Raw genomic sequence first — 144,179 nt, 5'->3', positions numbered from 1 at the left:
GTGTGACCGGAGATCAAGAGGTCCCGGGTTCAAATCCCGGACGATTCATATTCTTTTTTTATATTTTTGGTATCGTTTTAATTAAATTTTTTTTAAAGTGGTAGGTAAAGAAAGTTAGTTTAATATTTAAATAAAATACAAATAACCTGTTAAGTATATTAATTTCGTTGAAATCATAATAATAGAAGTATAACTTCTTACGTGCGAACGTGCGTACAAAGTACACACACATTCTTTTTTTTTAATCTGAATTTGTTAAGCAAAGCAAACATAATAGGTTATTTACATTTGAGTTTGACACTTCGTGAATGTCAAACTAAATTTTAAATTAAGTATTAGATAATAAAATATCAATGACATTTGATAGTGAATCTAATTATTATATAAAAGTAATTAATCTATTAATTATTATATAAAATAAATAATACGTTCAAAAATACAATTTGAGTATATTTTGAAAGCAATAATTTATTAACAACTTTAAAAAGGTTTATACGAGTATACGGCCTCCCCTTTAATGGGAGTACCTCTAATGATAAATGGACTGTTCCATTTCTTATGAAATGAAAATTGTTATTATAGTCGGTTCGCTAAACTCAGACACAACTGGCTAGTGATTTTAGTAGGTAATTTTTTTGTTTTTTTGCCAATATTGCGAAAATTGGCAAAATTACTAATTATTTAGTAATTATTAACTATTTAGTAATATTTTTTTGCCAAATTGGCAAAACTACTGACTAAAATCACTAGCCAGTTGTGTCTGAGTTTAGCGAACCGACTATATGAAATGTTGTTTGGAATAAAAAATTATGGTCTGATATGTGTAATTACATCCTTCTAATGGAAAAAAATATTTGAAGATTTTTTTTTAAATTATGGTTACCAACAACATTTTCATTTATAACTCTTTTATTTTTAATTTGACGAAGAAAAGTTTATTGTTTAGAATGACCCAAAAAGCCTAAAAAAATGTTTTTCGGAGAAAAAAAAGGTGATCTTTCGTATGTGTTTAAAAATATTGTTTAAACAATTTCTGCCCAAAAATTCCGCCCGGCACGCTTCAGATTTGTTTAGAATGGACATTTTTGAATAGGAATCCACAAAGAAACCGAATCAGAAATTTTTTCAGAAGGGAGCGGTCTCACCACATGGACTATAATGGCCATAAGTTAAATCACCTCATATTCGCTGACGACATTGTGATACAGTACGTTCTTTAAAGGTAAAATATTAATCCGGTCAACTTAGACATCAAAATGCTTGGCAAATAACAAAAATTGCCGGAGAGCCAAATTTTGGTGGAGAGCTAGGGTATACCATAACAAATAAAGTTTAAAAAGTCCCCATCGATCCCATGTGTGCGTCAAAAGTTATTCGGGGTCAAAGGTCAAAATTTGAGATTTTTTGGATTTTTTTCGAAAACGGTAAGTTTTATCAAAAAAAACCTCAAACCAAAGTTGTAGATCTTAACATTCTCTACAAAAATTGTTCTTACAATTTTTTTCCTAAGAGTTACAATTCCTGAGATATCGCGATTTTAAAAGTTATTTTGTACATTATATGCACATATAAGCCACGTGGCCCTTAAGACAACTATAAATGCCTATTTGTGTCTCTTTTATATAGTATATATTCTGAAAATATTTCTTCAAAAGGTAATCAGTCCCAAACTGAATTTCCTCTATCCACGTGGCCACGTGGCCTTGAAAAACATTTGGCTATACCATTGTTTAAAAAAGAACAGATTGTCCATTATAGGCAATTGCTACAGTATTGTCCGTAGGTCTGGTTCATAATATTATCTGTTTCTTTTAGTGCTAAAGGTTCAGTTCAAGTGAATATAAGTACTTATTACAAGCGTCTACCATTTAGTACCGTTACCGTTATTTGTACAGTGACAGTGGTATTTGACGGCTACAATGACTCGACAAAGAATATTAAAGCTGCAGAACAACGTCGTCGAACTACAAAAACATCATCGGGTTCCGAGATTATCTGTGATGAAAATATAACAGTTCCAGCGAATCAACAACAATTTTTGGCCAGCATTAATAATAAATCTCGTTTCATTTCCAGGTTAACTGACAAATTAACAGCTGTGAATATTGAAGTGAAACAAGCTAAAAATGACGCAGATGTCCTTATAATTGAGACAGCAATTGAAAAATTTAAGGCAACAAACACAACAATTGTAGTAGGTGAAGATGTTGATTTGTTGGTACTGATTACTGCAAGGACTCCAGTAGATAAAGTTATTTATTTTCTGAAACCTGGAAGGGCTCAACAGCGAACAGAGATATATTCTTCGAATAGTTTATCGGCTTATCCCAAATGCCAAAAGTACATTTTATTTTTACATGCGATAACCGGCTGCGACACTACGTCCGCAATGTACAGAAGGGGCAAAACGTCAGTACTTAAATTATTCGAAAAAAAAAAAGATTTGACTGACTGCTGTAAAGTTTTTACAGAACTTGATTCTACACTGCAAACAATAATTACGAAAGGAATTCGCTTTCTTCTTGCGGTTTATGGAGCTCCAAAAAAATTATTTGTCTTGATAAATACCAATACTTAACTTTTGTAAAAAATACGCGAAACAAGAAACAAGTACAACTATCATGTCTTCCTCCAACATCAGCATCTGCTTTTCAACATTTGTATCGAGTATATTATCAAGTTCAAACATGGCTAGGCAATGAACTGAATCCAGAAGACTGGGGTTGGAAATTAATAGATAATACTCTGGAACCGATTAAAACCTTACTCCCACCTGCTCCAGAAAAACTCCTTAACACTATTTTTTGCAATTGCAAAAAAGGTTGTAGTGCCAAATGTGGATGTAAAAAAGTCGGGTTGCTGTGTTCTCTAGTGTGTACCAACTGCCAAGGTCAGTCTTGCTCAAATGTCCAGTTTAGTACAACAGAGGAAGACTTCTGTGATTTTAATGAAGAGACCAATGACTCAGTCACAATTGAACAATTTTTGAACATCCAGCAAGAGGAAGAGGAAGAAGATGAAATCGAAGAAGACTTGACTGTTGAAGTAGACTTTCAAGAATATGAATCTGATTAAAATATCTAAAGAAATCAAAACAATAGTTAACCTAATAATCAATAGTAATATCAATAATCAATATCAATAATAAGGTAATATCTAGAACTTGACCGGTATTGTTTCCTTAAATTATCCTAAAATTGTCAAAACAGTTAGTGGAGTAGGCCTACAGGGGAAACCACGGTAAAAAAAACGAGCCGAGTACACTACCTCACAGGTGGTGTGAAAACGTGTGCATATCATGTATAATGTGACTCTTTGAATCGCGATATCTCAGGAATGGCAACTCTTAGGAAAAAAATAGTAAGGACTATTTTTGTAGAGAATTTTAAGATTTACAACTTTGGTTTAAGGTTTTTTTTGATAGAACTTACCGTTTTTGAAAAAAATCCAAAAAATCTCAAATTTTGACCTTTGACCCCGAATAAATTTTGACGCACACATGGGATCGATGGGGACTTTTTAAACTTTATTTGTTATGGTATACCCTAGCTCTCCGCCAAAATTTGGCTCTCCGGCAATTTTTGTTATTTGAAATGTCTATATAGACCGGGTAAAACCTCTAAATTTTAAAGAACCGATTGGATCGGCATGAAATTTGGCATACTCATAGTTAACAAGTCAAAGAAAAAAAGTGATATTGTGCCAATGCGTGCTTTTGCCCTAGGGGTGATTTTCACCCCTTTTTGGGGGTGGAAAATACATACATCCAATTAATTTTAAACCTTTTCAATTTAACTCAGTAACTTGTTAAAAATATACCCTAATTCTTGAAACTTTTTTAGTCCTAGATGTTTATGTTACATAAAAGGACCTATCATTTCTACCCAAGTTACGAGTTCAATTGATACCTTGTTTTCACTTCAATTTAATACACACACCTATCTTTAGCCAACCAACCTACATATCTTTATATCATATCAATCTCCTCTTGTAAATTATACTACTTATCATAATTTCAACACTACTGTGATATCAGACCTCCACACACAATAGACTACCCAATTTACTCTTACAATTAGTACATTTAAATCATTTTTCATTCATAGTAAACTCAACTTTCATCAACACATTTGGACTCGATTCCATTTTAAATTCGAACCACAATCATCAACCTTTACACATAAATAAAACATTTTAGCAAAAGATTTTCCCACTTAATTACTGGGTCCCAGATGTTCCTATACATAAATGGATCCATTTCCGCTAATTTATTTATTTTCATTATTATGTATAGTTGGTTGCATACAATCTGGCTACTGCTCCATCCACATTATAAAATTCATTTAATACAACCTACAAAATTGGAGTAAACTTTATTATTCGCTCCGAGCGTTAACAAAGTGTCAAAGCAAAATCGACCGACCTGCTCATGGTGGCGGTTTTTTGAAATTTTATAAGGACGCTTTGTGTATGTTTAAATGAGACATTTAAAAAAATGCCGTGTCACGCTAGTGATATTATGTATTAATATAAACAGAAAATAAAAACGCACTATAAATTCTTCACTTTCCAATATTGATTATCAGTTTGATTTTGTATGCATAACCTCACTATCGCAGTTTATGTCAATAAATATTTATTAACGAAAAAGAAAATATTTTGTTGCACTATAAATTACAGTATAAATTAATAACTAATGAATTCTAACAATTGTATTCGGTTATTATCACTACAAAATAAAATATTCAAGTTTAACAAAATAATCCCATAAGACTCAATGTTAAAACGTCCTTACAAAATCTGACAGCGTATCACGTGACTGTACGTAGAGGGGAGACGCACGGAGCCAATAGCCACATCTTTGTTGATGTTAGTTATTACTGTTGAAAAAAAAAAAATTTTTTTTAAAAATTATCATATCACAATCAGTTGGCTGAGGTAATACATGGTAACCATTATGTCACTTTGTTCGGTTTGCTCTTTGACACCTTTCAGAAACATCACTCAACTTTCGTTCAGTTGCCATAAAGTCATCGAAATGTAAACTCAAATTTTTTTGCATCCCACATGTTGGGAATTTAAATACCTTACCTTGGGGCATTATTCCTGTTGCCTTTTGCCCATCACAAGGCATTTTAAGTAAATATGCATCTGTAAAGCATACATTTTATATTTGAAGGGTTATTACCCCTATATTTCTTTGGTGGCTCAGCTAGCATCCAGACTGTGAGTATAACCACTTGTTTTAAACCTTAGTCAGAATTTAAATATCAATTTTACATTAATAAAATAGGTTATACAGTGGAACCTCGATAACTCAGATTAATCGGGACCGCGGCCGATCCGGGTTATCGAAAATCCGGGTTAGCAGGAGATATGGTAAACATGAATAAAATACGGTATACTTACAGATAAACTACGTTAGAATTGAAATAACATGAAATAAATATAAATATGCACAGTACCTACACATCTAAATTACTAAAGACACGCAAACACAAACCTAAGCAAACGGAAGCTAACAATACAATACTGTATTCATACAGTCACAATCGGAACGATGTTTTGTTATTATGTATTAAGAACAGTGAACACTAAGACCATTGATTAAAAAATAATTTTTTAAATAGTCTTTCTTAAACAATGCTAACACAGTTTGAAATAAAAAATAAAGGAATACTACAGACAGGTGCTTGTTGTTTCTGCCGGCTTGTGCCATGAGTCATTTTTACTATCGTATAGTTCAAATTACACAAATACACATCTCTCAAATATTATATTACATTCATACATTTTTATTGTTGAAATATTTATCTGATAATTAACTATTTTGATGGGAAATAAGCCACAATTAAATTGAAAAAATAATTTTATTAACATTTCGACGCCCAGAACGGATGTCATTGTCAAAATACAAAATATGTACTGTAAATCAAAATGTTTATCTGATGAAAATCGGTCCGGGTTAGCCGGACTTCCGGGTTATCGGGGGCCGACTTATCGGGGTTCCACTGTACTTACTTTTAGGTCTTACACTGATGATGATTTTGTAATAAAATCGAAAACGTTTTGTTCTGATGTAGCCCTTTAGGGATTTTAATAAATTTTATACCTTTTACAAAGGATTTATTCCAATTTTTGTGATTGATGGTATACAGCCAACTACAGGAAAACTTTTCTTTCCTTGTGGATTTTGGAAAATATATGTTCGAAATAAGTCTGGAAATAGATAAAATGACTAATTCTAAGCAACTTTTGTTCTATAAAGTTTTTTCACCAAGTTAATACTTTTCGCGTTATTTGCGAGTGAATATGTTAATTTTTCTACAAAATAACCACGTTTTCAGACGGTTTTTCGCAAATAACTCAAAAAGTAAGTATTTGGTCGAAAAATTCTTATCAAAAATATAGCACGTAAAAAAGTGAAAAAGATGGTGTGTGTATATTAGGTCACTATACCTAGTAGAAGCAGAGTTATAGCAAATGAAAAATAGGTTCATATTCGAAAAATTCCCAATCGAATATTTTAACGTGCCATAACCAAAAACGAGGCACTTATTTGGGGAAAACTCATTTTAACTTTTTTAAAGTGTTTAAAAAATGCTTATTCTTGTTTTTTAAAAAAAATTTTTTAGCATCAAAAGTAAACAAGTACGCTCAAAATAAAGTTGGTCCCTTTTTTTGGTAAGAAATCGGGAAAATCACCCCCTAATTAGCATTTCAAATGAACTTAATTGTTACTACTTCACAAGTTTTTACTCACGTATGTATTGATCATATGATCTGTAAGTTTCATCGGTTCCAAGTGCTTATTTTTGAAAGAGCTGTAGTTAAAAGGGTTCACTTATCACGAGTGTATACAAATTTAGAAACACCGAATCTTAACCAATTTTTGTCTTACAGAAAAACAAAAGAATACAAAATACTCAGAAAAGTAAAGCCGACTTTTTTTATTGTTTAAGATTTTTGGTATCTCTAACAATTTTTAAATTATTTTGAAAAAAAGCATTTTTTGCAAAATTAAAATTTTTAAAAATTTTATTTTAAAACCAAATTTTTTCAAAAATAAGCATTTTGAATCGATGAAACTTACAGATCATATAAACACAAAATATGTAAAGTAACTTGTGAAGCAGTAACGATTAATTTCATTTAAGTTGTTAATTGCGGGGTTGATTTTTTTTGCCAAAACAAAAGGGACCAACTTTATTTTGAGCGTAACTTGCTTACATTTGAAGCTTGAAATTTTTTTATAAAAACAGAAATAAAGCTTTTTTTTATTTTAAACACTTTAAGAAAGTTGAAATGTTTTTTCCCCAAGAATGCTTCATTATTTGGATATTTCACATTGAATTATTATAAGTATTTGGAATTTTTCGAATATGAACCTATTTTTCATTAGCTATAACTCTGCTTTTGCTAAGTATAGAGACCTAATACATACACCGTTTTTTTCACTTTTTTATAGGCTATAGTTTTGCTAAGAATATTTTTTTCGACAAAATGCTTACGTTTTGAGTTATTTGCGAAAAACCGTCTAAAAACGTGGTTATTTTGTTCAAAAATGAACATATTCACTTGCAAATAACTCGAAATCTATTGATTTGGTGAAAAAACTCTATATAGAACAAAAGTTGCTTAAAATTAGTCAGTTTATCCATTTCGGGACATATCTTGGACATATATTTTTTTACCCCCGAGATGGGGTTAAACTCACCCCCAGGGCAAGAGCACACATCGGCACCATATAACTTTTTTTCTTTGACATGTTAGCTATGCGTACGCCAAATTTCATGTCAATATAAGCGGTTCTTTAAAATTTACAGCAAAAACCGTGAAAGAATGTACTATTACAGCGAAGACATTTTTGAGGAACCGCAAATTATGATGAAGGAACTCGCAGGCAGCTCCCAATGTCCCAATACGTCGGCCTAAAAATGAATATGGTAAAAACAAAAATAATGACAAACACGGATGACCCCAGACGTATAACTATAAATAGCAGTGATATAGAACAAGTCCTAGGAATATATTTACCTAGGCCAAATCCTGAAACTTAACAAGATAACCAAGGTGCGGAAATTACTAGAAGAATAAGACTAACATGGGCAGGATTTGCAAAACTTAGTTGGATACTCCAGAACCGCAAAATACCCTAATACTTGAGGAGCAAAGTGTTCAACCAGTGCATCCTCCCTATCATGACATATGGATGTCAAACCTGGACCCTAACTAAGACAAATATGAATAAACTAGCTACAACAGAAAGAGCAGTGTTAAGTATACGACAATACGACTGTCGGATAAAGAGAGGAACGACTGGGGTAAGATCAAAAACAAAACTCGAGGACATAACAACAAGAATTGACAAACTTAAAGACCAACGTTGGAACGCAACAATACAACACTGGAGACCTTACGAAAGTAAACGACCGAGAGGAAGACCACAGATGAGGTGGGTTGATGATGTTAAAAGAGTAGCCGGAACAAACTGGAAATCTGTTGCTCAGAATAGATACCGATGGAAAGAGTTGGGAGAGGCCTATGTCCAAACATTATTATAGTGTCATAGAAAAGTTGCGCACAAAAAAAGTTCATTAGCTCTTTTAAAATTGGAGTAACACAAGAGAGCGTGCCCACAGTCCTAACTCCTGAATTTTAGACAGTCGGTGTTTATGTTGGTGAATTTTTAAACCTGAATAATCTAGCACCTCAATAGATAGGTTAAATTATAATAATCAACTTGAAAAAAATGCTTTTGACCAGGTGTGTATAGTGCACCAAAACCTTCAATCGATAGGAACAAGTCATGATGCCCTTCAAGAATTTGTAAACGATGAAAAAAATGTTCTTGATATGTGTGTGAGCGAACATTGGAAAACCATCGATCAATTGTCCGCATATAATTTGGTGGGATATTCACTGGCATCAGCATTTTGCAGGCAAAATGGATATGGAGGCAGAGCTATTTATTTAAGGAATGGTATAGAGTACGTACATAGAAGTGACATAACCATATTTGGCAATGAAGAATGTTTTGAGTGTTCTGCCGTAGAACTCTCATTTTATAAAAAAAAAGGTCATAATCATATGTATATACAGAACAAGCACAAAACCTGTTTATGACTTTTTAGTAAAACTTGAGTCGGTTCTAAATGTAAGTACTACTGAATGAGCATTGCACATGTTTTATTGCTGGAGATTTTAATTTAGATATTATAATGAATGGACAGTAATGCTAAAGATTTCAGTGAATTTGCTCCTTCTATTTTAGAATGTACACGGGTAGGTAGGACTTCTCAAAGTTGTATTGACAATATTTACACTAATATAAACATTTTTAATGTAGAGGTGGTAGGCACTCATATGTCTGACCATACTGCCCAGGTGTCCTTTACTTTGCAAATAAGTGGAAAACTGAAAAAAGTTAAAAAAATAATTTATAAAAGCATGCTTTCGTGTCTGTTGTTATGCTCTAGGATTTGTTGCACTTGTTTTTTCAAAAACTCTCTTTTTTTTCTGCATATTCTAGTCGCTTGTATTGAAATATTTATAAATGAAACGTAAAAAAGAGAAGTATGTATTTGGACTTTATTTAAATAATAAATTATTATCAAGTATTCGCGTTAACAATTAAATTTTTTATATCAAGAATTGTTTCGGGCTACGTATTGGAGCTGAGTAATTTACATCAACACTACAACTTTTTACAATCCTCATTCATTTTCAAAATTCCTTCATCGTTTTGACACGTAATTTCTCAGCACGTCGTCCATCACCGTAATTTTTCCAAGAACGCTACCAAATGAATTTTTGTCCATCTCTCAACTTGACAATAAGATTTTCAAAATGAAGAAAAAAAAACAAACGAAGTGGTCTCGGGCTCAAATGAGCCGCTACAGCGGGTGTTCAAAAATAAAGTGCCCCCTCACAATTAATTTAAAAACCACCAGCTACCTGATATACTCCAAGGAAATTAATGATCTAAAAGATGAATGAAAATACTAACAAAATAAAAAAAGTAAATCAAAAATGTAATTTAGCTACCTTTTTTGAACAGCGGCATATACACTCGGGGACCTTTGAAAGTTGACCAGATGAATTTGAGTCCGTTATTAAAGTAGTACCAGGGGCGCAGTCAGTTTTTGTGTACTTGGCACTATTTATAAATAACCGCAATTTACGTGGGTAACGTGGGCATATTCAATTTAACTATAGAATAAAATTTAATGTAGATTGTAGAATCCCTGGAAAACGAGAGCCCTAAAGCCCTCTACTCTACCAAAGACGAATGGAAGAAGAGATATCCCGAAACTACATAACAGACTTATTTGATCTTCTCATCGACGCGCGACGCCTAACTTCGCTTATAGTCTAGTCGCAACATAGATCCCGTGGACAATTTTAGTTCGCCGCGATTTGATGGTGGATGGTGGTATTCTAGGTTTTCTGTGTCGCTGAATCCAATGGAAGTGGTCTGGAAGTGGTCTGGACGCCCAAATGTGGTGTGTTTAATTGTTATTAACAAATTATGGTAAAATTAGGGGTTTTTCAGGAATTATTAGAAGCCCAGTAAATAAATTGATAGTGTTAAGGTCTTCTCTGATATATTTTTGGTCGCTGAATCAAATGCGACTAGTCGCGATTACTCAAAATATGTTCTTATTTTGTTAATAACAAAATAATAGTTTATTTGCCGCAAAGCTCGAAATGTGCTATCTATTATTATCTTATTATATTATTATCCTGCAAAACTTCGTTATTCACTTATGTACCTCATGTGCACATCTGGGAAATACTTTAAAAATAATCAGAACCAAACTAGAGAATGACGAACGATACATTGACAACTAAAACGATGGACTCTTCATTATCTCTATTACATCCATGAAAGAATTAGAGAAAATATTTGTCACAACTTACGGAACCAATAGATACAGACAATGAAATAAGACAGGGGGATTTACTAATTTATTATGCCATATGTTATTTAATCTAATCTTGGATTAAGTCATAAAGAACGTCAATAAAAGAAGAGAATAGAGAATGGGGAATAATGAAATTAAAATTCTTTGTTACACAGACGATGCAATATTGATAGCACAAAATGGCTATTGGCTATATTGTTCGCATTGAACAAGTAAGGGAAATAAGCTACCTAGGGATTACACTGTCCAACTATGGAGACGTTGAAAAAGATGTACGAGATCAAGTACAAAGAGCAAATAGGTTAGCAGGATGTCCTAATAACACTATATGGCGTAACCGAGACATTAACTGTGAGATGAAATCAAGAATCTGTAAGACTAGTGTTAGACCAATAATGACAAAGACATCAAAAACAATACCCGATACAGCCAAAACACAAAGAAGGCTGGAAACAGCAGAAATGTGAATACTCAGAAGAATTACGTGAAACACACTGAGAGACCGTATAAGGACACAAGCAACCAAGTGACGTCAATAACGTCGAGGAAACGTCAGCTTTTGGTTGAATATATACACGTGTTTGAACATTACGTCGTATAAACGTCCTTTGTAGGTGATTTTAAATACGTAAGATTAATGACGTTGAAATACGTTTAAAAACACGTTTTCATTTCCGACATTTTTATTTCAGACAGCCCAAGTCTGCCATCGCAAAAATGGGAGAAGCTTAACGAGTTAATGCTTATAATGTTAATGTTGTATATTGACATTGACTCGTTTATAAGCTTAAATTGTCATAAGAAATTTTTCATTTATTGTTTAAGTGTTTTGTGTGGTATTAAAATAAGACTTTTCATTTAGATATTTAGTGAAGAAACGTGTTAATTAACAGATTTTTATTCGTTTTTCTCAAGTGAGTTAGTTTAATGCAATAGATCTTCTTGCAAACGGTTTGAGGTTATGTGTTTTGTTTTGGTGAATATTTCTGTTAATGAACTAATTATGTGTTATCGAGTTTAATTAAATTAATTTGTTAATAAATTATTTATTAGTTTATATGTTGTTTCAGTTTTGACACAGTAAGTACCTATACCTATATCTATATAAAAAGTGAAAATTCTATAATGTTGCATCGAGGGTATTGTAATTATATGCATTTGGTTTTACTTTTAGCCTATAAGCTAAATTTAAAACAGTTAAATAAAAAATTGCAATACCAACAATGCCCATACGAATAATTATTATTGTGCATTTTTAAAACCATAAAATGAAAAATATTCTAAAAAAAACGACATAAAAACTACGTTTTATATATCACGTATTTAAAACGTGATAAAAATGACGTCAGTTATGGTGGGACATATTCACGTGACTTTCGACGTCAAAAAACGTGACAAACTGACTTGGTTTGGTGATAATTATGACGTCTTTTCAACGTTTTGTAAACGTTATTTGGTTGCCCGGGGAGTGGTGAAGTCAGAATATAATGTACTGTACAGGGTATAAACGAGTGAACTCTAAATATAAAAGATGGAGTGACAATCTTCGATGGAGGCAACAACCCACCAGTGAAGAAGCAAGGTTGTTTATATAAAGCAAGAAGAAGAATACTCAATTTCACCCATCCCTCTCGTCCTGGGACGTGCGCTAGTGCTAGCATTGCTTCTTCTTCATCTTCTTCTTTTTGTATATAGACATGACTCTGTCTGTTTTTTCAATGTGTCTCTAGTAAGTTGTCATTCCATCGTTTTCGTGGTCTTCCGACTGATCGTCTTCCTCTTGGGGAACCGTCTCTCGCTGTGCTGACTACTCTATTCTCTATTTGTTGTCATTCGGCTTATGTGGTCATCCCATTCTATTCTTCTGTTTCTTACCCAGTTATTAATGTTATCCACCTTGCATCTCCGTCGTATATATGTACTTCTAGCTCTGTCCCATAGGAGTCTTACCATCGATTTTTCGAAGGGTTAGCATTGCAAAAAGTGAAATTCTTACAACAAAATCGATTGCAACCAATTGTTCAACAATATTTATTTTTAATACATTAGGGGGCGTTCAAGTATTACGTAACGCAATTTTGGAAGATTTTTGACCGCCCCTCCCCCATGTAACGCACCGTAACGTTTTTCTGTGCCCCCCTCTCCTGCCTAAACGTTACGTAACACCCAAGTTTCTATTTGAACCTAAAAGAAGTTACAATACAGGAGTTCACCGTAAAAAAATAAACGAAAGTTGGCAGATTTTGATTCCGTAGTTTTACTTTATCGTACTACATACGCAGTATGAGTATAATAGATAAAGTAATAGGATCGTGCAAAAAATTTTTTTTCAGATTTCACTTTTTTTCGACGTTTTGAGTCCCCCTGAGTCTAAAAAGCAAATAAAAAAAAACATGTCGGAAGTATGTACGTACGTATGTCGCCACCGCCCATCAAAAACTACTGGACCGATTTCGATGAAATTCGGTATGAGTAAGTTTAAGAGAATTTTGTCGAGAAACTAAGCTTTTAAAAAAAACCTCTCAAAGGGGGGCCGAAATAGGGGGTTATTTGGGGCCCATTTTTGCAAATTTTGACCGAAACGAATGAAATTTAACTTAAAGTTAGCTCATCGATAGGTAAATAGAAATACGGAATTTGACATTTCCAAATCCAAAATGGCGGCCAGCATGGCCGACCGCCCACCCGATACATTTCCCTACCAATCTAAAAACTTGTTTAAGATAAATTTAATTTGAAAAAACATTTATATAGCCTAAAGATGGGGCTATAACAAGAATATTATAGTTTTTCAGAAAAAGTTATGGGTTGCCTATATTTAAGGGGTCAAAATTTGACATACATTTGAACTAAATTTTCTCAAAAATGACTCTAAGAAATTTGTTTATTTTTTAATATATTTTTGATATCCTATCGGTAAATTGAATAACATTGGTCAGATTTCTAAACTCCTCATAGGAGGGGAGTTATGAATTTTTTATAAAAAAATATTCGAGTGCCCGTAACTACCTCTGTAATAGAAACTAAAATTTGAAATTTGGCAGACATATATAGTGTTTTATTACCTATTAGCACAATAAATTTTACCTACAATATGGCTTCCGGTTTAACCGGAAATGAAAAAAAAATCTTAATTTTTTACATACGCCCTATATATTTTTACATATTTTGAAAGAATGTAAAATTATCTTTCCAATGACATAAAACTCGTTGCTGTAACTCAAAAACTCGAAAAGTTACAAAAAATTGAAATTTTACTAGAATCTTGTGTGTGTCCCCTCTCACGCGATCATAGCAGAGCATTATTATAGGGCAGTCAATGAGGGTATTTGGCTCCGAATTCCATCCTACTACATCGATATACTTGATATTTTCACAGTAAGTAGGGAATAGCTCAAGAAACAAAATCTACCCTATATACTATGGCGCTTTTATCTTGGGGTAATTCCCACCCCTTCAAGGGGGTGGAAAATTTATTGGTCGAAATAAGCATGGAAGTGGCTAGAGAACCTATTTTTAAGCAAAAACTGATCTATACTTTTTTTTTGAGAACTCAATACTTTTTGAGTTATGCGTAGTTGAAAATTGGCCATTTTCATTTAAAAATGACACGTTTTCGGACGGTTTTTTGTGAATACCTTAAAAACTATGCATCAAACTAAAAACACTATTTAAAATTTTTTTTTAATTATAAATAACAAAGAGATTCGTTCCTTCGTAAATTTTCTATTTATAATACAAAAAGAGATATGGTAGGTAAAAAGAGTTTGTTTTTTGGTGCATGCTCAAAGTGCTCATGCTCTTGTAGTGTTTGAAAAGGCCTTTAAAACGAGCACCGTTAAATGTCGGTTACATTCAAACTAAGCGAGATATGGTGCAAAAAAATATATGACTAATGTACTTTAAGAAAAAATGAGAAGTACATACATTTAACCCCTCATTCACCAGAATTTAAATGCATTGTTTTTCTTTTGCAATACCTCTTAATATAGTGTTATTTCTACTTTCAAAAAGTTGGACGGGTGAAAAAAATAAGATCAAATTATAGAGCGCATTTTTAAATTTTCTTAAAATTCTTCCTTTTGCTCCATGCAATTCGAAAATAAAAATGTTCTATCCCCGAGAAGTGGTGAGAACCGTCCCCATGATAAAAGCGCCATAGTATATAGGATATACTTTGAATTAGGAGATTGAGCTTTGGGCTACTCCCAAAATTTCATTACAATCCATGTAGTAAAATGCAAATATTGTAAACTATTAATTTCTCAGAAAAATGGACTAATTTGACATGAAAGTATGACTAATATTCTATTGATTTATGCAATAATCTATAGTGTGTCCCCGAACATTTTCTCAAATGCGGGAATTAATGATGCGTAGAACCATAAAATATTTTCAAGTATACAAGGTGTTTCTAAAATATCAAAATAACGAGTAACTTTGTTATTTTTATAGAATGCCAGTATCTAGTACGATAACGATGATAGATCGGTACGATAAAGTTCTCGGGCGGCCCTTCCGTCCAGCGTTTTTTTATTTAAGTTAAAAAACAATGCGCCGTAACGTTTTACAAGACCCCCTCCCCCTAATTGCGTTACGTAATACTTGAACGCCCCCTTATGTCGTCCCTGCCATTTTCAACTATCGAATGTGAAAAGTGGTACTTTTCAGGAGAGCAAAATAACTCTTTTTTAGAAACTACTAAATCAGCGCATTGACAATTGGGAAAATTTTTATATTTTTTGTATGTAAGGTTTAATCCTTGTTAGATTGATAACAAATTTAAACTGCTTATCATTTTTTTCTTTCCAAAAAATCATATTTGTTACTTTGCTTTTTGTATAAATCAAAGATTTGTTTCGGTCCGATGTTTCAAAGTAGCGAATGTATAATAGCGAATAACTGTATAATCAAATAATGAAAATCCGTTGAAATGAAATCATAAACTGCCTCACAAGAATTTCTTGGAAGCGATACTGAAACAAAATTCGCTCAAATTGTAAACACATGCGTTTTGTTCTTCTCAGTAGTTTAGCATTTTCGACAGTGTACAGATTATAATTTTGAATAACTGTTATAAATTACAACACAAACTAACGAATGTGACACATTCGACATTTAGCGTTGTACAAAAATATACCTTTAGTTATATTTATACAAAACAAAAGTATCGAATATACCATTTTCGTCAGTTTGCAGTCAACCAAATGGAAAAATGTTCATATTCGATGGTTTAAACAGCATATTTCCCGCGCTCCTAATCAAGCTACAATAACGAGATTTTGCCACAAGATGTATCACTTATAATGCGAATGCGAGGCCAAGGTATCGAATATGAAAAACCCGATTTTCCACATTCGATAGTTGGAAATAGTAGGAACGATGTGTCAGTATCGTATACTCGTATATTATCATATTATATCCTTCAAATAAAAGAAGAAAGTCACGAAGAATGCGCCCCTGCGTTTGTCGAGTGCCATTGTTAGGACGAAAACTTCTCTGGCCGACTCCTCAGAAAGTAATTTACGTGAAGATGGTATTTTTTCACAATGCAACGACAAAAAGTTATTTGAATCACCGGAAGCCGGTTTAAAAACTAATTAACTAGTGTTAAATAATTATATTTTATAGATACGAAAATGTGTGATGAAGGTGTGTCTAGCCTAGACTCGCAGGAAATTTTTCAACTTGACCTCTTTTCTTTGTTTGTGTTCAATTATTGTTAATTGGAAGTATGACATGGCAAATCAAGAGAATGACCTTTATTGTTGCTGATATCCAAATTTGCATTTTTAAACAATGCTAAAGGTTAAAGTTAATGAGAATTGATAAGAACACTATCTTTTTTCTTTAGAACCGTCATCATAGTCATTTAAAATTTCCTGAAATCGTTCACTATCAGCTGCTGCGCGAAATAATTCTTCTACTGTGGAATCACACCAATGCCTAATATTACCCAACCATGAAAGTTTCTTTCGACCAATCGATCTCTTTCCCTCCACTTTTCCGTATATTATAAGGCGAAGTAGATGGTATTTAGGTCCTCTAAATATAGGGCCGAAGTCAGGGCCGCCGCTACCATGTGTGCAAAGTGTGCATCGCACACGGGCGGCCGATTATAGGGGCGGCCAAAAGCAGGCCACTGATGATAATACTTTTTTTAAAACGAAAATAAATTCAAAAAATTAAATAGTAATGATTCAGATATTTCTATAAACTCTAATATTCCAAACAATCTAAACAAAAATGCCAGAAAATGTTATTTATTAAATGAACTGCCCTTTTGCAGCTATAGTCATAAAGTAGTTCCGGGAATGCTTATAGTTCAAAATGGCTGGCGGATTTCGGACTTTAAGATATTTCTATCTACGTGGCCCATATGCGATTTTTTCAAATTCTGAACATTTATGATTTGTTAAGAGAGTACGATACGACAATAGGATACTTTCCGAGAATTTAGATAAGTGCTTGTTAAGTTGCTCTCACTGAGTAATAAAAAAGTCTTTTTTATTACCAGATGGTTTAAAAAATCTTTTTTATGCTTATGTACTTTATGCTTATGTATTGTTATGGATAGGGTTATAGTTCAGTCTAAGTTGAGAATTTGATGATTTTAGACACGCTTTTCTTTTGCACACTACTGTATTTCAAACAGGCCTGGGTCCCGCGTACCAAAAAAAAGTTGATTAATAGCAAGCTGAAAACTTGTTAATAGCTTAACGGTGTCTAGTCGGGCAAACTTTGATGTACAGGAACACTAGAACAGGGGAAGTTTTAATTGTGGAACAGTTTAAAAATTTGGAACGTCAGATTACGAAAACGCCCTATGTATTTTGTCGAATAGAACATCCAATTGATTTGTTACCCTTTCATTAAACTCTCATGCAAAAATCAGACTGACATGACTAACCAACATGATTCCTGTCATTTGACATGTTCTTCGTGTTCTACTCATTAAAATGCCCAGTTGGTGATTAACACCAGTCTGATTTCTGCATGAGGGTTTAATGAAATGGTAACAAATCAATTGGGAGTTATGTCCGACAAAATACATGGAACGTTTTCGTAGTCTGACGTTTCAAATTTTTAACCTGTTCCACAATTAAAACTTTCCCTGTTCCAGTGTTCTCATACATCAAAGTTTGTCCGAATAGACACCGTTAAGCTATTAACAATTTTTCAGCTTGCTATTAATCAAATTTTTTTGGTACGCGGGATCCAGGCCTATATATTTAAATATAGTGACGTCGAGATCAGAGCAGTTATTATTCATATACGCGATATGGTGTCCTGCATATTTCTTTAAATACTAGTACCTACGTTTGAAACGACTAAAGTGTTGGAAGGGGGCGGCAAATATTAAGTTGCACACGGGCGGCCAACACTTTAGCGGCGGCCCTGGCCGAAGTATTCTGTTTTTCTCCTCTTTGAGATGTTTGAAGTGTGTGAAACCCACGATATCTTTAGGATCCGTCGGTAGTACCACAATTCTAATGCTCCTAATTTGTTAAGCACTGTGATTTTTAACGTCCATGTCTCATAACCATGCAATAGGATAGAGCACACATAATATTTCAGGACCTTCTTGCAAAGTTTCCGCACAAACCTTATGAAAATTAGGTCCCAGTGGATTTAGTTCATACTTTGGGAAACTACTCTTTGAAGCATCCTGATAAAAAGTTCTCATGGGCACATCTCGAATCTCTATCGTATGGAGGATATTTTCAAGATATAGAGGCGCAAACTCGGAAAATTATAAGATTTACCGGGTATTCCAATTTCCAATTCCTGAGTTACTGGTTATCTGGCAACATGTAGAAGTTTGGATTAAATAAAAGTACTAGTAGTCTAGGATTTTTTCCTGGCTATCCAATGCAACCTTTACTTTGACCTTGACCTTCAACGGACGTCATTTTCTAGAGTTTCGAGGGTTTTCGGCATTTAATTGATGCAAATGAATTACTGGAGGTTTTTTTGGGGTCGCTAAACACGAATATGCCACCAGAACCGACTCCCGGACCGCCTGGTTTCCAAGGTCAATGAAAGGGGCTCCTGGAGTTTCGAGGGTCTTCGGTACTACATAAATGCAAACGGATTACTCATAGGTTTTTGGAGTGGCTGAACACGAATACCCTATCAGAACAGACATCGGAGTACCTGGTGCCTAAGGGAGCGTTCAAGTATTACGTAACGCGGTTTTTGAAGATTTTTGACTCCCCCTCCCCCCTACGTAACTCAATTTTTGAAGATTCCCCTCCCCCACCTGCGTTACGTAATACTTGAACGGCCCCTAAGGCACGTCATTCTTTGGAGATTAGATCGTAAGCTTTCGGTACTAAATTAATGTAAACTGATTACTCACAGGTTTTTGGGTCTGCTGAACGTGAATACGCCATCAGATCCGACCCACGGAGCACCTGGTGCCTAAGACAGGTCTTCTTCTGGATTTTCGACAGGTTTCGGCATTAAATTGATGCAGATGGGTATTATTCATGAGTTTTTGGGGCTACTGAACACAAATACGCCATCAGAACCGACACCGGGGCCGGGGTACCTGGTGCCTAAGGCACGTCATCTTCTGGGGTTTCGAGAGTTTCGGTATTAAATTGATGTAAGCGGATTTCTCTTGTGTTTTTGGGGTTGCTGAACACGAATATGACTTAGATAAAATACTCTGGAGTATCTAGTGACCACGATGAATAACACTATCAAAATAGAATATAAGAAATCCATCTTAAAATAAATGAAGGAAAAACATTGTCAGATATAAATTGAGTTTATGTTTTTAAATAATTAAAACAATTGAATAGCACATCATAGTTATTTTAATAAAAATCTACAAATAGCAAAAAAAACTTTTCACCAATGTGTACGCTTTCTTTGAACAGCAACTTAGAAAACCTCCGAGTACTCGGTGTGTACCAATCCGTTACATCAATTTAGTACCGAAAACTCTAGAAACTGCAGAAGATGACGTGCCTTAGGCGTTAAGTGCTCCGGTGTCTGTTCTGATGGCGTATTCGTGTTCAACAACTCCAAAAAGCCATGACTAATCCATTTGTATCAATTTAATGCCGAAAACTCTCGAAACTCGAGAAGATGAATAACTTTAAGTACCAGGTGCTCCGTGGGTCGGATCTGATGGCGTGTTAGTGTTCAGCGACCCCAAAAAGCCATGAGTAATCCGTTTTTATCAATTTAATGCCGAAAACCCTCGAAACTTCAGAAGATGACGTGCCGTAGGTACAATGTAATTCGTGGGTCGGATCTGATAGTGTATGCGTGTTCAGCAACTCCAAAAACCTAAGAGTAATCCATTTGATTCCTCCGAAACTCCGGAAGATAACCTGTCTTAGGCACCAGGTGCTCCTGTGTCTGCACTGATCACGTATTCGTGTTCAGCAACCCCAAAAACCTATAACTAATCCGTTTGCATTAATGTAATACCGAAGACCCTCGAAACTCCAGGAGCCCCTTTCATTGACCTTGGAAACCAGGTGCTCTGGAAGTCGGTTCTGGTGGCATATTCGTGTATAGCGACCTCAAAAAACCCTCCAGTAATTCATTTGCATCAATTAAATGCCGAAAACCATCGAAACTCTAAAAGATGACGTAGCTTGCAGTGGGCCTGGACACCACGTGCTTCGGAGGTCAATTCTGATGGCATATTCGTGTTTAACGATCCAAAAACCCATGAGTAATCTGTTTATATCAATTATTTAATGCCGAAAACCGAAAACCCTCGAAACTCTAGAAGATGACGTCCGTTGAAGGTCAAAATAAAGGTCGCCATTGGATAGCCAGGAAAAAATCCTAGACTACTAGTACTTTTCTTTGATCCAAACTTCTACATGTTGCCAGATAACCAGTAACTCAAGGAATTGGAATATCCAGTAAATCTTATAATTTTTCGAGTTTGTGCCTCTATTTGAAAATCCTCCATACAATCGAGTTGTGCCCATGAGAACTTTTCATCACAATGCTTCAAAGAGTATTTTCCCAAAGTATGAACTAATTTCAGTAAGACATAATTTCCATAATATTTGTGCGGGGTACTTTATATCTACAGGTTTCTGTTGAATTAAACTGGTTTCCAGGTCAGAAAAGCCTTACATGATATTTCGATCCTGTTTATTATTTCTTAATGAAAGTCATAATTTACATTTATTTTCCCGCTGAGGTTCTAGCTCTATCCCATAGTTTCTTACCATCGATTTTTCGAAGGGTTTTCATCTCTGCTGTTTCTAGCATTCTTTTTGTCCTTTATGTATCACTTCGTGTTTCTGCCGCATATGTCATTATTGGTCTGATGACTGTTTTCTAAATTCTGCTTAATTATTTATATGGGAAATAAGCCACAAGGCTTATTTTTAATTTAAAATTGTGGCTTATTTCCCATATAAATAATTAATCATAAAAATGCCACAAGGAAATAGCTTCAGAACAACATCTAAATTCTGCCTTTCATTTCTTTTCCGATATTTTTATTTCTCCATATTGTCTCACTCAGAGGCAATCTGCGTCTCTGTTTGCTTTATTCACTTGATCTTCCACTTCCGTTTCGAGCTTTCCATAGTTAGATAGCGTGATACCTAGATATTTAAACTCCATCACTTGTTCTATAGGGCTTTTCATTCACAGTCATTTGTTTCGAGCTTCTGTCATGTGACACTTAATATTAATATATCTACGTCGTACGTTATTGGTATTACCAATGATACAAACCGAAGACGTATGACGTTGATATATTAATATTATGTGACACATGACAGAAGCTCGAAACAAATGACAATCGATGAAAAGCCCTATTATCTGAACCTCTGAATGTTAAATTTTCTAACACATATAAATATTAAATAGGTGCAGCATCCGTTGTAAATCATCTTCACTTTGAGAGATTAGTATTGCGTCATCTGCATATATCAGATTATTATTTTAAGTTGTGTTTCTCTCATTTGGTATCCTTTTTTAGTTCTTACTTTTTTATTATTTCATCTAAAGTCAGGTTAAACAATAGAGGGCTCAAGGAATCCCTCTATCTTATCCCATTGCCAGCTTCATTTGGATCAGGTGGTTCTTCTTCTACTTTTACTGCTATTGTGTTGTTCTGGTAGATATTTTAGGTAAACTCCACCATTGCCTGGTCCCAAGCCCAGGATGAGAAAGGAGGAGGGTTGTGCGTGAGGTTAGCGACCTCACCACATAAAAAATAATATTGCTAAAGAAACCTCTACAAGCCTCGGAAATAGGACGGATAACGCGATGACGAAAATGGCCACGGAAATGGATTTGAGAAAAACAACGTACATAGGATGTTGGAATGTCCGAACAATGTTTGAAACAAGTAAAACACATCAAGTGGCAAAAGAAATGGATAAAAATAACATTAGTATATTAGCTGAAAATAGATGGAAGGGATGTGGAAAAACAAGAATTGAACACGCCAAAACGGTTATATACTCGGGAAAATGTGGCGAAAAAGACCGACACGAGAGTGGTGTTGCATTCATGATTTCAAAAGAAGCAACAAATGCCCTAATAGAATGGGAAGCCATCTCGGATAGAATAATAATGGCTAGATTCAAAGCGAGATATAAAAATCTAATAATTGTTAATGTATATGCACCAACAAATGAAAAAGAACAGGACATAAAAGATGAGTTTTACCAACAGCTGCATACGATAAAATACAAACTAAATATAAAAAAGATATTGTGATGATAATCGGAGATATGAATGCCAAAATAGGAACGAATAATAGTGGAAGAGAAACTGTAATGGGGAAAGAAGGATTGGGACAAATTAATGAGAATGGTAACATGTTTATAGATTTCTGCACCCAAAATAGTTTGTCATAGGTGGAAGTATATTTCAACACAAACGCATACATAAAGTAACATGGACATCCCCCGATGGACAAATACACAATCAGATTGACCACATAACCATAGATAAGACATGGAGGCACTCACTCTTAGATGTTAGAGCAATGAGAGGGGCAGACATAGGGTCCGACCACATGTTGATTAGAGCCAAAATCAAACTCAAACTAGCCAGAAGTAAGAAAACGCCAATGGAACAACGAGAAAGATATAACGTTCAGTGGCTCAAAGACGGAAATGAAAGTACTGAAGAATATAAGACCAAGTTAAGAGAATTATATAATAAAACTTACAACACAGAAAATGCCACAATAGAAGAGCTGTGGGATAAATACAAGTATGTATATACACAAGTAGCAAAAGAAACGATAGGAATACAAAAAATATTTAATAAACCATGGCTATCGAGAAGCACGTGGGAAAAAATAAACGAATGGAAACTACTTAAATGTAAAATGCTAAAAAATGATCTAAGAGATAGGGAACAAATGAAGAGAGAATATAGAGAGAAAGATAAAGAAGTTAAAAAAAGTGCGAGAAACGACAAAAGACAATATAACGAAGAACTGTTAATAGAAGCAGAAACAGCAGCAAAAAACAACGACATGGGAACTCTATATAAAACGACGAAAAAACTAAGCTCGCGCGGAAAAATGAATGTTGAGCATGTAAAAGACAAGAACGGGAAAATATTGAAGAATGAAAAGGAAATAGTTGAGAGATGGATCGAACATTTTAGAGAAGTATATGCCAACAGAATAATAGAACACGAAATGGAAAATGAAGAACTAAAGGAAGAACTAAGCTTCACCGAATCGGAATTCACAAAAAAAGAAGTAAGTAAAGCAATGCAACAGCTGAAAAGAGGGAAAGCAGCTGGAATAGATAACATTACCACAGAACTACTGAAAGCAGATAGAGAAACATCGGAAGAAATCCTGTATGTACTAATAAACAGAATATGGCAGGAGGAGAGAATACCTGATGATTGGAAAAAAGGTATAATTGTAAAGATACCCAAGAAGGGAGATCAAACGAATTGCAACAATTGGAGAGCAATAACACTACTTTCTACGGTGAGTAAAGTCATGACAAGGATGATACTAGAAAGAATGAAAGAAACTATAGACCAGTTGTTAAGACCAAACCAAGCGGGCTTCAGAAGTAATAAAGCATGCACAGATCATATTAACACATTAAGAAACATTGTAGAACAAAACAATAGAATGGCAGAGCAAAATCTATATAAATTTCATTGACTTTAGACAAGCCTTTGACCGGATTAACAGAGAAAAACTGTGGGAAATATTAAAGAGATATGGAATTCCATTAAAATATATAAGAATTATCAAAATGTTCTATGAAAACTATACCGCACAAATCATGCACAATGGGAAACTCACAGAACCAATCACATAGACAGTGGAGTCAGACAGGGGTGTATTCTATCTCCAACCATATTTTTGATCTTAATTGACTGAGTCATGAAGAAGGCAACGAAAAATAAAACAGGAATTAGATGGAATGGTTTCGGTCAGCTTGAAGATCTAGACTTTGCAGATGATATATGTCTGGTGTTCGAAAAAAGACAACACATGCAGAAAAAAACAGAAAAGGTGACAAAAGAAGCAAGAAAAATAGGACTAGAGATTAACACAAGCGAAACCAGACTGATGAAGATAAATACGGAAAGAGAAATGGGTATATTCATTGAAGGAGAAGAAGTAGAAAATGTACAGAAGTCTTGCTATCTGGGAAGCATAATTGACGCTAGCGGTGGAATAGAAGAGGAAATTAATGGAAGGATAACTAAAGCCCAAAATGCGTTCTATATGCTGAAGAAAACATGGGAGTCCAATAAATTAACAACCAAAACCAAAATCAGGATATTTAATACAAATGTAAAGAGCTTTTTGCTATATGCAGCAGAAACTTGGAAAATAGAGAAAAAGATTATACAAAAGGTTCAAACATTCGTAAATAGATGTAAATATTCGTGTCCGAAAAAAGACAACATATGCAGAAAAAAACAGAAAAGGTGACAAAAGAAGCAAGAAAAATAGGACTAGAGATTAACACAAGAGAAACCAAACTGATGAAGATAAATACGGAAAGAGAAATGGGTATATTCATTGAAGGAGAAGAAGTAGAAAATGTACAGAAGTCTTGCTATCTGGGAAGCATAATTGACGCTAGCGGTGGAATAGAAGAGGAAATTAATGGAAGGATAACTAAAGCCCAAAATGCGTTCTATATGCTGAAGAAAACATGGGAGTCCAATAAATTAACAACCAAAACCAAAATCAGGATATTTAATACAAATGTAAAGAGCTTTTTGCTATATGCAGCAGAAACTTGGAAAATAGAGAAAAAGATTATACAAAAGGTTCAAACATTCGTAAATAGATGCCTTAGACGTATATTGCAAATATATTGGCCAAATCGGATAAGTAACAAGGAACTTCGGAGAAAAACTAATCAAGAGCCGATAGCCAAAACGATAAATAGACGCAAATGGAAGTTTATTGGACACACATTAAGGAAAAAGGAAGATGATATAACCAAACAAGCCCTGGATTACCAACCAACTGGAAAAAGAAAACAAGGCAAACCAATGACATCCTGGAAAAGAAATATTACCAGAGAGCTAGAAGACAATGGGTTAACATGGAAAGAAGTGAAAGCCCTGGCCATAAACAGAGATGAATGGAGGGGGACTGTAGAGGCTCTATGTTCCAAATGGAATCAAGAGGAGTAAAGTAAGTAAGTAAACCTAGAAGAAAAATAAATTTCTCTGTTCCACTTCACAATGAAGACAGTTTAAAGATTTTGATATGGCGATTATTAAAAGTTTTATTATTAATTAAAATGTAATATTCCTCGTTTCTTCGATGAAATATTTAGCACAGTGATAATAATTGAAAAATTAATAAACGGCAATTAATAGAAACCACAAATCAACTTTAGGATTATGAATTTCTCATAATGCGGGTGGTCCAAAATTCCTAAAAGTACAATGATGCTGCACAAACTCAAAGACAATTTCTTTTTCTTCGGTATTAATTTTACAATTTCCACAGTAGTTAAAACTAAATTATTGATAGCACCGAACGACGCGGTCGCACTGTATATAATTTTTAAAGGGTGAACTTATAAAATATAATAAATTTAATTTTCTAATGTTCTTCTTTTTGTGTAGACATGACTCTGCCTGTTTTTTACATGTGGTTCCAGTAAAGTTGTCGTTCCATCGTTTTTGTCGTCTTCCCACTGATCGTCTTCCTATTGGGGAAACGTCTCTCGCCGTCCTTACTACTCTATTTGTTGTCATTCAGCTTATGTGGTCGTTCCATTCTCCTGTTCTGCTTTTTACCCAGATATTAATGTTGTCCATCTTGCATCTCCGTCGTATATCTGCACTTCTAGCTCTGTCTCATAGTGCCTTACCATACCATCGATTTTTCGACAGGTCTTCATCTCTCCTGTTTCTAGCATTGTTTTTGTCCTCTCTGTAACAGGTCGTGTTTCTGCCGCTAATGTCATTTTTTCTCTGATGATTGTTTTGTGTCTGATATTTTTATTTCTCCATATTGTTTCATTCAGGCAACCTGAGGCTCTGTTTCTGTTTGCTCTATTCACTTGATCTTCACTTCTGTTTCGAGCTTTCCGTAGCTAGATAGTGTGATGCCTAGATAAACTCCATGACTTGTTCCATTATCTGACCCTCCAACTCTAATAATTTACATCTTAGTAGATTTGCCGTTATAACCGTGCATTCGGTCTTTTTTGGGGAAATTAACATGTTAACGTTACTAGCGGTTATACTAAATTGGCGCAGCATTCGTTGTAGGTACAGGTACATCATCCTTATAGTACGGGATCCGAATATGAGGTCAAAATGTAGTAAATGTACCCAACTGCTTACCGGATGAAACATTTTTTTTTATTAAATTTCATACATAGACAAATATTTCTAGCATGGGTTGTCTATCAAAATCGTGTCATATCTATTCTTAAGGGGGGGCCGAAGGGGTTGAAATCAATATTCCAAATACATTTTTTTTCACAAGGAAAAATTTCCTGTAGTATACCAGGCTGTATACCATTAATTACAAGTAAAATTTAATAAAAAAAACAAGCTGAAAATGCGAGCTTTATCATAACGAAAACTTTGTTTATCTATTTACGTATTTTAATTCATAATATGGAAAATTGCTATTATGAAAAGTAGTTTAGAATTAATAATTATGTTTTAATGTGCAATTATATCATTCTAATTTAAATGTTATGAACTATAAAGGTAGTTTACTCTTGATCGAAATTCATATTTTTTATATACCTCGTATAAAATTAATAAAATTTTACATGATGGTTGCATTATAAATCTTAGAACATGAAGAGCTTTTTATGAATAACTTTTCTTCGTCAAATTAAAAATAAAAGAGTTATAAATGAAAATGTTGTTGGTATCCATAATTTAAGAAAAACCTTTAAATATTTTTTTTCCATTAGAAGGATGTAATTGCACATATCAGACCATAATTTTTTATACCAAACAATATTATTTCATATACTGTCGGTTCGCTAAACTCAGACACAACTGGTTAGTGATTTTAGTCAATAATTTAGCCAATTTGGCAAAAAAAAATTACTAATTAGTTAATAGTTACTAAATAATTAGTAATTTTTTAATTTTGGCAAAATTCGCAAAAACAAAAAAATTACCTACTAAAATCACTAGCCAGTTGTGTCGAGTTTAGCGAACCGACTATATTTTAATTTCATAGCAAATTGAACAGTCCATTTATAATAAAGGGGAGTCCGAATATTCGTATAAACCTTTTTAAAGCTGTTAATAAATTATTGCTTTTAAAATATACTCAAATTGTATTTTTGAACATCTTATTTATTTTATATAATAATTAAATTCACTATCAAATGCCATTGATGTTTTATTAATACTTAATTTCAAATTTAGTTTGACATTCACGAAGTGTCAAACTCAAATGTAAATAACCTATGCTTTGCTTAACAAATCGAGATTAAAAAACTAGCCTACTTAATAGCTACGATTTCAGCTGGACGTGTAGTGTGTCGGAACACATAATAACTAACACGAAATAAGCGGATTTAATTTTTTCGATTCGACAAGACGTACGTTTTGCAGTTTTCACGCTACATCTTATTGTGCGTTTTGAGTGATAGGATTTGTTCTCTGCTTATTCACAAAACGTACGTTTTGTCCAGTGTATAATGTGGCATGTAAACAGCAAAACGTACGTCTTGTCGAATCGAAAAAATTTAATCCGCCTATTCACAAAACGTACGTTTTGTCGAACGTTTTGCATGACACACAAAACGTACAATAAGACATAGCGTGAAAACGACGCTTAAATTTGCCGTGTTGAGTCATCTTACGTCGATTATTTTACTAAAGCAAGCCCAAGAATTATAAAGGGAATTGTTTGTTCCTCGGCACAAGTCAGCACAGATAGCCTGTGTTTTACTTCTTCATTCCGCGATGATTTCTTAAAGCGTCGTTTTCACGCTACGTCTTATTGTACGTTTTGTGTGTCATGCAAAACGTACGACAAAACGTACGTTTTGTGAATAAGTGGAATTTAGTTTTTCGATTCGACAAGACGTACGTTTTGCTGTTTTCACGCTACGTCTTATTGTACGTTTTGTGTAATAGGACAAATCCTATACATTTTTCGATTCGACAAAACGTACGTTTTGCTGTTTATACGTCACATTATACAATGGACAAAACGTACGTTTTGTCGTACGTTTTGCATGACACACAAAACGTACAATAAGACGTAGCGTGAAAACGAGCCTTAATACGTACACGTGGATAGGTTCCCAGACAGTTAAATGTCACAAGCTTCGGCTTTGTCCCATTTGGTTTAATTCTACATTCTTCTTCTATTCAACTGGTTTGTCATTTATGCGGGATTTGATTTTCAATTAAACAACTTTCAAAATGTTTATCAATTCATATGTACAGAGCCTATTATAAATAATTTCTGCCAGACTACCGCATTTTTTTACCACCAGATTTTTTACTTTTTTCCGAAAATGTTGATCATGTATTCCAACTTTATAATGCACCCTATCGTCTCCGTCAGTGTTTAGATACGATTTTTTGATGAACAGATTGTACACAATTGTCCGTCTGCTATATAATATTTGAGTGATTAATAAAAAAACTTTACGCTCAATTTTTCGAATTAAAATCGTCATATTTCTAGACAGGATGATATGAAGTGGGTGTGAACACTTTCGGGATGTGGGCAGAATAATATTAACGCTAATTTTTAAATTTGTTGACTTAAATTTGTTGACTTAGTGCTCACATTAACGTCAGTAATCCGGTTAAAAATGTCGGTTTTGTTTTATTTTATTTTGTAGTATGTACCTATAACTTTCAGCTTCTCAAGAAACTAAACACATTCACGTGTAAGAATAATAAAAAAATTATCACTGGGAACGTTTTTCGAAAGAAATGGAACATGATTATTATGGCACCCAAAAGAAAATATGGCGCTTTATAAGAGGTCAAAGAAACTAACATAACTAATAGTAAGAACTGAGTAAAGCAACTAATATAACCAAAACACATACATAGCAAAGGATCCATGGATTAACTATCTAAAAAAGCTCCATGCAGAGGAAGAACAAATGACGCTATAACCGGAAACACCCGAAATGACCACAAATGAAGAAGTGAATATAAGTCCACAGGAAATTCGAAAAACACTTAAAAAGCTGAAGAATAGAAAAGCTGCAGGTAAAGACGGAATACCAAACGAATTACTGAAATATTCTGAAGCAGCAAAGACATTCAACAATGTTAATTAACAAAGTTATACAACACAATAAAATACCGGAAGAATGGAGAACGAGCAAACTAGTTCTACAATTCAAATAGAATAGAATAGAAATATGCTTTATTGTCACTGAAAATACAAATTTTATGGACAAAGCTTAATTAAAGTCAGAAAAAAATAAATAAATAACATCTAACAATAACAATAACAAATACAATTTTCTGAAATTTGATAAATCGTCAATATAAAGTTAATAAAGTAAAGAAAAAAAAACAAAATCGATATATTGCAACAATTTATAGAAATTGCAAAGTGAATAAACAACAAAGTAAACTATTTATAGACATAGGAACTAATAAGTTTAAGCTGCTGCATGTGACACCCAAATATAGATAAGTTTGGTTATTTGTACATTACTATAATTTCTTAGTTAGTCATTAAGAAACTCTTCTACTGAATAATATGGTCTTTTAGATAGATGAGCTTTTGTCATTTTACGGAACTTGGGGAAAGATGTTGCAGATTTGAGTTGTAAAGGAAGATGGTTGTATAGTTTTTTTGCGGAATATAATATTGATTTCTTTACTAACTCAGAGGACGGGATCGGTAAATAGACATCAAAATTTGAATTTCTGGTGGAGAAGTCATGACGAGGCCTTGCTGGAAAGACATGCATGTGTTTACGAATTAAGCAAACAGTTTCTAAAATATATAAAGATGTAAGGGTTAAAATGCCGTGATCTTTGAAGTAACTTCTGCAATGTGTTGTTCTTCTGAGGCCAAACAGATACCTTATTGCTCTTTTTTTTTAATTTAAAAATAACATCTAATTGGGCAGCTGTACTAGAACCCCAAAAAGCAAGACCATATCGAAGATGAGACTCGAACAAAGAAAAATATGTTAGTTTAGAAGATGCTAAATTGAGTTCTTTCGAAACATATCTTATAGTATAGCAGGCTGAGGCGAGTTTCTTACTTAACAAATCGATATGAAGGGACCATTTGAGGTTGCTGTCTAAAAAAATACCAAGAAATTTTACAGAATCAACGGTAGAGATCTGGCTGTTATTAACAAGCAGGGGTTGAAGAGCAATTTTATAGGATAATGCTACTGTCTTATCCACGTTAAAAGAGAGTAAATTAGAGTCAGACCAGGCTTTTATCGTAAGCAAATCAGAAGTTATAGTTGCATGAAGAGATGCAATAGTTGAGTTGCTCCAAGTGATACTGGTATCATCAGCAAAAAGAAAAATTTTTCCATCGATTTTTAAGTTAGTGATGTCATTTATAAAGATAAGGAACAGTAGAGGACCCAATACTGAACCTTGTGGTACTCCACATACAATGTTTTTGAGACTAGAGTCAGTATCATTTGCTCTAACTAGTAGTCCTGTCGCCAGGGGGGGGTACAACGGCCTCCTTAATTCAGATGGACTTACCCAAGTTTTTTTTATATATTTTGATCCGCAGAATACGAATTTTTTGGGTAACAGTTGATCCGGATGTCGATAAGATTGTTATAGACAAAGAACTTGAGGAATTACATAACAGCGATTTCGCGCAAAACAAAACATGTTTTTGTATTTTTTGGGTCATTTTAAGCAAAAAATAATCCTACAAGTTTTTTCGTAGAATGCATAGTTTTCGAGATAACCGCGGTTGAACTTTAAAAAATCGAAAAATTGTAAATTTTAAACCCGAATAACTTTTGATTAAAAAATAAAGTAGCAATTCTGCTTACCGCATTTGAAAGTTTAAGTCAAATTATATCGGTTTTGATTATTTGCATTGCTAAAAATTTATTATTTTATTGTTAAACAAAGCTGTAAACTGTAGTAAACACCTAGTATGTGAGTGATGTTTTCTATGATTTCTCATTTAAAATCGAACGAGTAGGTAGAGAAGCTACAAGTGCAAGCGAGGCAATTTCTACGTAGCATGCGTTAAAACGCATGTATTAGGCACGGGAAACCTATGTGTTTATAGATTAGTTTAACAATAAAAAAATTAATTTTTAGCAATGCAAATAATCAAAACCGATATAATTTGACTTAAACTTTCACATGCGCTAAGCAGAATTGCTACTTTATTTTTTAATCAAAAGTTATTCGGGTTCAAAAATTGCAATTTTTCGATTTTTTGAAAGTTCAACCGCGGTTATCTCGAAAACTATGCATTCTACGAAAAAACTTGTAGGAATATTTTTTGCTTAAAATTACCCAAAAAATACAAAAATATGTTTTGTTTTGCGAGAAATCACTGTTATGTAATTCCTCAAGTTCTTTGTCTATAACAATCTTATCGACATCCGGATCAACTGTTACCCAAAAAATTCGTATTCTACGGGTCAAAATATATAAAAAAAACTTGGGTAAGTCCATCTGAATTAAGGAGGCCGTTGTACCCCCCCTGGCGACAGGACTATAGTTGTTTCCTATTATTCAAGTAAGATTGGAACGAATTCAAAGAAATACCTCGAATCCCATAGAAATTTAGTTTTTTAATCAAAATGTCGTGATTTACAATCAAAAGCTTTGGCATAGTCACAGAAAACAGTGGCAGTATAAAGATTATTGTTTAGTGCTTCGTAAACCTCATGAAGCACAGAAAACAAGGCATTAGTGGTACATTTATTAGTTAAAAAGCCGAACTGATTTTATGATAAGATGTTGTTATCAATGAGAAAGGACATAAGACGGGTTTTTATGAGTCTCTCAATAATTTTTGAAAGTAACGGTAGTAAGCATAGGCGTAACCAGGGGGGGGTTTTGGGGGTTGTAACCCCCCCCATTGGGATGTACTTTGAGCTCTCTACGCTTAACACCATAGCCCTCAGAGACCTTCCAGTAGTTGTAACCCCCCCTTTCAGGTAGTTGTAACCCCCCCCTTAGGATCATCCTGGTTACGCCTATGGTAGTAAGGCAATAGGTCTATAGTTGCAAGCATTAGATTTTTCACCACCCTTATGAAGGGGAATAATAATGGCTATCTTTAGGCACTCTGGGAATTTGCCTCTTTCAAAGGAATCATTAATTAGTGAGACGAGGATTTCCAACACATTTTCTGTGAGATTTGAGAATATTTTTATGGATAGTCCATCAGTACTACAGGATGATTTGCTTTTGATACTATTGATAGTTTGGATCAGTTCAGATATATCGATTGGTCTTAAAAAGAATGAATTCGAGAACACTCCTGAATTGGGGAGATAGGAAATGGGATCTTTTTGTGGCAAAATAGTAGAAGTTATATTTTTACTCACATTAACGAAATATTCGTTTAGATTTTCCGGGTTTGGAAGGGCAAATGTTTGAACTGCGTGAGTTCTATTTCGAAGATCGTTTATTATGGACCAAGTTTCTTTTGCAACACTTTTAGAGCTTTCCATACGATTTTGATAGTAGGCTTTTTTAGCTGATTTGATGAGTTTTAGATAGGTTACCCTGTACTTGGTGATATATTGAGTGACAGAGACGTTGGTAGCAAATTTCTTGATATACAACAGTGAGCGCATATTTTTGGCTGATATGCGGATACCTTTGGTAGCCCAGGGTTTGTGATGTTTTGGCTTAATTGAAATTAAAGGAAATGCCTTATTGAAGATAGAGACAAGCTTTTCTATAAAATCGTTGAAATTATAGTCCACGTCCGCAGAAAGAAAATGCCACTCAGAAGTTAAGCATACATTTTGAAATTTATGAAAATTCCGAGCGGAAAAAATCCTACCTAAACGTCGGGTTTTCGAGGAGGGTTTGCTGAAGATGTTAAACTTCATAAATACTGCTTCATGATCTGATAATCCCGCATTAATAATTGTAAAGCAGACATCAAGGGGTGAGAAATCTGAGACAATATAGTCAATTATGGTAGATGAAGTTTTTGTAATCCTTGTAGGAGAATTAACGTGCATTGAGAGACCATATGATTCAAATATGTTGACCAAGGACATTTGGGTAGCACAAGCAGCATCATAATTAATGTTGAAGTCCCCGCATAGAATTTTTCTGCTTCTATGAGGCAAGTCATCTAACAAATTTAGCAGGTTCTGAAAAAATAGTTCCACAGGGGAGTCAGGTGATCTATAGATGCAAATAATGTAAAGATTAAGATTTTTATTATAAACTAGGGAAAGCTCAAAGAAGGCTTCATTTAACAGAAGGTCATATTTTGTAATCAGAGAAAAATCATTATTTCTAGAAAGAATTAGGGTGCCTCCATGAGCTGAACTTGGACGATCATACCTAGCAATTGTGGTATATTTTTCTACAAAAAAAGTCTCGTTGACTTCAAGCCAGTGCTCTGTAACCGCAACTATCGGGGGAAATCCTAATTCTTCCAGAAACAAAAATAATTCGTCAGTTTTATTTCTTATAGAACGAATATTAATCAGAACCATACTAAAGTTGTCATCACTAAAATTATTCGAGGTTTCTAGTTCCTCAGAACACGTCGTGTTATTTAAAAATTTCGTCTTGGAGGGCTAGTAGAATAATAATTTCGGTGACATTCCCTTGATTTTTGTAGATGTATGATTCTTTCTGAACTTAGAAAGGACCTATAAGCAACAAGATCAGCTTCCGCCTCAGCTGGACCAATTCCATAGGCATCATTAAATTCTATAAGAATTTTTCTTAGTTCCTCAGTCTTGGTAGGTAGTCCTTCGGAAGCCAAAAATAGTTTCACACTGGTATTGGTATATCCATCACAAAATACTGAGGCAGGCTGGTCGTGTAGGAAAGCAAGATGTAGCTTAATTGCTTTTAATATATCCGGTTCCCTTAATCTTGCTAGAAGATATCGACTGTTTGAGTTATTGGTTAATCTAAGTCTTGGTGGTGTTAAAGGATCCAAATTTATGGATGGTTCCAAAGTATCTTTCTTAATGAAATTAATTTGGGAACGGAACGGATCTTTAGATTTGCAAATTTCGATGGCCTGCTTGTCAGTAAGTATATTTGTGTTTTGAACTTCATTTTTGTTTTTACTTGGAGATAAAAAGCAGCCAGAAAACTAGAGAGATATTAACTTGGTAAATACTACCCTAAAACAATTGAAAGTTTTACTTTAATAATATTAAAAATAAAAATTTTATTGAGACCAGTGGCGTACTGAGCATGGTTCCGCGGGTTCCGGGCCCTGGTTCCGCGGAACCAGGGCCAGGGCCCCGCAGTGGCCCGCTTTAATGCGCTTTTTGCTTCTTTTGTTTCTAATTTGATGGGGACATTTTGAACTACACAAGTACACACATAGTAAATGTAACTGCTTAATAGATTTTAATTTTGGTGTAGGTAGGTACTTACAAATAAAAACGATGAATACCTACTCCTCAAAAAATTTGAAAACAAAATTTATTGACTAGAAGGGAAGTTCCCTAGGTTGGCTGTATACCATATAGTTAAAAAACTCTAACATGAAGTAAAAACCACTTCTATGTAATTGGTATATTTATTAATATCTAAAAAATCCCAATGGATTGAATAAAATGTGTCCAATTCAGAACGTTTTCAGACCTATCGGTCCAGCATCAGTGAATTTGAATACTTGCTAAATAGCCCCAGAACCAAACAGTGGTTGAAATTATAATTCGATCTACATTATTTAAAAGTAATATTAAACAGGCTAAACGCCGATGTTACAAGATATAACGTCCGGGAACATGGTGAAACCCTACCAGGAAACTTAAGCAACCATCTTAGGCCAACGCTGACTATAAAGTGAGCTGTTCACATGATTTGTATACGCGTATTTGTATGCCTACTTTCCCTTCCAGCCGCATTTCTCCAGATGACATCCCTCAGACATCCTGACACGTCAAACAAAAGGACATGTCAGGACAAAAGGTAACCGAAAATAAAATAGACTTAAGCTGAAACGATATATTTTTAGTAAATAATACAACTAATTTCCGAATATTTGTACATCTGAAAACTTCAAGACAGACGGAGCAGTATAGTGTTCAAACACAACAATCTCATTATCTCCAGATCTCAATAAAGGTCCAGCCAAGTAGAGACTCTGTTGAGGCCCAACGAAGAAATGCCTTCCAAGAACAAATCCATTAACTATAGTTATTCCTTTCCTCCATTCACGCATATCTATATAGGTGTCACTAGGTTCGCCATCAATATGGAGGTTAAATTTGTACAATGAAGGACTATCTTCTCGTTGTTGTACTGACTGCCAGTTCGACAAAGCTAGGTTGTAGCTCTTTTTAAATTCTAAAGGAATTATCTCCCAATTACTGAGCTTATTGTTATTAATGGAGACATCTTCAGTTAAACCCTTGAACGAATAAACAGCTAAGGTACTTCTTCCAAAGTTTTCGACAACCAACTCGAGTGTTGCGGCTTGGATCGCTGTATTAGTAAGAGTAAGGGTTGAATCAGGTTTCCTCCAAAAGCCAAAGCCATCTATATCAGCAGCACTTTTTGGAGTAGGTGAAACTACTTTTCCGTTTATTAGTACCAAGACGGTATCCCGTACGTACCCAGAAATTTTTAGTAATGCGTTAGCTGGAATATCGATATTCGTTTTCCTATACACAATATATCCAAAACTCTGTCCGTTGCCATTATTAATATCCAGTTTCTCCATTGGTAAAAGATCTGTACTTTGAACTTTGGTTTGTACTTGATTTATTGCCTGAAATAAAAGAAATAATGCTACAGGAAGTTTATTTTCCTCGTAGATTTTTTAAATAATATATAACAAGAAAAACAATCAGATCAAACGATCTCCAAAGATTATCGGCAGAAAAAACCAAATGTATGACAACATCTAAATACCCACTACGATGTAAAATCGAAATTGATGGAAAAATAATAAAGCAGGAAGCATGGTTTAGATATCTGGGAATAGATATAACTAGTTACGGAGATATTGAAGAAGAAGTACGACAACAAAGTTTAAAAGGAATTAAAGCAGCGGGATCTCATCTGGAAGAACAAACACCTAAGACAAGACACAAAAGCGAGAATCTATAAAGCAGCATGGACCTATATTGACATACAAGGCGGAGACAAGACCTGACACATCTAAAACGAGATGACTACTAGAAACAACAGAGATGAAAATACGTCGATGAATATCAGGGGAAAGTCTGTTGGATAGGGAGAGAAGCGAAAACATTAGAAGATGTAATGTAGAAGACATAAATGGTTGGGTGACAAAACGGAAACGGGAGTGGAACGAACACATTACTAGAATGGCAGAGATAGGATAATACCAAATGGACGAAGAAGTATTGGCAGACCAAGAAAAAGATGGTGCGATTATTTAAATAATTTAGGAGGCTAATATTGAAGAAGAAACAGGCTTTAAAACCTACATGCAAGAAAGAAGAAGAAGAAAAAAACAAGGAAAGTGCAAGCAGCAATGGTATTACTGCAGAATTAATCAAGCATGGGAAAGAAGTACTTATACTTAACTTATAACGCGGATATGTAGCCTGCTGACGAAAATCTGGGAGCGAGAGGAAATGGCGGAAGTATGGAGAAAGGCAACAATATGCCCCATTCTTAAGAAGGAAGATAGAGCAGTGTGCGAAAACTACAGGATATCACTCTTCTAGATTTAACATATAAGGTACTCGCCAGAGTCATAAGAAGCAGACTGGAAAGGCACTTAAACGAACAGATTGGTGAATACCACAGAGGATTCAAAAAGGGCAGATCCTTCATAGATAGATCAAATATTCGTGTTGAAAATGATATTATGATTGAGAGCAGTACGTACGAGCAACAGTTAAAGCTAATTCTCCTCTTTATATGTTTCAAACAAGCTTATGATTCTGTGATATGAATACGTCTCTACCAGGCCCTTAGAGTACTTGAAATTCCGGAAAAGATGATCAGACTAGTAAAATTGACCTTATGAAGACAGACAATAGAGTAACGATATAGGAAGCCTAACAGGAAAATTTGAAGTTAAAAGGGGATTAACGCAGGGAAATGCGCTGTCCACAGTACTCTTCAATTCATTGTTGGAGGCAATATTGAGCGAGAGTGGAATACGAACGAAAGGTATTATCTATGACAACAGAATCCAGGGCATGACCTGTGTGGACGATGTGGTGTTAATGGCAAGTACTGAAAGGGAACTGCTGAGGATGAGGATTCTCAAACTCTTGGAAGTGAAGGCTAAGCAGTAAGGACTGATTTAATGAGCAAAAACCAAAGTATATGGAAATGGGGTAGACCACATATGAAGAACACTACACAACTGAAGACTACCACAAATAACGAGAGTCAAGAGTATTGCTTCAAAAAGGTGACGGAGTTTAAATATCTAGGAGTATATCTAACAAGTAAAGGGGAAGAAAGCCCAAGAAATTTAGAACCGAATTTCAAGAGAAAGAAAGACTGTCGGAGACCAACACAAACTACTAAAAGCAAAAAAAATCTCCAGAGAGGAAAAATTGAGACTTTACCGAAGAGAGACATGGGTTATGAACAAAAATCAAGAAAATATGTTGAACATCTGGGAGTTAAATGTAGAGATCAGAGAGCTATATCGGAAACCAGAAAAAACATCTTGCGAGAATGGCTGACTGAAGGTGGGCAAAGGATCCGCTGCTGAGAGGGAAAGGAAAGAAGAGAAGAGGACGACCACGAAAAAAGTGGCTAGAAGCTTGTAAGGAAGACCTGGAAACAATCAGGATAACAAATTGGAGAACTGTTGCCATGGACAGAGGAACAATTTCAAGCCATGGGCCCTTAAGGCCTGTTGAGCTGTATATATACATATATATGATTTATTACCTGAGAAAGCGATAGTTGTCCTACTGGTTTTATGTCGGGATAGGCTACGAGAGGTTTAAGATCAGGAAAATCTGGCAGACGAGTTTGAACCTTGTTGCGCGCTGCTATTACTTCTTTGATTAGGTCGTATTTTAATGTGGATGTGCCATGTTCAGTGATTGGTGAATCATAGTCATAGCTTGTGGTGTCTGGTTGGTATCCAGAGTTATCATTATCTTTGGACAATGTCGCTCCATTAGTAAAACCGTAACTTGTACTACCTGAAAATTAAATTCAAACAAAACTTGAACTTTCTATATGGGACCACAAGAAAAAATAGAAAAGAGAAACGGGCACCATGGTGGAATAAAGAGGTAAAAATTGAAATAAAAGGAAAGAAGAAATTGTGAGAAGAATACATCATACAAAACAAAACGCAACAAAAATATGAAAGATATAAAATACAGAGAATAAAAGTTAAAGAAATAGCCAAAAATGAAAAAAAGAAAAGTTTGGAGAAAAAATTAAAGAAAACAGTAAAGAAGGTGAAAAATTATTTTATAGAACACTGAACGCAACATACCTACGACGCAACAGAGAAATACACCTAAGAGAAATAACGACCAAAAACGTAACAATATTAACCGACGACAATGATATAATGAAAAATGGAGGGAACATTTTGTACAACTGCTGAGCGGAGAGCAAAGAAAAACAAAGAAAAATGAAAACAACGTAATTGACAGATCAGAGAAAACACTGAAGAAACAGAAGTAACACATAAAGAAGAACTAGAGGAAGCAATAGACGAGATAAAGAATGGGAAAGGTCCAGGGAGCGATGGGGTTAGTCAGAAATGTTGAAATATATAGAGGAAATAGAAAAGAAAAGATTATTATACATTATAAACCTTATATGGAAGAAAACAAATATAACTAGAAAGTGGTCGAAGACTGAGACACTACCAGGAGCAGTATTACTATATAGAACAGAAACGTGGTCAATGACCAAATACTGCTTAAAGATTTAGATCAAAACATCTTAAGAAGAATGGATGGAGGAATAAGAAAGCATGGTTTTTGGCTCAGGCGTTATAACTTTGAGTTGTATAGAAGTTTTGATGAACCTGACATTGTAAAATTCATTATGGTAACACGCCCTAGATTCTAGATGGATAGGGCATGTATTGAGGCGAAAGGAAGGTTTTTGACCGAAGAGAGCCGATGGGACAATGAGCCAGAGGAAGACCTAGACTTAGGTATCAAGACAAGTTAGATGACGATTTAAAATCTATTGGAGTTTGAGCATAGAGAAGAGTTACCAGAGACAGAGAAATCTTTGGTTTATAACCAGCTGTGGAGTCACTGATGATGATGTTTTCAAATCTTAATGACGATATAGCACTTACAGAAGAAGAAACAGAAGATAAAAATAAAAAACTTACCAATAAACATATACATGTTCACTGAACCTGGATAATCTAATATTCCTTCCAGTTGAGTTTTATATTCACTCGGTTTCTTATGACGGTGGCTCTCAGTCCAGTGATCAAACCATCCAGTGTATGATTCCATCGCCATATTCGGTTTGCCGTGTTGGAAAGTGTTAAGCAGATCAAACATCTCCTTTGGAACTCCGTTGAAATTAGCAGTTTGTAAAACACCAGGTATAGCACCGAACTTTCCATTTCGAGGAGGATCTGCCGTGTAAAGAAGTTCTATTATTCCATGTTCCAACATCATATCTTTTAAGGCAACCAAATAAGTAGTGTCGTTGAAATGCTTGCTCCCAAATTCATTTTCTACCTGTACTCCTATGATTGGACCACCTTTTTGGAACTGAAGCAACGCCAGGATAGGTAATAACACGTTAAAGTAATTTCTGACATGGTTCAGGAAATATTGGTCCGCTGATCTTCTCATATATTTTACCGTTTTGGTTAACCAGCTAGGAAGACCGCCAAAATCGAATTCACTGTTAATGTATGGTCCAGCTCGAACCAAGGCAAACAAATCCTCCTCTTGGGCGGTTTTAAGAAACTCCTCCAAGTGGAGAAAGTCTTCGAAATCCGTTCCACCATTACCAAAATCGAATACACCTAAAAATAAAGCAAAAACTAAATAGAAGCTGAGATTTATTAGTAGTATTGTGACGCTTCTCTACCCCGATCGACCTTCGAAGATTCCGGCCTATTCTCATATTCACATATAAACAATTATTTGTGTCTACCTAAGCGAGGATTTTATTACCTCTTTGATTTATCATATAAATATTCTATTCATTCCAGAACTTTTGCCGATTGTACTAGTAAATTCTTTTAAAGTTGTTTACTAATAATAATCGTTCTTTTGTTATTCTAAACCTTTTTCCCAAATGTTCGGGAAGTATTTATGTTAGTATAAATAAGAAGCGATTTTATATTGAACTTTCTTTAATAAAGCCGCGACCGGGTACTGTTTTCGAATGGAGTTTTGGCGGTATTTTTGAAATGATTTGTACATAGATAATTTTGTAAGGTACCTATAATATAAATTAGATACTTGTCGTAGTATTTCTAATAAACTAAGTGTTAAGCGTTTATTGTTTTTGTAAAGTTAGTGTTGTAAATAAACTAATATGAAGTAAGTCTTTTTTATTTAAATAAATAATAGTGTCTAAATAAAAACCAGTAAAAGTAAAATAGTAAAGTCAACCGCGTAATATTACAGTATTCTAAAATTTAAAATTTAGAATATATTTGCCATGAATTATGGATTTTATTAAAAATATATACAGAGTGGTCCGTAAGTAATATACCTACTAAACTGAAATAGAAGATTCTTGGCCTCGATATTTCATGATCTGAAGCAACTTGCTTAAAAATATATTTATAATAAAAAATATATACCTAGGTTAGCACAGTTGAAATTTAGAAAAAATTCTTCTTCTTCTACTTGTGTAGAAATGATTCTCTTTTTTAATGTGTCTCAACTAGTTGTCGTTTCATCGTTTTCGTGGTCTTCCCACTGATCGTATTCCTATTGGAGAACTGTCTTACTGTTCTTACGGTTCTCCAGATTGCATCTCCGTCCTATATCTGTACGTAAACCCATTGGTTGACTAACTCCTCCACCAATTGTAGATGAAATAGAGGTTAGTCAACTAATGCCTCGTCAGGTTTACTGCTTTTACGGCGCCGTAAATTATCGCCCGCCTTAAGGCTAAGGCCAGACAAGCGATAATTTATGGCGCCGTAAGAGCAGTAAAATGAAGCGCGAAAGTGGGTCTCCATTGAGAGTAGTGGATGGCCAGACGAGCTGTAAAATATCGCGCAGCAACATAGCAGCATGGGATAGGACAAATTTTGGACATCTTGGATATTAAAGCACCCTATGTAACGCACAGCTGGTTGTGGCTGAATTTTTATGTTTTTGCGTCACAGTGTTGCCATGCTGTTTTCTATATATTTCTTTCATAATTTCAATCAATGTTAAATGTACCTACAAGAATAATAGAATAATAACGTTTACTTCTTCGTCATTATACTAGGTAAAATGACAAATGAGGTGTCAAATGAAAGCTTATAATCCAAGGATAGTACTAAATGTGAGAAATTAGACCTAGATTGTCTGTCCCTCAAAAAATAAGCGTTATATTGGGGATTTCTAATGTTGACATTAAAAGTTGCACTATTTTTTTTTCTATAAAACATTTTGATCTAAGACTTACCAGCAAACTTCTTTGTACTCTTTACTTTAAAATAAACGTGATTGAGAAGCTAAATTTTAAACTTTTGCGATTAAACTTTGCAATGCACAAATCCGCACCTTTTTCTTTGAAAAATTCATAACTTTTATCATGATAAGAATAAAAACTTGAGGCAGATACCTTTGTCTTCAGAAATGTTACAGCTATATAGTGTAAAAATTTCAGCAAAAAAACATTAAAATGGAACAGAGTTGTAGCGAGGTAAACGCAAAAAAACGTGATTCTTTTTTTTTTTATTTTTAGGTTAAAATTGCGATATTGACAATGTTCCCCCACATAAAATTCAAAATAAACTTCATTTTCGTTTTCAGCACCCTCGAAAATATAAAGTATGAATAAAATTAGCCATTCATCCCTCTGTGGTCAGTACCTCGAAAACTAAGCGCTTTTTTGAGGGTGTCACGCTCGTGTAACAAAAATACAGGTCATAAATTAATTCACATATTCTGGGACCAAAAATAGTTCGTATGAACCTAACTTACCTTAGTACAAATGTGAACATAAAAAAGTTACAGCCCTTTGAAGTTACAAAATGAAAATTGATTTTTTCCAATATATCTAAAACTATTATATATTTTTTATTGAAAATGAACATGTGGCATTCTTATGGCAGTAGTATCTTAAGAAAAAATTATAGTGAAATTTGGACACCCCTTAAAAATTTCATGGGGGTTTCGTTCCTTTAAACCCCCCAAACTTTTGTGTACGTTCCAATTAAATTATTATTGTAGCACCATTAGTTAAACACAATGTTTTAAAAACTTTTTTGCCTCTTAGTACTTTTTCGAAAAGTCAGTTTTTATCGAGATATTTCGAATATTTTTCAAATCCACCATATATTTGTATATTTTATGGTTTAAGTACGATTATGGGTATTGGTAATAATATGAAAATTTATTTATGATTTACATTTTTAGGTATATTTTGAACAATATTAAAAGAGAAGCCACATCTCGATAAAAGGTGCTTTATCGAAAAAACACAAAGAGTGAAACAAGTTTTAAAAACACTGTGTTTAACTCATGGTACCGCAGTAATAGTTTAATCGGAACGTACACAAATATTTGGGGGGTTTAAAGGCACAAAACCCTCATAAATTTTTAATGTAGACATATTAAAAAATAGGCCGCATCTCGATAAAAACCGCCTTATCGAAAAAATACTAAGAGGCAAAAAAGTTTTGAAAATATTTAATTTAACTAATGGTATCACAATAATAATTTAATTGGCACGTACACAAAAGTTTGGGGGGGTTTAAGGGAACAAAACCCCATAAAATTTTTAGGGGGTGCACAAATTTTACTATAATTTTGCTTTAAGATGTTTCTGCCATAAGAATGCCACATGTCCATTTTCAATAAAAAATCTCTATTAGTTTTCGATATATTCGAGAAAATCAACTTTCATTTTGTAAATTCAAAGGGCTGTAACTTTTTTTGTGTACATATTTGTACTAAGGTAAGTTAGGTCCATTCGAACTATTTTTGGTCCCAGAATATGTACTTTAATTTATGACCTGTATTTTTGTTACACCCTGTATAATATCACAAAAATTGTAACGTGATAATATGAAAAAATAGAGGATACGGCAACGATGTGACAAGTGATGGTCGGATCGAACGCCAAAATCTACACAGACATATTAGGGTGCTTTAATATCCAAGATGTCCCAAATTTTTACCATAGTGTCTTACTATATATTTTTCTAAGGGTTTTCATCTGTGCTCTTTACAGCATTCTTTTTGTTCTCTCTGTGTCAGGTCGTATTTCTAGTTAGAGAATAGGGCTAGAGATAAACCAGCACAAAACAAAATACATGACTATAGGAAAGAACGACACAACAACTCAGAAATATCTAATAATACAGAATCATAAATTTGAAACTGTATCCACCTTTAGCTACTTGGGAGTAATAATAGGGAAAACCGGAAAAGACAGAAGAGTGGAAATAATTCTGAAAGGTAAAAAAGAATGTGTGTGTACTTTGTACGCACGTAAGAAGTTATACTTCTATTATATGATTTCAATGAAATTATACTTTCGGACAGTTTATTTGTATTTTATTTAAAGATTAAATTAATTTTTACTTACTACTTTCCAAAAATTTTTATTAAAACAATACCAAAAATTAAAAAAAGATTAGAAAACACCAGGATTGGAACCGGGGTCCTCTTTATCTCCAGTCCAACCCTCTACCACTGAGCTATACCCTTTTGTTTATCCGGGCTACAATATTTCTCAGACATAGTGACAAACAGTCGAAGTGAATTATAAAATACTTTAAATATTATTATTTATTATCTTATTCCCGAGGTAGACAAGTCCAAATACACAAAAATTATAATAATAGTTACATATTTATGATATAAATGTTAAAAGTACAATTTTAAGGCACGCATGTGAAAGTTTCGTGTGAAAGATTCGCTTCGCTCATTCTGCAATTCACATAAGTGCCTTAAAAATATACTTTTTAACACGCACCTATATCATACAATATTTTTTCTACAAACGTCTTATACCTATATCAACAATTATAATTTATTAAATAAAACTGCCTATATTGTCAATACGTAAATCAGAATAACATCTACTTTTATTTTTGTAAGTATATTCTAACAAATTTTAATAGTTTTTTTCTACAAACGTGTTAAAAATGCAATAATACAGTTTAAATTAAATTTTAAAAAACCTTTTAAACCACCTTTTTCAAATTGCGCAAGTTGTATTATTAATATTAATGTTAATAAATGAAATATAAATATTTTGACGTTTCACAATTTGACAATTCACTTTTAACTGCAGTGCCTTAAAATTTTAGTAGCATTTAGTAACATTTTTAACGCTCCTATGGAGTGCTATAAATTGCATTTTTAACACGTTTGTAGAAAAATATATTTAAAAACACTAATATATTCTTTCCACACCTTTTCCGGACTGATACATACATAAATTAAAACATTTAGTAACTAACTCCATACTGCCTGTGTGCACATGCGCGCAGATTAATCAAATTTCACCCTATATGAAATCGCGCCTAAAGAAGTATAACTTCAAAAACATATGGAATGAATAGAAATCTGCTGAGAAGCAAGACTCTAAGTAAGAGAACAAGTATGATCTTATATAGGACCTTAAGAGGACCTGTTGTTACTTATGGGATGGAAAAAACGAAGATTAACAAGAAAGGGGAAGATAACCTTCTGAAACTTGAAAGAAAAATATTTAGAACAATGTTGGGCCATAATGTAACAAGAAAAGGGAGAAATCAGAATGAAAACAAATGCCGAACTTGAAGAAGAAATAAAGGGAGAGAATATAGTCAGATCTTCTTCTTTTCATTCTTCGTCTAGCCATTCACGTCCACATCTGAACATAAGCCTCTTCAAGTCTTCCTTTGCATTGTTTTTTGTTGTACGCTACTTGTAGCCAATTTTTCCCGGTAGTTCGTTTCAGATCATCTGTGCATCTCATAGGAGGTCTGCCTCTGGATCTTTTGTGTTCGTATGGTCTCCAGGTTAGAATTGTTCTGTGCCATTTGTTAAGATCGCTCCTAGCTATTCCCATTTCAGCGTATCCCCATTTCAATTTTAGTGATTTTTGTACCACATCGGTGACTTTTTTGGTTTTCTGTCTTATCCATGTGTTTGTTTTCCTGTCCTTAAGTGATATGCCAAGCATTGCTCTTTCCATCGCGTGTTGAGTGACTCTGAGTATGTTCGTATTCTTTTTTTGTGATTGTCCATGTTTGTGCCCATATGTTATTATCGGAATAATGCATGCATCAAAAACTTTAGATCTAAGATGTAGTTGAATTTGCTGATTTCTGAGTATATAGTTCAGTTTGCCGAATGCCGCCCATGCTAACTTTCTTCTTCTTTTTATTTCTTCCGTTTGAATTTCCCTACTTAGTATTATTTTTTGTCCTAAGTATATATTATATTCTTCAACTTTTTCTATAAGTTTGTTGTTTATTATTGTCATCGTTTCTTCGGAGTGCATGACTTTTGTTTTGTTTAAATTCATTTTCAGTCCCATTTTAGAAGATTCTGTGTGTAGTTCTGAAAGCATGGTTTGCAGTTCTTGTAGGTCAGTAGCTATCAGGACTATCATCCGCAAATCGTAGATTACTGAGGTAGCGGCCATTGATGTTTATTTCCTTATATTTCCAATTTAGATTTTCAAAAACGTCCTCCAAAACTAAGGTGAAGAGTTTGGGTGATAGAGTGTCTCCCTGTTTGACTCCCCTGTTTAGTGGTACAGGGTTCGCGTATTCATTTTCATTTAGGTAGTATGTAGCTGTAGCTTGGTTCATAGTGTCTTTTATTAAGTTAATATATCTGCTGTCTATTTTACAATTTTTCATTGCGGTTATTACGGCCATGTGTTCTATAGTGTCGAAAGTTTTTTCGTAGTCTACAAATGCTATAAAAACTGGAAACTTGTATTCGTTACATTTTTCTATTAATATTTTTGTGGTTAACAGGTGATCGGAAGTTGAATAGCCTTTTCTAAAACCTGCCTGTTCATATGGTTGGTATTCATCTAATTTTCTTGTTAGTCGGGTAGTTATGACTTCGGTGAGTATTTTAAAGAGGTGTGACAATAGACTGATGGGCCTGTAGTTTTCCAACTTTCGATTATCACCTTTCTTGTGTAATAAGATTACTTTAGAGTTGTTCCAGCTCTTAGGGACTTTGCCCTGGTGTAAACAACTGACTATAAGCTTAGTTACAATTGCAATGAGTTCCTTACCTCCTTCTAATCATATCTGTGGTAATCCTATCTTCTACTGCAGCTGTATTTCTCTTCATGTTTCCCAATGCTGTAGTTACCTCTGAAATTGTTACTTTTGGCATTATTTCCGATCCAACATTTTTTATTGATTTCCGTGCTGGTCTCATTTCATCGTCTTGTTGATGTGTTCTGTAGAATTCCGTGTAAAATTCTTCTATTCGTTTCAGTATGTTTTCTCTAGTTGTGATTTCATTTTCGTCTTTTCCCATTAATAATATTATCTGACGTCGTCCTAATGTCGGTCTGAGGCATTTCATACTCTTATTTTTTTCAATAGTTGTTGTTATTAATTTTTCTTCTTCTTTTCTTTTTTGTTTTCTGATTCCTTTTCTAATCTGCCTATTAAGTTCTCTATATTCTGTGGTTCCCTTTTTGTTAGATTTATTTAAGATCTTCCTTTTTTCTATTTGTTGTAATATTTCTTTGTCTAATTTAGTGTGTGGTTTTTGGTTTTTTCAGTTGCCGAATGCTTTTGTTCACTGTTTCGGTTATAAGGTTATTCAAATCATCAATATCATTGGAGTTTATCTGCTGCATGTTAACTTGATTTAATGCATGGATTATCTTTTTATTAAAAAATTCACTATTTTTTATTTCTTCAGATGTCCATTTGTATCTTTTTTCACGTATTCTTTTTCTTTCTAGTTTTTTGTTTATTACTAGTTTTGTTCTTATTAGTCTATGGTCGCTTCCTAGTTCAAACTGATTTAATACCAATAGTATTTTGTATTTTGACAACGAAACCCGATTTGGGCTTCGAAACGTAAATAAATTCATTTTTTAGTAAAATTGTGGCTTATTTCCCATAAAAAATACGTAATGATTTAATACCGATACGTATTTTACTAGGTTTCTATTTTTCGTTAAGATAGATAATAATCTATTTCATTCTTTGTCTTTTTATGGGGCTCATCCATGTCCATTTTCTGCTTGGTATTTTATTGAAAAAGGAGTTCATTGAGTACATGTTATGTTCATTCATGAAATTGAGAAGCATTTCTCCTCTATCGTTTCTTTTCCCGTAGCCATAGTTGCCAATTAAATATTCATAATCTTCTTATTTTTTGCCCAATTTAGCATTAAAATCTCCTAATAGTATTTCGTAGTTTGCTTTATTTGTTTCTATAGCTGTTCTTATTTCATCATAAAATATTTCTACTTTTTCTTCATCGTGTCAGATACATAAAATCTTTTCGCTTAGAATGGATAGGAAATATACAGAAACTCTCACACTCAGATATGTTGAGAATAATAGCTTACTGGACACCACTATAGCCCAGGTGTAGAGGAAGGTCTAGAAGAAGATGGCTGGATGCAATGAATGTTAAAGACTGGAAAGTTCAGTGCAAGGATATGAAGAAGTGGAAAAGAGCAGCAAAGACACACAGCAAGCTATAAATAACATAGAGGAGAGTAATCCACCTTACCCAAGAATAGGATTTTGAACGCCGTGGCGTTAGCTATAATCCCTAGCGATTGTAATGATTAATGATGATGATGACATACTCATTAAAAAATTTATACATACCCTGTTGTGATTCATGCAGATTCCAAGGGACGTATGTCTCAACAGCATTCAGTCCAGCTGCTCTCATTTTTCTCAATCTGTCTCTCCAGTGTCCTCTCGGCATTCGAAAATAGTGAAAAGCTCCGCTGTATATCGTGATATTTTTATTGTTGAGGGTAAAATATGGTTGTTTATCAGACAACCCCTCTGAAATACCATTTCCGGTATAGTATTCGTATAATGTAGGTAGCGAAGTCTCTAATGCCATACTTAATAAATTAGATACACTTATTATCTAATAAATTATATAAAACCAAAAATTGTTATATATCACCTTTTTCTATTTTAATAAAAATGAATTAATCCCGATAAGATTATCTATTTTGCTGTTTGGAAACAAAACACTTAAAATACCTAGATCGGACCAGATAAAAATGATACTTCCTTTCTGTCTCCCCTTCCTTATAACCTTTCAGGTGTCGGATTTGGGTTTAGTTATCCCACATATTCACCCATCTCTTCCATTCTTTTCTGTCTGTGCTATTATTAATTTTCATTTCTTCAAGAGTTTTATGTTTAATCTTTCCCGCATCTAGTATTTGATGTATCCAATTTTTCCTCGGTCTGCCTTTTTCTTTTTTGTAATATTTCTTGTTTCTTGTTTTTTTTTTTGTTATTCTACTGGGTTTCATTCTCATCAGAGGTCCATACCAGTTTAATTGTCTTTTTCTTATTTTATTCATTATTGATTTCTGTTTGGTTATCCCCCTTATTGTCTCGTTTCATATTCTATCCCATTTGGCCTTTCCGACTATAGCTCGTAGATGTCTCATCTCCATTGCGTTTATCCTACTAGTATGCTTTTTTGCAAAGTCGAATTTTCACTCGTATATACATATCTAGTATAATCGGTATGATAATCGTATTACATATATTTATACAGGGTGTAACAAAAATACAGGTCATAAATTTAATCACATATTTTCGGATGCAAAATAGTTCGATTGAACCTAACTTACTTTAGTACAAATGTGCACATAAAAAAAGTTACAGCCCTTTGAAGTTACAAAATAAAAATCGATTTTTTCCAATATATCGAAAACTATTAGAGATCTCTTATTGAAAATAGATATGTGGCATTCTTATGGTAGTAGTATCTTAAGAAAAAATTATAGTGAAATTTGGACACCCCATAAAAATTTTATGGGGGTTTTGTTCTTTTATACCCCCCAAACTTTTGTGTACGTTCCAATTTAATTATTATTGTAGTACCATTAGCTAAACACAATATTTTAAAAACTTTTTTGCCTCTTAGTGCTTTTTCCAAAAGTCAGTTTTTATCGAGATATTTTGAATATTTGTCAAATCCACCACATATTTGTATGTGGCTAAGTACGATTATGGAGACTTGGTAATAATATGAAAATTTATTTATGATTTACATTTTTAGGTATATTTTGAACCATATTAAAAAAGAAGTAATATCTTGATAAAAAGTGCCTTCTCGAAAAAATACAAAGAGGCAAAAAAGTTTTAAAAACATGTGTTTAACTAATGGTACCGTAGTAAAAGTTTAATTGGAACATACACAAACATTTGGGGGGTTTAAAGGAACAAAACCCCCATAAAATGTTTATGTAAACATATTAAAAAAGAAGCCGCAACTCGATAAAAACTGCCTTATCGAAAAAATACTAAGAGGCAAAAAAGTTATAGAAATATTGAATTTAACTAATGGTACCACAATAATAATTTAATTGGAACGTACACAATAGTTTGGGGGGGTTTAAGGGAACAAAACCCTCATAAAATTTTTATGGGGTGCACAAATTTCACTATAATTCTTTTTTAAGATGTTCCTGCCATAAGAATGCCACATGTCCATTTTCAATAAAAAATCTCTAATAGTTTTCGATATATTCGAAAAAATCGATTTTTATTTTGTAACTTCAAAGGGCTGTAACTTTTTTTATGTGCATATTTGTACTAAGGTAAATTAGGTTCATTCGAACTATTTTTGGTCTCAGAATATGTGATTTAATTTATGACCTGTATTTTCGTTACACCCTGTACCTATATTCATTTTTGTTTCTTGTGACAATTTTTTTCTCGTTTTTCTGTTTATTATTGTGAGATCTAATTTTTCAATCATTTTCTTCCTTTTCGCCAATTACCATTATTTTACTTTTCTCAATGTTAATTTCCATTTTTAGTTTCTCTATTTTCTCTATCCATTTTATAAGTTTTTGCATTTTGCTTACGGATTCTGGTAGAAGGACTATGTCATCCGCATACAATAAGGGTACGAACATTCTGAAGATGAGCGCGGTGTAGGTCGCGGTGTAGTCGAGGTTTACATCGATGACGGGCAGAACATACTGAAGATTTCTTCCTTTCAGTGTTCTTTGCGGTTTCCATATAACCAAAACTTGTCGCAACCTGATTACAACAAGAAATAAATATGTACACCAGCCGTATCTCCGGCGAATGTCACGTGGTTTTTACCACGCGATCAGCAGCTCGATCGCGATGCAAAACAAACTATTTTGTGTTGGCATCGACATCGCTGTAAATCGCGATGATTGGTCGCGAGGGGGAACGGGTGACACATCCTTGGTATGTGCGATCTCATAAGAAAATGAAGGTTTGCTATGACATTGATGTAGTGACCGCGATCGCGACCTACACCGCGCACATCCATGTACCCTTAGGGTACAAACACCTACACCGCGCTCATCCCAGGGGCGGCCCGTCGGGGTAGGCAAGGTAGGCGCCGCCTACAAATGTAGTACAATGATATAAATTATTAATATAAATTACTTATTTCAAAATTGTAATTTATAAATTTTGACACAATATCTACAATAAAATAGCAAAAATTATCCAAATTATTTTTAAAAATATCCAAAAAATTTTCTCCGTAGTTATAATTATTGTACGCTCCTTGCAGTATCAGTAGTACTGTACAGATTCTATATTCTCCTTGGTCAGGCACTCGGGAACGTAGCCTGAAATAGAACGACGCCAACACCGAATTGACGTGCGATCTCTCTCTGTTTACGCGAGCAGGCCTGCTACAGGTCTGCTCGTATCGACCGTATTCTACGATTTTGAACGGGCGGATAGGCACAGAGTCTTATAGCCGGACCTCTAAAATTTTATCAGTTGCTTCTCTTGTGTCTTGTGAAACTGTTTTAAAATAATTGTTTTTTGATTTTGGCTGTTATTAGTAGGTTAAGTATTGAATAAAACTAGGTAGGACAATTTAAATTTGTTTATGAAAACTGAATAGATAATTAAAAATTTAAAGCGAGGTTAATTGTTAACTTATCAATTTATTCGAATAGTAAATTATTATTTGATACATAAATAAAATAAGTAATATTTGACGTTGTTGAAACGTAGGTGTGTTAGTTTTATTGGTGGAAAAACTTTAGTCATCGAATATGAATATTTTAAACGATGTAATATGCAGTTTGATCGAGACGCCTTTTTCAAGGCGCCAAAATCAAGAAAGATTAGTAATTATTTCAATGGGCCGGCCTTTACAAAATTTAACAATTTTATCCACAGATAAGACAAAAGACAATCAACCATTTTCGAGATCGTTTAAAACAATATGGTATGAAAATCATAAATGGCTAAGCGGAAGTTATTTTAAAAATTCACTTTTCTGTTGGCCTTGTCTGTTGCTCTCAAATTTGAAGCAAAATGTTTGGGTGAGTCAGGGATATTCAGATTTGAAAAATTTATCAGCTAGTGTAAAAAAACATGAATCTTCGAAAGAACTAGTGATGAGCAAAACAAGAACAAGACCAAGACCAGGCTAGTCTTGGTCTTGGTCTTGTTCTTGCAAGCTTGGTCTTGGTCTTGGTCTTGCAGCTAAAAGGCAGTCTTGGTCTTGGTCTTGGTCTTGCACTAGCAGGTCTTGTTCTTGGTCTTGGTCTTGCTGCAAGAGTCTTGCTGGTCTTGCTTTTTTGGTAGTAATAATTTGAACCAAACAATTTCGAATAAAATGTACATTGAAATAAATAAAGATGTGAAGAATGAAACTATATTTTTTGCTTTAAAATTTTAACAGAATGTAGAATGTAGTTTTAAACGGATACCAATTTTAACATTATACATTCACCTAATGACCTAATTATTTCATTAAAAAGTATGTTTCAAATATAAAGGTTTATTTTCAAATTTCAATTTTAAGTTGAATTGAGACACAACCTGCTTTTTATACATTCAATAGCATATGATATAAAAGAAAAAGTTATTAGTTACATTTTATTTTATTTGGCAAAAAAATTTATTTACAAGGCAAAAGCAAAACTGTGTTTTTTTATGTGGACAAAAAATTAAAAAAAACCCTTCAATTTTAACCAGATGTAAAATTCCTTTTGAAATGATGTATTGAACGTGAACACTGATTTCTCATTAAAAAAAATTATTTTCAGTTCATATGAACGTTTAACCCATAAAGTAACCCCTCTGTGGCGCAGTGGTAAGAGCGCCTACATTTGGATGGAAAGTCCGAATGGTGGTGAGTTCGAATCTCACCAGGGTCAGGAATTTTTTCATTTATTATAAATTAGTGGATGAAGATAGTTTCTATCCTTGTGTGATCGGTACTCACCGGAGGGACCGCAGACGTTCGGATACAATTAGCGTCTCTTTGCAAAAACAATGACGACTTTGCTAAGTAACAAGACATTTACTCAACATATACACTACACATGACGCTAATACTCATGTTGTGACTGGCTGAATGACATAAAGTCCATGCCATTAAAAAAAACCTATAAAGTTTGTACACATACTTAGTAAACATTCTGCATATACAGGGTGGCTGTATAGTGTGACAAAGCTCGATGTTTCGGAAACTGTTCATAATAGAGAATAACTGAAAATAGAAAAATTAAACAAAATCATTTTCCGAAGAATCCAGTATCACTCAAAAAAATTTCATTATTTTTAGCTTTTAAGTTCCAATTAGAAACAAATATGGCGGAAAATCTATTATACTGGAAACTGTTGAACTGTCATAGGAATAATTTTATTTCTGTTTCTACATATACCTACGGTTTTTTAAATGTCATTTTTGGGTAGTACCATTGATTATAGTATTGGAGTATAGTATACCCTCCAATACTATAATCAATGGTTTGTCGAAATTGCAGGCTGCTCTGCTCTTTCACCCTTTTTGAAGTGGACGGTACATCCTGAGCAACATCTGTTTCGGTTTCAGAACTTTCACTTTGAACATAACTTTCGCTATCACTAATATATGGCGATAATTCCGGATCACTCATCTTTTTTCACTTTTGAGTTTACTCGTATTTGCGACTACTTCTTAAAAGCTCAAAACTAAAGACTGTTGTAGGTAAATGGGTCTAAGAAATGCAAGAGATTAAAGTATATTGTTATAACGGTAATGTTTTTCAGTAGGAAAAATCTGCATTTACAACCCTTTAAACAATGTTGCAATTACCGGCCTTCGGTTGTGTCATGTCTTGTGTTTTGCATTCTGTCGATACCTGCCGCCGCCTACCTTCAGACCACGTCTTGAGTCTGGATTATTGTTTATGGCCCCTGTATTTTACTAAAATGTTAAAGAAAAAGAGCTTAGGTGTCACAATGGTCGGAGACCTTCAATTCACGGATTTTACGAAAAGGGATTAACAGTTTATAGTTTTAACAGATAATGATCTGCTCCTTTCACTCGAACACTGTAGTATTTATCCTACCAGGGTCAAATTTAAGAACATAAGAAATTAATTTTTTTTAAGAGAACACAAAAATCATATATTTTTTTACTCTATTTAATATAATTAACTTTTTTTATAAACTAACTAAAACATACTTTTTTTTAATAAATACGTACATATTTACCATACCTATTTATAGACCTAATACTATAACATCATAACTAAGCCTAATGGGGAGTTATAAACGCTTAATTCTGTAATTTGTTATCTTGCAGTTCTTTAATTTTATTTAAACTACATTGCTCTCGTAGCACGAGATATTCGCACTTTTTATTATCACATATTTTTGGATTGAATACCCATTATGACATTTAAAACGTTAAAAATATTCGGATGTGGGTAGTAAAAACTAGAATTTAAAACACACTGAAATGATTCGCATGCATTTCAAGTGAGGCACATACTATTTGTACTACTGGCCCTTTCTGGGGAAAACCTACATTCTTCCAAATAGTTTTCAACTATGAGATCAGTAAAATTCTTTACGCGTTTGTCATCCGGGATTTTCACAAATAATTCAACTTCCAACTTTCGTTGATTGTAAAAAATTAATCCAAAAAATAATTTAAAGAATTTCCCAGTATCGAAATTTTTGTCATTATATTCAGAAACTGAACCTAAGCTTTGGATTTTGCGATATCAAGCTTGACACATTACAGTCGACAACCAACCAGTTATTTTTTATTCAGGGCACAATGCTTTCACAGCATTGTGAATCCCTTTTCAAAATCTATTATGATATTTTTTGTATTAATTTTAAATTTAACGACCTACACTTTTCCTCCATTATGCGAAAAGAATTGAAATAAGTGTCAGTATTTTTATTAGACAAAAAAGCGAAAACTACTGGTAGGTACATAAAAGCCGTTTTTAATTGCATTTTTTTTAAATGGATTACGCTATATATAATTACATTTTTTTGTCTTACAAGTAATTTCAATTGTCCTTGAACTGTCGCCGTTTGAAAACTTGCCTTCTGGACACTTTGAAGGTTGAGAAAATGCAAACCGTTTGACTTAATCAAAACGACTTAAAAATATAACCAAAATATTATGTATTTTAAAAATTCGATATTGTTTAAGGTTTTTCTCAAAGAAGTGCAAGAGTCTTGCAGGTTGGTCTTGGTCTTGCGCAGTCTTGCAAGGTTCGGTCTTGGTCTTGGTCTTGTTCTTGCAAGCTTGGTCTTGGTCTTGGTCTTGCAACCAAAAGGCAGTCTTGGTCTTGGTCTTGGTCTTGGTCTTGCTGCAAGACCAAGACCAAGACCGCAAGACCAAGACCAGTCTCGCTCATCACTAGAAAGAACATTTAAACAATTGCTTAGATTTAAAACGGTTAGAAAAAAATAAACAAACTACTGAAGGCCGCGTCCCACCATCAAATAATTTGATCAAACTGGTTTGAGCAAACTGAAAGTGACAGTTAGTGACGTCACATCCTGAGTGTTCATTGTGGATAATATTGAAAAATTTTAATTTTAAATAAAGTGCAAACAAGTTAGACAACTCAATACAAAAAATTTGATCAAACTAGACTGATAGTGAGAGCACAGATTTTTAGAATTTCAAAAAAACTGCAATTGTGACGTCACTTTGACGTACTTCCTCAAGTACGTCAAGTTTGATCAAACTGTTTGATCAAATTATTTGATGGTGAGACGCGGCCTTGACAGTGCTTTCGCTGGACATATTTCTCTATCTAATAAGATATATAATGAAGAAGTTGAAAAAGATTGAAGAAGTTGAAGAAATTGATGTTACAATTCTTTTAGCAAAACAAGAACTTACATTTCGAGGTCGTGATGAGAGCCATAATTCTTCAAACATGGGTAATTTTAAAGAAATTTTTAATTTAGTAGTTAAACGCGATCAGGAAATCCAGGATCATGTTAAAAAATAGAAGGGGTGTTCACGGGTTTGTCAAAAACAATACAAAATTATTTAATAGATTGTCTTGCCGATTACGTAAAAAATGAAATTTCAACAGAAATTAATGAAAGTCAATTTTTTTCTATACTAGCTGACGATACTACTGATATAACCGAAAAATCACAGTGTACTTTAACAATCCGTTTTGTTAACAAAGTTGGTCAAGTAACAGAAAGATTTTTAGGGTTTTTTGATGTTAGCGATAATAGATCTGCAGACGGTCTATATAGTTTAATTTCAAACGTGCTTGAGCCATATGATTACAAAAATAAATTAATTGCTCAATTTTACGATGGTGCAAGTGTAATGGCTGGCTCTTTAAACGGATTACAATCAAAAATTAAAGTAGATGCTCCAAAAGCAATTTTTACACATTGTTGCGCTCATAGATTACATTTAGTATTGCAAGACGGCTCAAAATGTATTACAAACTGTAGGATATTTTTTGTCGCCTACCCGAAGTATATGTGTAGCCTACCCGCATACTGAGGTCACGAGCCGCCACTGGCTCATCCATGTATCTTTGGCATGTTCGTACCCTTAGGCTTATATTTTTACTAGTAGTCTTTCGTATCATATTATATTTCTGGAATCTTTGGTATCTTTGGTCCGCATTTGGTTGGTTCTTTCTCCAGTATTTCTAATCAATTCGTTCATCTTCTTCTTAAGGTGCCTATCAGTTCCGGATGTTGGCGATCAGCATGGCTATCCTAACTTTACTTGCTGCTATTCTGAATAGTCCGGTTGTCGATGTATTAAACCACTTTCTCAGGTTTTGAAGCCAAGATATTCTTCTTCTCCCTGGTCCTCTCTTTCCAAATACCTTCTTGAAGAATGAGTTGCAACAAGCCATATCTCTGTTCATTCCTCGTAACATGGCCAAGATATTCTAGTTTGCGCTCTTTGATTGTGTTAATAATCTCGCATTCCTTGCCTATTCTACGTAGAACCTCAACATTAGTCACACAATCCACCCACGAAATTCTCAAAATGCGCCTGTAACATCACATCTCGAATGCCTCGAGTTTTCTCAAAGAAGCCTCGGAAAGTGTCCAGGCCTCTACTCCGTATAATAACGTAGAAAATACATAGCATCTGATAATAGAGATTTTGGTAGCAAGAGGTAAATCGTGGCTTCTATGAAAAGAGACTTCATCATTATGAACGCTGATCTCGCTTTTCCTATGCGTTGTTTTATTTCACTTGAATGGTCCCACTTTCTGTTTATGTTGGTACCAAGGTATCTGCTGTCGACCCGTCAATTAGTTGTTGGTTAACCAATAGCTGTGTATTTAATATTTCGCGCTTACTGACTACCATGTATTCCTAACTACAATAAGTATTATGATATTATGAATTCTTAACTATTATGAATATACAGGGTGTCCAGAAACTCTACCGACAAACGAAGACAGGAGATTCCTCAGGTAAATTTAAGATAATTTAACCCAATTCACTTAGTCCGAAAATGCTTCTTAAGGGAGCTAGAGCTCTTTGAAGATGGCGTCATGAAATTAGTTTTTCTTAAATACCTCCAGAACGCTTCTATTTAGAAAAACAAAAATTGGTACGCGTATTTATCTTCAAGATATAAATCTAATCCATACATTGCAAATTTCTAGTACCGATCATAGGCGTCCGTTTTGGGTAGGGCAACGGTTATTTTATCGCATAACTTTTTTATCTTTAACTTTTATGCATTTCTGACACTGTATTATTAAATTGTGAAGTATTCTAGTACTAAAAGGTGCTCTTGTTTTAAATCGGTAGGACACACCGTTTTCTAGAAAAATCGATTTGAAAATTTTTCACTTTCTGAATTACAAAAAAAAATTTAAAAAAAAAACTGTTTAGAAAGACGAAAACTTGTACATTTATTTATATTCCAGAGATAAATCGATTTCATTACTTGCGAATTTCTAGTACTGGTCATAGGCGTCCGTTTTGGGTAGGTCAACAGTTATTTTATAGCATAATGTTTTTGTCTTGAATTTTCGAGCATTTTTGACACTAGATTATTAAATTATGAGGTATTCGAGTACTAAAAGTTACTCTTACTTTATGTTGGTAAAATACTGCGTTTTTTGTTGAAAATTTCTTTCAATTTTTTTTCAAATTCCAAAAACGAAAAACTTTCAAATCGATTTTTCTAGAAAACGGTGCATCCTACCGACTTAAAGCAAGAGTACCTTTTAGTACTAGAATACCTCACAATTTCATAATCCGGTGTCAAAAATGCATAAAAGGTAAGGACAAAAAAGTTATACGATAAAATACCTGTTGCTCTACCCAAAACGGACGCCTATGACCGGTACTAGAAATTTGGAATCGATGGAATCGATTTATCTCTGAAAAGTAAATATGCATACCAATTTTCGTTTTTCTAAATAGAAGCCTTCTGGAGGTATTTAAGAAAAACTAATTTCATGACGCCATCTTCAAAGAGCTCTAGCTCCCTTCAGAAGCATTTTCGAACTAGGTGAATTGGGTTAAATTGTCTTAAAATTATCTGAGCAATCTCCTGTCTTCGTTTGTCGGTAGAGTTTCTGGACCAGCGGCGGATCCAGCATTGTTAAGAGGGGGGCCGATAGACTAAATCTTTAATAATTTTCTACTATGCCGGCCTGTTTTAGCCTACCGGCCCACCGGAAAAGTCCCGTACTATCTCTGTATCTTTAGAGTACGAAGGGCGAGTCAAGTCCCACAGCACTTAGCCACAATTGACCCATTGTGCATCCTCCCAGGGGGCTGTCATCCTTAGCTCATTGGCCATCCTACCATTTCCAGGAATGTGGCTAAATAACCAGGGGACACCTCCTCTATGTCGGCACGTGTAGGTCAAGGCTCGCCGACTGCATAATCTCGTATTGATGAAAACTCCAGCCATTCATATAGAACATACTCGACAGTTTCGTCATCTCGTTCACACTTCCTGCACAGAGGTGTGTCTACCTAGTAGCCCCAGTGTCTCGAGGTGTTTGTTTAGTTACAATGACCAGTTTAAAAACCAACTGTCCAGCATAGGTTTTTCCTGGTCATAAGTTCTACCTTCTGGCTGAGACAATGGTCTACCAGATCTTCCATCTCCTTTGTTGGTGGTACGGTGGCTGCATCTGAGGGTAGGTAGACCGATGCTAGTATTAACTCTCTATTTTTGCCTTTTGCCCATGGGAATTTTATTATTTTAACCGCAGTTATGTCTTAGGTGCAAAACTTCACCAGGGAGAGGCTTTCATTTTTCTGGGAACATATTATATTGCTGTTCTCGGTTGTTGGTTGTTTTGTAAGCTGAAGATTTGACCATTTAGACTGCTAAAACCAGTTATTTTGGTCTTAGTTATCCAAGGTTTTTGCATGAATGCTTTTGCATTCTTCGTTACATCCAGGTGACGGCAGACTGTCGCCGTTACCACCTTTTTGTGTTGGAGATTGCATTGAATATTAATTAGCTTTTTCCCGATGTCCTTGGCCATGGCGAAGGTGTCGTACTAATTCTTTTATGGGTTCATTTCCTCCTCGATTGAGGAGGCGGCAGCCTTACTCACTTTTTCCTCTGCAGGGTTCGTCGACCACCATCTGATGGTCGTAGTCCCGCTGTGGACCATTGGTGTCTCAGTCTCAGTGATCGTCTCCGGCTGCCGAGTAGCTAAGCTCCCTGGTTCCGAGGAGGTGCCCTTCATTTTTTTTTGGTGCTTGCTTTTAGAGTCAATGAGGTAGACGGTGGACGCGTAGCTCAACCTCATTGGTCTTTTCTTAACGACAGCCATGTCCTCGTCTCCGATTTCAAAGACGAACAGGTGTCCGTTTGGATCAGTCTTTACCTCGTGGTGGAAGGTGCACTATCTCGTAACTGACATGTCTGGACTTTATGCCGTTAGCCTCCGCAGCACTCTTTCTGGGACATCGGAGGTGGTAGTAACATCACCCGAGATGCATAGAGAAGCTTTGGTAAGCTTCGGGAGCTTATCCTGACGTACAAAAGCTAGTGATGCTTCCTCCCACGGTTCGAAGTTATCTATAACCTTTTCCAGCCACGCAGTCGTCACCACAGACTACTCTGATGATCTCACCAGAATAGGTCCACGATTTAAACGTGAGTGCTTTTGCTTGACTGTTGGAGTTGGACAAGATTGCTCTGTCCAATTCCTCCATCAGGCTGTGTTTGATGAGGTCGTCCCGGTCGGCAGTGACCGAGTGACCTTACCTTACGGGTTTACCTAATCTATAAGAGCGACCCTAAGGTGTGTCACGGCGGCTTCCGCCAAGCTTTGGGAAGGGGCAGTGGCGTTTCCGCTTCTGCGTTCTTTCTGGTGCTTCTGCAGCTTGCCTTCCGTGGAAGTGCTTGGGTGAAGGCGCTTCACATCGGCGCCTGTCGGTTCCTGTCCACTTTTGGAGGTGGAACTGTTGACAGACTCTGATGCGGGCACTTTCATCTTTGTTTTGGGAGGGGCTGGAGAGGGATGGGTGGCTCCCGTAGGTATCTTCCTGGCCTCCCTCCTTTTTTACCTCGGCACCACAGGGTCTGAGACGTTTTGGTCGATTTCTCTGAGGTGATCCTTGTCCAGTCTTTGCTTGGGCCGATGTTTGAGGTGAACATTGCTGTCCATCCTCCACTCCGGCTTGAGACTGAGGTGAACGTTTTAAGTCCTTCTTCTTCTTTAAGTACCGTGCCCAAATTTAGGCGTGGGTAGCTTCCATAACAATTTGCCGATATCGATCTCGATCTTTTAAGTCCTGTACTAATAAAATTTATTTATAATTCATATAATATATAAAATTTATATTTATAATATAAATATATTTATATAGATATATGTCTTTAATACATAAATCTTAGTCAATATTATAAAATTTATTATAAAAAATGTCTAATTATCTGTTTGAAAAAAAAAATTAAATCACTTGGTTTGAGAGGGGGGGGCCGATCGCCCCCATCGCCCCCCCTTGGATCCGCCACTGTTCTGGACACCCTGTATATCGTAGTATTTTTATTATTATGTAATGATAAAATATGGTTGTTTATTAGGCAACCCCTCTGAAATACTGAGAATGAGAGAGAATAGAAGTGTCTAATGCCATAGGTACGTAATACCTACTTAATAAATTATAAAAAAATCTTATAATCAAATTTTTGTATTCCAATAAAAATGAACCAATCTCGATAAGCAGATTATCTAGTTAGCTATTTAGAAACAAAACACTTGAAATATATCTCACTAGATAAAATTAGTAAATTTACATTGAATACTAATTTGTTTTGTTGTACAGTCCACTTCTGCAATAATTATGTGTTATATTTGATTTAAAATTAATTCAGGAATTTTTTGAAGTTATACTTCTTTACGGGCGTAATGACGGTGAAATTTTATATGGGAAAACCTAGCGACCGGGCGCATGCGCATTATAACTTTGTTCTGATTGGATGTTCAAATGACATGACAAAAATTACCCAATATGGCAGCTGTGGCACAGCTGTGGGACTGTGGTTTGGTTATAATGTATGCTTGTTGCGTTTTAAAATTTGTTGGAAGAGAAACAAACAAACAAAAAGTTAGTTAATGGTTATACTGCCTTTTTAAATAGTTTTCATATTATATTTTTGGACTTATTTACATAGAAGAGATGATTGTTGCATGCCAATGTGAAAGCTCATCAAACTGTGACTAGTATGAGTGCTGCAGATCTCGCTTATTCAGAGCTAAAGAATCTTTCACTGGTAAGTGTTTTATAAATAGTTGATCAAATTTTGTTATGATATTTGAACATAGCCACTTTGCACGACGCAAGTGATTGCGAAATTTATTAGTCGTTATACGGGCTCCGATACCTACCTTGAACCTACCAAAATACATAAGTAGTATGTAATACTTTTATTTAAATAATATTCACCTAATATTGTTTTCTTACTCTATGTTTTGTTGTATTTTTTCAATTCTAAATCATTTCAATTCAAAATCAAAATAATTTGATTTACATAAGTTAAAAATGTCAAAAGGTTAATCTGTTTAGTTAGACGATCTTCGCACATAATGACAAGCTGTCTCTGTGGCGAAGTTTTAATGCGGGTGACTCAAAATACAACGCAAATACCAGCCGCTTGGTAAGTTGGTTCGAATCCCAATAGAAACTTTTATTTTTTTTATTTTTTTTATACATTTTATGATTGTAAGTATATTTATTATATAATTTTATTTTCAGAAAATACGTATTTAGTTAAAAAATTTTCCGACAATTAATGTTCAGAAATCATTTGTGGCATTTTTAATGTACTTGTGTGTGTTTTATTTTTTTATTATTTTAATTTTTGGCACTGTTTTAATAAAAATGTTTGAGAAGTAGTAAGTATAAATTAATTTAATATTTAAATAAAATATAAATAAAAAGTATATTCATTTCGTTTATAATCATATAATCATATAATAGAAGTATAACTTCTTACGTGCGTACAAAGTACACACACATTCTTTTTTTTTAATTTGACAACAATGTCAACGTAGATCTCTGAGGTTGATAATGACGTGCAACGGAATTTATACTGTACCAACTAAATATAGATTTCTAGAGAATGATTTGAAGGCAACCAATTTAACATATTTATGTTGTATTGGTTGTCTACCTTAGGTAGTACCTACTTATATTAAAATAATTTTTTATTTCAACAATTTCTGATATCTTTATTTAAATTATTTTTCGTGAATTTGTATATTATTTAATGTGTTCAAATGATTATATTATCATCGACTCTTATAATATACGATTTCGTCGATAAGGTGACAGTTGATTATCGATATTAAGACATCGATGTTTTGTTCCCAAAATCGATGTCGAAAGATCTTTTTGACGTTTTTGACAGTGACATTATTTTATAGGTTAAAACTGTTTTTTGTTTATATTTAACCGGCAGCTGCCTTTTACAAGAATTTACTCATTTTTGTAACCCATATTTTAGTTGCCCCTACGTTATAATGGATCCTTCAATAATAATAGTGGACTTAAAATCTAGTTCCTCCATATTCGAACAGGTGGATGAACAAAAAGATACAACCATAGACCATGAAACCAAGGATTGTATTGAAACCTCCAAGAAAACAACAGAAACTCCCAAACAACTACAACATGAAGCAGAAATATTGTACCAGTGTCACCTTTGTAATTATAGTACCAGATATTCAAACTTGTTAGGTCTCCATAAAGGTGTCACACATCCAGGCAAAGGTAGAGTAAATCCTCAGTCATGCAGACAAACAAGTGAAACAGGTTCACAAGAAAACATCAGTGAAGAAAACATAGTTAAGGGTATTTCACTGCTTACTTTTTTTTTTCATCAATTGAATGCCATGCTGGAAGAATGTAGTAAACGCCAAGTCAGATTTTGTTGACAACTCGAGAAAAACAGGTTATAATTATAAAATAAAATGATTAATTATTGATCATTTTGAAAAAAGAATGTTTATGAGCGTAATATGATAGACTATAGGAAGCATAAAGTAAAGTCTAGTAATATTCCCAGCAGTCGGTAGTACATTATTTTGTGCACGTAGAACTTTGTTCCATGGTAAAACCAGATATGAAACTATTGGTGGTTACAACGTTGTTCCAGCATAGCGTTCAATTATTATACTCATTTTGGCATCAATTGGTGACACCCGCCAACTTCCCCTAATATACTCATTCTGAATTCTATCCTTTTTTGTTACTTCACTAATCTATTTAAGCATTTTCATTTCCATCGCATACATTCGTTGTTCCTCATTCTTTTAACTGCCCAGCATTCAGTTCCATACTTCAGAGCCAATCTTATGTCTGTTTTTATATAATTTTCCATTCAGCTTCATTGGAATTTTTCTGTCACACAACACATCACTCACTTCCTCACATTTTATCCATTCAACCCTAATTCTATTGCATGCATCCCCATCTAGGTATTTCCCCATTACTCTGTAATACCGATCAGTGGCGAAGCGTCCATGTAACCACTGTTACCATTGGTAACAGTTACAAATCTTGCAATTAAATATTTTATGACTACTACGAAATAATTCCATTTATATTTTTTACCAACAGAAATACTTGTTAATAGTACCTAATTCAGTAAATAGCCAACTAGAACTAGACACACGAAAATATTGGCGAGATATGTGAATCCATGGCATGTTATCATATGCTGTTACCAATACTGGCACTGGTAACGGTACGCAGGAGAAACCTCGGTATTGCTCGGGACTAGCTCTGAAAATTTTGAAGGAGCGACGCCGACAGGGCTAGAGACGGCGTGCGGGCACGCTGTGCATATCAGTATTGTAACCATTTTGAAGATTGGTAACGTTGCGTCAGTTTAGTACCTATTACAGATTACAGTGTGTGTGCATTTAAACATGGAAGAGTGTTGCTACGTATTGCGTAATTGATCAACTACTTGAACAGTCATTCTACTTGTATATTTTTTTATATATTATTTTAAAGAAAAAAATGATATTATTGAAAATGGAAGAATTAAAATATAAACAATAGTTTTCAAAATCTGTTCTTTTCCTACTTGTTCATTTTTTTTATGTTAATTTTATGGTAGAATAATATGTTTAGTTTGTTTATTATTTATTGTTATACCTGTTACATATACATAATACATATAATTTGGGAATAGTGATTTGTTTAATTTTATCCCACAGGATTGAAAACAAAAACTTATATTTGGGAGGTTCAAAATAATTTTTTTTAAATAAGATTTTTTTACATCAGGTTTTGGTAACACTTTAGAAAAATTCACGTGTCGCCACTGATACCGATCCTAGGTACTTAAAATTCTCACTTTTGACAATAATTTCACCATCTAAAGATATCAATTTATTTGTAGTAACTCCATCTTTAAACGAACATTCAAAATTTTTTATTTATTTATTCACGGGCAAGCCCTATTCAGATATAAATTTTACAGTGTTCTAAATTATATAACATAATTATACAATTATATAACATTAATGTTAACCAATTATATAACATAAATTATCGTAATATAACATAACAAAGTGGTTTGTGGAAAAATAATTCTATGAGTAATACAGTTACAAAAAAGAATAAGATAACATGAGGTCAGTACAATTACAAACAAAAGATATCACCTAAACCAATTCGGAAATGTTCCAAGGTATAACGGTTTTAAGTTATCTAATACATACAGGTCATGAAACACTAATCACAATACAAAAGCTCTGGCCGAAAATATTAAAAAGTTAAAAAGTTAGGGAAGAAATTAGGTTTTTAAAGCGGGAAACTGATATATTAAAAATTTCGAGGTTATTTAATGAGTTAGCTAATCGAAGAGTTCTAGGAATAAATGTGTTGTAAGAATAATTGAATCTATGAAAAGAGACATAAAAGGTTTGCACCTGCCTAGTCGAACGACTGGGGACAAATAGAGATATTTTGGAGAGAAGTTCGGGGCAGTTACACAGCCCGTTGATAATTTTAAATAAAATAATTAAGTCTCTTTGTTTTCTGCGTACCTCAAGAGGAGGTAAGTTCAGTATGCGCTCTAATACAGAATAGTCATAGTATACATGCATCTTAGTGGCAGTATATCTCAGAAAATTGTGTTGGATAGCCTCAATTTTCAGTTTATGAGTAAAGTAATAGGGGGACCAAATTGTGGAACAGTAATCGAAATGAGATCTAACCAGGGAGAAATAAAGAGATCTAATAGCTGAGATGTTTGTAAAGTCTCTAGTGGTTCTTTTTATAAAGCCAAGCATCTTCATAGACTTCTGTATTGTACTGGAAATGTGTGATTTATAGCTAAGGGCGGAGTCAAGGATCACACCTAGATCCCTAGTTTCAGAGGCAGAATGTAAGGTCAGATTATTTATACTATATTCGAAGATGATTGGATGATGAGTTCTGTGGAAACGAAGAATATGGCATTTGGATGCATTCAAACACATACCATTTTGCACACACCAGTTAGATAGGCGATCAATATCACCTTGTAGACTAAGTGAATCAGCCTCACATGTGATTATTTTAAAACATTTTAAATCATCAGCGAATAACAAAGTTTCACTTACTTGGAAACAGGGTATTAGATCATTGATAAATATATTAAACAACAGAGGTCCCAAGTGTGATCCTTGTGGTACATCTGAGGTAACAGAGATGGTATGAGAATAGTGATGATTAACCCTGACAATTTGCGATCTTTGCGTAAGATAGCTCTTGAGCCACTTCAATATAAGGCCATCAACTCCGTATAAATAAAGTTTATGAATCAAGAGCTCATGATTAACTTTGTCGAAAGCTTTGGAAAAGTCAGTATACACAGAGTCAACTTGTAAACCCCTCTCAAGAGCATCTGTCAAAAAATCAACATATGTTATGAGACCCAATTCTGCTGATTTTTTGGATGTAAATCCAAATTGTTGGGCCCCTATAATTGGCGAGAAGTCATAACTTAAATAATCAGAAATAATGCTCTCAAAAACTTTAGGAATAGCACTAAGAATACAAATGGGACGATAGTTACCTATATCCAAAATACTCTGTCTTTGTCCTACTAGTTTATATCTTATGTTGTTAATAGATCTTCCATTAATTATTCTTCCTTCACTTTGAGATAGTCATGATTCTTCAAAAATGACTTCGCTATATACATTAAAGAGTAATGGAGACATAATACATGATTCCTCCTCTCCTGATTCCAATTTCTGGACTGGATTCGTTATCTATTACAATTTGTGCTCTTTGATTCCAGTAAAGGTTTGTTATTATTCGTAAGTCCCTTTTGTCCATGTTTTCTGTCTTTAGAATTTGGACTAATTTTTCATGACTTACTTTGTCAAATGCTTTCTCAAAATTAAAGAACAAACATTCACGCACATCTAGATTTATAACCATGCATCTTTGAGCTAACACATTAAAAGCAAATAATGCCTCTCTGGTTCCTAATCCGTTTCTGAATCCAAACAGGCTATCATCTATTCCTTTTTCCATTTCTTTTTATTTATACGGCCATGTAGGTATTATTTGAAAGAATAATTTGAGAATGTGACTTATTAATGATATTGTTCTATATTCACTGCAATCTTAGCGTTAATGCGATAGCACAAAAGGTGGAGAGTAACCATTGTTTTGGTATGTTTCCTGTTTTGTACACTGTGTTAAAGTTGACACCATCAATCTATCGTCAGTCAGCAAATTCAAACAAAAATATAACTCCAGACCATATTTTACCACCTTTAGTCCAGACAAATTAATATATGTATTTAATATATTTTTACCACCAAAAATGAGATGTTTTAATCAAATATTGCTTCAAATTTAATCTGCAGAATAATTTTGAATCACGTTCCGCTAATAAACTTGCTTTTTTGTCCTTAAAAGTAGAAAAAAGTTTCAATTCTATTGCTTAATATTTCATCTAAATATAATCGCCTAACAATTTTAACTGTACTAATGCCCCAGTATACATTTTCAAGTGTTAACTGATTGATTTACGATGAGTAACCCGGTTGTAAAAAAATACCGGCATGTGCCTTATCAAAGGGACATCGGTTTACTCGAATTTCATAACATACAAATGTTATCTGTTTGAATTTGCCGACGGACGAAATATCTATGGACCTGACTTTAAACAACTAACTATCTCATTATCTTCGCACAATGTAAAGAGTGTCTCTACCAGTTGGTTAGGGTGTCCAAGATCGTCAGAAGAAAATATGTTGGATACTAAATTATTTGGACGTTTAAATTTTGTTTTCTTCTTTAAGTCTCTATGCTCACAATTTTTCAATGTATGTAATATCCTTGTACAATTCACTTACTATCTTAATTGAATACATTTATAAGCTGAACAAATCCACATATCGTTTTAGGAAAAAATCAAAAGAAAAAAAAAATCAAAGATCGGAAACCTTTCAGTGATGATGAAAAAATACTTCTGCTTCAATTAGTCAGCAAACTACAATTAAATAAATATGATGAATCTGTGTACACTATTAAAAAAACAGTAACTAATAAATGGACCGAGGTGTCGAAAATATTTATAGAAAAATGCTATGACAGGAGATCTGAAGAATTAGGGATATACTTCTTAAAAATGAAATATGCAGCCAAGTCGAAATTTGAAAGTTATTATGTTCAAAAATGTGCTGTGAGACCCACAAAAGAAGATTATATACTTGCAAATTTATTTCCCAAGTTTTATGAGAGTCTCGGTTTCGATATGAGTCAATTGATGACAGATGTAAGTACAATTTTTTCTATTCCATAGACTAATTATTTTTTATATTGTTTATATGTTCTTTTTATATGGACAGTCTGGGATGTTTCTGAAAAAGTATGATATACAGGGTGTCTGCGTAACTTGGAACCATATGGGAAACTTTTTGAAGATATTCTTCTTTAGAGGCGATTCGATTGAGGGTAAAATTGTACATAAATCTGCGCGCCTGCGCACACAGACAGCATGTAGTTCACTGCTGATCTTTCAAGATAGGTATGTATGTATCTGTAACCATGCAAATAAGTCATTAAAAGAATATATTAGTGTTTTTAGTAAATGTATTATTTATTATAATTCTTTTGGATTTGTGTTTCTCTGTAGTAAAATAATAAAATATTATGTAGGCATAACATTTTTACACTATTTGTCGCCGTGTTGTGTAATTGTATCCGAAACTTACACGTCAATTACAAGGACCTCGCTGGAGTAGTTGGTAGGGCGTTAGCTCCGAGATTGGAAGGGCGCGGGTTTGAATCCTGGGCAATTCATAATTTTTTTTATTTTTGGTTGTTTTAATAAAAATTTTTTGAAAGTGGTAGATAAGAAAGTTAGTTTAATTTTTAAATAAATAACAAATAACCTGTTAAGTATATTTACTTCGTTTAAATTACCTATATAATAGAAGAATATCTTCTTATGTGAGTACAAAATTTTTTGAAAGTGGTAGATAAGAAAGTTAGTTTAATTTTTAAATAAAATACAAATAACCTGTTAAGTATATTTACTTCGTTTAAATCTAATATATAAAAGAAAGTCGAGGTTATGTTAGTTACACCATTTATATCTCGAGAACGATTGAACAGATTTTTATGAAATTTTACACGTATGTTCGAGCGGACTGGGAATAGGATAATATGGAGTTTCATACGCGTACGTCATAAGGGGGTTGCCCCCCTGATATATTTTTTTAATTTTTGGAAAAACCGTTTTTTACTATTTTTATGAGATGTAGAAGCAAAAGATACATATAATCCTAAATTTTCAATTTTCTATCTCAGACCGTTATTTTTTAATAGCCATTTAAATATTTTACATCTATATATATAAAAGAAAGTCGAGGTTATGTTAGTTAATAACTCGAGAACGACTGAACAGATTTTTATGAAATTTTATACGTATATTCGAGCGGACTGGGAATAGGATAATATGGAGTTTCATACGCGTACGTCATAAGGGGGGTTGCCCCCCCGATATATTTTTTTAATTTTTGGAAAAACCGTTTTTTACTTGTTTTAAGAGATGTAGAAGCAAAAGATACATACAATCCTAAATTTTCAATTTTCTATCTCAGACCGTTATTTTTTAATAGCCATTTAAATATTTTACATCTATATATATAAAAGAAAGTCGAGATTATGTTAGTTACACCATTTATAACTCGAGAACGACTGAACAGATTTTTATGAAATTTTACACATATATTCGAGTGGACTGGGAATAGGATAATATGGAGTTTCATACGCGTACGTCATAAGGGGGGTTGCCCCCTGATATATTTTTTAATTTTTGGAAAAACCGTTTTTTACTATTTTTATGAGATGTAGAAGCAAAAGATACATATAATCCTAAATTTTCAATTTTCTATCTCGGACCGTTATTTTTTAATAGCCATTTAAATATTTTACATCTATATAAAAATTCTCCGGTCGCAGTGTTTGTTACCATACTCCTCCGAAACGACTTGACCGATTTTTATGAAATTTTGCAGGTATATTGGACTGGACTGGGAGTAGGTTGCTGTCTATATTTCATACCCGTACGTCATTAGGGGGTTGCCCATGACGCCGTAACTCTCACAATAATGACGTGAAAAATACGAAATTAAGTAGGTAGACTTCTTGCTGAATTCCGAGCAAAACCGTACTAAAATTTTTTCTCTAGCCCAATCGGTGTCCGAAATACAATATCTCAAGCCGTAGCAATATTCTGAGGACAGAAGAAGAACGAGCAACAAATTTCATAGAAGAGAAGTGGAACAGTTTAACTTTGGGACTCAAATTGGGCAAAATATGAATTTTTTAATCTTGCGAAATTTTCAAAAAATATCTCTAAACGGAACCGTAAGCAGGAGAAAAATTCTGAGCACACGAAAAGAACAAGCAGCAAATTATAAAATTTTATTTAATTTTAATTCATTTTGTTTAATTTTATTTAATTTAAGTATTTTATTTATTTTCGTTTATTTTATTTTATTTCATTTTATTAATTTTTATTTATTTTTATTAGACTATATTTTCTTTTATTTAATTTTATTATTATTTTTTAATTTATTTATTATTTTTATTTATTTTTTTTAGCTTTATTTAAGTGTATTTAAGTTAATATAATTTTATTTATTTGTATTTAATTTTATTCAGTTTTAGTTATTTTTATTTACGTTTATTCAGTTTCATTTAATTTTAATTTACTTCATTTACTTTTTTATTTAATTTTAATTGAATTTAATTTTATTTAATCAAAACCTATAGATTTGGAATCTCCCCGAACCCAATCATAAATAGAGGGTTGTTTTGAATGTAGATATAATAAAGCTGTTATATTCATTATAAGATAAACAAATTTAAGATTATAACTGTAACTGTTGCACTACAAACTTTATTTTGTTACCTCTAACTAAACTTTATTATTTCAAACATCATGTGTAATTAATTAAAAATAATAATAAAACCTCATCCACATCGAGCATTTTTTGTTTATTAATTACGAATTCCTTTTGTTTATTTTAAGTTTATTGTATACAAAAGTTTGTTTTTATCTATTGAGGCAGTACGAAGTCTGCCGGGTCAGCTAGTTACCTATATAATAGAAGAATATCTTCTTATGTGCGTACAAAGTACACACACACATTCTTTTTATTTAATATCAATTTTACGGAAAAAAGTTATTCTTCATAAAGTGCTCTGCGTAGTCTAAAACCTAAGATGCAATCATCAGGTATCAAATTTTATCAATAATATACGAGGTATGTCCAAAAATATGAATTTCACTCAAGAGTAAAGTACCTTTATATTGCACAATATCGAAAATTGATATTAAGAAAAGTTGTTTGTAATTAAAAATTATGTTATAATATGCATTTACACTCTTCTAATTGAAAAAAAAAATTTGAAAATTCTCCTCAAATTACGGATACCCAACATAATTTTTATTTAAGATAACTCCGTTATTATTAATTTTGCGAAAAAAGTTATTCTTTATAAAAATGTCTGAAAGTCAAAAAACTAAGATGCAATCATAAGATATCAATTGTTTTTCAATTCTATATGAGGTATGTCAAAAATATGAATTTCGCGCAAAAGTAAAATACCTTTATAGTTCACAATATTTCAAATAGAAGGATGCTATTGCATATTGAAACATAGTTTTTAATTCTGAACAACTTTTTAAAATAACAAATTTCAATGTTACGAAAAATAAAGGTACTTTACTCTTCAGCGAAATTCATATTTTTAACATACCTCGTATAAAATTGACAAAATTTAATATCTAATAATTTTATTTTGGTTACGAAACTATGCAAAACTTTTTATAAGGAATAACTGTTTTTCGTAAAATTAATAATAATATCATAAATAGAAATGATGTTAGGAGTCCGTGATTTGAGGAAAATTTTCAAAAAAAAAAATTTTCAATTAGAAGAGTGCAAATGCAGATTATAACATAATTTTGAATTACAAACAACTTTTCTTAATGACAATTTTCGATATTGTGAAATATAAAGGCACTTTACTCTTGACAAAATGTTATATCTGATGATTGCTTCTTAGGTTTTAGACTATGCAGAGCATTTTATATTAAAGAATAACTTTTTTTTGTAAAATTGATATTAAAAAACTTTCCCATATGGTTCCAAGTTACGCAGACACACGGTATAAAGATGGTTGTTCACACACCTTTTTTTCAGTACCCATTTTTTCATAAGTGTAGCAGATATAGGCCAATAAATAACTCTTTTGGCTTTACAATTTATAAAACAACAGATGACGAATATAGAAAACGAAAAGGACTCTACCATTGCAGTCACATTCCGTTTTCATTCGTCTAGGAACATGTGAGAAAGAAAGTTCCTATTAGGTACTCAAATTTTTTCTTTTCTATCTTTACTCAGATTTGAGTACGAGGAATTTACTTTCTGACCTTTTCCTAGATGAATGAAAACGAAATGTGACTGCATATGGTAGAGTCCTTTTCGTTTTCTATATTCGTCGTCTGTTGTCTTATAAATTGTAAAAGTTATAGATTAATGATGTACCAGAAAAAATTTCCAACAAGAAAAATTTTCAGATTTAAATAATTATTTAGCGTTATAATTTTTATTAGAATGGTGGATTCTGTATCTGAGACGTTTCGTTTTTATTTAAGAGATGTCGCTGATTGCGTCTTAAAGTTGATTTTAAACGATCTTTGAAATTCCACATAAATAGATAGTCCCTTCTTTAACGGTAAAATATTGCAAAACCTCTAAATTTTAAAGAACCGCTTGGATTGACATGAAATTTGGCATACACATAGCTAATAAGTTAAAGAAAAAAAGTGATATTGTGCCGATATGTGCTTTTGCCCTGGGGGTGGTTTTCACCCCCTCTAGGGGGTGAAAAAATATTCGTCAAAAGTAAGTCAGAAAATGGATAAACTGGCTAATTCTAAGTAACTTTTGTTCTATAGAGTTTTTTCACTAAGTCGATACTTTTCGAGTTATTTGGCAGTGAATATGTTCATTTTTTCAATAAAATAATCACGCTTTTAGACGGTTTTTCGCAAATAACTCAAATAGTGAGTATTTTGTCGAAAAAACATTCTTAGCAAAAATATAGCCTGTAAAAAATTTAAAAAAATGGTGTATATAGAACTTCTCTATACCTAGTAGAAGCAGAGTTATAGCTAATGAAAAATAGGTTCATATTCGTCAAAAATTCCAAATGGAATACTTTAACGTGAAATAACCAAAAATGAAGCACATTGCGGGGAAAACTCATTACAACTTATTTAAAGTGTTTAAAAAAAGCTTCATTTTTGTTGTATAAAAAAAATTTCTAGCATCAAAAGTAAACAAGTTACGCTCAAAATAATGTTAGTCCCTTTTTGTTTTGGTACAAAAATCGGGAAAGTCACCCCCTAATTAGTATCTTAAATGAACTTAATCGTTACGACTTCACAAGTTTCTTGACTCGTGTAGGTATTGTTTATATGATCTGTAAGTTTCATCGGTTCAAAGTCCTTATTATTGAAAGGGCTGTAGTTAAAAGGGGTTGAACGAGTCACATGATCACGAATGTATGCAAATTTAGAAACACCAAATCATAATAAATTTTTGTCCAACAGAAAACAAAAGAGTACGTGATATTCAGAAAAGCAATGCTGACTTTTTTTGTTTTTCGAGATTTTTGCTATTTCTAACAATTTTTAAGTTATTTTGAAAAATAGCATTTTTTTCAAAATTAAAATTTTTAAAAATTTTACTTTGAAACCAATTCTTTTAAAATTAAGCACTTTGAATCGATGAAACTTACAGATCATATAAACACAACATAAGTAAAATAATTTGTGGAGCGGTAACGATTAATTTCATTTAAGTTGCTAATTAGGGGGTGGTCTTCCCGATTTTTTTTTGCCAAAACAAAAGGGACCAACATCATTTTGAGCGTACCTTGCTTAAATTTAATGCTAGAAACTTTTTGTAAAAACATAAATAAAGCTTTTTTTAAACACTTTAAAAAAGTTAAAATGGGTTTTCCCAAAAAGTGCTTAATTTTTTGGATATTTCACGTCGAAATATTCTATTTGAAATTTGGTGAATATGAATCTATTGTTCATTGGCTATTACTCTGGTTCTACGAGATCCAGAGACATAACGCGTACACCATTTTTTTTTACTTTAATATAGGCTATATTTATGCTAAGAACATTTTTTTCGACAAAATACTTACTTTTTGAGTTATTTGCGAAAACCCGTCTAAAAATGTGGTTATTTTGTTGAAAAATGAACATATTCACTCGCAAATAACTCGAAAAGTGTTGATTTGGCGAAAAAGCTCTATGGAACAAAAGTTACTTAAAATTAGTCAGTTTACCCATTTCCGGACTTATTTTGGACACACATTTTTTCACCCCCAATAGGGGGTGAAAGTCACCCCCAGGGCAAAAGCACACATTGGCACAATATCACTTTTTTTCTTTGACATGTAAGCTATATGTATGCCAAATTTCATGTCAATCCAAGCGGTTCTTTAAAATTTAGAGCAAAAACCGTGAAAGAATGTACTAAGATGGTTTGGCTTCGTTTTGCTTCAGAGGTGTGCACGACATTTCAGAGGTAAGACATAAGGGGCCGTTCAAGTATTACGTAACGCAAGGTGGGGGGGGGGGGTTAAAAATCTTCAAAAATTGCGTTACGCAATAGTTAAACGCCCATTAAAGTGCGTTACGCAGGGGGGAGGGGGGTGAAAATCTTCAAAAATCGCGTTACGTTATATTTGAACGCTCCCTAAACAGCTCATAAGGATTGTGCATCGCTCTGAATCAAAAGGAAGCATAAACTGTGTTTTTCTATTTTGCTATTTCTTTCTCTCCACAACATCTAACTGTGTTTCTGTTTAGTAAGTCTTGATGCCTGATCTTCTTTTATTGTTACTCCTGTTATTGAACGCTCCATACTTCTTTGAGCTATTCGTAGTATTGAGACGTAAGGTTTGTGCCTTCGATTGTATTTCATGATAGCCTATGAATGTCGACTCCATGGTTCTGATACATTTTACTAATTATGAAATTGTAGGCTAAAACATACTCAAAGGAAATACAGGAATATTTAGTCCCCGTCGAAGATCAAGAACGTCCTACTATATTGGAGGATATAGCATCCTTAAAGTAAGTTATATTATTACGTTAAATCAATTTGATTGATAAACTTAACCCATAATCGTTAAGAAGGTACATCAGTGCATCATCAATATTAATTCGAGAGATAGCAGCCGCACCATTTTTCGAAAGTTCTGTGAACCTTCGGCAACAGTGGATCGATAGTATGTGACACTATCAAAGACGAAGGCACAATATTGTGATAATAATTTACTCATAGGCGCGCTAAATGTTGCCGAATTAGTCAGTTAAGTTTGATTTCTTGTTATAGAGGGCTTCTCAAACTTAATCGTACTGTGACGCCCTTGAGACTTTGCTATTTTTTTGCGACGCCCCTCAACCCAACCCCCAATAAAACTTACCATTTTAGTAAGTACTAGCCTCATTAGTAACAAATAACCCTAGGTTATAGTTATAACAAAAAAACTATTTGAACATTTACACTTTCTGCCAAATATGATACGGATATGTCAAATTATTTTAAAGTATTATTTTTTTAAATAATTTTTCCTTATTTAAAACTATAAGAAATATGTGTGCCCGGTACTATAAAACTATTTGACATGTCCTTATGATACTTGGCAGAAAGTGTAGGTACTGTACACCCTACTAAATTATGTTAAATAATCGTTTCTGGTTAATACCAGAGGCGTACGACAGGGGAAAGTGAATGGTTGACCCTTCCCAAATTCTACGCCACTGACGAAACTGCTATTTTAGCATAATTTTTAGGTTCTACAATACTTTCTATGCAAATAATATACTCTTCATTCGTAACGATAAAGTCATTAGTTTTCGAGATATTTGAAGTTAAAAATGAAAAAGCACGCTTATTTTGATTAATGTATTATGCTCCTTCGTTTTTAGCTTCAAATATCTCGAAAACCAATGGCTTTATCGTTACGAATGAAGAGTATGTTATTTACATAGAAAGTATTGAAGAATCAAAAAATTGCACTAAAATAGAAATTCCGCCAGTGGCGTAGAATTTGGAAAGGGCCAACCATTCACGTTCCCCCGTCGTACGCCTCTGGTAGTAGCCAGAAACGTTTGTTTAACATAATTTAGTAGGGTGTACAGTACCAGTACCACTTACCAAATTTCGTGTATCTGTTCCATGCCTGTCAGAAAATATTCAAAAATAAATAAAATAATAGTTTTGACACCCTGTATTTAGGTTATTATCAACTTTTGTACTAAGGTAAGTTAGCTTAAATCGACCTATTTTAACCTCAGGAATCTGAGGTTAAGCTATGACCCATTCTTTACCAAACACCCTGTATGTGTGCCAAATAATTCAACAAAATATTCAAAACTAAAGCTGCAATCATGGAACGCGTTTTCCGTGTTGATGACGCGCTGATGGGCCCTCTTAAGGTGATACAGTAGCGATCAACAGGTAGCCAAAACACGTTCCAAGATTGCGGCTGTAATTTTGAATATTTTTTCGAGATATTTGGCACACGTATTCGTAATATCATAAAGAATGGCGGTACTGAGCCCAATTTGAAAAATATATTAATATGTGGAAATTACTCTGTAATTAAATACAATATTAAAAAAACGAGCCTGTACCGCCATTAAGAAGAACAAAAAAATACACTTTCTTCAAATAAACTTTTTTATCCGATGCCTAGATTTTGTGTCATTTTGGAACTACTAATGAAATAAAAAAATTTAGTAGTTCGAAAATGACACAAAATCTAGGCATCGGATAAAAAAGTTTATTTGAAGAAAGTGTAATTTTTGTTCTTCTTAATGGCGGTACAGGCTCGTTTTTTTTAATATTGTATTTAATTACAGAGTAATTTCCACATATTAATATATTTTTCAAATGGGGCTCTGTACCGCCATTCTTTATTATATTACGAATACGTGTGCCAGATATCTCGAAAAAATATTCAAAATTACAGCCGCAATCTTGGAATGCGTTTTCGCTACCTGTTGATAGCTACTGTTTCCTCTTAAGTTGTTTAAGTAAAATTATAATTAAATATGTATAATAATAATAATTTATCAGCGTTCTTTCTTTAGTGGTGCATATCCATCATGTTTGGTTACTTGGTTTACTTACATTATATTATTAAATAAACTAGTGATTTTGAATGAACGTCATTCAATGTTTACCTATCGAAACCGTACCGGACAGGCTGTGTAACTTGTCGCATTAGGAATTTATAAGATTAGACATTTATGTAATAGTCGTATTTGCTACCAAGGCATGTTTTGTTTCCTAGCTTTATTGTCTCATTAGTACAGGAACTGAAGCTATTCACCTCGCAATTTTTACAGAATGGATCGATTTGCTTGAAAATTTGAGAATAAGTAGTGGATAGTCCAAGGATCAAAATCTATATGATGCCGAAAGTCGCTTTTACCATGGGGGTGGTTGGCACCCCATTTAGAGGGTGGAAATGTTTTATTATATTTTGACCGCAAAAGTTGATATAACAGTCATTCTAAGCAAAACATGTTTTATAAATTTTTTGATAAAATTGAACAGTTTTCGATTTATTCGCAATCGAATGTGTTAATTTTATATCGAAAAAATCAATGTTTTTCGATAATATACCCATTTACGGTTCACTTAATTTTTGCCGTAGAAAAAAATGTTTTAAACCAAGTTCTTGAGAAATAAATAACCTACAATTTCATATTTAAACATTTTTTCGTATCTCTGATGCTAATCTTTCTATTCTGAAGAAAATGGCATTTTTTACCAAACTACAAAAATTCGTTATTCGCTTTTAACTCCAGTTTTTTAAAAACTAATCATTCTAAGCCAGTCAAACTTCTTGAATATATTAATAATACATAAATAAAGAAGAATGAATAAGGCTAATGACTAAAAACACTGCTAACTTACATGATTATGTTTCCAATTGAATTTCTCATTTTTTTTTTCAAAAAAATATATTGATTTTTTAACCGTAGTTTTTTATTTTTTATCTTAGAAAGTTTGGTAAAAAAGAATTTTGTATGTTTTTACAAAATCTATAAGGCTATTAATATTAAATCCCTTTTAAATCCTCAGTCGCAAAAAGAGATCACTTTGAAAGGGTTGGTAAAGGTGGTTTTTGCATGTTATTACAAGTTTTAATTGTCAATAGCTCACTAAATTTTTGTCATAGAAAAAATTTTTGCAAACCAGCTTCTTGGGAATTAAATAAGCTACAATTTCATATTTAAAGATTTTTTCTTTTACCAAACTACAAAAACTCGTTATTGGCTTTTAACTCCATCTTTTTTTAAAACTAAGCATTCTAAGTCGGTCAAGCTTCTAAAACCTATTAATAATACATAAATAAAGAAGACCAACTAAGATCAATGACTAATTTCAATTATTGTGGTGATTAGGGGGTTGTTTTTCGCTGAAAAAATTAGGGATTGACATTATTTTCATTATAAGTCACTTAATTTTTGAGCTAGAGACTTTTATTTTATTTCTTAAGATAGATATTTTTAAATACTTTAAATTAGTATAAACAAGTTATCCTCGAAAAATGCATAGTTTTCCCGTCTTTTTACTTGGAAATTACAATATTTAGCATTTGACGAAGAAGAGCTAACATATAATAAAGTATAGCTCGATTACTATTGGTCTTAAAGAAAATCAGAAAAACCGGTTTTGTTTATTTTTTTAAAAGGTACATTTTTGTTAAACAACGTTGTTTTGATAAAACAAAAACTTTTGAAGTTATTAACAGAAAACTGATTAAAAGCATTGATTTTTTCGATATAAAACTAACATTTTCGATAGCGCATAAATCGAAAACTATTAATTTTATCAAAAAAATGTATTGAATGTTTTTTGCTTAGAATGAATGTTTTTACCAACTTTTGTGATCAAAATCTAATAAAAAAATGTCCACCCCGAGATGGGGTGGGAACCACCCCATGTTATAAGCGCCTTTCGGCATCATACAGATTTTGATCCTTTGACTATCCACTACTTATTCTCAAATTTTCAAGCAAATCGATCCATTCTGTAAAAATTGCGAGGTTTTGTCCTATTATAAGCTTCATTACTTGGACTACATCCTTTTTTATATTAATCTATCTTCATTTCATCTTATACCTTTTTTCATGCAATTTTACTGCATTATTTACCTTTTCCTCCCTTTTTAATTTCTCTAGCTTAATTTTTGTACCATAAAACTATTTTCTTAATATTTTTATTTTAAAAAGTCTATATTTTCTGTATGTTACAGTCAGTTAAACGACGTGGAGGCTCAACCAAAAAAGAGGCCTCATTCCGAGGAAGCCGAAGGACCAGCAAATAAAATCACCAAAGAAGTCCACGAAGACGAAGGTGCATGGCTCAAAAGAATGTTGGATATAACACGAGGAAGAAACAACTGTGAAGCAGCTACATCTAAATCTTTAATAAATGAAAATAATTCATCAACAGATGCTATAAATGCACTTAAAGCTAAACTTCTGGTTGCAGAAAACGAGACGAGGGAGAAAGATTATCAGCTTAAACGCAAGAATTTAGAAATATCATATTTAAAAGAGCTTCACGCGAAAGAAATAGAAATAGAAAAAGTTAAACTTTTACTGCATGCTCAAAACGTTGCAAATAAAAACTAGCTTTAGATGGGATTTTATTATTTTGTTGCTGTGTTTTAACTAGCTTATTACCTAAATTGTTAGGTGTTTCCTAGAAAAATATCCAGGAAGAATATATTCCGATGGGTGAGTTGCCGGAATTTAATTAAAAAATGAATATAATAAAACAAACGGTAATTTTATTGTTGTAACGAAAATGTGTTCGTTTAGGTCTCTCGGAGAGGGTCGAGTCGGTGTGTGTGTGAATGGTTCGCATGCTGCGTAGTGACTAAAGAAAACAACCACAAACGATGATAATGTTTGTGTTCCTTTCCCCTTGACCTGACCAGATGAGCAAATAAATCACTAAGTCTGGCATCTACTTTTACAGTTTTAAGAAAAACAATTTCGAATGCATAGCGAGCTGTTGACATAATAACTGTCTGATAAAGTACTCAATTAATGAGGGTGCAGCCTGTTGCACCGCGCAGACGAAAAACAGATGTGACAGGGCAAACCCATGTCTCTTAACATTTTGTATTTGAATGACTAACGCTGTTTCGTTTTTGAGAAAAAATATTAAAATTAAAATTAGCAAAAATAGTAATTAAAGCGTATCGCTATAAATACATAAAATCTAACCTAACAGAATAAGAATAGCGATAAAACATTTTATTTTTGCATAATTTACTAACAATTATTGTAACTCACAGGTATTACCTAGTATACAGGGTGAGGCCTAAATAAAGGGCCTATTAGAGATATCTCGAGAACTAAAGGCAACAGAATAATGAAAATTTTAATTAAGGGGTTTTGAAGAGTCGTCTATTTAATGAAAATATTTTCATCTATTTGCTACATACAGGTTATACCGGAAGTTGCTTATAACTTGGTTTTTTTAAATGGGACACCCTGTATATTTTTAGATATTTGAATTCTCTTCGATGTCTTCTTTCTTAAAATATGAGGTTTGGTAATGTTATACAGGGTATTTTAAAAGATAATTACGTTTTTTTGTTAATTTCGTAGCAACATTCACACCCTGTAGAATTGTAGTAGTTTGACATCTGTTCAAATGATTTTTAATATACTCTACTATTGTTAAGAATCATTAGTATAGCTAAATTTTTAATTTCAGTATACAGGGGTGGTCGAAACTCGGAATGAGTATTTTCTGAGTTTTCTTAAATGGAACACCCTGTATTTTAGTATTGTAATGAAATGATATTTTATGGTACTTTTTTATTTCTTAAGCATTCCCTATACTTAACTGCTTTAATTTGTGCTTAATTGTTAATCGCACCAACAATCTTAACTACGTAGGTATTTTGATTGCTAAACCATTATTGGTAATTTTAAGGATCAGTCTGATTTAATATGTATTTATTTCTGAAAATGTGAGTTTTTTGTTGCAATTAATGTTTAGCTTGAGTCACCAATAACTCGCAAATTGAAGCAATTAGGTATAGGGAATACTTATAAAATAAAAAAGTACCATAAAATATCATTTCATTACAATACTAAAATACAGAAAACTCAGAAAACATTCATTCCGAGTTTTGACCAACCCTGTATACTAAAATTTCAAAATTAGCTATAAGTACTAATGATTCTTAACAATAGTAGACTATATTAAAAATCATATGAACGTACGCAGAGTTTTTAATGTCAAACTATTACAATTCTACAGGGTGTGAATATTGCTACGAAATTAATAAAAAAAACGTAAATATCTTTTAAAATAATCTGTATAATTTTACAAAACCTCATATTTTAAGAAAGAAGATATTGAGGAGAATCCAAAAATGTGAAAATATACAGGGTAGTTTAAAAGATAATTACGGTTTTTTATAAATTTTGTAGCAAGTTTCACACTCTGTAGAATTGTACTGATTTGATATCAAAAACTCCATTGATGTTCAAGTGATTTTTAGTATAGTCTATTTTTATCAAAAATTATTAATATAACTAAATGTTTACTTTTAGTATACAGGGTTGGTCGAAACTCGGAATGAGTATTTTCTTCTATGAGAGTTTTCTTAAATGGAACACCCTGTATTTTAGTATTGTAATGAAATGATATTTTGTAGTACTTTTTTATTTCTTAAGCATTCCCTATACCTAATTGCTTTAATTTGTAAGTTATTCGTAGTTCTTTAAGCCCAACATTAATTGCAACAAAAATTACATGAAATTTTATTAGGTTTGCTGTGAAAATATTCAATCATAAATAATTTTTTGAAAATAAATACATGTTAATCTAGAATGATCCTTAATTATTAATACAGTCGAACCCGCTTATTGGAATAGCCTTCGTGCCAGGCAAAAATATTCTTTTAACCGGGATATTCTAATAACCGATCATTGGTGGCTAGTCGAAATAGGTGTACCGAATATACGTAATAATGGTATTTACATACTATGCCAATATGTAGTTTTACACACTATGCCAATTTATATATGTACCTATAATATGGATTTAGGTCTTCTGATGTCAATTATACAGTAGTGTAACTACTACTTATCTATGTATTAAATACCAAATTACATTATATATTATGTATGTGAATGAATACAGTAATTAATATGAAAAGTAATTGAAATATTTGCAATATGTAGATATGTAAATATTTTCGTATTAAAATGCAAATAATAAAATTACTTATTTTTTTTTGAGAAATCATCGGTAATTATAGCTTTATTGTTGTTAATCCTTGTGGTCATCCTTAATCCATTGGTTGAATCGAATAAGTTGTATTGGCGGCAAGAAATGAATTGTTACATTATTCAACCTCACATCGGGTTAAAGTAAGATCTTTTCTTTTCGAATTTAACAAAGCCATGATTCACTTCTTGCAAACAAGTAGGTACTCTTTGGGTGAATTCTAAATAAACTGCTTCTAACAATTTATAACAGTGGTGTAACAGTAAAAAGTGTTTGGTAATATCATTGTTTATCTACACAGGTCTAGTTATACAGTGGTAATATGTATGTATAATAGAACTTTGTAGACAAATAAAAATTACTTTATGACCCATGACTTTGTCGGCTAAAGATCGAATTGGTACTCGTACCAAAGTAATAAATATTTATTACCTACTTATTAAGAAACCCTAATAATATAAACCAGCACTACAGGTGTTATACAGGCCCTTGTCGACAGACCATAATACCGAACATAATTTAAATTTTTAGTAAATTGTACAAAAAATTTATTGGATGACCTAAAAAATATTCTATTTAGAGGTATTGTTTAATTAGAATATATTCCAATAAACGGATAAATTTGTTAAGGAGTAAATGAAAACGTGTCGTGACCTCGAATTTATATTCCATAAACCGGGATATTCCTATAACAGGGATTCTAATAAGCGGGTTCGACTGTATTGGATGAGATACCAAAATGCCTACGTTGTTATGATTGTTGGTGCATAAAATATTAATAAAAACACCATATTCTACCTAGTTGGCTTTGGCTTTGACACTAAACTTGATTAAACATTAGACATTGTATTATTTTTATAGTTTCAGTTGCTTTGTTACCATTACTAATATAAATTTTTTTAATGGGGAAATGATTAGTAAAGTTTTTGAAGTTATACTTCTTTACGGGCGTAATGACGGTGAAATTTTATATGGGAAAACCTAGCGACCGGGCGCATGCGCATTATAACTTTGTTCTGATTGGATGTTCAAATGACATGACAAAAATTATCCAATATGGCAGCTGTGGGACTGTGTTTGGTTATAATGTATGCTTGTTGCGTTTTAAAATTTGTAGGAAGAGAAACAACAAACAAAAAGTTAGTTAATGGTTATACTGCCTTTTTAAATAGTTTTCATATTATATTTTTGGACTTATTTAAATAGAAGAGATGATTGTTGCATGCCAATGTGAAAGCTCATCAAACTGTGCCTAGTATGAGTGCCGCAGATCTCGCTTATTCAAAGCTAAAGAATATTTCACTGGTAAGTGTTTTATAAATAGTTGATCAAATTTTGTTATGATATTTGAACATAGCCACTTTGCACGACGCAAGTGATTGCGAAATTTATTAGTCGTTATACGGGCTCCGATACCTACCTTGAACCTACCAAAATACATAAGTAGTATGTAATACTTTTTTTTACATAATTTGATTACTATCAATATTCACCTAATATATTGTCTTCTTACCCTATGTTTTGTTGTATTTTTTCAATTCTAAATCATTTCAATTCAAAATCAAAATAATTTGATTTACATAAGTTAAAAATGTCAAAAGGTTAATCTGTTTAGTTAGACGATCTTCGCACATAATGACAAGCTGTTTCTGTGGCGCAGTTTTAATGCGGGTGAATCCCAATACAACGCAAATACCAGCCGCGTGGTAAGTTGGTTCGAATCCCAATAGAAACTTTTATTTTTTTATTTTTTTTTATACATTTTATGATTGTAAGTATATTTATTATATAATTTTATTTTCAGAAAATACGTATTTAGTTAAAAATTTTTCCGACAATAATGTTCAGAAATCATTTGTGGCATTTTTAATGTGTTTGTGTGTGTTTTATTTTTTTATTATTTTAATTTTTGGCACTGTTTTAATAAAAATGTTTGAGAAGTATTAAGTATAAATTAATTTAATATTTAAATAAAATATAAATAAAACGTATATTAATTTCGTTTATAGTCATATAATCATATAATCATATAATAGAAGTATAACTTCTTACGTGCGTACAAAGTACACACACATTCTTTTTTTGTTCTAGGAGAGTATAACAAAAATGTGCTACTAGCAATAAGAATTTATCATCTGCAACTCCCTGATAGACTACAACCAAGAAGGGAAACTTTACAAGTTTACTAGAATAGTTTCGACGTACTAGACACTTAGATTACGAGAACGTTCATACTAGAATAGTTTCGACGTACTAGACACTTAGATTACGAGAACGTTCATATAATATGCAGATTCTCAGTGACACTAACATTTAATTCATTTTAATCATTTACAATAGTTTTTGTTCGATCAGATTTCTCGTAATCTAAATGTCCAGTTCGTTGAAACCGCTCTAGTAAATTTTGAAAAGTTTCTCTTTTCGGTTGTCATCTCTATCATGGAATTGCTGATGATAAATTCTTATTGCAGTAGCACATTTTTATTTGTTATACTCTCCTAGAACAAAAAAACATCTAAATCAGTTCCTCATTAGAAAAATTCATATTAGTAATGGTAGCAAAGCAACTGGAACTTCAAAAATAGTAGAATGTTTAAGCAAATCGAATGTTTAAGCATATTTAGTGTCAAAGTCATAGCCAGCTAGATAGAATATTGTATGTTTGTATTAATATTAAACACACCAACAATCTTAACTACGTAGGTATTTTGATATATCAACCAGTATTAATAAATTAAGGGTCAGTCGAGATTAATATATGTGTTTATTTTCGAAAAATTATTTATGATTTAATATTTTCACGGCAAACCTAATAAAATTTCACGTAATTTTTATTGCAATTAATGTTTGGCTTAAAGAACTACGAATAACTTACAAACTAAAGCAGTTAGGTATAGGCAATACAAAAATATAGAGTGTTCCATTTAAGAAAACTAGGAAAATACTCATTCCGAGTTTCGATCAACCCTGTATACTAAAATTAAACATTTCGCTATATTAATAATTTTTGTTAATAATAGACTATATTAAAAATCACTTGAACATAAATGGAGTTTTTGATATTAAATCAGCACAATTCTACAGGGTTTGAAGTTTGCTACACAATTTATAAAAAACCGTAATTATCTTTTAAACTACCCTGTATAATATTACAAAACCTCATATTTTAAGAAAGAAGACATCGAGCACAATCCAAAAATGTAAAAATATACAGGGTGTCCAATTTAAAAAACGAAGTTACAATCAACTTCCGTTGTAACCGGAAGTAGCAAAGAGACCAAAATATTTTCATTGAATAGTTCATACTTCAAAACCCCTGTATTCCAATTTACATGATTCTCTTACCTTTAGTTCTCGAGATATTTCCAATAGGCCTTTTATCTGCCTCGCCCTGTATACATATGTTACAGTCTAAGTTGATTATTCAGTTGGAGTTGACTATTCCTAATTCGAGTCAACTCGAACAGCTGGTTTTAGTAAAAGTTGATTTTAAATATAAAATGAAGATTGTTATTCAACATTTCCTAGTAAATAAGAATGAAGTGGACAGTGAAAAGGATAAGGTAACCTTTACACTGTGTAACTTGAAGATGTCAGTCAAAGAAGAGGAGAAAGAAAAGCTCGTTGTTCTACTAATCCATATATTTTAGGAACGTTTCGTTTTGTGTTCACAAAACATCATCAGCCCATTATCTGCAAGAACAGCTGCCTTTAGAAGGAAATTGGTTTAACTAATAATAGACTGCTTATCGCAAATAAGCAACCTATGAGAAGTCATCAAGGTAGATTGTATGAAGAAATTTTTTTTTTTTTTGTAACTTACATGTGAAGTATTCATTCTAGATGGTATAAGGCAACAGATCCAGAAGAACATGGTCATCCAATTAAAAATCACATTAAAGTGAGAATGGTAACATGTGAAAAGCACGAAAAGTTTTCAGTGATTATTAGTTCTGACATAATATTTAAAAATTGAAAGGCAACGGTTTACAGAAAGTGTAACAAAAAATTGCACCTTGATCATAAATGTGGATAAAAAATGTAACAAGGTTTAGGTGAACAATGGCATACAAACAACTTGGTGGAAAAACAAAACTTCTTATAAACTGTACTTTTTTTTTGTGGTTCCTTGAGTAAAAAATATCACAGTCACTAAGATTCCATTGTACTTGTAGTCACATAATTAGAAATTATTAAAAAAGTAGACTCCAATTCCTAGTAAAAGTAGACTCCAACTAGAAAAAGTATACTCTTCCCAATGCCATTTAGTAAGAGTTGATTCTTTCACAATACAGGGTGATTGATTAGTAGGGTAAAGCTCAATAGCTCCGCTATAGTAATAGATAGCAATAAAAGTTAATAACAAAAATTTTAGCCACCTTTGAGCTTCACATTACAAAATTAGTTAAAATGTTACAGGGTGTTCGATAACACAGTGGCAGACCAAATTTATGTTTTTTTAAATGGAACACCCTATATTTTATTTTATATTCGAAATCCTGTTAACTTCTCCATCACAAAAATATAAAGGTTTGTAATGTTATACAGGGTATTTACAAAGTTATAACCAATTTTGTATGAAAATCGTAACAAGTTCAACTCCCTGTATAAATAAAAATAAGCACAACAGCATTGGTTTATTAATGCCATATTTTTTTATTTATTGTCAAAATTTTTAAGAATTATTGATATTGCTAATTTTCTTTATATCAAATACAGGGTGAGTCAAAACGCAAGTACATTATTTTCTCAGTAATGTTAAATGGAAAACCCTGTATTTTATATCATTATTGAAAAGTAACATTAACGTACTTTAATTTTCATATAACATTCCCTATGCCCAAATTGATTAGTTTTCGAGATATTTTCATTTTTCAGAGCAAATTATTTTAGGTGTTTAAATTTATCTAAATTTTAAGTAAGCCATGACTGAATTGACAATTGAAGATTACCGATTATCAATCCGGTAATCAATGTAACACTGTAGCAAATAAAGAAATAAAAATAATTTATTAGTCATACATTTTACACACAAAAACACAACCACTACATGCAACATTTTTGAAACAATTAAAAACTATATTTTTATGTAAATGCAACAAAGAAACAAAGAAAATTAGTAATAAATTTTGCAAAAAACACACAAACACAAAATACAATATTTTGTGAAGACAATTAAACACTACTTTTGTATGTAAATGTAACAATGTAACAAATAAAGAACGAAACATAATTTATCAGTAATACAATTTGCAAAAAAACATGTTTGAAAAATTAGAAGCTACTTTTAATAAAATAGTTTTAATATTTAATTACATAAGGTGTTCAAAATTATCTCCTAACACATTTATGTACGCCTAAAAACGATCATTGAATGAGCTACTTACTCTACGGAGCATTTGTAAATTAACACATCGAAATACACTTTGTATTCTATTTTTCATCTCATCCCTTGTTGTTGGAGGTATTTTATAAACTTCATTATTAACGTAACCCCAAAAAAATCAGTCCAGTTTATTAAATTCTGGTGATTTGGGTGGCCACGCTACTGGTCCATTGAAAAATGAAAATATTTCGAAAACTAATAAATTTAGACATAGAGAATGTTATCTAAAAATTAAAGTACGGTAATGGTACTTTTCAATAGTGATATAAAATACAGGGTGTTCCATTTAAAATTACTGAGAAAATAATGTACTTGCGTTTTGACTCACCCTGTATTTAATGTAAAGAAAATTAGCAATATCGACCATTCTTGAAAATTTTGACAATACGTTAAAAAATATGGCATTAATAAACCATTGTTGTTTTGCTTATTTTTATTTATACAGGGAGTTGAACTTGTTACGATTTTCATATACAATTGGTTATAACTTTGTAAATACCCTGTATAACATAACAAACCTTTATATTTTTGTGATGGAGAAGTTAACAGGATTTCGAATTTAAAATAAAATATAGGGTATTCCATTTAAAAAAACATAAGTTTGGTCTGCCACTGTGTTATCGAACACCCTGTAACATTCTAACTAATTTTGTAATGTGAAGCTCAAAGGTGGCTAAACTTTTTGTTATTAACTTTTATTGCTATCTATTACTATAGCGGAGCTATTGAGCTTTACCCTACTAATCAATCACCCTGTATAAACACAAACAACCGATTCGATAAATAAAATATTACTGGGTATGTTCAAATCATGATAAGTAGTTGAAATAGTCAAAACAAAAAGGTGCGCATTTATCAAAAAACAGGTGAGATTCTACATTTACTGAATCGACCCAGGAATAGGCAACTCGAGCTATTAAGAGTTGATTCTCTTTTTCCCGCTACCTACTTTCACTAACAAGAGTTGTGAAGAGTCTAATTCAACTAAGTAGTAAAAGTTGAGTTAAATTTTTCAAATCAACTCTTACTGCTCGTTTTAGTTTGAGTTGACTCAAACTATAGTTTGAGTTGACTCAAACTATAGTTTGAGTTGACTCGAACTAGGAATAGTCAACTCTAACTGAGAATCAACTGGAACTGTAACATATACATATAATTAGTAATACAGTCACTGAAGGTGGATATGAGCTATTACCTCCGATTTCGTTGAACCTCCATCGATTTTCATGAAAATTGGTGATGGCGTTAGAGGATACCTCAAGAAACAAAAGTGATATGGTGCAAATTTGCACTTTTACCCTGGGGGTGGATGCCTTCTCGAGAGTGAAAATTATTTTACTAAAAATAACCCCAGAAGTCGATAGGGGAACAAATAATTCTAAGCAAAATTTGTTAAGTTATTTTAGAAGTCAATACTTTTTGAGTTATTAAAGATCAAAGATGTGTTTGTTGTTTGTACAACAAGTTTAAAACAAGTGCTTATTTTAAAGCGGTCTTTCGTCAATAACTTAAAAACTATAAGTTTTTCCAAAAAAAAAAACTGCACAAATGTCTGTAAAAAACGACAGTCTGAAGTACACGCACATCGGAAATGACAGTCTGAAGTTAGTTGCTAAATCTTTCTACGTTTCAGTACACTCATATCACAGAACTAGATGCAACAGAAGCTTTGGGATGATGGCTTTCATATGTTATATTGCGCGGGAAGTGTAAACTGTTGGAATATGAAATTAGAGGTGTCTGGGCCCTATACCACTAGAGGTATTAGACCAAGAGGCAGCGCTGAAAAATCTATTTGAATTTACTAAAGCTAGATTTTTCACAGTTGATTACTGTGAGTGTGTAGAGAAACATACTGCGGTCGGTCAAGCGAAACGTAGAACAGGGGTTACTGAGAGGGTATCAAAGTTGCTTTCCTACGAAGGTAATTATTTCCATTTACTAAGGCCGAAAATCAGTACACACATTCTAAATTAAATATAAATAAAAGTTATTATAGTCGGTCAGCTGTATGACGGGACAGAGCCGGTCGGTCGGCCCCAATAATCGATTGAGGAAATGAAGCATTTTGGCTCGCAATTTTTTCGTCCAGCATGGATTTACTTGAAATTTTCACAGAAGGTAGGGAATAGTCCAAGGATCATTTTCTAAATCATGCCGCTATCATACGCTAAAACCTTGGGGGTGGTTGCCACCCCATCTCGGGCGTGGGAATTTTTTATTACATTTTAACCATGTAATTCGATGGAAAAAGTGATTCTAAGAAAAAAATGTTTTTTACATTTTCTTCGTAAAACAAACATTTTTCGAGTTATTCGCGCTTGAAAATAACAGTTTTTCGACGAAATAATCGACTTTTTTAGAGGGTTTTTTGAGAATACCTCGAGAAATATGCATTTAATCAAAAAAACGGTAAATATCGAAATTGTATCTTTTAGTAACAAACCAAATTATTTTCCTATAATATCTTTAAGACCAATACAAACCGAAATTACGGCATGTTAAAGGTTAGCTTCTTTCGTCAAATGCACAATTTGAAATATTCAAAGCCAAATAATGGGAAAATTTTGCATTTTTCGACGAAAACATAATTTTTTTTAAGTATACAATTAGATCTTTCAAAAAAAAAATTATAAAAAGTTTCTAGCATGAAAATTAAGCGACTTACAAAAAAATGTCGGTACCTGCTTTTCTCTACGAAAAAATCAGTGAAAACAACCCCCTAACTACCTTCCTAATTCAAAATTGGTCTTGACCTTTCTGTAGTTCCTTTTATGTTTATATTATCAATACACTCAAGGAGTTTGACCTATTTAAAATGTATAATTTTGAAAAAATTGGAGTTTAAAGAGAAATTGATTTTTTGCAATTTGGTATTTTTCACCTTTTACTTCAAAATATCTCCGAAAATACTGAAGATATGAAAAAAATTATAAACTACTAAATTGTAGTTTTTTTTAATGACTAAAATTACCCTGTGCATAGATTTTCATTACAGTGAATAGTTAGCCAGATATAGCTGTTTAAAACCTCTATTTACCAGCAAACACCCCCTTATCCGAGCCCTTTAAACCCGCCCCAGTTAAAAACTAAGGCATCTAACGGAATTTAATTTACACAGTCTTATAGCTGATAGCTCTTCAAAAATCCTACAAAATCATTTTTGAGGGGTCTCAGTACTGAGAGGGTATCAAAGTTGCTTTCCTACGAAGGTAATTAAATCCATTTACTGATGAAAATCAGTATACAGTGAGATATAATATTTTTCCAAAATTAGGCATTTTAAATAGGTATTAAATAGGTGTTAAATAGGCTCCTTAACTGTATTGATAATATAAATATAAAAGGAACTATAGAAAGGTGAAGACCAATTTTAAATTAGAAAGGTAGTTAGGGGGTTGTTTTCACTGATTTTTTCGTAGAGAAAAGCAGGTACCGACATTTTTTTGACTGTAAGTCGCTTAATTTTCATGCTAGAAACTCTTTATTATTTTTTTTAAAGGTCTAATTGTATACTTGAAAAAATATTATTTAAGTTTTCCTCGAAAAATGGAAATTTTTCCCATTATTTGGCTTTGAATATTTCAAATTATGCATTTGACGAAGAAAGCTAACCTTTAACATGCTGTATCTCGGTTTGTATTGGTCTTAAAGATATTATTGGAAAAGAATTTGGTTTGCGTTACTAAAGGATACAATTTTGATATCTACAGTTTTTTTGATTAAATGCATATTTTTCGAGGTATTCTCAAAAAACCCTCTAAAAAGTCGATTTTTTCGTCGAAAAACTGTTATTTTCAAGAGCGAATAACTCGAAAAATATTAGTTTTACGAAGAAAATGTAAAAAAACATTTTTTTCTTAGAATCACTTTTTCCATCGAATTACATGGTTAAAATGTAATAAAAAATTCCCACCCCCGAGATGGGGTGGCAACCACCCCCAAGGTTTTAGCGTATGATAGCGGCATGATATAGAAAATGATCCTTGGACTGTTCCCTACCTTCTGTGAAAATTTCAAGTAAATCCATGCTGGACGAAAAAATTGCGAGCCAAAATGCTTCATTTCCTCAATCGACTATTGGGGCCGACCGACCGGCTCTGTCCCGTCATACAGCTGACCGACTATAATAATTTTTATTTATATTTAATTTAGAGTGTGTGTACTAATTTTCAGCTTTAGTAAATGGAAATAATTACCTTCGTAGGAAGGCAACTTTGATACCCTCTCAGTAACCCCTCTTCTACGTTTCGCTTGACCGACCGCAGTATGTTTGTCTACACACTCAAGTAATCAACTGTGAAAAATCCGAAAAATCTAGCTTTAGTAAATTCAAATAGATTTTTCAGCGCTGCCTCTCCGTCTATATAGGACCCAGATACTATATGATTTAAAATTATATTAAGAATAGTTGAGCTGAAATAGGTAATATTGAAATTTTAATCTTGATGTTGCAGTTACTTTTGCTAAAAAAAAACAAGAGATGGAGGTAAAAATTTTAAAATCTATTTAAATAGTGACAAAGAAATATAATTTCTGACGCGTGTACAAAGTGAGACAAGGTAAATATGTATCACCAAGATTGATATGATTTTTTACAGCATATTAAACGAGAAAATATAAGTTGCCTACATTTGGCGTAAGAAATTTGTTTGTTTATTCTGTGATTTTGACATTGACACTTCATTGTTTTGACATCAAATAAATTTTAGGTTATGTTTATTGCATTAAACAAATTAACAAAAAATCATATAATAATAAACAAACATTAAACTCATTGACCTATATATTAAACAATGGCGTTAAACTACAAGTTGTCCGAAACCTCTAGGAAAACAACAGGAACTTCACTAAGAAAACAACTTCATGTAAAAGAAAGATTGTGTTGCAAATGTGGTTTTAAAACCAGATTTCGATACTATATGGATTCCCATAGAGATTTTGTACATGGTAATGGTCCCACCAGCAAAGGTAATAGTTATTTTCCTAACAACTGCAGAAAGTCATTCTTTTCCGCACGCGACTGCAGTTTGCCGAACGACGCGAAGCGGGAGTTCGGCAAGCAGTCAAGTGCGGAAAAGAGACTTTCTGCAAGAGTTAGGAACAATATTTTTTCTAAGAGTCTTTAAAAAATTACCAAATCTTAATCAATTAATTTAATTAATATGAAAATACATACACAAATTAATTCTTTGACAAGGTTGTCAAAACCAAACTTTCAATATAATTAGTTAGCATGACGACGATCTTGGTTTCCATGACGATGATTCAAAACGACTGTTATTGTCTGCCGATTTGACTTTCGAATATTATGTTAAAATAATTTTATTACATCGAATCGTCGCGTTAATTTCATTAAAACAGGAACACAATAAGATATATTTGAAATAAATTAGTAAATAATATCTAAATATTAGTTTATTGCATGTATTATAATTACTTTAAGGCCATATTAACATATCTAAATTAACACGCGTGCGGAAAAGTGAAACTTTCTAAACTAAAATGCGTACGCGTAAGTAGACATTTCCGCACGCTCGTAGAAAAAATAGCTATTGTGTTTTATCTAATTCAGGGATATCACTAGTGTATAGGGAAATAGGTACAGGACTGGTCTTATGACACTACCTTGTGGTACATTATAATGAACATATACAGTGATGGGTGCGCTAATAACCCGCAAAATAACGCAAAAGATGGAAAACGTAATACATTGTGAAATAAAAAGAGATAAAACTAGTAGAGGTGGAAATTATCGATATAAATGTATAAATTAACATTAAATTACACAATTTCCCACCTTTAGACGTCTGTGACAGGAGTATTTTATAAAATTCTCCTGTCACGGTGACCGTTGTCATACTCCTCTGATACGTCTAAAGTGGGAAACTATGTAATGTAATGTTAATTTATACATTCGTATCGATAATTTCCACCTCTACTAGTTTCATCTCTCTTTTTACTTGACAATATATTATGTTTTCCATCTTTTGCTTTATTTTGCCGGTTATTAGCGCTCTCATCACTGTATAGTGTGCATGGGTTACTTATGTCCAGTTGCACCAACAAATAAACGATTGATTTGGATTGCCCGTTTATTTTAAAATACAGTAGACTCCCTCTATAATGAGAACTTAAATGGCAGACTAATTACCTCGTTATAAGCTGATCTCGTTATTTCAGACAACAATGATATTGTACATACATATGAATATGTAGTTTTCTAAGACATTATCTTCCTATAGTGAAGCCATTCTGAGGAATATAAGATGCTAAATATTGTTTGAATGACGCTTTTGAAAAAGAGTTGATGATAGGCGGTGGAGTTTATTACATCACTGGCCTCGATAAGCACACAGATTTTAGACATTTCTTTATACAGGCACCTTGGGTATTTATTTATAGCCATCACCACGCCAAAAAACAGGTAAAAAAGATGTTCTTCGCTCTCATTTTCCCTTGTTATAACCAAATATGCCTCGTTAGAGGGTTTTAGTTCAATAAGAATTTCATGGGACACCTAAAGGCGCATTTAAATTAAAGCGAACACGAATGAACGAACGAATTTGTTCGTTAACTTTATTGTATTTGTACAGCGAATCGAGCACGACCGAATGAATTCGTTCGCATTCGCACATGTTCCAGCTGATGTCGGTAAGTTAGCGAATCATCAAAGGAAATCGTTGTTCAATGTGGACAGTGGATAGACAGTAGCGAACGAATTCGTTTAGAAGTACTGATTTAATTTATTTACAAACATTAGTTTGAGAGGGTTGTTTATTGTGTAGTTGTGAAAACATAATTTTGCAACATGGAATATGCATATGAAACCCAAAATCGAAGCTATATAAAATAATAAACAGAAAAACTGATGCTTGTTTTAACATTTCTATAGGAATGGGTTGTGATGTCTCTGAACTAAAAAAATGAATTAGCTTCTGGCATCATTTAGATGAGAAAGACAAAAACAGGGTTCGAAGTGGTTTGATTTTAAAAGCCTAATGTTTTTATTGGATAAATTTCAATCCAGAAACACTAATGAGGTAACCAAATCAAATTAATTGCTAAAATTAATTATGTAAAAGCAAATTTATTTTGATACACCAATTTTACAATTTATTATTTGAACATAATATAGTCATAATGTCAAGAGCAAGTAACTTTTTCGAGGAAGAATTTTAAGAAAGCTGGTTCGTTATTATGTTATTTTCTAAGCTCCCTCAAACAGCGTATAATACCTGCTACATGCTATTTTTGTAAGCTATTATTGTATTAAAATTTACCCAGCAAAAAACACAAAAATAAACTTACAATGGACTGGCACTGGCCAACCTTAAAAACATCTGCGGGCAATATGCACTCCCGATCATCAACGAATGCGAACGTTCGCTTCAATGTAAATGGCCCTACTTTGTAGCGAATGAATGACCAAGCGAACACCTATGAATTCGTTCGTCCGTTCATGTTCGCTTTGATTTAAATGCGCCTTAATGTACCTCGTTACAAGCAAAACCTCTTAATACCCGTGTTCGTTATAGAGAGAGTATACTGTGTAATTGTCAAAAAACTGTCAAATTAATAACAGAAATTTTAACGATTCTCCCAAAAATATTAAATTTTAACCTTTTTGGAAAGAAAAGAAAAGTGTTCTGTTATTATATGTGATGGTAAAAAATTTAATATTTTTCGGGAGAATCATTAACATTTCAGTTTTGAATTGACAGTTTTTTGACAATTATTATATTTTTAAAATAAACGGGCAATCCACATCAAAAAAATCAATAATTTATTTCTTAGCGCAACTGGACATCTTACTGATCTAATGCAAATAATTTTCAAGCCTTCTATGATATAAACTTACTTTTCTCTCTTTATGATTTGTTTGAAAATGGGATTGAGGTTCTTCTTACCCTTATTATTAGACTTAAGCCCAGGGTTGATTTTACTTGGGGAGGGGAGCTACCCCTTCTCGGAGGTGAAAAATATAAGTTCAAGATAAGTCCGGAAAATAAATCGACTAATTCTAAGCAACTTTCGTTTTTTCACTAAGTTAATACTTTCCGAGTTATTTGCGAATGAAAATTTTTATTTTTCAACAAAAAACCACCTTTTCAAGCATTATTTGTATACAGACTAACAAAAAGGGGCATAAATTAAAACTGAGGGAATCCCCAAGTACCTTCGAATCTCATATAGAAATTCTAAAGTACAATAATTCAATCTCTCTACCATACCGGGTGTTCACTTATATTTTCCCTCATTTTAACTACCTATAACTTCTAAACGGCTCAAGATAGAAATATGCGGTTTTCGCTGAAATGTATTATTTTAGTAAAAGTTTTGTCTGAATGGATTGAATTTTTTATATCACTTTCAAGTACGAAAACAAAAATGGCGGATTTTTGAAAAAAACGTTGACTTTTTTTTAATGGAACACTCGGTATATTTTTTTGTAAATTGGTTGTCAAATCACTGAGTAATTAATTTTTAAAATGAGAGGTGCAACATGGATATCACATACCTAAATAACATAACTAAGCAAATTGAAATTATGTTATGTGATTTCCACATTGCATCTCTCATTTTAAAAATTAATTGCTCAGTCATTTGACAATCGATTTTAAAATTTTTTATATTGCTGGATAGGCAAATGACCGTTTTTTCAGGTTTTTAGGTAAATGACCATTTTTTATATCGCTTTTAAATAAAAAATGGCGGATTTAAAAAAAAACGTTGTTGACTTTTTTTATTAAAACACCCAGTATATTTTTTGTAACTTGAAAAAATGGTCATTTTCCTATCCAGAGATATAAAATTTTTTAAAATCGGTTGTCAAATGAGTGAGCAATTAATTTTTAAAATGAGAGATGCAATGTGGAAATCACATAACATAATATCAATTTGCTTAGTATGTTATCTAATAGGTATGTGATATCCACGTTGCACCTCTCATTTTAAAAATTAATTACTTAGTGATTTGACAACCGATTTTGAAAGACTTTATATCGCCGGATAGGTGAATGACCTTTCTTTCAATATACAAAAAAATGTACTGGGTGTTCCATTTAAAAAAAGTCAACGTTTTTTAAAAAATCCGCCATTTTTGTTTTCGTATTTGAAAGCGATATAAAAAATTCAATCTATTCAGACAAAACTTTTACTAAAATAAAACATTTCAGCGAAAACCGTATATTTCTATCTTAAGCCGTTTAGAAGTTATAGGCAGTTAAAATGGGGGAAAATATAAGTGGACACCCGGTATTATGCTGCTACGTAATTAAATACATACTTGAATGGGTTAAGCCTGTGAGTGCAAACACTGCTACAATTCAAAACATTGAATTCCTTTTTTAACACAATTTAGGCTGTAAACTTTATTTTAAATAGTAAGAAGGTATATTAGTCCATGTGGTGAAACCGCTCCCATCTGAAAACATTTCTGATTCGGTTTCTTTGCGGATTCTTATTCAAAAATTCCCCATTTAAACAAACCTGAAGGGTGCCGGGCAAAATTTTTGGGCAGAAATTGTTTAAACAATTTTTTTAAACAAATACAAAAGCTCAGCATTTTTTGCTCCGAAGCTATTTTTGGTTCATTGTAAACAAGAAAGGTATCTTGTGATTTTTCTCAAAGTTCTTTCGATTAACTTTTGAGTTAATATTGGCAATTGAAAATCTGAAAAATCAGAAATTTTTTCAGACAGGAACGGTCTCACCACATGGATTATATAGGATATCACAACGCCATATAATACAAAATTATTATCAATTTTCAAATCCTTATGTACTGATAGGCTTAGCCCGTCCGATGGAGTGTTCATTGAATACCTTTATAAGCTGAACAAATTCATGTATTGTTTTAGGAGCTGGCAATATTATAAAAGATGATGAAAACATAGTTCTGCTTCATTATGTGCGCAAACTACAATTATATAAATATTATGAATCTGTGGACACTATTCAAAAAGAATTAACTAATAAATTGATGGATGTGATGAGAATATTTAAAAAAGAAGGCTGTAATAGGGGATCTGTAGAGTTAGAAAAATTCTTCCTAAACATGAGATATGACTCCATGTGGAGATTTAAAAGTTATTACATTCAAAAAAGCGCGGCGAGACCCACAAAAGAAGATTATATACTTGCAAATTTATTTCCCAAGTTTTATGAGAGTGTAGGTTTCGATATGAGTCAATTGATGGCCGATGTAAGTACATTTTTATTTAGATTATCATCATCATCATCTTGGTGCTACAGCCCGTATAGGGCCTCGACCTTCTCAAGCTTTCTACGCCATTCTGTTCTGTCCCTTGCTTGCATTTTCCAGTTGCCGACTCCGATCTTCTCGGCATCTTGTGTCAAACCGTCCATCCACCTCAACTTTGGTCTACCCCTTCTTCTCATTCCCACGGGTTGCGTTGTTAGAATATTTTTTATCATGTTTGATTCAGGGGCCCGGGCTACATGTCCTGCTCACTGCAGGCGGTTTCGCTTAATTATAGTGATAATATCCTTTCCACCACAAGTATGCTTGTAGATATTCTGCAGTTCAAAGTTATATCTACGCCTCCATATTTCGTTTTCACAGACCGCTTTAAATATATTGCGTAGCACCTTTCTTTCAAAAATCGATAAAGCGGATTCATCTGTTTTAGTTAGCGTCCATAGTCCATGCCCTTGATCCAGATGTGAGAACGGGTACTATCAATGTTCTATACAGCCTTATAAACAGACGTTTGTTAGCTAAGTACTTTGATAGACTATGATAACACCTGTTTGCAATTATTATTCGTCTTTTTATTTTCCCTAATGTGTTAATATTGGGGTTAACCAATGTCCCTAGATATATGAACTCTTTGACCGGTTCGAAGTTTTGGTCATTGATGATTAGTCTGCTTCAACATTTCCAGCTTTTGTGTTTGTGTTAGTCGCCATGAATTTGGTTTTATTTCGATTTATATGTAACCCCATTCGTTCTGCTGCTGCTACTAGCACTAGCTCGGTTAGGATTGCCGCAGTTCTCGCTCTGGTTCTTGTTATAATGTCCACGTCGTCTGCATATGCTAGAATTTGGACTGATCTATTGAATATTGTTCCCCTGCTATCTAAATTTAGATTATTTACCTATTTAAAATTCCAAATCATAACGGGAAAGACAAAAATGATTTGAAGTCGCAAGACGGATAGCAGACAAAATAATATGTAGAAATAAAAAGAGAGTAGAAATAAAAAAATAGACAAATAGAAAATATGGAAGACAATTTCAAAAACAACTAAACTAAAGTGGCTTGCGAATACCTAAAAAAGATAGAAAGTGGATATAAACCTCAAACATGTCTATGCAAAGATGAAAGTGGGCAAATAATCAGTGACCAACAGAAAGTCACAGAAACCTGGAAGCATTACTTTCAGACCCTACTTGGCACACAAATAGACATGGAAGATGAAATGCCAGCAGAACTGTATAAGGTAGGTGGTGACCACCTAATAAGTCACATCCACGTGCTCATCAAAGACATATGGCAGGAAGAGAAAATACCCGACGACTGGAAGAAAAGTATAGTAAGTATGCTCAATCTATAAACAAGAAGACAAATTCCAGTGCAAAAATTACCGTGGAATTTCTCTACTATGTACAGCATATAAAGTCCTCACGTATATTATAAACCAGCGGCTCCAACCACTAGCAGAAAATATTATTGGAGAGTATCAGACGGGCTTCCGACGGGGAAGATCGGCACTGAATCAAATATTGAGAGTTAAGCAGATCTTCAGCAACTCAGACTTCAAACAGGGATGCGACTCAGTCAAAAGGAACAAACTATCCTATCTATTGGCTGAATTGGCAATACCACACAAGCTAATTAGACTCATTAACAGTGGTGTCATCGTGTGGGAACGCGTGGGAACGCCGTTCCCGCACTGGTTAAGAAAAGAAAAAAAATAATAGAGAATTTAGGTTTTCTAAACAAAAATTGGCAGTGCGTTCCGGCACTGCGTTCCCGCACTGCTAATTTTGCCATGACACCACTGCTCATTAAAGCCACAATGGATGAATCTCAGGGATATGTACGAATACAAAATCACCGGACAGACTTTTTCAAAATTTCGCAGGGACTAAGCAGGGAGATGGGCTGGCCCCAACATTGTTTAACCTGGCACTGCAGTATATGGTTAGGCAAATGCAAACTGGACGAGAAAACCTACTGACCAACCGAATGGTTCAACGGGCAGCTTATACCGATGATATTAATATTATGATTAGAATATCAACAGAAGCACAGGGAACATACGCAGAGTTAAAAAATGCAAGCAAAATGGCTAGGTCTGGAAATTAACACAGAAAAAACAAAAATAATGATACAGACGAGAAGAAATATAGTCCCACAAAACATTATACATGAAGATGACATTGAAACGGTTGGAAAGTTTATATACCTAGGAGTAGAAATATATGCCAACGGATTAGAAGATGGAGAAATACGGAAGAGAATTTCCTAAACCGATTGATAAACGGTTGTCTCGAATTTCCTAAACCTGTCGTCCGATTTAAGTGATTTTTTAATATGTTATAGCCTTATTCTTTAACAATATCGCTGTATTAATATTGTTGATAGACAGGTAAATTATTGTCATTGTATACCATAGGCGTAACTAGGGGGGTTTGGGGTTATAACCCTCCATTTAGATGAACTTTAAGCTCTATATGCTTAACACCATACCCCTAGAGACTCTTCGGTAGTTGTAACCCCCCCCCCTTAGGATCATCCTGGTTACGCCGTTGTTGTATACGGGTGTACCAATCAAACTGTTTTTTTCTCAAAGTTCACCACACCTGTGGAATATTCTAGCATTTATAAAATACTCAAATTAAAACCCAACTATAGCCTCAGATTTTCTTAAAATTGTGTTTTTTTTTTATTCAATCGCTTATGTTGGACAATCATAAGTTAGGTACTTTAACATCTGGTCATGTTTTTCATCAATAGAGGGTGTGTGACAAACTTTAAAGGGTAATTCTACATGAAGAAGAAATGACAGTTTGCTTTATAAACTTATGTCCGCAAATGCTTCGTTCCCGAGATATGGGGTGTTGAAATTTTTCTTACGAACTGACGATTTATTTATTGCTGTTTTTATTTAAACGGTTGATTTATTTTGACGATTTATTTAAACGGTTGAGATATTCAAATGCAATTTGATGGGTTTTAAGATGTAGTTATTGCGCATTTTTGACATACAGTTAAGAATTTTATATTCACTATTGGCGTGCATACGGGTCATATTACCCGCAGGGCATGCATGCAGGTTTTCGACAAGGGACTTGCCAATGCTAGATTTTACATACCAAATAAATGGTGTAAGAGTACATAAACCTTCCGTATATGAATGCGTACCAATAGAATAGACTAGTTTCGCCATGCCTGCCTCGTCAGTATTCGGCTAGGTACGAATCCATACACAGACAATTCAACGATGTGTCTTCAAAATTTCGCACCTCTGGTGCCGAGCTACAAAAGTGCCATCTACTCTGATGGCCAGGAAGTAGAAACACGACTCGAAACTAGTCGGTCGATACCGTTTTCAGATTTGGACTCAGGAGTCAAAACTACATAGGACTCCATCGGTAGATCGGCTCCAACTCCAAGTATTGCAGGAGCGGCGACGCACGAACAATCGAACAGACTTTGCGAATTTATAAACGAAAACAAAATTTTCGTTGAAAATATTTTTTGGACACCCCGTATAAATATTGTTCTGAAGCTATTTCATTGTGGCATTTTTATAATTAAATATTTTATTTGGGAAATTAGCCACAATTAAATTGCAAAAAATAATTTTATTAACGTTTCGACGTCCAAATCGGATGTCGCGTTGTCAAAATATTGGCAATATTTTGTATTTTGACAAAGACATCTGATTTGGACGTTGAAACGTTAATAAAATTATTTTTTCAGTTTAATTGTGGCTTATTTCCCAACCCATATAAACAATTATGTAAATTTTTATATTATTGAATAGAGAATTAAATAGCCTTTCAAATAAGCTAGCACGCGACATCTATTTAAAAAAATAATTGATTACGTCATCGCACTGTCATTAATATGATATAATATATGGCAAAAAATCGTAATGAAAAAATGAATTTATTCCATAATTTTGAACCTCTCCCTCTCTATATAATATATTGTCTGGACCTTGGAGCTAAACTACACTATACCTATCATTTTCAGCAACTCTGCAGTAGAGCGCTTTGAATGTTGTAAAAATCTTATATATCCCATAAGTGTTTGAAAGACAATCTATAATTGTTTGAAAGACAATGGGATCATATTTTAATAATATGTAACCAATTTTTAGAATCCAACTAATAAAATAAATAAATTAAAGGAACTTATTCAAAACAACACCATGTCGACATAATGTGTAGGTCTGGATCCCGCGTATGAAAAAAAGTTGATTAATAGCAAGCTGAAAATTTGTTAATAGCTTAAGGGTGTCTAGTCGGATAAACTTTGATATATGGGAACACTGGAACAGGTGCAGTTTTAATTGTGGAACAGGTTAAAAATTTGGAACGGTCAGACCACGAAAACGGCACATTTATTTTGTCCGACAGAATAGACTTAAACTCTCCGAACAGAGATTAAACTCTCATGCAAAAATCAGACTGCTATTTATTACCTGTCATAGTTCCTGTCATTTGACATATTCTACATGTTCCACTCATTAAAACGCCCATTTGGTGATAAATAGCAGTCTGATTTTTGCATGAGAGTTTAATTTCTGTTCGGAGAGTCTATTCTGTCGGACAAAATAAATGTGCCGTTTTCGTGGTCTGACCGTTCCAAATTTTTAACCTGTTCCACAATTAAAACTGCCCCTGTTCCAGTGTTCCCATATATCAAAGTTTATCCGACTAGACACCCTTAAGCTATTAACAAATTTTCAGCTTGCTATTAATCAACTTTTTTTTCATACGCGGGATCCAGACCTTGTAGTTTATCTCCTAGGTATATATTGAGATTCGTGTCTTAGATTGTCCTTTATATGATAACCTATAAACGCCGATTTCATGGTCCTGATACATTTTACCAATTATTAAATTCTAGGCTAAAACATATTCAACGGAAATAGTGGAATATTTAGGCCCCGTCGAAGATCAAGAACGCCCTTCTATATTGGAGGATACATCATCCTTATGGTAAGTTATTTTATGTTAAGGTACAAAGCTTCGGCTCCAAATGCTATTTAAATGGGATTCATTTTTTTCGAATCCTGAGAAAACTAATAAATATATATTTTAGAAAAATTTAAACGCAGAATGAAAGACTACATTATTACCGAGGACCGAAAGTCCCTGAAAACTTCTATAATGTTTATGTTAATAAGTTACAGAGGTGAAAAACTAACAGAAAATGTAGTGTGATTTTTAATTTAAAATATCTCATTCAAAAGAAACTTTTTATTTATTCTAAGGGACTTTCGGCCCTCGATAATAATTTAGTCTTTCATTCTGCGTTCAAATTTTTTAAAAATACTTATTAGTTTTTTCATGATTCGAAAAAAATGGACACAATGTCCGTGGTGACATTTTCCAAATCGAACATTCGCTATCTTTGTCATACAACTCACTGAGTCGAATAGAATATGGTGACAAGACAGTGACAATTTTAAATATTTGACATGGGATCGGGAATATTTTGAGTTGTTGATTAAATAATATTGATAGTGTATTTGATAAATACCTAATTTATTTAAAACGTGAACTTAATAAAAAGTTATTTATTGTTTATGAAAGATCCAACTTCCATTGGATTCAGCGACCCAAAAAACCTATATCACCATCAAATCGCGACGAGCTAAAAGTGTCCACGGGACACCCTATGTTGCGACTAGACTAGTAATAGTAGGTAGTATTAGCTACTAAGACATGTTTTGTTTCCTAGCTTTATTATCCAATCTTTTTTAAATCTGCATTTCATCCTATTACGTTTTTCATCCAATTTTACTGATTTTTTTTATTTTAAAAAGTTTTTTTTTCTGTATTTTTCAGTCATTTAAACGACGTAGAGCCTCAACCAAATTTAAAGAGACCTTGTTCCGAGGAAGACGAAGGACCAGCAAATAAAATCACCAAAGAAGTCCACGAAGACGAAGATGTTCGGCATAAAAGAATGTTGGATATAACACGAGGAAGAAACAACTATGAAGCTGCCACATCCGAATCTTCAACAAATGATAATAATTCTTCAACAGATGATATAAATAATGCACTTAAAGCTAAACTTCTGGTTGCAGAAAAGCAGTTGAAAGAGAAAGCTGATGAGCTTGAACGCAAAAATTTAGAAATATCATATTTGAAAGAGCTTCACAAGAATCAAAATAATTCTTCAACAGATGAAATAAATACACTTAAAGCTAAACTTCTGGTTGCAGAAAAGCAGTTGAGGGAGAAAGATCATGAGCTTGATCGTAAAAATTTAGAAATTTCGTATTTGAAAGAGCTTCACGCGAATGAATTAGAAATAGAAAAAATTAAACTTTTATTTTATTAAATTGAACTTTAGTATTTTGTGCTGTTTTCATTAGCATATTTACCTTCAACAGAGCAAGAACCTTTAAAATCTAACAGAATAAGAATTGCGATAAAACATTTTCTTCTTCTTCTTTAAGTGCCATCTCTGCGACGAAGGTTGGCAATCATCATGGCTATTTTGACCTTCAAGACAGCTGCTCTGAACGGTTGCCGTGAGCTGCAACCAAACCATTCTCTCAGGTTCTTCAGCCAGGAAAAGTGTCTCCTTCCTACGCTTCTCCTACCATCTATTTTTCCTTGAATTATTAGTCTCAAGATGTTATATCTTTCGCCTCTCATCACATACATGTCCGAGATATTGCAATTTTCTTTCTTTTATCATGTTTTCACTTTCCTACTGGATAAGAAAATGAGTCAATACTCGCAATCTTATAGTTTGTATGTTGTTTATTAGTTGTTATACAATCATGGGGCAACCGGTTTCGAAGCTTACATTTTATGCTTCATCTTCAGGCCCAGTACATAATATAGTCTTCACATATACAAACTACTAGCTAAAATTAACAAAAAGACAAAAATGTACGTACATATAAAACATAAAAACAACTATGTCTAGGTTGTGACTGTGACTAAAAACATACAATAAAGCAAAACAACTGTGGAGTATTGAACTTAATGTTCCATAGAGTGTATATTGGGACAATTCTGCTATTGGGAGTGACCAGTCTGATGGAAATTGCTTGGTATATAATTTAATATATACTTCCATCAATCCTTAAGTGGTTAAGGGCTGATGGAGTCTATACAAGAGGGTATATGATCAAAATACACATAAAGTTTTTTGTAATAGGTATGTACTTACATATCAGTATTTGGAACTGTTCTACAGCCAAAGATATTTTCGGAAGTCCCCAGCCCCATCAAAAGGCAGACTAGTTTAATTCTAAATCTTGTGTTGTAGATGATAGATCTTTTTTGTAGCTACAGTTGTTTTTTGTTTCAAAACTTTTTTGGTATTTGGTATTCCTAGGTATTTGGTGCTAGAGGATTGAGGAAGTTGGATATTGTTAAGTGAAACTGAGGGACACTGGTCTCTTCTTAAGGTAAAAGTCACTTGTGACTGATTTTGTTTCATTCATTTTAATTCTCCACTTGTATGACCTTGTCTCGATATCATTCAGTTGTAACTGTAGAATGTTAGATGCTATAATTGGATTTTACTCAGCTGCAAGGATGACAGCAGCATCTGAAAACGTACCAGTAACAGTTTCAGGTAGAGGTGATGACAAGATATTTCTTGATTTTGAAAATCAGGCCTGTGTGCCAAACCTTGTCAAAGCTTTGATTAACATCTAGAAAGGCAGCTGTGCAGTACTATTTGCTTTATATTAGTGCAGAATTTGTGGTGTGTACGTTTCTATGAACCTGCTGTATCGCTGAATGTTCTTTTCAACGATATTTTTTATTATTACTACATGTGTGGATGCACATAATACTTCAGTAAAGAATTGTAAACATAAAATTAATTTTGAAAACTCTTAAATATGTTCTTTCTTTATTAATAAATTTCATACAATTGTTTAAAAACCACTACTAATGAGGTGTAAGGTAAGAAAATAGAGGGAGTGGAAACAATAATGTAAATAGAAGTAGAGAGTAGAGGACTAACTACTACTGTACTTTTAGACACGGTTATACGAGGAAATGTAAGTTGTCTACATTTGGCGTAAGATATTCTTGTTTGTTTACTTTATGATTTTGACGGTTGTTGTTCACAGTTTAAAAATTGTTTACATTTTTGTAGAAGACCGGTTTTTTCGTTTTTTATAATGATTTTCTCATTTTTGTAATCCATAGACTAATTTATTTGCCCAAAAACGATTATTCATTAAGAACAATGGAGATAGAAGGAAGCGATAGTGAAAAAAACAAAGGAGGTATGTATGAAACTATTTACTGTTTTTATCTTTTTCCATTTCTGTATTTCTTAGTTACCCTCTTGTATTGGTCAGTCGTGGACTACCTGTGTTGTATAATCGTTGATTGATAAATATAGGGGTATACCTATTTATCAATCAATGGTAACTATAATAATATAGAGATCAGCAACATAGACATATAGGGCTTTTCATTCACAGTCATTTGTTGCGAGTTTCTGTCATATGTTGTCTAATATTAAGATATCTACGTCATACGTCTTTAATATTAGATATAATAATATTAGACGACACATGAAAAAAGCTCGAAACAAATGCCAATCGATGAAAAGCCCTATTATCATAGACAGTGTCATGTTGAACGAAGTGATGACACCACCTTTTTTTTTGAGGCTCAGTGCTGTTTCACTCTTACGCATAGTAAAACTTCGACAGTAGTCCTCCCTTTCCGTGCCTATACCCCCATTCAGTTTCATGTTAGTTTCTCAATACAATGTGCTAGAAAGAGATACCGCAAACCTTACCAAGAGATCTTGTCGTCAGGAAGTGCAGAGGTTAGGCTCAGTCTATGATAAAAATATATGTCTATGATCAGCAAGCAATATGAATTTAAAGAGATTAGATCACCCACAATACAGATGCTTGATAATATGTTTAAGTGCAATGGTAAATGTCAACTCCAACAAACATTATACTTATACTAGCAGAGTGTTAATGAAATCCTATTAGAATTACATAGACAACTTTTAGCCCAAAAGTACTGTATGAAGCTACTACTACTACTACGACTACATGTCGGTTTATAATGTTCTCAGCCTTTTTTCAACTTCCAATCGCCACTTCCTCCAGTTGTTCCATAGGTTCTCTTCCGAGTTCTCTTCTATGTCTCTTTCTCTCAGCACTTTGTCTATACATTCGCTCCTTTCCTCAGTCTACCTAATTTTCTCTTTCCTTCTATTTCCATTTAGTATTTCCTTTGGTATTCGTTGTTCATCCATTCTTTGTATATGTCCAAACTAGAAAAGTTGTTTTGTTGAAAAGTCATCTGTGATTATTCGTTTGATTCCCATTATTTCGTGTAAGTTACATATGTAAATAGTAACTTAGACAAAGGATTAAGCAGTGTATTTGTATCACTAGATTTACAAAAAGCTTTTGATACAGTTAACCATGAGTTACTTATGTCAGTGCTTGAACAATATGGTATAACTGGTATGCCCTTAGTATGGCTGAGGGATTATTTGGCTGGCAGAATACAAAAAGTACTCTGTAATAATGTGCTTAGTACAGTAGAAGACATCACATGTGGAGTTCCTCAAGGGTCTATATTGGGACCAACATTGTTCCTTATTTATATAAACTCCATTTCCAATCTACCTTTAAAATCAACGCTATTTCTGTATGCTGATGATACAGGACTCTTGTATGCTGAGAAAGATCCCAAAAAGCTAGAATATGCTGTAGAAAAAGATCTGATAAATATATATAACTGGCTCAGATACCACAAGCTCTCACATAATATGAGTAAGTGTAGTTACACAATAATTTCAAATATAGAAGAACACAGAGAGTTACAGTTAAACTTTGGAAAATTCAAATTCGTTAAAAAAAATGTTACCAAATACCTTATCTTACACATAGATAATCGACTGACATGGGAACAGCATATATTGAACACATGTCAAAAAATAGCTCCAGCAGTGGGTATGCTTGGAAGAATTGTAAAATTTATAAGTATCCCCCAGCGTAAAACTTTAATAAATTCACATTTGTCATATCTAACCATCGTTTGGGGTAATACAAATCAAAACAGCTACATCCCCTCATGGTGTTACAGAACAAGGCTGTGAAATATATATTTCAACTATCAAGACTTCATCCAACTGACGACGTGTACTATCAGAGAGGAATTCTAAACATTGAGTCGCTATACATTTTACAAGTTTGTATATTCAATCATAAAATTAAGCTTTCTCAAACACTTACAAATATTACTCTAAAACGTACAGAAGATGTGCATGACCATAATACCAGACAGGGAGGTAGTTTTCAAACCGTAAGAATGTGAACTACTGGTGCACAAAGAAGTATATACACAAGTGGTCTGATTTTGTATAATAAGTTACCCACAAATATCAGACTGCAGGCTAGAAAGATTTAAAACTGAATTAAAATAGTTACTTCTTACTAACTACTACAACAGATAGCTTTAATTGAATATAATTCTATAATAATTTAAAAATAAATAATAATTTAATCATTTAATTTAATACAATTCTTTAATGAATCTATATAGGAAAACTTAACCTTCAGTGTAAAGTAGTCTAAAAAGTTTTTGTTATGTAATCTGATATTATTATATTTATGTTTATTATGTTACCACTAAACCAGCATAGCTAGGGCTTTTGGTTTTTTAATGTATTTTTTTGTATATTGTTATTATGTATTTTAATAAATGGAATAAAATAAAAATTTCTCTAATGCGTTCATTGGTAATCCATTTTTCCCAGACTAGGCCAATCAAGTTAGGTTTTTACTTGACATAACGGAAAAGACGAGGTTTGACAGTTGAAATGTGTAGTATGAGATATTACAAAAAGACTACCATCTTGGGATTCATCAATTTTTTAGTGGAACAATTTTTAAATAAACAATCAAAACGTAGAACTTAGTTTTTTGCTCATAACTTAAAAACTTGTTTATTTAGAGATTTGACGTCCACAGGAAACTTTTTTAGAAAAAAAAAGATACATCGAATGAGATACGCTAAATGAAAATCGGTTAATAAACAAAAAAGTTATTGCAAAACGGACGACAAATTCGCTGTTTTTGAATATTGTTAATAACAATTTTATTGTTTATTAAAATATGTTCAAATATACCTAAACTTGAGGGCAATATGGTGTTTGAATGGTGTGCAAAAAATGGTCGAGATCTGTTAAATAGTGTTTGCAAAATTGAATTTGTTTATAAATTTTTTTGAAAAACGAGCTTATTTCTGAGGCTGGTCCAGTTAATATGGCTAAATGTATCTCAACAATCCGGGGCTCATTTTATTCGTTAAGATGTATACTAATAGCATTGTATAACTAGACCATATGTGTAGATAAACAATGCTAATAGCATATGAAAAAAAAGTAAAAAAAAATTACATGTATGTACACAAAATTATTTGTTAATAAATAGCAGTTTTTACGCTTATAAACAATTACAATAATTTCGTAGAAATTAGATCAAATTAAATGGCATTAAAAAATACGGAAAGCCCGTTAAAATACACACCTTCTAAAAAAATTTTTAGGTCCTACGACCCTTGGGGTCTGAGATGGCCCCTTTTTTTGAAAAAATCACTGTTACGTTAATTAACAACACTAAGAGCTGAAATTAACCAGTCTTTTATAAGAAAAGTCAAAGTTTTTAACAAAGTTTTTAGCAAGAAAAAATGTTAAAAAATGTTTGAACAGGAGTGGTATAAACAAAGAGTATTTTGCGTTCCGACTAAAGTAAAAAATAGCGGGCGTAGTCGACTGACTGAATCTTGGGCGCGGTTGGCGACTGGCAGCAACCCCTAAAATTACGTTATACCGACCACAAAAATCAACTTTAAGGTGAATGACAAATTTTGGTCATTCCTTATGTTTTCGAGGTCTCTGAATCCGAATATGCAGTTTATTTTTTTCTAGAATTAGTGGAACATGCTCAAAAATCAAATTTTATGCAAAAATGCGAAAAATCAATTTTGATGATTTTTCAATTTTAACTGACTGTATTTTTGGTCGCTGTAAATATTTCCTTTTGAAAATTTTATTGTGTTATCTCTGAAGCATTTAGAGAACAGTGAGATTTGTGCAAAATGATTAAACACATTAAAAGAGAAGTTGTTAAGTTTTAAACATTTTATCGTCAGATTTCGTTAGTTTCATGTTTACTTAAAAAAGTTGAGTGACAAACTTTTTAGTTTATAATTTTAACCAACACAGAAATAAAATATAATTCATGAAGAAGTTTTCCAAAAAAATTTAATTTAAAATATGCAATAGGAAAAATGTTATGTGACTTTATAGAGGAGCGGCACACCCCAAAAAAGCTTATTTCTCGAGATACTGACCACGCTGCGGCGAATGGCTTATTTTGGTCATACTTTATATTCCTGATGGTGCTGAAATCGAAAATTAGGGTTGTTTTGAACTTTACGTGGGGAAACATTGTCAAAATCGCAATTTTACCCTAAAAATAAAAAAAAAATCACGTTTTTTGCGTTTAACTTGTTACAACTCTGTTCCACTGTAATATTTTTTTCTGAACTTTTTATAGTATATATTTCTCACCTGTATGGAGACAATGGGACCTGCTTCAATATTTCTGTCTTACTATAAAAAAAAATTATAAATTCTTCTTCTTCATGTGCCGTGCTCGATTATCGAACGTTGGCTATCAAATTGGCTATAGCAATTTTGTTAACGGCAGCTCGGAAAAGGGATCCAGAGGATCTGTTATACCATTCTCTCAGGTTTTTAAGCCATGACGTTCTTCGACCTGGCCCTCTTCTTCCGTCTACCTTGCCTTGTATTATTAAATGGAGTATATTATATCTCTCTGGGTGTCGCATAACATGGCCAAAATATTCAAGTTTTCGATTTTTAACTGTTCTGACGACTTCCGTGACTTTTCCCATCCGGTGCAAAACAACTTCGTTACGAACTCTATCCACCCAACTTATTCGTAAGGTTCTTTGGTATACCCAAATTTCAAAGGCTTCTAATTTCTTGAGAAGTGTATCTGTTAAAGTCCAACCTTCGACACCGTACAAAGGAGTAGAGAACACATAACATCTCACTAATCTAATTTTAAGATTCAAAGTAATGTTGTTTCCACATAAAAGTTTCTTTATCTTAAAGAATGCAGCTCTGGCCTTCTCTATACGTATTCTAATTTCTTTGCTCATGTCTCAGTTCTCATTTAGATTACAACCAAGGTAGGTGATACTGTTAGTTCTCTCTAATTGATCACCATAAGCTGTTACTACTTCGTCTTTGCTAATCTTATTGCTTGTTCAATTTCGTCCATAGTTATGTCAGGTCCTGTACCTACTTCGTTAATTTCAAGCTCGGGCCTTTCATCATTAAACAGTTCCTCAATGTAGTCTTTCCATCTGTCTATTGTATCAAAATCAGTGATAATCAGTTTTCCGTCTCTATCAACGATGTTATTTGCATGTTTTTTGTTCTGCCCGGTGAGTTCTTTTATTTTTTATACATATTAAATGAATCATGTTTTTTCTGCAACTCTTCAATTTCTAAACATTTGTTTTCAAAGTATGTTTCTTTTGCCGCTCGTATTTTAGTCATTATCTCTTTATTAATGCGTTTATATATTTCGATATTTTGGTTCTTAAATTTGCGTCTTTTTTCCATCAAATTCAAAGTCTTATCGTTCATCCACTGTTGCTTCTTTTGATTTTTCTCTTTGAAGTTTGGAGTTAAGTTGCTTATAATGGTTTTGATTTGGTTCCAATGATCCTCGATGGATTCTTGTTGTTCGCTATTCTCAAAATTGCTGTCTAAATTGTTTATTGCAATCCCTTGACTGTTGTTTCTAATAAAATCGGTATCCAGTTTGTTAGAGGATCGTTGTTGTTTTATCCGTTTAAGTTGTAATTTTATTTCGGCTAACAATAGATTGTGATCAGATGGCACATCGGCGCCAGGATAGGTTTTTACAGATTTTACTGCATTTCTGTAACGCGTAACGCTCACTGATGGTTATGTAGTCAATTTAGTTTCTTACGGGGTATCTGCTGGAGATTTCCAGAGATAAAAAAGTTATAAATTGTTTGAAGTAAAAGGTGCAGATTCTTGAATTGCAAAGTTTAAACGCAAAAGTTGAGTGACAAAATTTGAAATTTAGCTTTTTAATTAATTAATTGTATGTTAAAATCTAGAGTACACAGAACAAAATGTTTTATAGAAAAAAAGTGGTGTAACTTTTAATTTTAAGAAAAACGTGATTTCATTTTTTTTATTTTTAAAGTAAAATTGCGATTTTGACAACGTTTCCCCATCTAAAATTCAAAATCTCATTTTCGTTTTCAGCACCATCAAAAACATAAAGTAAGACCAAAAAAATTAGCCATTCACCACACCGTGGTTGATATCTCGAGAAATAAGCGTTTTTGTTTTTGGGGGAGTGCCACTCGTCTATAAGGTCGCGTAACTTTTTTCCTGTTGCATATTTTGACTTGAAATTTTCCAGAAGACTTCTTCAGGATCTATGTTTTAATGCTACGTTGATTAAAATTATAAACTAAAACGTTTATCACCCAACTTTTATAAATAAACATAAAACTAATGAAACAATTGTGTAAACAATTTTCCGACCGCTTTATTTCTTGGTACCCTCTGGATTTGTTATAAGGAACTGTTTTTTGAGTAAGTTTGTGCAAAAAATACGAATCGGAATAATTTACCTAACGGGGTCGACGATACAGCCTGGACTACACACGGATTCAAAATAGAGAAGAAAAAATGGCCTATACCAATCGGGTTCTACTGTACCAAGTTTACTAATTTTTTTTTATCTATGGTACCACATTAAAATAATAACATTTATCTTATTTTCATTGCAAAATTATCTAAAACAAAGCAGCTAATGGGATGTATAAACCTTTTTTGAAATTGCCTTTTTATTGTTATTTTTTAAATTTATTTATTTAAAATATAATTCTACTAAATAAATGTGCAACAGAATAATATTCATAAAATTCAAGTTTCTACCAAAATATATATATAATATTAAGCTTCAAATCCGGTATACTGTCAATCTTAAAAATGAGCTGCAACGGTCTAGCGAATGGTAGAATTTATTGTCATTCGTCTACGCACATTATTTTTTTTACTTTAGTCGAAACGCAAAATACTCTTTGTTTATACCACTCCTGTTTAAACATTTTTTAACATTTTTTCTTTCTAAAAACTTTGACTTTTCTTATAAAAGACTGGTTAATGTCAGCTCTTAGTGTTGTTAATTAACATAACAGTGATTTTTTCAAAAAAAGGGGCCATCTCAGACCACAAGGGTCGTAGGACCTAAAAATTTTTTTTAGAAGGTGTGTATTTTAACCGGCTTTCCGTATTTTTTATTGCCATTTAATTTGATCTAATTTCTACGAAATTATTGTAATTGTTTATAAGCGTAAAAACTGCTATTTATTAACAAAGAATTTTGTGCACGTACATGTAATTTTTTTTGACTTTTTTTTTCATAGGCTATTAGTATACATCTTAACGAAGAAAATGAGCCCCGGATTGTTGAGATACATTTAGCCATATTAAATGGACCAGCCTCAGAAATAAGCTCGTTTTTCAAAAAAATTTATAAACAAATTCAATTTTGCAAAAAGTGTTTAACAGATCTGGACCATTTTTTGCACACCATTCAAACACAGCGATTTTGTCGTCCGTTTTGCAATAACTTTTTTGTTTATTAACCGATTTTCATTTAGCGTATCTCATTCGATGTATCTTTTTTTCTCAAAAAGTTACCTGTGGACGTCAAATCTCTAAATAAACAAGTTTTTAAGTTATGAGCAGAAAACTAAGTTTGGCGTTTTGATTGTTTATTTAAAAATTGTTCCACTAAAAAATTGATGAATCCCAAGATGGTAGTCTTTTTGTAATATCACATACTACACATTTCAACTCTCAAACCTTCGTCTTGAATTATGTCGAAAAACGGCTTATTTTTTACTAACTTGATTGATCTAGACAGACTGTGCAACTTGTAGCATTAGGCTTTTATATGACTAGATGTGTGATATTTTAGGTTGTTAAGGTGTTACTAAGGTGTTGCTTTGTTAAATCTTTTGTAAATTGATTCCGTTAATAAATAAAATAAATTTTCTTTGAATGAAGAGATGATAAAAGTGTTGTTTGTTTCTATTCGCTCCGTGCATGATTGTCGCGACACCTAGCGTAGTCGCCTGAAATTTTTGGCAAACACAATTTGACGTTAAACATATGTTATAGGTACATATGACATATTTGAAGTTAATGTAATATTTTATTTACCATTTTTGACAGAATTTATTATGCCAACAATACTTAAGTTCCGAGTGTCAAACGTCAAAATAAAAAGCGCATATTTGGAAGTTCTCTGAAGAAAATATAAATTTTAAGGGTTTTTCTTCACTTTTTCGTTATAGTTTAGTTGCCGGTGTTAACATTAATTAAGTGTACATCGAAATTAATTAGCCAGTGTGAATTATCATTATCAGATTTTACATTAGCTGGGTCTATTGAACTATTAATTTTATGGTATGTGTGTAACGCAAAATGGAAATAGATGGCGGTAGGAATATACCACTAAATCGGGGAAGGAAAGAAAGTCTTCTTCTTCTTCTTCTTGTAGTGCCTATCCGTTTCGGATGTTGGCGACCATCATGGCAATCTGAACTTTGCACCCTGCTGCTCTGAAAATATTTGTAGTGGTTGTGTTGAACACAACACATTTGTAGATTTTTCAGTCACGAAATCCTTCGCCTTCCTGGTCCACGCTTTCCCTCTACTTTTCCCTGTAAGACCAGTTGCAGCAGTCCATGTTCCTCATGATGTGACCGAGGTATTTGATTTTGGCTGTTTTTATTTTGATTAACAGCTCTTTTTCTTTTTGCATTCTCAGCAAAACACCCTCATTAGTAATGTGGTCGGTATAAGATATCTTTAGGATTCGACGATAAAGCCACATCTCAAAAGCCTCAATTTTCTGGCAGGTGGCGTCTGTGAGAGTCCACGACTCAACTCCGTACAACAGTATAGGAAAGATATAACATCGTAGTAATCTGACCTTTATGGATATCGACAAATCATGACATTCGAACAACTTTGCCAATTTTTGAAATGCAGGTCTTGCTTTCTCTATCCTACATTTGATTTCTATAGAATGGTCCCAATTTTCATTGACGTTCGTACCAAGGTAGGTATATGTTTTTACTCTTTCGAGTTGTTGACCATTCACACTGATTCGTCCAAATTGCTGTTTGTTCTTAGAGATAATCATACATTTTGTTTTCTTAGTGTTTAGTGAAAGTCCGTATCTCTGACTGACTTCTGCGATTGTGTTCATTAACTCCTGTAGGGCTTCAGAACTGTCAGCGAATACCACAGTGTCGTCTGCGTATCTTATGTTATTGATACATTCTCCGTTAATTCGAATTCCGGCTTCAACATCATCCACTGCTTCTTGAAAGATTTCCTCAGAGTAGATGTTAAACAGCAGTGGGGATAGTATACATCCCTGACGGACCCCACGTTTGATTTTGATATCGTCGGATTCTCCTGCCTCTGTCCGGATAGAGGATGTTTGATTCCAGTACAGATTGCTGATAATCCTTAAATCACAGGTGTTAATTCCAATATTGGTTAATATCTCCATCAGCTTGTCGTGCTTTACTGTATCGAACGCTTTATGGTAATCAATGAAACATGCATAAATATCGCAATTTACGTCTCTACATCGTTGAAATAGCACTTGTATACTAAATAGAGCCTCTCTTGTACCCACTGCATTTTGAAAACCAAACTGTGTTCGGCTGATTTTTTCTTCGCACAGTCTATATATCCTTTGATGTATAATTTTTAGAAATAGTTTTAAAATATGGCTCATTAAGCTGATGGTTCGGAAATCACTGCAGGATACGGACTTTGTTTTCTTTGGTAAAGCAACAAACGTCGACTTTAACCATGTTTTTGGTATTACTCCGCTTAAATATATGTCGTTAAATATTTTGGTTAGGCGTTGAGTACCGTCGGTGTTAAATAGTTTTGTGAGTTCAGCATATGCATTGTCAGGCCCAGGAGCTTTGCCATCTTTTAGTTGTGATATTGCTCTTTCCACTTCATCTGATGTGATTGGTAAGTGGTCATTACATATGTAGGATGGAGGTTGTTCGGATCTAGTATCATCAAAGAGTTCCTGTATGTATTTTGTCCATATGCAGATTTCTTGATTTCTGTCTGTGACGATATTTCCCTGTTGGTCTCGCAATTTGCTAGCTGTGTTGGATTTCTGAAGACCAGCTGCGTGTTTCACCTTTTTATGCATGTTAAACGTGTCATGTTTTTGCTCTAACGACTCTCTTCACACTGTGATTTTAATTAAAAATCAAAAAAGAAAATTGGTTAACCAATTTTCTTTGGTCTTTCTTATTCCAGTTCTTATTTGTCTCTGAATCGTGTTGTACATTATTTTGTTGTTTTTTGATTTTCTTCTTTCTTCCATAAGTTCTAGTATATTGTCGTTCATCCAACTTTTTCTCATCTCTTTCTTTTCTATAATATGTTCTTCTCTGATGCTGTTAAAGGTTTCACATATATTTTGGAGTGATTCTTCGGCATTATATGTTTGCTCCATATTAATTAGCTTCTCTGAAAGAATCTGTGCGACTGTCTCTTTTGTTTTCTTATCTTTTAGTATTCTCATATCGCACTTTTTGTTGCTGTTCTTTTTTGCAACCTTCTTGAATCTAACCCTAAATTTACCAACAACAGGAACATGATCTGATGATACGTCAGCACCGGGGTAACCCTTAACCGATAGGCATCCATTACGGAATCTCTTGTTCACCATTATGTAGTCAATTTGATTCCGTATTACGTTTCCTGGTTGATCTTGCGGGGGACCCAGGTGTACAAGCGTCTTGGTGGTAGTTTGAAGAATGTGTTTAGTATTGAAAATTCTTCTTCTTCTTCTTCTTCTTCTACAAACAGTTTTAATCTGTCTCCCCTTTCATTTCTCTGTCCTAGACCAAAATCACCTATGAATTCACCGCTTCTCCCTTTACCAATTTTCGCAATGAAGTCACCCATAATAATAGTTATATCTTATTTTTTAAGTCGTTTAAGTGACTTTATCAACAACTCATAGAATTGCTCTAGATCTTCTTCTGGTTTATCGCTCGTGGGGGCATACACTTGTAAGAAAGTCAGTGTGAAAATATAAATATAAATAATAAAAATCAAAACGGCAATAATACGGTAATCGAAATGTCTATTGAAAAAAATTATTATTCAATCATTATTCGCCAAAGCTGTCATATTTCGCCGCTATGAGCGCTGACATAGTTTCGTGTATCCCCCATGGTCACGCACGGAGCGAATAGTAGGTTAAGCATTTTTAATACATCCTCGTACAATTCACTTATTACCTGAATTGATTTCTTTTATAAATTGAACATTTTGTTTTAGAAAAAAATCGATACACTCCAATAATCCATTTAAATGACTATGAAAGAAAGCTACTACTTCAATGTGCTGGTAAATTTCAATTAAATAAATATTTTGAATCACTAGACACTATTAAAATTGAAATGCACGAGAAATTCATCCAGATGTCGAAATTATTTAAAGATTTCGGCTATGCAAGGAGCGCTAATACATTAGGGCATCAATACCTGCCTCTTAAACGTCAGGCAATGGAGAGAATGTCATTATTTTATGTCAAAAGACGTGGTGTGAAACCCAGAAAAGTGGATTATATATTTGCATATTTATTTCCTAAGTATTTTGAGGGCCTCGGTTTGGATATGAATGAATTGATGGCAGATGTAAGTACAATTTATATATACTGTGTTATCCGTGGCACCTCGTATGATATATACAGCTCTATTCTGTAACTTTTAATAGTAAATCAAATAGAAATGACCAAATTGAATCGTAATTACCCGAAATATGAATGTTGGATATATATCGCGTCGTTTTCGTGTTTGGATTGGTATCCCTTAACTCACATCATAACCAGTGTACATCGAAAACGCCAACTTATGTGTGACGCTCTCAGGAGGAGGTGGCAATACAGCACTTCAAAGTGAAATAAGTGTTCTGTGTGAAGAATTCATCAAAAAAGAAGATTTTTTTTGATGATTTTGTATGCTGAAAATACAAAATTTTACAGTTATATTTTTTATTTTGACAACGACATCCGATTTGGTCGTCGAAACGTTAATAAAATTATTTTTTCAAAAATGAATAACCATTTTCAATTTCGTTGCAACACGAAACTACAGCCGCATCATCATTCCAGTTCAATCAGAGTGCAGCAAGCACCTCTACCGGTTTCGAAACTTATTAGTTTCTCATCAGGAGGTACATTGCTGCTCTCTCTGATCCAACCAAAACAAACCCCGGCGTGCAGTCACGGATTGCAACGAACAAAATTGCAGGGATGCCCTAGCGGCAATTGCTAGCAAAAAACTAAGTTTTCAATCTAATAGCACATAAAACAACATCCAAAAATGTTACCCTACATCCTACCAGATTGAAAATAGTGGGAACCTTCTCTGGTAACACCTCCGAGGCTTCTACAATTTGCATGCCATAATAGTGGAGTCACTGAAGGTTTCATCTCCGATTTCGTTGAACCTTCATCGATTTTCATGGAAATTGGTGAGTAGTTAGAAGATACTTCAAGGAACAAAGGTGACATGATGCCAATTTGCGCTTTTACCCTGGGGGTGGATGCCACCCCTTCTCGGGGGTGAAATTTTTTTTAATAAAAAAATACCAGAAATCGATAGAGGGGCGATTTCTAAGCAAAATTTGTTATATAAAGTTATCATAAATCAATACTTTTTGAGTTATTAAATATCAAAAATTTTATTTTTTCTTAAATAAATGCATGTTTTAAAGCTGTTTTTCACGTATTACTCAAAAACTATAAGCTTTTGTAAAAAAACTATTATTATCAAAATTAAAGATAATAAAAAATTTAGTACACTCCCCACTTAAAGAACTAAACTAATGTTATTTCAAAGTGAGTTATGGGTAATTGAATGTATATTGTTTTCGACGAGTACTCAAATCTAAGTATTCAAGCTTACACAACGGGAAAACGATGCATTTTATAGAATATACTTGTTAAGCACTTGTCAAAGTACTTCGGAGTACCTATGAAATGAGCTCCAGTAGAAGTTAATAGCATCAAAATTAAGCAAGTTATGATGAAAATAAGAGAACCCTTTCGATTTTTTAGGAAAAAGTGAAAAATAAAACATAAGCCATTTCCACAAAAATTAAAATTTGTAGTAATCCTCACAAAAATTTCTTTAGGTTAACATAGTTAATGATTTCAACAATTTTCACCGGTTTAAAATGCATATTTTTGAAAAAAAGATACAATTTAAAAAAATCAGAATTTTTAAAATTATCGTACTTTTCATGTTCTTTTGATAATAACTCCAAAAATACACAATATACGGAAAAAATTATATATAACAAAATTTTAGTTTCTTCCGTTCCAAATACTTTACCCATTTTACTGTTTCCGTAGAGTAAAAAATAACCGAGATAGAAACGTTTAAAATTTCAATTTTGCTGCGGGAACCATGTAACCGGGGCCATTTAACCTTTTATTGTTAAAAAAGTGAAAGGTTTAAAAGACTAATTTCGACATTTTTTAATAGCTCTTCGAATCAGCTTTTAATTCGTTTTTAGGTGAACCTGATCTCTTAAAAATTAACGGAGTTATTTACAAAAAAACAATAACATTTTTTGGAAAAAATTTTAAAAGATACATTTTGAGACATTTTTGGTGCATAAATTTAATGCTATCAACTTCTTCGAGGGCGTAGGTATTTGATAAATATTTTTATGAACTTTGACAAATGTTTAATAAGTTTATGTTATAAAATGCATCGTTTTGCCGGTATTTAAGCTTGAATACTTAGATTTGGGTACTCGACGAAAGAAATATACATTCAATTACCTATAACTTACTTTTAGTTAACATAGAAAGGTTTTTCTAGTAAGGAGTTTATTTGATTTTTTATTAGCCTCAATTTTGATAATAATAACTTTTTTGTAAAAACTTATAGTGTTTGAGTTATTTATAAAAAATCGGTTAAAAACATGCATATTTCTCACGAAAAATAAAATCTTTGATCTTTAATAAATCAAAAAGTTTTGATTTATTTTAATAACTTTATATAACAAATTTTGCTTATAATTTGTCCCTCTATCGAATTATGGGGTTATTTTTAATAAAATAATTTTCACCCCCGAGGAGAGGTGGCATCCACCCCCAGGGTTAAAGCGCAAGTTGGCACCATGTCACCTTTGTTCCTTGAGATATCCTCTAACCACTCACCAATTTTCATGCAAATCGATGGAGGTTCAACGAAGTCGGAGGTAATAGCTCATATCCATCTTCAGTGACTGCACTATAACGGATGCTGACTGTTGATCAAATATTTACAATAAGACAAATGCTTGAGAAGTATTGGGAATATAATCGGGACGTTCATCAGATCTTTATAGACTTCAAACAGGCTTATGATTCAATTAATCGTGCAATATTATGGAAGGCAATGATCGAGCTTGGCGTACCAAAGAAACTAGCTGCGGTAACACAAATGTGTGTAAGTAACTCCTTTGCACAAGTTAGAATAGGGGGGGAAATATCAAATGCTTTCTGCGTAAATTCTGGACTAAGACAGGGAGATCCGTTGTCCCCATTGTTGTTTAACCTGGCCTTAGAATATGTCATGCGAAAAATGTATTCAAAACTCAAACCATACATAACTGCTCGGGGAGCAAAAATCATACTCGCCTTTGCCGATGACGTAGACGCAGTAGCACAATCAACGTTAAAAATTAAGAATATTTTCTCGAGCTTTGAAGAAGCTGCATTAAACATCGGTCTAAAAATAAATGAAGACAAAACAAAATACATGGTCGTCTCAAAACAAGAACGACGGCGAATAAGGCAAAATATTACTATATAAACGATCATAACTTCGAAGTGGTTAAAGAATTTAAATATCTAGGAGCAATAATCACAAATGACGACAAATTTCTTTGCAGTGAAACATCTAATGAAGTCAAAACTTCTTTCACGAGGTGCAAAAATACAGAAATATAAGACCATAATACGACCAGCAGTCGCGTATGGAAGCGAAACATGGACGCTAACAAAAAGAGAAGTAAATAAATTGCTGATGTGGGAACGTAAAATCCTTCGAATGCTATATGGCCCTTGCAGAGACAGCGTGACAAACCAATGGAGGCGCAGATACAATAACAAGCTAGAGTCTCTATTCGGAAAAAAAATCTAGTGAGATATATAAAGGCTAATAGACTCAGATGGGCAGGGCATGTGATACGCAGTAACGACAATCGCCTTATAAACAATGTGTTCTGGGAAAGGCCAGATGGAAGAAGGTCTGTAGGGCGCCTAGAAAAAGGTGGAAAGATGCAGTCAAAGAAGATCTAGAGAAAATGGGAGTGCGACAATGGGAATTAGTGCCACAGGACCGACAAACATGGAAGGCAATAGTAAACGCGGCAAAGACTCACGAAGAGTTGTAGCGCCATTGATGATGATGATGAACGGATGCTGAGACTAAGGAAGATGAGGGAATTTTACAATTTATAATTCACGTCCCATCTGCGCGGTAAAGTTCCAACGAGAATAGTTCCCTTCGTACTCCAATCAGAGTAAACATGTAAATCAAAAAACGGCTGCACTCTCTGATTTAACTGAAATAATGATGCGGCTGTAGTTTCGTGTTGCAACGAAATTGAAAATGGTTATTCATTTTTGATTTACATAATTACTCTGATTGGAGTACAAAGGGAACCATTATCGTTGGAACTTTACCGCGCTGAGCAGATGGGACGTGAATTATAAATTGTAAAATTACTTCATCTTCCTTAGTCTCAGCATCCGTTATGGCATGCAAATTGTAGAAGCCTCGGAGGTGTTACCAGAGAAGGTTCCCATTGTTTTCAATCTGGTAGGATGTAGGGTAACATTTTTGGATGTTGTTTTATGTGCTATTAGATTGAAAACTTAGTTTTTTTTATTGTTTCAATGTAATTGTGACTTATTTCCCAATCAAAATAGTTAAACGTCTAGTGACTGTCTCAATTAGTGAATAAACTCGGCTTAGTTCAAACTTCTATCGCCGGTAGTGAAACACCAGATTAAAAATGAAAGAACTTTATTTATTAACGACACTTAAAACCCAGGAGCTATACAAATTACTAATCTACGTGCTCTTACTGTCTTACATGGATGAATGATAAACTGATAATCGTGTTCGAGACTACATCTTGCCCCTTTGAAGTTAATCGAAGGAATGATTTAAATGAATGTTCTTTCTTTGCGGCAATATGTAATTGGGTCAGGGCCCACGCGCATAACAAGCAAACGATTTTTATTTAATCATCAAAATTAATGTGCCATAGCCAAACATATTGTTTATGATTTGCAATAGTTAACTAAATTAGCAGGCCACACGTGTTTTTTTTTGCTTGGACTATTCGCGGTGTGCAAGTACTTGGAAAGGGAAACGAGAAACGACCGTGCGCGAGTCGCGGAGAAATATTGCAACTATCTTAAATAATTCATATTGTCAATTGAAATTGTCAAATTGACGTATATTTCATACCTTCTGTCATTGACGCAGATAAATTATATATTGCTCCACAATATTGATATGATATGCAATTATTATATAAAGGTAAATTTAATTAATTGTATTTTGCTTGCAGTACTGCATTTTAATAACTGATTTTATTTACTACATACAATTGTTTACGTTTGCTAAACATAACCTGCATCTTATTTTTTCTTCTTATTATTTTTTTGGACTATGGTCTTGACAATTATCCAGCAACCAGGACTAATATAATTGGCCAATATAATTAAAAGTGCGAATAAAAGTACAAAGCGTAGAAATAGAGGTCGCTTTGCCGAACTTGCACGGTCCCAATAGTCATTCAGCCAGTCTCAACCAAAAGTAAATGTATTAAAGATATTGCCAATTAGTGAAGCATGGTTATTATAATCATATTACAATTTTTTACTTCTTATTTTACCTATTTATTACAGCTAATGTACATACTATGTTAATAAATATTATAAATATATTATACCTACTTAATGTTTATCAAGAACACATAGTGTATACATTTTACAAATAAAATGATTAATGTTAATATTTAAAATAAATTCATTTTTTTGTTTTGTTTTTTACACGTGTTTTAATATAATAACAAATTGCTTTACTATGATATACAGGGTGATATATATAAAATATATTGTTTAATATTGGATATGAAAATTGAATATTTGAACAATAATTAGAATCAAACAAATTTATTCATTGCGTTAACCAACTTTTCTTTTTTAAACAATACTATTATGTTCCTGATAGATTTAACCACTTATTTAAATTGTAGGCTAAAGTATATGCCACGGGACTCCTAGAAAGTTTAGCCCTTGCCGAAGGTCAAGAACACCCTACCAGATTTGAGGATATAGCATCCTTAGAGTAAGTTATATTATGTTAACCGAAATTGATTGGTAACCTTAATTCTTAGTCTTCTTGTTTTTAACTACACTTGCGAACAAAAAAATCGAATCATTCGATAAATTGTAGTTTATGCTTAGTAATTTCATGCCGTCTTCTTTGAACTAAAACAACTAATAGTCCAAGTAATGAAGCTTAAAATATGACAAAACCTCTCAATTTTTACAGAATGGATCGATTTGCTTGAAAATTTGAGAATAAGTAGTGGATAGTCCAATGATCAAAATATATATGATGCCGAAAGGCGCTTTTACCATCCACACATACTTTTTACCAGATGGGGTTGCCACCCCATCTCGGGGGTGAAAATTTGTATTAAATTTTGACCACAAAAGTTGGTAAAAACATTAATTCTAAGCAAATAACGTTCTATACATTTTTTTGATATAATTAATAGTTTTCGATTTATTCGCTATCAAAAGTGTTAGTTTTATATCGAAAAAATCAATGTTTTTAATAAGTTTTCTGTTAATAACTTCAAAAGTTTTTGTTTTATCAAAACAACTTTACTAAACAAAAATGAACCTTTAAAAAAAACAAACAAAACCGTTTTTTTATTTTCTTTAAGACTAACAGTAATCGAGCTATACTTTATTATGTTAGCTCTTCTTCGTCAAATGCTAAATATTATAGTTTCAAAGTCAAAAGACGGGAAAACTATGCATTTTTCGAGGATAACTTGTTAAAACTAATTTAAAGTATTAAAAATATCTATCTCCAGAAATAAAAAAAAACCTAGCTCAAAAATTAAGTGACTTATAATGAAAAGAATGTCAGTCCCTATTTTTTTCAGCGAAAAAGTAATCGGAAGCAACCCTCTAATCACCACCCTAATTAAAATTAGTCTTTTACCTTATTTGGTCTTCTTTATTTATGTATTAATGATAGGTTCTAGAAGTTTAACCGTCTTAGAATGATTAGTTTTTAAAAAAATGGAGTTAAAAGCGAATAACGAATTTTTGTAGTTTGGAAAAAATGGCATTTTCTTCAGAATAGAAAGATTAGCATCAGAGATACGAAAAAATGTTAAGATATGAAATTGTAGCTTATTTAATTCCCAAGAACCTGGTTTGCAAAAAATTATTCTACGGCAAAATTTGAGTGAGCTATTGACAATTAAAACTTGGAATAACATGCAAAAACCCCCTTAACCAACCTTTTCAAAGTCACTTCTTTTTGCGACTGAGGATTTTAAAAAGATCTAAACTTAATAGGCTTATAGGTCTTGTAAAAACCTACAAAATTCTTTTTTACCAAACTTTCTAAGATAAAAAATAAAAAAGTTACGGTTAAAAAACCAATATATTTTTTTGAAAAAAAAAAGGGAGAAATCCAATTGGAAGCATAATAATGTAAGTTAGCGGTATTTTTAGTCATTGGCCTTATCCATTCTTCTTTATTTATGTATTATTAATATATTCTAGAAGTTTGACTGGTTTAGAATGATGATTTAAAAAAAAACTGGAGTTAAAAGCAAATAACGAATTTTTGTAATTTGGTAAAAAATGCCATTTTCTTCAGAATGGGAAGATTAGCATCAGAGCAATGAAAAAATGTTTAAATATAAAATTGCAGGTTATTTAATTTCCAAGAACTTGGTTTGAAAAAATTTTTTTCTACGGCAAAAATTGAGTGAATCATAATAATGGGTATATCGAAAAACATTGATTTTTTCGATATAAAACAACACATTCGATAGCGAATAAATCGAAAACTATCAATTTTATCAAACAAATTTATAGAACATTTTTTGAATGAATGTATGTTTTTATCAACTTTTGTGGTCAAAATATAATAAAAAATTTCCACCCCCCGAGACTGGGTGTCAACCACCCCCATGGTAAAAGCGTCTTTCGGCATCATATACATTTTGATCCTTGGACTATCCACTACTTATTCTCAAATTTTCAAGCAAATCGATCCATTCTGTAAAAATTGCGAGGTGAAAAGCTTCGGTTCCTGGACTATAATGCAAACAAAAATTGTCTGTTATAGCGCTTCCAAAAAATAATTGTTTTATGCCAATTGGCAACGTGTTGTAAAATTTGCCTACTTCTGTATGGCATTTAGAAATTTAGACCTCTATGAATTTGCCGGTGGTCGTCTCAGTCACTTTACAAACGTTGACGTGTATGTACCGGGTGTCCCAATAAGAATGGCTCTCGGCCATATCTCAGGAACCGTTTATAGTAGAGCTTTGAAATAAAAAATTTCTTAACAAAATTTGCCTCAGGAAAAGCCTGGAAATTATTTTCATAGGGCGTAATTGAATATCAAAAATAAAAAAATCTAAATTTTACAAAATTTTCCTAATGAAGGGGCACTGGAAATCCGATTATTGTATTCTTCATCAAATTCTGCGCATATTTGATTTAACAAGTTTAACTCTACCTTTGCAAATAAGAGTGGGGGTGAGTGGGAACCTTGTTATGAAGAAATGGCTGTAAGTCCGGTTCTGCTAAATCAAATTTTGAAAACTGGGACTTGTTGAAGACAGATCTTTTTCTTCAATGTAAGCGTGATAATTTTGAACCATCCTATAATAAGTAATAAGCCAGCTGGGAGGCGTTATTTAATTTTTTCAGAAATCTAGTTTTCTTTGGAAAATATTAAATACAAGTATGCATTTTTAAACATACTTTATAGAATTAGATTAAATTAGCAATAGAACAGCGAAAACCGCATGTCGATACCTTTTTTCTATCTCAAGATATCTCGAGAAACGTGTAAATTTTATACATAACTGTTACTATCACCGGTAAACTAAGTTAATGAAAAGTAGTGTGCTGTGGAAAAAAACAAAATAACATTTTCCAGATGTCAACGTATAAAAATATAATTAATTAAAACAACAATATAAAGAGAAACAATACTATTAAAATTAAATATAACACAGAACAAAAAGAACTACTTAGTGACGACCTAAATATTCAAATTGTTGCCCATCATACACTACTCTAGAATACATTATCCAGAGAATACTAAACGCCATTCAAAGCATATCGAGAGCAGAAATTGAGACTGCTGTTCAATCTACTCTTGAAAGAGTAAATGTTTGCAACGAAAATGATGGGCAAAAATTTGAACGTTTATGTCATCACTAAATAGTTGTTTTTATTTCTTTGTAATAGGGCTTTTCAACGCTTCTCATTTGTTTCTAGCCTCTGTAATATGCCGTATAATCCGTGTATAATATTAATATACGAGATATCAACGAGGCTCGAAACAAATGAGAAGCGTTGAAAAGACCTAATATACGTTGACAGCTGGAAAATGTTTCTTTGTTGTGTCCATAGCACACTACCTTTAATGAATTATTTCGTTTACCGGTAACAGTAACAGTTATGTTTTTAAATTTACACGTTTTGTAAGATATCTCGAGATAGAAAAAAGGTATTAACATGCGGTTTTCGCTATTCTGTTGCTAATTTTGTCTAATTTTGTAATATGGTATTAAAAATGCATGTTTGTATTTAATATTTTCCAAGGAAATAACGCCTTCTAGCTGGCATATTACTCAGTAAGTTGGTTCGAAATCATAACTTTTAGATTGATGAAAAAGATCTATCTTCAACAAGACCAAGTTTGCAAAATTTGATTAAGCAGAACCGGACTCACAGCCAGTTTTTCATAACAAAGTTCCCACTCACCCCCACCTCTTATTTCCAAAGGTAGACCTAAACTCGTTAAATCAAATATGCGTAGAATTTTATGAAGAATACGACGATCGGATTTCCAGTGCCCCTTCATTAGGAAAATTTTGTAAAATTTAGATTTTTTAATTTTTGATATTCAATTACGCCCTCTAGCGGTGGTCCCACAATTATGAAAATAATTTCCAGGCTTTTCCTGAGGCAACTTTTGTTACAAAATTTTTTATTTCAAAGCTCTACTATAAACGGTTCCTGAGATATAGCCGAGAGCCATTCTTATTGGGACACCCGGTACACTGCGAAGTGCAGTAAGTGAATATTTTATAAATGGAAACTTCACCAGTGAAGGCGGCCCAGGTAATTGCATAATTATGAGAGCGCTATAGTCAGAGGACTGTCGCTTGTCGCCTCCTTATTACGCAGTCTGTAGTCTCATGGGCTTACCGTTGATACCAGTAGACCGGTAGCTACAGTCGACGACCAGGTTCGTGTTGGATATCTGTAATAAGTTGAGCTTCAACAGTCCTTGAGGAATGTTCGAGGTCTCACCGTCACTCATATAGTTTGATACCATTGATACCAATTCTCCGGGTCAGATTTGTCTCCCTTTTTGAAGAGGGCTATTAGAATGCTTGATCTCCATTCTTGTGGTATTCTGTTTTGTAATTTTGCTAATCTCTCTAGCTGAATTTTCAACGAAAACTTTTCGTTTATAAATTCGCAAAGTCTGTTCGGTCGTGCGATGCCGCTTCTGCTATACCTAGAGCCGATTTCCCGATGGGTTCTTATGTAGTTTTGTCTTCTGAATCCAAATCTGAAAACGGCATTTCGATATCTCTAACCATCTTCGAGATAACCGACCTCAAAATCTAAAATGTGACGTCACAATCCTTTCATTTTCTGCCGACACACTAAACGCCATCTGAAATCGTTGCTAGTAAGTAGGCTAGTTTTAATCTGAATTTGTTAAGCAAAGCATAGGTTATTTACATTTAAGTTTGACACTTCGTGCACATCAAACTAAATTTTAAATGAAGTATTAATAAAATATCAATGTTACGTAGGGATGTCCACGAGTTACTTCACGCAAAGATCCCTGGTTCGAAATCAAATTAAAGAAAATAACTTTCGTTTACAGAAAATTACCCCTATTAAAAATACGCAAGTGTAGCTTAAAATAAAGTTTTTATTTGGATGTTATCCGAAGAATGTTACAAACTCGACTGACTTAAAAACATAATATCCAATATCTACACATTCCTTAAAACTGCAATACATTCTTATCGTTTCAATCTCAAGTGGGCAGGCTAGTAAGCCCATCATCCCTTCACCTTAAAACAACGAAAAACAAACCATATGGCTCGCCGTATGTATAAAGCAGAAATATCTTTTAAACACGGACACTGCCATATTTTATAATGACTCGACATTCTCCCACCTTGGGGAATTTGACAAAATTTCTCAAAAAATACAGAGTCACGAAAAATTACAATAAAATATCAAATAAAGTAAAAAGTAAAATATATCAAAAACAAACAGAGTCATGAAAAAATCAAGTCAAGAAAATGTCACTTGAATCTTACAGGAGTTTTAACTACCCGGCCACTTCGCGTACATCTTTCATTTAGATCGGGTGCTCTGCTTTTTGTCACTCCCGCACTTATTTCACTTGATTCTTCCTCAGCCTGGAGCTGACAACCGTTCTCTTGAGGCACTGTCTTTGGAGCCGCATCCCGTAGGGTAATGCCCTGGATATTCTCGCCAGCAGTAACTGCCTCCACGACTTCCACTGGGTAAAGCCTTTGCAACGGTCTCAGAAGTTGGCCTTGTGCTGTCGCAAGACGAACTAACCGCACCTGATTATCTCTACCGGGTAAAAGTTCAATAACTTTTCCTAAAGGCCACTGAAGACGCTTGATGTTTTCGTTGCCTACTAAAACGACATCCCCGATAGACACTTTAGACACTTTCGTCTTCTTCGTTCCCGCTTTGAGTTGAGCCAGATATTCAGCACGAAATCTTTTTCGCAAATGACTTCTCAACTCTTGCAAACGGCGTATTTTGCGTGCGAGAGAATTCTGCTCTAGCAAATCACAATCCGGCAACTCGTAACTGACTTGCTCACGTAAAAACATACCTGGCGTCAACGCGGCTAACTCAGTAGGATCATCCGAAATATACGTCAATGGCCGCGAGTTGACTATACTCTCACAATCACACAACAATGTCAATAAGTCTTCATAATTGAGAGACGCTCGACCCAAAACTTTTCGCAAAAGTCCTTTCACAATACCTATTAATCGCTCCCAAAATCCACCCCACCATGCAGCTGTAGGGGGGTTGAAACGCCACTTAATACGTTGTGTAGAACTATATTCCGCGATCATGTTCCAGTCCAATTGCTTAAGCGCGTTCTCAAGTCCCGTAAAATTCGTTCCATTGTCACTATAAACCGTTCTCGGGCGTCCACGCCTGGCAACAAAGCGACGGAAAGCTTGAATAAATGCATTTGTTGACAAGGAGGTAACGAGTTCCAGATGAACTGCGCGATAAACGGCACAAGTGAACAAACAAATCCATGCCTTCTCGCCCGATTTCAAGTAAAGAGGCCCAGCTAAGTCCACCCCGGAAATCTCAAACACTGCAGCATCTCGAACTCTATCGGCCGGCAATGAAGGCGTTTGTACTTCGAACGATTTCCCATCTTGTCTCTTGCACACACCACATTCTTTTAAAATGGACCGCACAATCCGTCTACCCCCTAAAGTCCAATATTTTTCGCGGAGCAAACTAAGCAGTCCCTGTGTACCAACGTGACAAGAGTTTTTGTGTAAGCTCAAAATCAACTTGCGCACTATAAAATGTTCACCCGGAAGTAAGATAGGCAGACGAAAATCTTCCGTGTCAATTCTCTCGGTAACGCGAGTTTTTAAACGTATAAGTCCAAATTCATCGACAAACGTGTTTAGCGAGGAAATTCGTTTCGTATCTGAACCGAACGCTTCTTTCTGCACTAACTTCAACACAACCATTTCGGCTTTGTCGATTTCCTCCGCGACCAATTCGCCTGTAAGTTTTCCATTTGAATTTCTCGTATTGTAACAAAATCGTAGCGTCCAAGCCATCATTCTTAACAGTTTTGTGTACTGAGAAAAGTAACGCAGGTGCCAATCGTCGGACGTCATATTCAATAGTGACGAAATGGCTTTTTTCTTTTTCTCAGTGCCGACTTCTTCTTCATCAACCTCTACTTTTTGTTGGGGCCAATAATTTTCGTTTCTGTACAACCATTCCGGGCCCTCCCACCATCGAGATTCGAACAATTGCCGAACACCACAGCCTCTTGATGGAAGATCGGCAGGGTTGAGAGAACCAGGCACATATTTCCAACACTCAGCATTGGCTAAATTTCTAATCTCCTGAACTCTATTAAAAACAAAAACAGACCAGTCATCCTTACGTTGAATCCAAGAAAGAACCGTAGTGGAATCACTCCAAAAATAAGACTCAACATGCTGAGAAAATTGTCTTTTGACTGACTGATAAAGTCTAGCACCAATAGTGGCTGCCAACAGTTCCAATCTAGGTATAGAAATCTTCTTCAAAGGAGCCACACGACTCTTAGCTGCTATAAGAAAAATCGAAACACCATCATTCCGAAGAACTCTCAAAAACACTACGGCTGCATAAGCTTTCTTACTTGCATCTGAAAAGGTGTGCAAACTCCAATGGTCAGCTTCAATGGGCCCAGCCTGGATCCAACGTGGAATCTCAATACTCGACAGTTCAGGAAGATGAGTAACCCATTGACAAAATTCCTCAGCCATGTCATTCTCGACTGGTGCATCCCATCCCAGGCGCTTTTCCCAAAGTTTCTGCAGCAACAGTTTAGGGAACAGAGATACTGGACAGGTAAAACCAATAGGGTCAAATATACTCTGAGCTACAGAAAGCATCAGTCTCTTAGTTATGGGTTCTTTTCCGACCACTCCCTGAAAAATTTCACCATTGATTTTTAGTGTGTCTCTTGAGGAGTCCCAGAGAAGACCAAGAACAGGGACAACTGTTTTTGTACTACCAGAAGACTCCCACCCTCTCAAATCCATCTTAGCTTCCTCCATGATGGCAGTTGCTTCTGATACGAACTTTCTCAACTCATTCTCATCAGTAACACTAGTCACACAATTATCTACATAGAACCCAATCATAAGCCTTTCAATTGTATTTAGAGTACGGCATATCATTACAACACTTCTCCAGCGCCTTTATCAAATGAAATTCTATAGTAGCACCCAGAAGAAATGGACTACAGTTGACTCCAAAAACAACTCTCCTATGTCGAAATACAAATTCCTTTCCTTCATTGTTTACCCATAGGAACCTCAAAAAATCTCTGTCCTTCGAATGTACAGAAATTTGAAGAAAAGCCTTTCGAATATCCGACACAACACCTATTTTTTGTTGTCTGAACCGTAATAACACAGAAGGAATAAGTTCAATAAGATTAGGCCCTACCTCTAAACACTGGTTCAAAGAAGGGCGACCCTGTTCATGAGATGATGCATCAAAGACTGGCCTAATTTTCGTGGTTTCGCTAGTATTTTTAATAACGGGCCTGTGAGGCAAATAGTGCACACAATTATTCTCTTCGGGATTATTTACTATTTCGATCACACCCTCGTTCAACCACTCATTGAATATTAAATTATACGATTCAAACAAATTGGACTTTTTCAACTTATTTAAAGTAGTATCTAACCTTCTTCTAGCGACAACTAAATTATCTGAAATTAAAGGATGCTTGTTCAACCAAGGTAACATAACCTCATACCTACCTTCGTTGTCACATCGGATAGTCTCATAGAAAAAATTCTTAGCCTCCTTGGCCGCCACCTCTCGTGTCAATTTTTCTACAGGATCGGTTATCCCAATAACATCAAGCTCCCAGAGTTTCGCCACAGAAGAACTATCAACAAACAACGAAATCAACATCATAGATGTGCTGAAATTAGAAGCAACTGCCGGCACCTTGCCCATAAGAGTCCAACCTAACAAAGTTTCAACTGCTACAAGACCACACTGTAACTGATATTTCCTCCCTGTATACAATTTGCCTACAACATCAGCTCCTAACAAAATCTCAATTGGTGCTATATGTCCGACATCGCTGAGCGAAATATTCATGTCACTAAGTTCCTCAACCCACGGGCCGTGATAAACAGGAGAGACATCTGCACAAATTTTTGGTTGATCTAAGGCATCAAATGAACAAGAGTAAGCTCCTTCACTCGCAGTTACCTTGTATAATTTATGTCGTTGTTCAGAAGTACTTTTACCGCCAAATAACGTATGTACGATATTTTCCGTTCCTTTAGCAGAAAAACCCATTTCTTGTGCGGTACGCTGTAAAATATATGTTCTCTGCGATCCAGTGTCAATAATTGCCCTTACTTGTTTAGTACCATGTGCACTTCTTATGTTTACTCGCAGAGTTTGTAAAAAAACCTGTGTATTATTCAAATTCGCAAGCGTCTGATCCTCAGTCCTATTTTCTTCCGAGCGGCTAATACTTGAGGTCGATGTATCAATTTTGTTAACAGGTAAATCAGGACACATCAAAACAACATGGGATTTACAACACAAAATACAATTCAAACGTGCTCTACATCTCTTCGAAGAATGTCGCACCTTCAAACATCGAAAACAGGCTTTCTTTTCTGACAATGTTCGTCGTTTCTGTTCCATAGACAATTTTTGTGCTTTAAAACAATTGATACTGTCATGCTGTCCTTCGCAAAAAATACACCTGTCAACCTCATAATTTACCAACCCAGCGGCGGTCGCTGATGGCTGATCAGTTCCTTGCTTCGGTGATTTTATATTCTTCTTTTCAACCAGGTTATTGGATTTATATTTATTTTCAGTCGATAAACCAAAACCTTCCGTTGCTAAATTAATTTTTTGTTCATTTTGAACTTCATTTTGTAGAAAACTCATTAGCCCACTTAATCTTGTCTCCAAAGTTGAAACTTCTGCAGATTCTTCGACATTGTGCATGGATACGGAACCAGAAGGCCTTAAAAACTGTGAAGATCTATGCCATAGTCTGATCATATCCTCCGGTAAACATGACTCAATAAGGGGATACAATATTGCCGCATATTTGTCAGCAGTTATGCCTAAGGTCTCAAGTGAACGAAGTTGACTCTCTATCATATCATATAGTGCAGAAACATTACAAGAACTACTAGAAACTCGACTCAAAATTAACTTTAAGAGTTCCCTAATATATACTTCAATCTGGAGATCCTCTCTGCCAAACCTAGACTTTAAACTCTTTATAATTTTTGAGTAATTATCGGCTACTGCAGGAAAACTCTCCACTAAACGTCTGGCCTTACTACCGTCTACAGTGGCTTGTCTCAAATAAGCTATTTTGTCGTTTAAATCAATCGATGGATCATCATGCACTACTCTGAACTGCGACCAAAATGGAAGCCAATCTATCAAGTCCCCAGAATATTTCTTGAATTCGATTGGAGGTAATTTAAAACTGCGCTTACCTTTTAGTGATGACTCTGAACTTACTAAACTGGGTCTGTCTTCAAATTTGTACTTCAGTTCATAGTAGCGTGTGCTGTATCTATCCTTTGCCTCCATCTCACTGATTAATTCTGCTTCGGAAGCCTTTTCGACCATAGCTTCAAATACCGCACTTTCCACGACACAAAGCTCATTGTACTTAACTTGTAAAAGTTCCCACTGTACACTAGTTTGTTGCCAGGGTCGAGTGTCCACCGTTTCAGATAACAAATTGTCCAAAACATTAGCAGCTGTCGTAAAAACAGTACGAAGCACTGTTCGGCGTTTTGTTTCTAATTCTAATGCCATATTTCTCGCTTACAAGGGTAAAAACTTCGGCCGAGCCTCACGACAAACGAATTTATTCGCCGGAAAAAAGTTTACACTAAATAAGCGGAAACAACTAACTTTTAAGCACACCCGTATATATTTAAGTCCTTATCGCGGTCGCCAAAATGTTACGTAGGGATGTCCACGAGTTACTTCACGCAAAGATCCCTGGTTCGAAATCAAATTAAAGAAAATAACTTTCGTTTACAGAAAATTACCCCTATTAAAAATACGCAAGTGTAGCTTAAAATAAAGTTTTTATTTGGATGTTATCCGAAGAATGTTACAAACTCGACTGACTTAAAAACATAATATCCAATATCTACACATTCCTTAAAACTGCAATACATTCTTATCGTTTCAATCTCAAGTGGGCAGGCTAGTAAGCCCATCATCCCTTCACCTTAAAACAACGAAAAACAAACCATATGGCTCACCGTATGTATAAAGCAGAAATATCTTTTAAACACGGACACTGCCATATTTTATAATGACTCGACAATCAACGACAGCTATTAATAAAATATAAATGCCATTTTATAGTGAATTTAATTATTATATAAAGTAAATAAGATGTTAAAAAATACAATTTGAGTATATTTTGAAAGAAATAATGTATTAATAACTTTAAAAAGGTTTGTACGAGTATACGGCCTCCCCTTTAATGATAAATATACTGTTCCATTTTCATCTATGGTTTATTTTTTAACCAGGAGGAATAAAATAAAAAGACAGATTCACACTCACGAAAATCACTAGAAAAATTCTTCTTTTTTGGTTGATCATGTCGGCCCTCAACGGTAATCCATAAATATTATATTATATTAATACGTCGCTGAAGAGTTCTAAAAACAACTGCTTTTATGAATAACTGAATTAACATATGAAATGCCAAAAGTGTCAAAACTTGATAAATGTCATTAGTGTCAAAATTTTAAAATAGTGGAGTAAACTTGCCTACGGTTGGACCAATTACAAACAAGCATTACAGCGCGGTACTTCGATATAAGAAAATATATCTATTATTAATTAATACCTATTTAATAACAAAATTTTTTCCCTAATCCAAGTAATCTACATATTATTACCTAGGCATACGCATTGAAAAATATTAAAAATTAATCGCGTACGAACGAAATCAATATGCACACAATTCAACTACATATTCGGTCCACTCCTGACAGAAGCGCATCTCAAAATCGCCGCTTGTCATGCAGTTGTCCGGTTTAAAAATTGGTCAGGGTTTAATGACCGCAACCCACTATTCGCGCGAATTTTGGTACTCTGGAAGCGATCGTCCTAGCGCATCCTAGCGCCTTCCGACTGTTACTGCTGCAGCGGTGGTTAGGTACGTACATGTACATTCGCTTAAAGAATATGTATTTCGATTTAAATTTTTTGCAGATATTTTTCCTTTTACTGATCTTTTATTTGACATTTTACAGATGAAGTCAAATGACATTGCATTTTGTATAAGACAAATTGATGACTTTATTAATACGATAATTAAAAAACGAGAGCAGTTTAAAAATATTTGGGATAAAACTGAAAATATGGGGTTTGAACATGAAAGAAAAATAATGAAGATTGATAATGTCGGCAACAGAGAGACCTTTTGATAATATTCTATAACAAATGAATTCTAACGATCAAAATTTTAACGATTTAAAATTTGTAGAATTATATATAATCTTAATATTTCTATGCATCTTAATATTTCTAAAATGCATTAAAAGTTTCAAATTAAGAGTTTAAAAGAAATTTAACAAGCGAAATTTAGCCCTATTATCCATTGAAAAAGACTGCATTCAACAATTATCAGAAGTTGATAGGAGAATAGACCTCAAGTATAAATAAGTGTCATATTGTTGAAAGTTGTGTGTTGTGGAAAATGCCTCGGAATATATTTTTTTTTAAATAGAACTCTTCTTTAGGAAACAAAGCCCGGCGCGAGGACTCAAGGCCCGAGCTAGTAATATAGATCAATGATAGGTCACTAGTCACTAGAAATAGCGGGAATAGAGTGCCTTACGCATTGATCGGGGTAGGATTTAGTGTGTAAGTCCTTGTACCTAGGACGTCTCACATAAGCACTTTGCTGATAGAGAGCCTCTATAGCGCATCAGAGTGTTATCAGGTGGGAAGTGGCTCGACCCTTAAGAAAATATTTTTATATCCTTATTGAATCGCTTCCCCTTCCGAAAAAGTCACCGCACGCCACTGTATGACAGAAGCTCGAAACAAATGACAATCGATTGCCCTATTGTTGACAATTCAAAACACTTTACTACACTTCATCGGTAAAAAGTATCTTTATGTATTTCACAATATTTGAAAATTGTTATTATGAAATGTTGTTTGGAATAAAAAATGATGTTCTGATATATGAAATTACATCCTTCTAATTTTTTTTTATTATAGGTTATTCACTACATGCAATCAATAAACAAAAAAATTATAAGCATGTTAGTTGTTTGTTCAAAGGGGTGTAAGTATAAATTTGGATTTGTTATCCAACGATAACAAAGACTCCACTAGCCTCTTAAATTATTTAACTGTGCCCTGAAAGGGTAAGTAGTTCACTGCACTGCACGACACTTCACTTCACTGCTGCTTAGAACCTATGTGGTAGCTCCAGTGGTTTGTGCCTCCTCAGTCTCCGAGTCTGCTCACTATTATCCAGCAGGTTTAGTGCAAGATTATTAGGGTGGTTTTCTAATTTTACCAAATAGCGGCTGCTGTATTCACTCACTGTCTCCTTTACTGTGGCTACTTGAAGATCGTCTCTGATTTCTCTGTTAGGTATAAACCAAGGTGCATTTGTTATCGTCCGTAGTACCTTCGACTGAAAGCGTTCCAATATCTCTATGTTTGAGTTTGCAGCCGTACCCCATAGTTGTACACCATACGTCCATATTGGTTTTAAGGCTACTTTATACACCAATAATTTGTTTTTTAAACTAAGCTTTGACTGTCTTCCCAATAGCCAGTAGTATTTGCTGAGTTTTAAGCCAAGTTGTTTTCGTTTGTTAAAAATGTGCTTTCTCCAGGTCAGTCCTTTATCCAAGTGCATCCCTAAATACTTAACGCTGTCAGATTGAGGCAGATCTTGTCCATTTAGTGTAACAGGTGGCACTGTACCTCTGCATTTGGTAAATGTAACCTGCACTGATTTTACTTCATTGACTTTGATTCTCCAGTTTCTTGTCCAGTCCTGTATTTTCACTAGATGTTGTTGGAGAATTCTTGCGGCTATGACTGGGTCTTTGTGTTTGACCATTATCGCTTTATCATCTGCAAAGGAAGCTGTGATTGTTTGGTTGCTTACTGGAAGATCAGCTGTGTACATAAGATAGAGAAGTGGACCAAGAACACTGCCCTGTGGTACCCCTGCCTTTATCAATGTGATTTCTGATGTTGTCTGTCCATACCTTACAGTAAAATATCTTTCTTTTAGGTAGGATTCCATAATAATGTACAGTGTGTGGGGGAGTGATTTTTTTAATTTAAATAGTAGTCCATTATGCCAAACCTTATCAAAAGCTTGACTCACATCTAAGAAAGCAGTCGTGCAGTAACTTTTTTGCTCAAATGCTTCATTTATTTCGTCCACTACTCTGTGGAACTGTCCACTACATCCTTCTAATGGAAAAAAATATTTGAAGATTTTTCTCAAATTATGGATACCAACATAATTTTCATTTATAACTCTTTTATTTTTAATTTGGCGAAGAAAAGTTATTCTTCATAAAAAGCTCTTCATGGTCTAAGATTTATGATGCAACCATCATATCAAATTTTATCAATTTTATACGAGGTATATAAAAAATATGAATTTCTAGTAAAGTATCTTTATAGTTCACAATATTTAAATTAGAATGATATAATTGCACATTAAAACATAATTTTTAATTATTCTAAACAACTTTTCGTAATAGCAATTTTCCATATTATGAATTTAAATACGTATATAAACAAAATTTTCATTATGATAATGCATTTTTAGCTTGTTTATCATATAACTATTTTCTCATTTTTGTATTTTACAAAGTATATATATTTATTTATTTTATAGGCATTCAAACGAGGTCAAATCTCATCTAAATTTAAAGAGACCTCATTCCGAGGAAGCCGAAGGACCAACAAATAAAATCACCAAAGAAGTTCACGAAGACGAAGATGTTTGGCTCAAAAGAATGTTGGATATAACACGAGAAAGAAATAACTGTGAAGCTGCCACATCCGAATCTTCAGCGAATGAAAATAATTATTCAACAGATATAAATACGCTTAAAGCCAAACTTCTGGATATAGAAAATGAGATAAAGAAGAAAGATCATAAGCTTGAAATGAAAAATTTAGAAATTTCACATTTAAACGAACTGCACGCTAAGAACTTAGAATTAGAAAAAATGAAATTTGCGATACAATTTCAAATTGTTAAAAATAAAAACTAGCTTAGTAGATAGGCCTGATAGGCTATGTATTTCCTGGACCATCCCCTAAATCGCAACCCCTTGGACGATCCCTTAAAGCGCACCCCCTTGGATTATCCCCTAAATCGCAACCCCGGTCTTAAATTCCAAACGGCTTAACGTAGGATGACGTGTGAGAGCTCGTTGGAAAGGGGATGAAATTTGGGGTTGAATGCAGTATGTGCCGTGCGCATCGGAGTATGCCAAAGGGGCATTACGTCATATCTTCTCTTCTATTGGTCGAATCGTGGCGGAAGAGGGCTCATTGGAAAGGGATGAAAAATGGGGTTGAACTCAGTATGTGGCGTGCGCATCGGAGCATGCCAAAAGGGCATTACGTCATATCTTTTCTTCTATTGGTCGAATCGTGGCGGAAGAGGGCCCGTTGGAAACCCTCCTGCTGGGAGGGGTAACGAATACGGTAAGACAAAAACAAAGATGGCGGTATTACAGCATATCTACATTGCTATTGGTTCAATGTTGACGTTGGAGATGACCCAACGTGACAACGTCTACTGATAGGCATGACGATACTGTACTACGTTCACCGATAGACATACAACAGCATCATGAATGTTGATGTTAAAAAGACAAGAGGCAATGTACTGAGTGACATGCGAAGCACATGGAAAGTCTACTGATAGGCATATGCTACGTTCACCGTTAGACATGTAACCTACAAGATTGTTGATTTTGACAAGACAAGAGGTAACGTACCGTGTAACATGCGAAGCATATGACAATACCCATTCTGGTCATCTATAAAGATGTGTCAGGTGAGGGGTTCGAACCCTCGCACCCTTTCGGGTATCGGAGCTTAAATGCAACGCCTTTGACCACTCGTCAAACCTGACTTTTAAAGAAAACAAAGAGACCTAATACGTAACACTAATAGTTATTTTAAAAATGTGCATTCGTGTATATTACGTGTAATGTTATACGATCATTATTTATGGCTGAAAGCATAAACCATCGTCAAATTCTCAATATTGTTCGTAAAAATATCATACATATACAGGGTGTCCAGAAACTCTACCGATAAACGAAGACAGGAGATTCCTCAGATAATTTTAAGATAATTTAACCCAATTCACCTAGTCCGAAAATGCTTCCTAAGGGAGCTAGAGCTCTTTGAAGATGGCGCCTGTAATTAGGTTTTCTTAAATACCTCCAGAACGCTTCTATCTAGAAAAACGAAAATTTTCATACATATTTACTTTCCAGAAATGATTCGATTTCATCCATTGCGAATTTCTAGTACCGGTTATAGGCGTCTGCTTTGGGTAGGGCAACGGTTATTTTATCGCATAACTTTTTGTCTTCAACTTTTAAGCATTTTTGATACTGGATTATTAAATTGTGAGGTATTCTAGTACTAATAGGTACTCTTACTTTAAGTCGGTAGAACACACCGTTTTCTAGAAAAATCGATTTGAAAGTTTTTAGATTTGGGAATTTGAAAAAAAATTGAAAAAAATTAAAAAAAAACGATGTATTTTACCAACTTAAAGCAAAAGTATCTTTTAGTACTCGAATATCTCATAATTGAATAATCTAGTGTCAAAAATACTTAAAAATTAAAGACAATAAAGTTATGCTATAAAATAACCTACCTGTTGAACTACCCACGCTAGTAATAACTGTTGAAACGGACGCCTATGACCGGTACTAGAAATTCGCCATTAATGAAATCGATTAATCTCTGGAATATAAATAAATGTACCAGTTTAAATCTTTTTTTTTTTAATTCGAAGAACGAAAAATTTTCAAATCGATTTTTCTAGAAAACGGTGTATCCTATCGACTTAAAGTAAGAGTACCTTTTAGTACTAGAATACCTCACAATTTAATAATTCAAAGTCAAAAATGCTTAAAAATTAAAGACAAAAAAGTTAGGCGAAAAAATAACCGTTGCCCTACCCAAAACGGACGCCTATGACCGGTACTAGAAATTCGCAATGGATGAAATCGATTCATTTCTGGAAAGTAAATTAGTATACCAATTTTCGTTTTTCTAAGTAGAAGCGTTCTGGAGGTATTTAAGAAAAACTAATTACATGACGCCATCTTCAAAGAGCTCTAGCTCCCTTAGGAAGCATTTTAGGACTAGGTGAATTGGGTTAAATTGTCTTAAAATTATCTGGAGAATCTTCGTTTGTCGGTAGAGTTTCTGGACACCCTGTATAAAATGAATAATCTCGAAGACTTTGAATTATTTTATAGAAATATTTTAAATAAAAAATATGTTAAAACACCGTGTTTGTGAGATTTACCAGATGTAGTCAACTGATGAGGAGTGAGGTTGCAGACATATATTTTTGTAAAAATAATAAAATAACAAGAGGAGCATTTATGAAACTTAGATCTATTTTGACCAACTCTCAGCTGAACTTACAACTAAGAATCAAGTTCCTAACATGTTATGTGTATCCTGTATTACTATATGGATGTGAAACCTGGATCATGAAGGTTAACATGATGAACAAATTAGAAGCCTTTGAGATGTGGTCGTATCGTAGAATGCTCAGAATATCTTGGGTTCAACGCATTTCAAACAGAGAAGTCTTAAACAGAGTAGGTCAAGGCGAAGGTGACTTAATGAAGATGATAAAAAAGAGAAAACTTGAATATCTGGGGCATATAATGAGAGGTAGCAGATACAGGATGCTGCAGTTAATACTCAATGGAAAGATCGACGGAAAAAGAAGAATTGGTCGAAAGAAATATTCATGGCTCCGAAACCTTCGTCAATGGACTGGCTTATCAGCAGATCAATTGTTACATGCCGCACAAGATCGAGAACGATATCGGCAAATTGTTACGGAAGCTACCCACGCCTAAAAATTTGGGCACGGTACTTAAAGAAGAAGAATAAAATAACGGGGAAACGCCTAACCGCAATTCGACAACTGCCGGAAATTGTATTTTTTTTGTCTTAACAAACAAATTGTTTTTTGTCTTAACGTATTCGTTACCCCCTCCGCTTTCCAACGTGCCCTCTTCTGCCACGATTCGACCAATAGAAAAGAAGATATGACGTAATTCCCTTTTGGCATGCTCCGATGCGCACGCCACATACTGCGTTCAACCCCATTTTTCATCCCTTTTCCAATGAGCCCTCTTCCGTCACGAATCGACCAACAGAAAAGAAGATATGACGTAATGCTCTTTTGGCATACTCCGATGCGCACGCCACATACTGCGTTTAACCCCATTTTTCATCCCTTTCCAACGAACTCTCACACGTCATGCTACGTTAAGCCGTTTGGCATTTACGACCGGGGGTTGCGATTTAGGGGATAATCCAAGGGGTTGCGCTTTAGGGGATAATCCAAGGGGTTGCGATTTAGGGGATGGTCCAGGAAATACATAGCCTATTTACTTAGCTTTACTAAGATGAAACTTTAGTATTTTATTTACCATGTTTTTCTACTGTAGTAACTAAACATAGTTTCAAAAGTTATGCATCAACTAAAATTATGCTCATTTTCATGGTTGAATTTTTCATGCACAGATTAACGGATTCCGCTAATTTTTTTTTTATTATTTTAGATTTTTCTGTGGTATTTACACAGTTGGGCAAAGGTTTACTCAAACTTCTTTTTTATACTTATACCGGGTGAAAGAAAAAAACATGTTTTTCTTTTGTTAAGTTTGAGACACCTTGTAGGAAGGACAAGGTACAAGCGTGACTTAGCATCGAAATCGTAATGTAGTCTTGTTTTGTGAAACTTATGTTTTTTTTAATGTCCCTGATATCTTTAGAAACAAAGAAAATAGACGGTTTTGTAGTTTAACATGTGTTTTAACCGAAACAAAAGTTTAAGACACCCTGTAGGGAGTAAAAGGTACAAAAGTGTAGTCTCATATTTTGTGAACATTTTATTTTTTGAGTTTCTCTGATATCTTTAATAACAACGAAGCTAGACGATTTTAATATTAATATGTGTTTTAACTGACGACATACGATACGTGAGAAGGCCATGTCTTATTATACACTAGAAATTATTTCTGATATATACTGCGAATGTAACAAAGTGTTCACAGAAAGTTCTCCTTACAATTTACCTCTCGCTATTTAAAGAGCCTCTACGTAGACACCAAATCCGTACTTACTCTCAAAGATATTCCACCCCAAAACGTCACAAGGCCTCCATTAAACAATCTCGTATCTCTTATGTTGCGCTGTGCATACCTCTTAATTGGTCGACAACTAAACTCTTAAGGTGTCAAAAAGAATTGTTAACGTTATGTGCTTTTCTGTTTTAAAAGTTTATTAACTGTTATTTTTTATTGTTAATTTAGTTTTGTTTCAGTTAAAACACATCCTGTTAAAGAATAAAGCCGTCTAATTTCTTTGTTTCTAAAGATATTAGGGACATTCAAAAAACAAAATGTTCATAAAACAGAAGAGTATAATACGATTTCGATGTATACCCATATTTATATGGTATAAACATTTTAGATACATCCCATATGCACGCCAATGGCGAATATAAAATTCTTAATTGTATGTCAAAAAACGCGCAATAGCTACCTCTTACAACCTACCAAACTTCATTTGCAAATCTCAACCGGTTTTAGAGCAATACATAAATCATCAGTATCTAAGAAAAAATTCAACATCCCGTATCTTACAAACGAAACATTTGCAGACATATGTTTATGAAGCAAACGGTCATTATTACCCTTGAAGTTTGTCGCACTTATTTAGAAACACCCTGTATTGATGAAGAAGATAGCTAGTTGTTAAAGTACCTAACTTTTTGAAGTTATACTTTACCGGCGATATGAGGGTGAATTTTTATATGTTAAAACCTATGATTCCGGCGCATGCGCATTACAACTTTGTTCTGATTGGATGTTCAAATGACATGTCAAAAATTATTCAATATGGCGGCTGTGGCACAGCTGTAGTTAGATTATTTATGGTTGTTGCGTTTTAAAATTTGTGTGAAAAGAAACAACAAACAAAAGTTAGTTAATAGTTATACTGCCTTTTTAAATAGTTTTCATATACCTATATTTTTGGACTATTTTGGACAAGGAAAACTCATTCTAATTTGGTAAGTAGTTTTTATTATAATCATATTGTAATTATACATTTGGATTAGGTTGAAATACAGTAGAGCGTCGATTATTCGAACTAATTGGGGGACATAGGTGTTCGGAAAACCGATTTGTTCGGATAATCGAACTACAATATATTGATACATATTTATAGTCATACATATTTCTCCACAAGTGAATAAAAGCCATATTTATATACCTACATATTTATTTATATCTTGATAATGACAACTAGCAACTAAACGAAAAAGTGCAGTCTTTGCAACAACATAATTATTTTTGGATACAATATTGAAGAAAATTGAAGATATTTTAAGCGTCAATTACTAACGCTTGCTCGGTATTCGAGTGCGGGACGCGGGAGTCGATAGTTCGAATAAGCG

At 33.5% G+C, this 144,179-nt stretch overlaps 4 protein-coding genes across 4 annotated transcripts; 3 read left to right on the top strand and 1 right to left on the bottom strand.

Annotated features, from left to right (window-relative positions):
* Nucleotides 1–35,504: 35,504 nt before the first annotated feature.
* On the bottom strand, nucleotides 35,505–48,742 carry LOC126882427 (beta-galactosidase-1-like protein 2). The gene is made up of 4 exons (XM_050647377.1): nucleotides 48,451–48,742; nucleotides 39,826–40,479; nucleotides 38,403–38,662; nucleotides 35,505–36,285 (listed from the first exon to the last, which is right to left on the bottom strand). The coding sequence occupies exons 1-4, from the start codon at nucleotides 48,695–48,697 to the stop codon at nucleotides 35,542–35,544; spliced, it is 1,905 nt and encodes a 634-aa protein (XP_050503334.1). The 5' UTR covers nucleotides 48,698–48,742; the 3' UTR covers nucleotides 35,505–35,541.
* Nucleotides 48,743–62,884: 14,142 nt separating this feature from the next.
* LOC126882421 (uncharacterized) lies at nucleotides 62,885–79,842 on the top strand. Its single transcript, XM_050647372.1, has 5 exons — nucleotides 62,885–62,982; nucleotides 63,063–63,409; nucleotides 67,978–68,348; nucleotides 75,160–75,251; nucleotides 79,454–79,842. Exons 1-5 carry the CDS (start codon nucleotides 62,915–62,917, stop codon nucleotides 79,833–79,835), a joined length of 1,260 nt encoding a protein of 419 aa, XP_050503329.1. The 5' UTR covers nucleotides 62,885–62,914; the 3' UTR covers nucleotides 79,836–79,842.
* Nucleotides 79,843–92,548: 12,706 nt separating this feature from the next.
* On the top strand, nucleotides 92,549–104,419 carry LOC126882422 (uncharacterized). Its single transcript, XM_050647373.1, has 4 exons — nucleotides 92,549–92,815; nucleotides 97,708–98,051; nucleotides 102,958–103,049; nucleotides 103,902–104,419. The coding sequence occupies exons 1-4, from the start codon at nucleotides 92,641–92,643 to the stop codon at nucleotides 104,401–104,403; spliced, it is 1,113 nt and encodes a 370-aa protein (XP_050503330.1). The 5' UTR covers nucleotides 92,549–92,640; the 3' UTR covers nucleotides 104,404–104,419.
* A 1,714-nt stretch (nucleotides 104,420–106,133) lies between these two features.
* LOC126882424 (uncharacterized) lies at nucleotides 106,134–138,920 on the top strand. The gene is made up of 4 exons (XM_050647375.1): nucleotides 106,134–106,321; nucleotides 117,562–117,920; nucleotides 123,556–123,647; nucleotides 138,327–138,920. Exons 1-4 carry the CDS (start codon nucleotides 106,282–106,284, stop codon nucleotides 138,706–138,708), a joined length of 873 nt encoding a protein of 290 aa, XP_050503332.1. The 5' UTR covers nucleotides 106,134–106,281; the 3' UTR covers nucleotides 138,709–138,920.
* Nucleotides 138,921–144,179: the final 5,259 nt, after the last annotated feature.

This window comes from Diabrotica virgifera, chromosome 3 (genome assembly GCF_917563875.1).
Source record: "Diabrotica virgifera virgifera chromosome 3, PGI_DIABVI_V3a".
Classification (NCBI taxonomy): Eukaryota; Metazoa; Arthropoda; class Insecta; order Coleoptera; family Chrysomelidae; genus Diabrotica; species Diabrotica virgifera.
The sequence above is the reverse complement of the archived record's forward strand: the minus strand, read 5'-3'. Positions and strand labels throughout refer to the sequence as shown.

Excerpts from the sequence above, each read along its gene's own strand:
- LOC126882424 (XM_050647375.1), top strand. The coding sequence starts at position 106,282 with ATGGAGATAGAAGGAAGCGATAGTGAAAAAAACAAAGGAG. Across the intron at positions 106,322-117,561 it reads TAGTGAAAAAAACAAAGGAG|AAAAAAATCGATACACTCCA; the intron begins GTATGTATGAAA and ends ATTTTGTTTTAG. Across the intron at positions 117,921-123,555 it reads TGAATGAATTGATGGCAGAT|GCTAAAGTATATGCCACGGG; the intron begins GTAAGTACAATT and ends TTTAAATTGTAG.
- LOC126882427 (XM_050647377.1), bottom strand. The coding sequence starts at position 48,697 with ATGGCATTAGAGACTTCGCTACCTACATTATACGAATACTATACCGGA. Across the intron at positions 38,663-39,825 it reads GAACATGTATATGTTTATTG|GTAGTACAAGTTACGGTTTT; the intron begins GTAAGTTTTTTA and ends TTTAATTTTCAG. Across the intron at positions 36,286-38,402 it reads GACAACTATCGCTTTCTCAG|GCAATAAATCAAGTACAAAC; the intron begins GTAATAAATCAT and ends CTTTTATTTCAG.
- LOC126882422 (XM_050647373.1), top strand. The coding sequence starts at position 92,641 with ATGGCGTTAAACTACAAGTTGTCCGAAACCTCTAGGAAAACAACAGGA. Across the intron at positions 92,816-97,707 it reads TAATGGTCCCACCAGCAAAG|GAGCTGGCAATATTATAAAA; the intron begins GTAATAGTTATT and ends GTATTGTTTTAG. Across the intron at positions 98,052-102,957 it reads TGAGTCAATTGATGGCCGAT|GCTAAAACATATTCAACGGA; the intron begins GTAAGTACATTT and ends ATTAAATTCTAG.
- LOC126882421 (XM_050647372.1), top strand. The coding sequence starts at position 62,915 with ATGTTTTGTTCCCAAAATCGATGTCGAAAGATCTTTTTGACGTTTTTG. Across the intron at positions 62,983-63,062 it reads ACAGTGACATTATTTTATAG|TTGCCCCTACGTTATAATGG; the intron begins GTTAAAACTGTT and ends CCCATATTTTAG. Across the intron at positions 63,410-67,977 it reads TGAAGAAAACATAGTTAAGG|GAAAAAATCAAAAGAAAAAA; the intron begins GTATTTCACTGC and ends ATATCGTTTTAG.